The sequence below is a fragment of the Camelina sativa genome, chromosome 17 (assembly GCF_030686135.1).
Source record: "Camelina sativa cultivar CO46 ecotype springtype chromosome 17, ASM3068613v1".
Taxonomy (NCBI): Eukaryota; Viridiplantae; Streptophyta; class Magnoliopsida; order Brassicales; family Brassicaceae; genus Camelina; species Camelina sativa.
In genome coordinates, this window is record NC_141896.1 from 33543962 (window position 1) to 33664184 (window position 120223).

The 120223-nt window shown below is 35.8% G+C and overlaps 13 protein-coding genes, 1 long non-coding RNA gene, 3 other non-coding genes and 6 pseudogenes across 37 annotated transcripts; 11 read left to right on the forward strand and 12 right to left on the reverse strand.

The window, feature by feature from the left end:
• Positions 1-2306: 2306 nt before the first annotated feature.
• On the reverse strand, positions 2307-2409 carry LOC147924674 (U6 spliceosomal RNA). The gene has a single exon (XR_015587874.1). It is a non-coding gene; the product is annotated as a U6 spliceosomal RNA (small nuclear RNA).
• Positions 2410-8433: 6024 nt separating this feature from the next.
• On the forward strand, positions 8434-9097 carry LOC104758131 (uncharacterized). The gene has a single exon (XM_010480950.3). It carries the CDS (start codon positions 8460-8462, stop codon positions 8790-8792), a length of 333 nt encoding a protein of 110 aa, XP_010479252.1. The 5' UTR covers positions 8434-8459; the 3' UTR covers positions 8793-9097.
• A 2715-nt stretch (positions 9098-11812) lies between these two features.
• LOC104758132 (large ribosomal subunit protein uL18c) lies at positions 11813-13060 on the forward strand. The gene is made up of 3 exons (XM_010480951.3): positions 11813-12202; positions 12443-12604; positions 12714-13060. Exons 1-3 carry the CDS (start codon positions 11999-12001, stop codon positions 12861-12863), a joined length of 516 nt encoding a protein of 171 aa, XP_010479253.1. The 5' UTR covers positions 11813-11998; the 3' UTR covers positions 12864-13060.
• An 81-nt stretch (positions 13061-13141) lies between these two features.
• LOC104758133 (fanconi-associated nuclease 1 homolog) lies at positions 13142-17729 on the forward strand. Of its 12 annotated transcripts, none has more exons than XR_015586973.1 (15): positions 13142-13378; positions 13463-13565; positions 13646-14034; positions 14137-14232; positions 14333-14597; positions 14694-14756; positions 15219-15293; positions 15397-15512; positions 15627-15697; positions 15845-15932; positions 16006-16146; positions 16218-16382; positions 16509-16782; positions 16871-17104; positions 17182-17729. XR_015586973.1 is itself a non-coding variant. In XM_019239216.2 (15 exons), exons 1-15 carry the CDS (start codon positions 13286-13288, stop codon positions 17623-17625), a joined length of 2658 nt encoding a protein of 885 aa, XP_019094761.1. In that variant the 5' UTR covers positions 13142-13285; the 3' UTR covers positions 17626-17729. The 12 variants fall into 12 exon arrangements, 6 of the variants coding, with proteins under 6 accessions (XP_019094761.1, XP_010479255.1, XP_087351821.1 ...); XR_015586974.1 differs by having other exon boundaries at positions 17226-17729; XR_015586976.1 differs by having other exon boundaries at positions 16228-16423.
• Positions 17730-19146: 1417 nt separating this feature from the next.
• LOC104758136 (putative metal-nicotianamine transporter YSL8) lies at positions 19147-22147 on the forward strand. Of its 2 annotated transcripts, none has more exons than XM_010480956.3 (6): positions 19147-19872; positions 20052-20209; positions 20312-20409; positions 20493-20627; positions 20720-20909; positions 20981-22147. In XM_010480956.3, exons 1-6 carry the CDS (start codon positions 19413-19415, stop codon positions 22106-22108), a joined length of 2169 nt encoding a protein of 722 aa, XP_010479258.1. In that variant the 5' UTR covers positions 19147-19412; the 3' UTR covers positions 22109-22147. The 2 variants fall into 2 exon arrangements, with proteins under 2 accessions (XP_010479258.1, XP_087351825.1); XM_087495699.1 differs by having other exon boundaries at positions 19287-19872; positions 20292-20409.
• A 22-nt stretch (positions 22148-22169) lies between these two features.
• On the reverse strand, positions 22170-24390 carry LOC104758135 (DNA-binding protein RHL1). Its single transcript, XM_010480955.3, has 5 exons — positions 23795-24390; positions 23578-23688; positions 23409-23495; positions 23091-23323; positions 22170-22762 (listed from the first exon to the last, which is right to left on the reverse strand). Exons 1-5 carry the CDS (start codon positions 24203-24205, stop codon positions 22468-22470), a joined length of 1137 nt encoding a protein of 378 aa, XP_010479257.2. The 5' UTR covers positions 24206-24390; the 3' UTR covers positions 22170-22467.
• A 10200-nt stretch (positions 24391-34590) lies between these two features.
• Positions 34591-37828, reverse strand: LOC104759834 (F-box/LRR-repeat protein At1g48400-like; annotated as a pseudogene).
• Positions 37829-38009: 181 nt separating this feature from the next.
• Positions 38010-39579, forward strand: LOC104759835 (putative F-box/LRR-repeat protein At3g18150 pseudogene; annotated as a pseudogene).
• Positions 39580-44965: 5386 nt separating this feature from the next.
• LOC147924675 (thioredoxin M-type, chloroplastic pseudogene) lies at positions 44966-45862 on the reverse strand (annotated as a pseudogene). The gene is made up of 2 exons (XR_015586980.1): positions 45836-45862; positions 44966-45308 (listed from the first exon to the last, which is right to left on the reverse strand). The product of XR_015586980.1 is annotated as a thioredoxin M-type, chloroplastic pseudogene (transcript).
• Positions 45863-54991: 9129 nt separating this feature from the next.
• Positions 54992-56261, reverse strand: LOC147924676 (protein PLASTID MOVEMENT IMPAIRED 2 pseudogene; annotated as a pseudogene).
• A 6746-nt stretch (positions 56262-63007) lies between these two features.
• Positions 63008-63114, forward strand: LOC147924677 (small nucleolar RNA R71). Its single transcript, XR_015587934.1, has one exon. It is a non-coding gene; the product is annotated as a small nucleolar RNA R71 (small nucleolar RNA).
• Positions 63115-68616: 5502 nt separating this feature from the next.
• On the reverse strand, positions 68617-70434 carry LOC147924678 (uncharacterized). 2 transcript variants are annotated; one of them, XR_015585731.1, is made up of 6 exons: positions 70078-70388; positions 69911-69983; positions 69665-69819; positions 69457-69547; positions 69289-69359; positions 68617-69222 (listed from the first exon to the last, which is right to left on the reverse strand). It is a non-coding gene; the product is annotated as an uncharacterized LOC147924678 (long non-coding RNA). The 2 variants fall into 2 exon arrangements; XR_015585730.1 differs by having other exon boundaries at positions 69665-69983; positions 70078-70434.
• A 2280-nt stretch (positions 70435-72714) lies between these two features.
• On the reverse strand, positions 72715-73574 carry LOC147924679 (kinase-interacting family protein pseudogene; annotated as a pseudogene).
• Positions 73575-74214: 640 nt separating this feature from the next.
• LOC104758139 (protein argonaute 1) lies at positions 74215-80836 on the reverse strand. Its single transcript, XM_010480960.2, has 22 exons — positions 80543-80836; positions 79313-80028; positions 79010-79218; positions 78779-78928; positions 78569-78702; positions 78359-78468; positions 78132-78238; positions 77901-78039; positions 77714-77830; positions 77113-77220; positions 76940-77011; positions 76646-76768; positions 76386-76548; positions 76037-76296; positions 75779-75921; positions 75583-75645; positions 75430-75493; positions 75211-75346; positions 75042-75115; positions 74868-74962; positions 74727-74758; positions 74215-74632 (listed from the first exon to the last, which is right to left on the reverse strand). Exons 2-22 carry the CDS (start codon positions 80018-80020, stop codon positions 74421-74423), a joined length of 3219 nt encoding a protein of 1072 aa, XP_010479262.2. The 5' UTR covers positions 80021-80028; positions 80543-80836; the 3' UTR covers positions 74215-74420.
• Positions 80837-92829: 11993 nt separating this feature from the next.
• Positions 92830-95139, reverse strand: LOC104758140 (bifunctional D-cysteine desulfhydrase/1-aminocyclopropane-1-carboxylate deaminase, mitochondrial). The gene is made up of 10 exons (XM_010480961.3): positions 94912-95139; positions 94759-94824; positions 94469-94663; positions 94272-94382; positions 94086-94177; positions 93860-93952; positions 93715-93772; positions 93520-93633; positions 93259-93356; positions 92830-93127 (listed from the first exon to the last, which is right to left on the reverse strand). The coding sequence occupies exons 1-10, from the start codon at positions 95029-95031 to the stop codon at positions 92923-92925; spliced, it is 1152 nt and encodes a 383-aa protein (XP_010479263.3). The 5' UTR covers positions 95032-95139; the 3' UTR covers positions 92830-92922.
• Positions 95140-95525: 386 nt separating this feature from the next.
• Positions 95526-96799, reverse strand: LOC104758141 (putative F-box protein At1g67390 pseudogene; annotated as a pseudogene).
• Positions 96800-99729: 2930 nt separating this feature from the next.
• Positions 99730-100779, forward strand: LOC104758143 (uncharacterized). Its single transcript, XM_010480963.2, has 2 exons — positions 99730-100045; positions 100236-100779. Exons 1-2 carry the CDS (start codon positions 99780-99782, stop codon positions 100630-100632), a joined length of 663 nt encoding a protein of 220 aa, XP_010479265.1. The 5' UTR covers positions 99730-99779; the 3' UTR covers positions 100633-100779.
• Positions 100780-104102: 3323 nt separating this feature from the next.
• LOC104758144 (putative 3,4-dihydroxy-2-butanone kinase) lies at positions 104103-108174 on the reverse strand. Of its 4 annotated transcripts, none has more exons than XM_010480964.3 (19): positions 108012-108174; positions 107779-107852; positions 107512-107688; positions 107390-107437; positions 107236-107307; positions 107073-107162; positions 106716-106889; positions 106530-106613; positions 106336-106391; positions 106068-106198; positions 105901-105993; positions 105669-105730; positions 105402-105545; positions 105271-105314; positions 105083-105166; positions 104922-104995; positions 104723-104835; positions 104537-104632; positions 104103-104415 (listed from the first exon to the last, which is right to left on the reverse strand). In XM_010480964.3, exons 1-19 carry the CDS (start codon positions 108049-108051, stop codon positions 104290-104292), a joined length of 1782 nt encoding a protein of 593 aa, XP_010479266.2. In that variant the 5' UTR covers positions 108052-108174; the 3' UTR covers positions 104103-104289. The 4 variants fall into 4 exon arrangements, with proteins under 4 accessions (XP_010479266.2, XP_087352120.1, XP_087352119.1 ...); XM_087495994.1 differs by having other exon boundaries at positions 106716-106840; positions 108012-108139; XM_087495993.1 differs by having other exon boundaries at positions 106716-106846; positions 108012-108139.
• Positions 108175-108344: 170 nt separating this feature from the next.
• On the forward strand, positions 108345-109989 carry LOC104758145 (uncharacterized). The gene is made up of 4 exons (XM_010480965.3): positions 108345-108651; positions 108810-108892; positions 109552-109607; positions 109696-109989. The coding sequence occupies exons 1-4, from the start codon at positions 108480-108482 to the stop codon at positions 109775-109777; spliced, it is 393 nt and encodes a 130-aa protein (XP_010479267.1). The 5' UTR covers positions 108345-108479; the 3' UTR covers positions 109778-109989.
• A 152-nt stretch (positions 109990-110141) lies between these two features.
• LOC104758146 (UV-B-induced protein At3g17800, chloroplastic) lies at positions 110142-112061 on the reverse strand. Its single transcript, XM_010480967.3, has 3 exons — positions 111773-112061; positions 111259-111569; positions 110142-111160 (listed from the first exon to the last, which is right to left on the reverse strand). The coding sequence occupies exons 1-3, from the start codon at positions 111905-111907 to the stop codon at positions 110317-110319; spliced, it is 1290 nt and encodes a 429-aa protein (XP_010479269.1). The 5' UTR covers positions 111908-112061; the 3' UTR covers positions 110142-110316.
• An 876-nt stretch (positions 112062-112937) lies between these two features.
• On the forward strand, positions 112938-115648 carry LOC104758147 (uncharacterized). Of its 3 annotated transcripts, none has more exons than XM_010480969.3 (6): positions 112938-113122; positions 113712-113868; positions 113957-113993; positions 114081-114410; positions 114752-115092; positions 115215-115648. In XM_010480969.3, exons 2-6 carry the CDS (start codon positions 113788-113790, stop codon positions 115431-115433), a joined length of 1008 nt encoding a protein of 335 aa, XP_010479271.1. In that variant the 5' UTR covers positions 112938-113122; positions 113712-113787; the 3' UTR covers positions 115434-115648. The 3 variants fall into 3 exon arrangements, with proteins under 3 accessions (XP_010479271.1, XP_087351826.1, XP_010479270.1); XM_087495700.1 differs by having other exon boundaries at positions 112964-113284; XM_010480968.3 differs by having other exon boundaries at positions 112964-113134.
• LOC147924680 (small nucleolar RNA snoR113) lies at positions 113187-113300 on the forward strand. Its single transcript, XR_015587972.1, has one exon. It is a non-coding gene; the product is annotated as a small nucleolar RNA snoR113 (small nucleolar RNA).
• A 388-nt stretch (positions 115649-116036) lies between the features above and the next one.
• LOC104758148 (glutamine synthetase cytosolic isozyme 1-5-like) lies at positions 116037-118677 on the forward strand. 2 transcript variants are annotated; one of them, XM_087495702.1, is made up of 7 exons: positions 116037-116358; positions 116466-116505; positions 116591-116694; positions 116808-116856; positions 116948-117054; positions 117310-117397; positions 117519-117722. In XM_087495702.1, the coding sequence occupies exons 1-6, from the start codon at positions 116288-116290 to the stop codon at positions 117356-117358; spliced, it is 420 nt and encodes a 139-aa protein (XP_087351828.1). In that variant the 5' UTR covers positions 116037-116287; the 3' UTR covers positions 117359-117397; positions 117519-117722. The 2 variants fall into 2 exon arrangements, with proteins under 2 accessions (XP_087351828.1, XP_087351827.1); XM_087495701.1 differs by lacking the exons at positions 116037-116358; positions 116466-116505; positions 116591-116694; positions 116808-116856; positions 116948-117054 and adding exons at positions 117911-117964; positions 118070-118267; positions 118342-118677.
• The last annotated feature ends 1546 nt before the right edge of the window (positions 118678-120223 follow it).

A 120223-nucleotide genomic window follows, 5' to 3' on the forward strand; every position in this document is an offset into this window, starting at 1 on the left:
GTCGCTGTTTAGCTGGTTTTTTGGGAATCTGGGGGATACGGTGTTGAGGTTTGATGTCCCCTGGGCTACAATTTTTGGTATGGCGGTATGGTGGGGATGGAAATGGAGGTGTGGGAATGTTTTTGGGGAGAATGGAAAGTGCCGAGACAGGGTACAATTTATTAAAGAGAAAGCAAAGGAAGTCTTTCAGGTACATTTGGCGGTAGGGAAGGGTACTCGTGAGCTGACGCAGGTAGTGAGACACATTGCTTGGGTCTCGCCTCAGGCTGATTGGGTCAAGCTCAACACAGACGGGCGTCTCGGGGGAATCCGGGATTGGCTGCGGCAGGGGGAGTCATAAGAGATAGTGAGGGGAGATGGTTATATGGCTTTGCTTTGAACATTGGGTTTTGTTCAGCGCCGCTGGCAGAGTTATGGGGCATATACTATGGGTTGGTTTTTGCCTGGGAGAGAAGAGTTACTCGGGTGGAGTTGGAGGTGGATTCAGAGCTTGTGGTGGGTTTTCTCAAGAAGGGGATCAGTGCTACTCATCCCTTATCATTCCTAGTATGTATGTGCTATGGCTTACTTTCAAAGGACTGGATCGTCCGGATATCTCATGTGTATAGGGAGGCGAATCGTTTGGCGGATGGTTTGGCTAACTATGCATTTGATCAACCTTTAGGACTGTATGCAATGGAGAATTGTCCTCCTTGTGTTCATTCGACCTTATTAGAGGATTCTGTCGGGTCTGCACACCCTTGTCATGTACGTGTATAACTTTTTAATTTTCTAGTTTAAATAAATAAGGAGGCTCTTGTCTCCTTTTTCATACCAAAAAAAAAACTATTTGTAAGGAATGCGTGCGTTAAGCGAATGCTCAAACGCTTATCCATTCTTAGTCTCACAACGAACTGATTTACAATAGGGAAAAGATATACTGCAACAGAAAAAGAGCTCATGTGAAAAAGTCAAAAACCAATATTACTCAAAGTAAAGGGGCCTAGATTGGCATAATAACCAAGTAAATCTCCTTGAGATAAAGACACCTAAAGCCCCTTTACTCAACGCTACTTCGTCATGTTATTATGACAGTGGCAATCTCTTCATCCATCATGGAAGAAGTATCGATAATCTTTGACCTCACATGTACCAATATGCTTCATAGCTTTTGGCTCAAAGCTCTCAAGAATCAATTGTCGATTAACCTTATCTACCTTGTTTATCTTTGCTGCTTTGTTATTTTGGCATTGGGGAATACCTATCTCAAGCTTGTTTTAAACAATAGATTCTCAGAATCCTCATTGCTATGTATTTGTTATCTTCTTTAATGGAATGAAAACAAATGTTTGTTCAAAAAAAAAAAAACCAAGTAAATCAATCACTAACCCGAATGCTGCCATGCATATTCTACTTTACCCATAATAACAATTCTCTGATTTTGGATTCACACATGTCAGTAACAAGCATCCTACAATTCATACGAATTTTAGCCCCAAATTTGATGGGTTTTTTTTTCCGCAACTTTCATTGATTAAGCCCAAAATGGGCAGCATTACAAGGTGAAAAAAACGGAGCCCAACTAACTAAAGCCCAATAATAAACCTAATAGTCTAATACACAGTAAAACACAAATAGGTTTAGCACGGGACACGTAGATAACACGTGTTAACTTAGGAAGTTGGGGTGGACAAAACGAAGGAGTCACACCGCCTTCCTTCCACTGGCTGTGTCTCCGATCTGATCCAAAATTTTCGATTGTAGAATCATCTTTTTCGCTACAGGGATCCATTGATCTTCAGCTTTTTTGCTCCGAATATCACCACTATCCTTCTGCATCTTCCTCCGAGTGATAAAAAACAAAAGCCCCATGAATCTTCAGATTTGTGAAGCACCGGAAAACGGGAGATGGCTAGATTTCAGATTAGTCGCAAAACTTTGCTCTCCTAAACTGTTCTTCACCCTCCACAAAATTCCTCCTATCACGATTCTCAAACTTAAAAAGAAACCATCATACCAAGCCAATTACGGCAATTAATAAATGTATGAGGATTTACTCTCCTCTTGCTTGGAATCGAGCAATCTGATGGTTCGAGACCTCTGAATCACCACTCAGCTTTGACCTCCTTAACATAAAAGAGATCTACATAGCTCTGCAAAAGGAAAAGAAAACATAAAAAACTTAGCCATAAGGCTAAGTAGAAACTCGCATCTAAGCGAGATATTGAAACCGGACTTAGCCGGAAGGAAAAGCCGACAACAAAAGTCGATGAAATATTATACAGCAGCTTCCTCTCTCTGAAAGATTTAAGAGAGAGAAGAGAAGAAAAAATTTGGACCATTTCTCGATTTGTGCGTGTCATCCTTGCGCAGGGGCCATGCTAATCTTCTCTGTATCGTTCCAATTTTATTGGATGTTCCCGAAGGGACTAAACAATCGAAAATTGTTTATTGTAATCTTTCGTGCTTGAAAACCGCAGTTGTGTGTATGTCTATGCGCTGACAAGTGCCCTTTTAGTTCAATAATATTTTATTCTTAAGTGATCTATGTGTCTCTTGGTGTCATACTATAGATCTAACTCATATTAATAAGTTAGACTACTTGTCTCGATTATATTAATGGCTAATTTTGAAACTAACCTTTATATATGTCTTACTTATTATATAAATAACAAAAAAAAATTCCAGCCGAATTAAATTAATAATTAGAGATTCATTTTTTTAATATAGAAATAATTATTTATTCTTATTTATGTATAAATTTTATTTTTATGATAGTTTAAAACTTTTAAAAAATTTTATATTTAATATTTTAATAAATTTAGAATTGACACTTGTCGACATCTTATCAATATAATTAAGAGCAACTTTGATACTAAGCTTTATACAATAAGATATAATTATTCTTTTTAACTTTTTTTTTACTATTCTTAATTTGATCTTTCATCATGTACGAACTTACTAAATGATATATCCAGTACATCTCTTTTGCTGGTTCTTCAGAAGAAGGGTGCTTTGTTTTCTTTATTCTATTGTCTCTCTTTAGGTTTTATTGCCGGTTATCTCTTTTTTTAGTTTAAGGTATCGTTTTCTTTTATTTTTGGTTGTAATATTTCTGTTTCGTAGTTCTATCTTTAGACTCTGGTGACATATATGTTGTCCATCGACTTACTGACTCTGGGGACATCGATGTCGTCTGCTGACTTTAGCTTTGTATTTTACCTTTAGTTCCACATATCAATAAAAATTCCAGTTGACAAAAAAAAACTAAATGATATATCCACGACATTATACTTTTCAAAAAGTATATGCTCTGAATTATTCATATAATTATTATACAGTAATTATCTATTATACTATTACTTATTAAATATTAATTCTAACACAAGTAATAAATATATGTCTCACCCAGAGTTAAGCTTACAATAGTAGAAAGATTTGAACAAGAAAAAAGAAAAAAACAGTAGTAGAAAGATTCGGTGGGACGATATCCGAGGGATGATTGGTAGAAACCACAGACACAGAGTCATACACCTAACTTTTGGACCGACCAAAACCTTCACTTCCCCCTAGACTTAACGAACCAACAAACAAACAAACACCAATTTTGATTTTCATAATATATCAATATTTCTCCAATTAGTGAATAATATGATTACTAAATTACTAGTATATTATAATACATATATATATATATATGGATTGTATAAAATTAATGTATATATTGATATTAAAGACTAAAGAGAAGTAGCAATATCTCACCACATCAATTTTATAAAGTAATTTAAATATGTAATATTCATTTTTATTTGATAAATCTGATATTAACTAAATATTATAGCTTTACTTTCTAATTTCTTACAACATTTTAACTATATTGTATAATCATTTTCATAAATAATGTGTTCTATTTAAAAATGAATTATTTCATTTCAAAATATAGATAATATATAGGTGTATGTTCGAAAGGACGATGTACTTTTAATATAAAATTTTCGAATAGATAATAAATATTTGATAATAAACATTAAAAATATTAACTAATATATGAATTTATGATTTACGAAGAAATCTTAAATTAAAATATGTTAAAGTTATGTTAATGAAAAGATGATGATTACTAAAATAATAAAGGATGAGAGCACTTTTCAAATTATATATATTTTAAGCTATTATTTTTTTTTTTGCTACTTTGAAATTAAATTAGTTTAACCATACACAGTCAAGGAATTGTTTGATTATTCACTTTTTGAATCTGACAACCATCTATTTAATCACATTTTCTCCTTCGTTATTTTCAAACTTCAGTATTAACACATTTTATTCTTCATTTTTCATGTCATAATATGTTTGGTAACGAGTAAAAAACTGTACTAATGTGTGACCCAGATTTGTAGCATAGTGTTTTATGCTAATTATATCGTTTTTTCTTATCATCCAATTTAATTGTATATTGCAAGTTGTCGAAAAGGAGAAGAAAAAAAAAAACTAAATTAATATGTGGCTGTTATTAATTGCACATTGGGTTAGAGTTAGACACAATGAATAGTATACATCCTAATCATAAGGATTCAAATTCCTTACATTGCAGGCAATATGTTTTGATGGATTTATTAAACTTATGGAGTACATATGACTTCTGCGAAAAAGATAACTAATAATAAAAACACAAAGCATTAACTACTTGTAAGTTGTAAGCAATTCAATTAAATTCACCGTGTCTCGAGGTCGAGGGTACCTCCAAATGTGTGATCAAAGAACTACGAACCTAATCATGTTCACATATTATATAAAAGATTATACTATAATATTTGAAAACCAACTGAAAAATAATAAATTCTTTGACTCAAAATTAGTTCGTTGGCATGTGGTATATTGCTACTAAATCATTAAAGCTAATTGAATTTAGGAGTTGATCTTTCAAATTCGTTGGCTCATTATACAAAGGAGAAATGGGGGTCTATAACGTTGTCTTATGATCCTTATGGTTGACAAAATGATAATACTATTTTTGGTTACAAAGTTAGAATCAGAAAATTGACGGTGTCTTTAAGTAAAAGAGTTCTGAATGAGTCTCACATTCTTTTTTTTTTTTCTTTTTTTTTTTTTTTGAACAACGAAATGAGTCTCACATTCATAAACACTAATTAATGCATGTAATGTAACTTTTTTTTTTTTTTTATGTAATGTAACTTTTGTTCGAACTAATTAGTAAGAGTGAGTTTTTTAGTTATACAGAAAGAATAAAATGCATGCACTGTCACGAGTCGATTCCTCTGATCATTGCTCATGCACATTTAGCTTTTGGTCTTCTTATACTTATTTATAATATTGAAAACTTTGAAATCATTTATCAAAGTTTCATTACATATTGTACCTTTAAGCTACGCTAATGTTTTATTATCACTCTTTGGATCCCTTCTACTTTAAATTTTACATAAACGTGCCCGGTGCCTCACAAATGCAAAAAGGAATCTTGTTAATTTGTTTTGGTATTTTTCGTTTATTTTTATAAATAGGATCCTATTATACATATTGTGTTGTGTGAATACGATTAAAATAACACGAATAGCCAAAAGTCAAAAAAAATTTATATAACGCACTCACTCACGCAGAACTGGGAGAAAACAAAAAAAAATATCACACTGAGCTGCAGAAGTCAAAATACGATTTTTATAATCTAAGGGATTTTTTTTTTTTTTGAAGAAGAAGTGTTTTCTAAATTCAAAGGGTTTTACAACGAAACATGTCTAGTTAATACATAATAATCTAATTTTTTTATAATTTCAAATGACATCTTCAAATAGTTTATTACATATCTAAAATCTTGTTTATAAAAACAAATAGAAAATATGTAATAACGTTACATACACTCGAGTTTTCTTAAAAAACAAAAAAAAAATAGCACCGTAAAAGACGTCTTGATTGGTAAACTAGTGGTATGACGAATCATATAAAAATAATGTTTAAAATACAATCATTACACGAAAGAAATTATTTTGCCAAAATACATATACTCCACTGTGTATAACTTTTGTTATGGCCTTCGTAAAATTAATTATGCCGTTCCACATGCTACCAATGAAAACTAGAATATGTTATCTACGACTTACATATGTCAAGATATAATCATTGATTCACAAAATTAAATAAAAATAAAGTTTTCAAAATCGTAAAAAAATATTTTATTGGCAAGAAAAAAAAGAAGAGAAAAAACTACTAGTAAATAAGGAGAGATGTAGAATAGAAGGAGAGAAAGATAAAGACATGTGGAGAGTCACATGGGATTCTCTGCGCATTACTCTGCCCACCTCAAACTTCTAATCCATTGGGTTCTTGACTTGTTAATAATAATTCACGTTTACCCATCTTTGGCTACAACATTGTTATCACCTAACAATTCGTTAATTTCCATCGGTCTTACTATCTTGAGAATTGATTTCTAGCTTTTTTAGTTTAGTGAGTTAAGGTAGGTAGCTTGACTTGCTGATTAGGTTATGCTCATCAGTTGATGGGTTTGTATATATGGTAAGCGTTACTAGCCTTCCATCAGTTTATAGCCGTAAACTTCACTCACACTCACACACACAATCTCCAAAGTCTTAAGTCCCAACGGTAGATAACATTCCTAACTCCTAAGTCCCAACGGACGGTAGATACCATTTGTGGGTTTTAATAATCATATGAAACATTCATTACACATTTGACTATATATGTTGGTACATGTGTCAGCATTTGTGTGAAAGATTTGAGTATTTTGAGAGAAAAATATCTAGGAAATGACGCAAAGACCAATGAATTAGAAAAAGTGATTGGGTAAAAACATAAATAGAAAGTGAGACCCCAGTAGAAAAGTAGATGTAAGTGTTTGGTGTTTGTCGTAAGTAATAAGAACCGGAAAGGCAAATTCTTGACTTTTTCTTATCATTGTCATGTGTCATGTGCCTGCCTATTCATAACTACCAATGAGTCCCAAAAAAATATCTACCATGGAATTTCAAAAATATCTTACCAGGTTTTTTTTTTTTTTTTTTTTTTTTTTTTGTTAAAGGGTATTCAATTAATAAACATATAATGCCCAATGGGCTATTTCCGGAGTAGGCCCATATACATAAATCCATAGGGTCCAACTCATTTACAGTTAACCAAAACTAAACCGATGGAAACAAAACCGGTCGGGTTCACAGACCGAACCAAACCGGGAACCATGAAACCCTAATCTGCAGAACGAAGAACTCGTTTGCAGCCGCCGCCCATACTTGCGGATACTCAGCCGGAACAGGACCTCCGGTGAGCCTGGACGACGGTAGCCGAACAGAGACGGTGATCCAAGATCCGTTTGCCGTCCTGCCACCGTAGAGCCGTTTTGGGAAGGAGGAAGAGATCCGATCTGCCTTTTGTCGAGGAGGTTTTCACGCTCAGTCGTGAGAGAAAGAGGCAGCAGGGAGTAGATAAGCGGGCCTTCGATGGTGGTTTAGCTTCGCCGGATCGGAGACTACCTCCCCTATCGTAACCGATCCCGCGAAGCCTCCAAGATCTCCAATCCTCCGATCTATCTGCCTTCTTCTCTCGTTCGTCGCTGTGAATCTCCCTCTTCCACTCCGCGTAGCAACTCCTTCGGCAGAGCTCTTGCCATCGGCGTCTCGCGGATTCTTCTCCTCTCCACTGCTCCCTTGATTTCGTCCATCAGCTTCGCCGGTAACATGCAAAGAGTCGCGAGTGAAGAACCATGGGCCGAGGGGTCCTCGCAGTCACCGGAATTGACGGAGGACCCAGATCGGAGCACGAGCTTGTGGTCAGAAGAAAAAGAAACGGTGAGAGAGAAAAATCGCCGCGCGTGTATAGGTTTATGGTCAGAAATCGCTAAATGTTTAGTTTCTAGAAACTGGTTTAGAATATATAGAAAACTTTTAGTCAAAAAAATGTTTATTTATTTATGTTTATATCGAGCTAGCCATTATAGTACTCTAAGAGCCAATTATGACTTGATCGAAATGTTAAAGCGTTGGTTCTCTACTTTCTTAGGTATAGAATGGGAAGACTCGAGCCGGTTCAATCATCATAAACCAATGACTACAGTAAAGGATGTAAATAGTTCAGTAGATTTAACTCTAGTCGATACATCTATCAGTCTCCACATAAATGCACAACCGACTTACGTAAATTGGCTTGATCAGTAAAGTGAATAAGTAGTTCTCCACATTTATGATAACCGGTTGAACTATTTTGAATGTAAAAGTGAGAGAGAAGTGGTAAAATTGTTGTAAGTGTGTGAACAAAGGAGAGATCACGTGGGAGGATAAGAAATACGAATTGATGGGTTCATGGGAATGCTCTTATCGCGGATCTTGCCTCTCTTGACCACTCTCTCTCTCCCTTTCTCCAATATTTTTCTAATTTACAAATTCCTTAATTAAAATATTATTTAAAAAAAAATTAGAAAGATCGTTTTTGTGTTCACATGTGGTGTATAAATATACATGGAAGCCTCTTCAATCCAACTCCAAAAGAGAAGCATTATTTTCAAGAAAACAAAAAATCTAGTTTTTAAAGAAGAAGAAAAAAGCATAAAAATGGCTTCATGGAAGAAAACAATCGCAACACCATTCAAGAAAGCGGCAACATTCTTCAACCAGCCGCAGCAATCATCATCGCCAAATAGCCGCCACGCAAACGCAAAGGCGAGAGAAGAGCACGAGAGACGAACCGTGCAAGAGCTTCAAGGTGACGTCATGGCTTGTGGTTATGAAGATGTCCTCGTCATGTGGTCTATTCTTGACAAGTCAAACTCTTCAAACAATCTCACTTCTTGATTTTAGTTTCTTGCAATCAAGAACAACGAGAAAGGAATTCAAATTTCCCTCTTTTTCAATTTCCTCTTCTTTTTTTTTCCCCTTTTTTAATTAGGTGTATATGTTGTATAAGCCCGCCATGTCTCTCATCATGATTCTCCTTATCTTTAATGTGGTCGTGGCTTTTTAAATTTAGATTTTAGTGAATTTTTATCCGAAGTCTAGTTTGGATTCGGATGTTTGGTAATCCCTGTGATGATCTATCTAATTCACGGTGAGATTTTTCATTTTAGTTTGGAACAAATGAATCCAAGTCTTTTCATGTTGTTGTTGGCCTTCAATTCCGGTTTTATGTACATTATTTAAGCGGTTTACGCAACCATAGATGAATGATGGAATCGAACTAGTGGTATAATAAGAAATACTTATAAATATAACTAGTGGAGGATAACAATGTAGTTAATTTAATTAGAAGATGTAAGCTTATAAGACTTTGCACTATCTCTCAATAACATTTTTCTAAGTCTCAATGGGGGATGATAATGTTATCCACACTCTCTTATCCAATAGCCTTTCAGAATTCAGACACTAGACTTGAGCTCATTGATTGCTATAAATCATTTGGAATTTTATAAACAACCCCAATGAAACAATGATTTTAACTCTAGTGGACCAAATTTGTTTTTACGTTTTTTATTGTTTGGTGGGAAACATGCATGAATGAGCCAAAACTAGCTTAAAAAGGCGATTGCCGACAAATAAAAGAGAGGTGATTTTCTGTTATGTGCATTTTCTATAAATTATTACGTGTTACATTTTGTTACAAAAATGTCTACTTTGAATGTAGGTTTTATGACATTTTATTGTTGGCTTGGTTTCATTGCTATGGTTAAGTCAGTTTCGAAGAGATCAAACCAAGTTAAACAGATTCTTTTGGTTCAGTACAATCCCGTTTGGCATGTTTGGTTATTTTGCCAGCCATAACAACAGATCTTAATCCTTTAATAGTAGAACATGTGAGAAACAATAATCATAAACAACACATCAACAATCTTCATATACGATGGTGTTCAGAAAATATACATATAAGATTACAAAAACTTGGAGAAAAAAAAACTAAAATGATAAAACAAGGTGACAGCCCTTAAACTTAGGAAAACCCCAATGATTGAATCCAAAATAAAAATAAGAAGAGAGAACAAAAAAAAGAAGTACAGCCGTATAAGGCAGTGTGTGAGGTAATGTGATGAATGATAAGCTGTGAAATTTTAATAAATTGAAAGTGGGACAACATGATTCCTATAACGTGCCTTGTCTTCTCCATCATCTTCATTAACATCCCTAACATGTTCAAACATCTGATCAGAGAGCTGGCCTCACTTCTGTGCAACCTAACATGGCCCCCTTTAAAGGTCAAATCCATCTACAAAATTTTGGAAGTTCATGTACAAGCCTTTAATAACAACATCTTTTCGATACAGGACACAGAAACAACATAAGTGAGATATTTCTAGCCCACGAGTCTAAAAACTATTGGTTTGATCAGTAATCATTGGTCTACTGTGTATAACACTATATACTATAAAAGCTTACATATACCAAAATAAAGCATATATTTACTTTCTGGTAAAATATTGAGAGCTACATGGATCTATGTAAAGGTTAGTCTAATAAAGATCATCATTATGCCATACAGAATTATTTTGAGTTTGTGCTATCAATAAATGTACAATTGTTTGTAGATCCACCACTGGCTTTTCACCATAAATTTCTTCCCTTTTCTGTCAATGTCATGGACACAAATTGTTGTAGAGATATTAATTATGTTGTCATCTGATCTTAGTGTTTGGTTTGTAAATTGTTTGCAGGCTTCTATTCTGTTGGAACTTGCATCTTATATCAAATGACTTGCACCAAATTAAAAGACCCTTTTTCATGTTTGGTTATGTGACGTTATATCTTAAGAGAGCTTATATAAACTTGAGAGATAAATGCACATAATTAATCAAGGAATCTCATGATGAGCCAGCTCAAAATGATGGAACAAGAGATCCTATTACAAAGTTGATATGAAGTAGATAAATAAATAAAACAGAGCCTTAGGATGTGTCATAAAGTTTACAGCCTCAAACTTACCCTTTTACCGTTATAAATTACCCGTAATAACTCTAATAATTTCAATAGTCTAATACATGAATCAAGAGAAAGATTGTACACTTACTAAAGGAAACTGTTAAAGTTGTTGTGCTTAGTTTCACTATTGCCACAAATATTGGAATTTAGTTCAACCGCATAATACGAGAGAACTTCATCCTTGACACAGATTCTAGCATCAAGCTAACTCTCTAAAGTTAGTTTAGGTCCTGAAAGAGAACAAGAGTCAAAACCGCATTGAGCCTGAAACCAGTGAGGCTCTACTAAGTTGTTGTAGATCACCTCTACTAAGGCCACAACGGTAGAAGCTTTGTTTAACCGCAAAACGAGAGAGGTAAAACACGCAGTGATGTCAGGACCTTCAATACTCAAAGTCTTGCTATAGATTCTAGCAAAATCATCAGGAACACTCTCGAAATGGTTTATGTTGTGAAAACCACCAAGTCTCGAAAACAAGACAAATCCAATGATGGAGTTCACTCGAAGATCAAGCTGAAAAAGAACAAAGGAACAAAATGGCTAGCTCCACTAGATTCCCGTTTGTTCTCCACTAGATTCCCGTTTGTTCACCAAAATGAGTCGTGTGCTAAAACTTACAACTGTTGTGTTATGAGTTCTAGAGAGAGGGCGATCTGAGTGAAAAGGGTATTTGTACCGTTAGCCGTCGATCTCAATGTCTAACGAACTAGTACAAGACTATCAATAGTCATGAAATATGCAAATAGGATTCAAACAAAAGCAATCAAATTTAATGTTGGAGGATATGTTCAATTATTTCGAAAAGACCCTAAATTTTGATTTTATTGCACATTTCGTCCCTATCTATTTTTAAGTGTTTGATCCACCCCTATCTATTAAAATGGTAAAAGATTATAAATTGAGAAATTGACACAAAAGGATGAGAAATGGTAGAAGAATTAAAAAACTTTGTAACACTAGGGTCCAAAAAATAAATAAGCAAAATCTATAGACTGCAAGAAAAAGGGGATAAGGCAGAAGGATTAGCTTTATACACACTGAGCTAGAGAGCAGAGCGAGCAAGCCAGAGAGAGAGAGAGAGAGAGTGACCAAGTATGACGAGCGTGAGTGGGTGTGGGTCGGTGAGCCTAATTACTAACCGCAGTACGTTTCTGGGTAGCGGACTTCAACACCGTGCCGTTTTCCTGAAACCATGGTCGTCGTCTTCTTCGATTCAGTCTCGGCCCATGGTCGTCGAATCCAAAACCAAAACAAGCACCGAAGATCGAACCGCCCGCCATTCTCGTATCCGTAAGAAGGTGTTCTGTTTCTTCCCTCTTTTAATTTTATCGCCGGATTGTTCTAGAATTAGAATTAGTGTTTAATTGTTAGTTGGAGACTAGTTTTGGATTAGTGAATTGGCGATGAAATTGAGTGTTTTAGAGTCTGAGACCACAATGTAACCATGTTGTTGTAATTAACAAATTGAAGCAATGTATATGTAATTGAGTTTTGTTAATGTGTAGTGAGTGAATCTTGTGGTTACACTTTGGTGATAGGTTAACGGTACAACAGAGAGGCCAAGGCTATGCGTATTCCGTTCAAACAAGCATCTTTATGTTCAAGTGATTGATGATACTAAGATGCACACTTTAGCTTCAGCCTCTACTAAGCAGAAACCTATCTCTGAAGAGTTTGACTACACTTCTGGACCAACCATTGTAAGTTCTTTCTCTTCTAATTTCGAAATTGGCACCCATTAGAGAATGAATCTGTGGTCAAACCATATAGCACACTCAACTCGATTTCTCTTTCGTTTTTATTGAGTAGGAGGTAGCGAAGAAAGTTGGGGAAGTGATAGCAAAATCTTGCTTGGAGAAAGGGATCACAAAGGTGGCCTTTGACCGTGGTGGCTACCCTTACCATGGACGTATTGAGGCTCTTGCTGCTGCAGCTCGTGAACACGGTCTTCAGTTTTAATCCGTCATTTTTCTTTCCTTTGTTTCTTTTCTGAGGAACTGAAAATGTTCAATCTTTTTTCTATGATTTTGGTATAGCCAATCAAGTCCCCCCTGAACAAACATGTATCCAAACACACAAAAGTATCATAAGTTGCATAAGAACTGCAACTTCAGTGAATCATCAAGCAAGAGTAGAGAATTTTCTTTAGTTATAAATAATTGTTGTATAACTGAGTGAGAGTTTTCTTATTTCTAAAAGTTTAAAACCAATGGAAAATAGATAAAACCATTTAAAATGAAAAAAAAATGACCAAAAAAAAAAATGAAACAAAAAATCAAAAAGACAATCTCCAACCAAAATATTAAAATGGTAAACGAAAATGGAAATAGAGAGAAACTGTAGCGCCAATCTCAAAACTTCCCGCGTACGTCGCCGTGGAAATGCTCACCGGACGGGAGAGCTTGCTCCGGGTCATCGGAAAACGTCGGCGGTCTCTTCCTAATCGCGACCTTCTTCTCTCCATTCCTACTCCGGTATCCATCTTTTCCCCTCAAAGTTTTCCCATTTTCCCTCAATCGTATCAAAGTAACTCTCTTTAATCCCAAAAATTCCCCTAGGATTCGTTGAATCTCGAGGTAGACGATCTAATCTCAGTAGCCGGAGACGACGGTCGTTCCTCGGAGAATCAGGCTCCTCTCGATGACCCGAGCAAATTCTCTGGTGGTTTTTTTAGGAGTTGTTTTTGTCTCATCTTCTTCATTAGGGATTTTGAAATTAACAAACTTTTTCAACTTCCTCAGATGATTTGAGTCCATCCACGAGGAAGAAACGGAGATTAACTCAGACCACTCTTCTTCAGTCAAGTTTCTTGTCAGTGCCAAAACGATCTGAAAATGGTCTTGCAATCTGTACCCAGCAGCAACCAATACTTGATTCTGAACCTTCTGGATTCAGTTTGGTGCAAAGAAGTGAGCCTAGTGACTCCATTTGCTGCAAGGTTGATGATGGTTCATGTTCTCCAAGAAATGAGGAGATTTTGGAAACTGTGACTTTAGATGAAGCCAATGGTGATGCTATTCATACCTTTATAGTTGGTAGGAAGTTTAGTGATGTTCTGAATTTAGAAAGTGGGGGTAACATTTGTCTTTTGAGACATCCTGAGAATATTAAGGATCGGAATGCTATAAAGGTTTTTATCCTTTCCTTTAACATTATTGTCTTCTTGAGTGTGAATTCTTGTCTCTTTATCTGTTGGCTACTAAAAAATATTGTATTTGTCGTTTCACACTAGGTTGTTTCTGCAGACTCTGAAATGCTTGGGTATATACCTAAAGATATCTCCCAGTGCTTGTCTCCGCTTATCGATGAGTATGACCTTAAGTTTGAGGTTGGTGACTGATTTATATGTCTTGTTGTTGTGCTTGCTCTGATATAAGTTGAAAAGTTAAGATATACTTCTTGTTGTGCTTGCTCTACATTCTTTGCAGGGAATAATAACATCTGTTCCGAAGAATTCTTCTGAAGCTGTTCCCATTAAAGTTCTTTGTCACAAGATGACATCTGATGGTTGGAAGGAATGTGAGTTTTATGAAGATTTTAGACCTATTTGGGAGAAAGTTCTTCAGGCTGTTGAGCATCAGATGCAATTTCCGCCTAAAACAACTAGATACCAGTTTAACTTCAACGTAATACTACAAGAGGTTCTAAGAAGCTGCTCTCACCTATTCACAGCCGATGAAAGGGCACTCTTGGGTATTTCACATATGATTTTTTTTTGGGTTTCCTTCTTGATGTTGTTGGAATGATTGATTTACTGTTAGACACTCTTCTTCCTTGTTTTGGTTACAGAATCTTTCCCCTCTCTTTCCGAAGATAGCCAAAGACTTTTTGTCCGTCTTTACACACGAAAAGGTATAGACATTATTAGATTTCGGTTTTGCATTACCCCTTGTAGTTTTATTTCGTTTTATTTGTAACTGTTTTTAGACAAACTTCTATGAATGAAGCGATGTTGAACAAGTAGTGTCCCTTTCTTACCTATTTTCATACATTTGTTAGTGTCTAAACACTTTGTTTTCTGTCGTTTCGAATAAACTGCAGTGGTCAGTGATTAGATTCTGATGGACAGTAGGTAGAATGATGTTAGGTTTTGTTGAAAACTATATGTTCCCAGTTGCTGTGTCTGGGCAACTGGAGCTGGATTCTTTGCTAATTTGTAGTTGCTTTTCTGGTGGCCACGACCCTAGTCTGATTTGTACAGATACCTTTCTTTGCTATTGTAATTGTCCCAGAAACACTCTTGCTTGAATCACTAAGTTCAGTCCTTATGCGCTTTATGATAATTTTGTGAAATGTTTGGATATTTTTGTTCAGGACCTTGGTTTAGGCTATCAAATATTTCATACCATGAGGTGTCTGATTCTTTTCAAGCCGTGAAGGATCTAACAGGTAAATGATATGTGCTTGTCAACACGTTCAGACACAGACTAAGAAATTCTTCTGGTTGCTAAACTTTCATATTAGAAAAGGCTTATATCTATATGACGTTCAGTCAGGGGATTTATGAGCTCAGTGAAGGACGCAGATGAACTAGATTCCCAAAAAATGAAGGAGATCATAGAGTTGCTAAACGTCACTGAACTTCGTGATATCTTATCTATGAACAAGGTTGGACCACACTAACTCAGAGATATTGCTCTGTATATTGGAAGTATTTGTGTGAAAGGTTGTAGTTCTCTTATTGGTTTGCTTGATATATGGTGTGCTTTATTGGTGGTCCAGGTGTTCAGTCGAGGCTCAAGAAAGAGAGACCTTATTTATTCATTTTGCTCTTGTTATAATGATGAAACGAGGTTTGTTTGTAGTCCTTTGTGATGCAGCGACATATACTCTCATATTTATCCCGCTGCAACACTTTGTAATAAGATTTTTGAAGCCTCTCTCCTTTTGTAGCAGTTTCTGTTTCTCTCTAAGGTTGAGTTGTGTTGTTTAACTTTCAGGATAAATCTAGCAACAATGATTCTAGAAAAAACAGGACTTTGTGCTAAGATATCCAGTACAGCAGACTCTCTCATATGGCGTATTGAGGTGAATTTTGGATTTTTACTTGCAGATATTAATCAACTTTATTTTAGGAAATAAATCTGGTTTTATGTTGCAGAGGCTTTTCTTCCTCAATGGAGAGCAAGATTTATCCTCTTTTGTATTACTGGATCTCGGTATTATCAAATACCCAAGTTACAAATGCATTGGGTCAGAGCAAATATTTTCAAATCGGACAAAGCTTCTAGCATATGAAGAGGTGTTTACTTGTCTATATTGAGAATAAAAACAGGCTTGTTTGTCTACTCTATCTTAAAGCTTCAATTACAGGCCATTGAAGTGGCTCAGTTGATGGATGAATCTCTTGACATTGAGGATTCTCGGACAGTGTTGAAATGCATCATGATTTCGGAAACCCGCATATTCAGTTCGTCTTTGGATTCTGCGCACCATGCTGCATTTAACTGCTTTACCGCGCCATGGGTTTACTCAAAGGTGGTTCTTTTAGGAGTTTCCTTTCTTGAGAATCACAAGAGGCATGTGAAAACACTCATCTTGTTTTTGACTTATTCAGATTCTCTTTGTCTTTTTGCTTGTTGAAACTTGTGTCTGTGGTTGCAGGTACAACCAAGCAGCTTATCTACTGAGGCGGTTGCTCAGTTGTTTCAATTGTGACAGGAGACGAGGATATTGGACAGTCAGGTTATCAACAGACTTGGAGCATATGGGACGTCCAAATGAAAGCCTTACAGTAGCAGAGCAGGGACTATTAGATCCTTGGGTGCGTGCTGGTTCACGAGTAGCTTTGCAAAGGCGCATTCTTCGTCTGGCAAAACCTCCAAGACGCTGGAAAACTCCCACCTTTTCAAGTCTCGACGATAAGAAGATCCCTGAGGTTGTTGTTCTACTCCAAAGATAAGAAAGATATAGAAAATAGAATTCCCGTTCAATCTTGCCCTCAAACATCCAATTTTGCATTTCAGGTTACCATTCAAGGGAGATCATTGAATTGTGAAGTTGGCATGAGAAACAGGTTTTATGGGGAAGACGGAGAACAATGTGGAGTTGAGCAGCTCGCATTACAGTATTACAGTGGAGAAGGAGGAGGATGGCAAGGAATTCATACAGAGAGTAGCATCTGGTTAACGATTTTTGGGCTTATCATGTGGGACATTCTATTTTCCGATGTCCCGGGTGTTTTCCAAACCCGATTCCAGGTTAATGAAGCTCACTACTTGTTTCACGCAACGAAATGAAAGTGCTCATTTGATTCTTTTTTGTTCCCCTTGTGCAGACTGCTCCATTTGACTTAGAGACTGAATCCTTTTATCTAACCAGGAAGGAAATGATAGAATCTCAGCTCGAGAAAGTTGCAAACGGAATGGCTGAAGAAATACTAATCATATCATATGAAACACACCGTGGAACAGCGTGCAGGGGAGTGGCTTGGGAGCGGTTTACATTAGAGGAACTGAGAGCAGCAGTGGCTTGTGTTGGAGGTGTGTGTGTAGCATCGCTGTGCCGGCATTTAGCTCAAGACTATAGGAGCTGGTGCAGTGGAATGCCTGATCTGCTACTATGGCGGTTCAAGGAGAATGGTTATGAAGGTGAAGCTAAGCTTGTGGAAGTAAAATCAGAGAAAGATAGATTATCGGAACAGCAACGAGCCTGGCTTCTACTTCTAATGGATTCAGGCTTTAATGTTGAGATTTGCAAAGTAAGACCACTGCTTGTTTAATTAAAACTTAATTAGAGAGATTAAAAACGATTTGAACATGAACACATACATACACATGATTGGATTGGTTGCATAAGGTTATCAGAACTTTTTTTGTTTTTTAAGGATTTGTTTTTTTTTTCTTTTCTATTTGCTGTTGCTTTCTTTGTTGGAGTGAACAATAGAAACACGTGTAGATGATGCTAGATTTGATCAAGTAGCCGTTGTGTCTTGTTTGTTGTACCATGTAAAGAAGACTAAATTTTGTTCTTCATCAACTTTTTAAAGAGATTCGTAAACTTGGACAAAGTGTGGTGGTCCTCACATGTTGTAGATATACTAGATAGATCTTATTTTATGCTTTATATTGCTTTTATATTTATTTTTGAGACTTTTTGTATCATTTTCTCTAGAGGAATATGCCATTTTCGGGTGGGAATTAGAGGATAATTCTGAACTCAATTAGTTATTACAATCTTCTACATAAAATTCCACAAATTTATGTAGTTGTAAGTTTAAATATATTAATAATTATTATAGATCTTATTTTATGCTTTATATTGCTTTTATATGTATTTTTGAGACTTTTTTTGTATCATTTTCTCTAGAGGAATATGCCATTTTGGGATGGGAATTAGAGGATAATTCTGAACTCAATTAGTTATTACAATCTTCTACATAAATTCCACAAATTTATGTAGTTGTAAGTTTAAATATATTAATAATTATTATAGATCTTATTTTATGCTTTATATTGCTTTTATATTTATTTTTGAGACTTTTTTGTATCATTTTCTCTTGAGAAAAATGCCATTTTGGGTTGGGAATTAGAGGATAACTCTGAACTCAATTAATTATTACAATCTTCTACATAAAATTTCACAAATTTATGTAGTTGTAAGTTTAAATATATTAATAATTATTATAGAATTATTATCTATGAATTGATTTTAAAAAAATTAATATTGTATTTACATAGTATGTACTATGTAGTTAGGGGTGGACAATTGGGAACCCGAAACTGAATTTTATGGGGAAGCACCAAAAATTTCCGAAACAGAAAATATGTCTATTTAAATTATGGGATGGAATGAGAATTTCCCCAAAAGAAAAAAATATCCATGTTATACTTAAAATAAAAAAATGTTTGCAATCATGTAGTGAACATGATTTCTCTTTCTTTTAATTTATCTGATGTAAACATGTTTTAAATGTAGGTATGTTTATAATCGTTAAAACTTTAAAAAAACAACTATGGTATGTATATGTTTTCACTTAGTGGTATGCACATAACTACAGAGTACTCTTTCCGTTTTATAATATAGAATGTTTTGTGAAATTTTTTTGTTTTAGAATATAAAACGTTTTCAAATTTATATATAACTTTTAGATTTATTTAATGCTTTATATTATACATTTATATTGATTAAACTTTTTAAAAGTAGTTATTTATTAATATGTGTGTTTTTACTCAAAAGATCTTATGAAACTGACGGAGTAACATATATATATATATAGTAATTAAATACTTAAATAAATGCAGAAAAAATTATTAAAAAGACCAAAATACATAGGTTGCAATTTCTTAGAAACGAGTCACAAGATAGCGACAACAAGAGCCTTAAGCAACAAAAAAAAAAGTAGTTAAACTATAAACCATTGTCTGATGAGAGAGATGAAGAAGTCTTAAGTTGACTCTCTCTCTGAAAAATCTTCATTTGTCCTTATTACATACAATATATTACTTCTCTTCTTCTTCTTTCTTGTTCACCATCTCTCTCATTTTCGCAGATCTAAAGAGAAAAACCATGAATAGGGGAGATTTAACCCCTGACAGAGATCGTCAGAGTGAGGAACATGAGTTGCAAGAGACTCGTTTTAGTCCTGAATTAGACAGGGTTAAGAGTAACAAGAATGTTAGAAGAGAATACCAAAGAGAAGAAGAAGACAGAGAGGAAGTGGAAGAATCTGTGGAAGGGATATTCGAAAGCAGAGAGGTTCCTTCGTGGAAGAAGCAATTAACAATTAGAGCTTTTGTGGTTAGCTTTGCGCTAAGCATTTTGTTTAGCTTCATTGTGATGAAGCTTAACCTCACTACAGGAATCATCCCTTCCCTTAATGTCTCTGCTGGTCTTTTGGGGTTCTTCTTCGTCAAGACATGGACTAAGATGCTTCATAAATCTGGTCTTTTGAAACAACCTTTTACCAGACAAGAGAACACCGTTATTCAGACTTGTGTTGTTGCTTCCTCAGGCATTGCCTTTAGCGGTAATATAAACAAGAACCCCTCCATCTACAAGAAGTCAATATTTTGAATCAATATCGGTGTTGTGATCTTTTTATTATAAAAAGACAAAATCTTTGAGGTCTTTTGACTTTTTCCTTCAACACATAATTCACCTGACCCTTATTTTTCTCTCTTTTCTGGCTAAATTTGATTGCAACAGGAGGATTTGGGACTTACCTATTTGCAATGAGCCAAAGAATAGCTGACCAATCAGGAGACGCTTTCCGTGGCGTTAAGGACCCTTCTTTGGGTTGGATTATAGCTTTCCTCTTTGTTGTCAGCTTTCTTGGCCTCTTCTCTGTTGTTCCTCTTCGAAAGGTTTTGATTTATTCTGTTTCTTTCTTCTTGTTCTCCTGTTAATATCGAGAGAGAGATTGAGCAACTGATGTAATTCTTATAGTTACCCATATGTGTTTGCAGATAATGATAATTGACTTCAAACTACCATACCCAAGTGGCACTGCAACTGCTCATCTTATCAACAGCTTTCATACTCCTCAAGGGGCAAAGCTAGCTAAGTATGAATGGGACTTCCAGTTTCATAAATTTAACCTACATTTTTGAGTTCTTCTGCTTATTGACTTGTGCTCTCTGTATGCAGGAAACAAGTCCGAGTGTTGGGAAAATTCTTCTCCTTCAGCTTCTTTTGGGGTTTCTTCCAATGGTTCTTTACTGCAGGTGAAAATTGTGGGTTTAACAGCTTTCCTACTTTTGGACTCAGAGCTTACCAATATAAGTAAGCATTATGATATTACATTGTCTTTTTAGCTCATTAACTGGTTTGTTTTCTTGTCTTTGGCTCATAAGCTGATTTTATTGTCTCCACAGGTTCTACTTTGATTTTTCAGCAACATATGTAGGTGTTGGTATGATATGCCCATACATAATCAACATCTCTCTTCTATTGGGTGGAATTCTCTCTTGGGGACTAATGTGGCCTCTCATTGAAACCAGAAAAGGAGATTGGTTCCCTTCTAGTGCTGACTCTAGCAGCATGAGCGGTCTTCAAGCTTACAAGGTAAACTCCTCCATCACTCACTCTCTTAGTACGCCGCTTCTGCTCAAACATTTTTCCTTTGGCTTCTTCAGGTGTTCATAGCTGTTGCTATGATCCTAGGAGATGGTTTGTACAACTTTTGCAAGGTGTTGACCCGAACCCTGTCAGGACTAGTCTCGCAGATCCGAGGTAAAGCTGGTTCGAGAACCTCTCTTGAACGCGAAGAAGAAGAAGACCCTCCTGCTTCCCCATTAACCCCAAAGATATCTTATGACGACCAACGCCGAACAAGATTCTTCCTCAAGGACCAAATACCTTCTTGGTTTGCTGTTGGAGGCTATGTGGTTATATCTGCAGTATCTACAGCTATACTCCCTCACATGTTCTCTCAGCTGCGATGGTACTACATTCTGGTCATTTATGTCTTTGCTCCTATCTTAGCTTTCTGCAATGCTTATGGAGCTGGACTCACTGATTGGTCACTAGCATCAACCTATGGAAAGCTCGCCATATTCACAATTGGAGCATGGGCTGGTTCTGATCATGGAGGTCTTCTGGCAGGCTTAGCAGCTTGTGGAGTCATGATGAACATAGTGTCGACAGCTTCAGACCTGACGCAGGATTTTAAGACCGGTTACCTAACATTGTCATCTCCAAGGGCCATGTTTGTGAGCCAAGTGATAGGAACAGCAATCGGCTGCGTGGTTTCGCCCTGCGTGTTCTGGCTTTTTTACAAGGCGTTTGATGATCTCGGCCTCCCAAACAGCGAGTACCCTGCACCGTTTGCTACTGTGTACAGAAGTATGGCTAAACTCGGTGTTGAAGGCGTCTCGTCTCTACCAAGAGACTGTCTTGTGCTGTGCTACGCGTTTTTTGGTGTAGCCATAATCATTAACGTAGTAAAAGATGGTCTTGGTAACAGGTGGGGAAGGTTTGTTCCTCTTCCCATGGCTATGGCTATACCGTTTTTCTTAGGGCCTTACTTTGCGATTGACATGTGCGTGGGGAGTTTTATTTTGTTTGTCTGGGAGAGATTAGATGCGCCAAAGGCTGAAGCTTTTGCAACAGCAGTGGCTTCTGGTTTGATATGTGGAGATGGAATCTGGACTTTGCCAAGTTCAGTGCTTGCTATAGCTGGAGTTAAACCTCCTATTTGCATGAAGTTTCTCTCATCTGCAACTAATCATAGAGTCGACAAGTTCCTGAATGGATCCTCTTAGTTTTTTTTTAATGCTCAATGTGATGGATCTGTTGAAGAAGTAAAGTGTAATGATGTTTCAATTTTGAAAAAAAAAATGATAAAAGGTATATTGTCTTGATCACTCAGTATAGATACAGGAGAGACGGTTTGCTTTTGTTGTATTAAAATGAGCAGAGATGATATTTATACATAACTCGTGAACACAAACTATCGATTAAGCATGATGAATCCATTATCCAATTCTTGCTTTGTGCAACATAATCATCAGTCTCGTAGCAATTTCTCATTCTCCATCTCACACAAACATAACTTAAAAACTGTTCATTCTCCCAGCAAAAAAGAACAACAGACCTCTAGTTTCTTCTGGAAGAGAGTTCTTTAAGCTTTTGAAGACGATTTCTTCGCCTTGGAAGTTCCAGCTGTTTTCTCCTCAGCTTTCTTGAAAAGGTTAGCCACCGTAGCTTGAACGAGTTTATTGTCTTTGCACTTTGGTTTTTCCATTTTTGCCGGGAGTTCTGTAGGCAACTTGCTAGCTGATGCTGTAGTACCATCTTGAGATTCCTCACGGCCTCTTGTTGAAGATTCAGGTTTCAACTGAGTTTTCTCATCTTCATCAGATGTATAATTGCCTTCACTTTCATCAGAGGAGACCTCTGGAGAAGTTTCTGCAAAGCTGCAAGACACGTTTAAAGAAAGGTTGTTAAACCTGATAGCTACTTAGATAGCTCCCATCAACGGAAAACTACAGATCTTAGAAAGGAGAACGAAACAGACTAGTCACATAGAGGCAAATGTATATACACAACCAATAGAAAAACCTAAGGATAACACAAAAAAACTAGACCACGAGATATTTACAAATCAAATGAACAGGAAGTGATTCCCCGGAAATGAATCTAATATCTCATCAAAATCCACAGCAGAGACTTTCAGATAAACGTATCATTGCTAGCTCAAAAGAGTGTGTTTTTAACTTAGTGAAGAAGTTGAAAGGATCATACTTGAATTTCTTCCCAGAATTTCTCTGAGACTGTCGGACTGGTGTAAGTTGGAGTGGTGGTGTTACTTGAATCTTATCGTCTAAGAATTCTCCATCATCAGACAAAACATCCTCCATCTCAACTTCAGGTGAATCTGTCTCTGTTGGTTGGCTACCAGTTTCAGGAGTCGCTAGCGTCTTGACTGAAGCTCCACCTCCTGCACCTCCTTGGAAATCAAACTCCGTTTGCTCTGCCTAATACCAAAGAAAGAGTACTTCTCTTATCATATCAACATCATCTCTGTGAAAACTAAAGACTTGGAGAGAAAATGTATCCAACCTGAGCCAGTTCTTTAGGGAAATCAAGACGAGCTTCTTCAGGATTCTCCTCTTTTGTCCCAATCCACCATGACTCAGAGAACACAATCTACACAATAAGCATTGCCAAAATTACTCTAGAGTTCAAGACACACAGAAAAAGAGAATGAACTGTAAAAAAAGAGACTAACCATATTATCAAAATAATCATCACACAAGACATTTTTGCCTCCTCTAGAGAATTGAAGAGTCAAGTATCTGTTCTTAGGATACAAAATCGTCCCAAAAAGCTTCATACGACCCTAAAAGAACCAACACTTTCAACGATTCAGAACACATAAAGCAGCAGTAACGCCTCAACATAGCGTAACACAAGTGACCCAATTTAGGGATCTAACCAAACCTAACCTGGGGGAAATTGAGGTAAAGGACAGGGTTTTTAGTAGACAATCGATCGAGATCGCCGATGGTGGCGCCGGAGATAGGAGCGAGAAGTCCAGGGAAGGAGAAGAGGAAACGATTTTTGCGCTGAGACTTGCGGATGATGTCGGTGCCATGGTGTTTCAGAACTTGCTTTGAAGGTTTGAGAGATGAATTAGATTTCGCCGGAGAATCAGAGAGCAGTTGGTTATTGAGAGCTAGGGTTTTTAATCTCTTCCTCTGTTTCGACTCTGCATCGTCTTTATCTGCTCCTTTTGATCCACCTTTCTTCGACGATGAAGCTCGTACCATCTCACTGCTTCTACTACTACTCCCTCTCAATTCTAATGTCTTCTTCTTCTTCTCCACTAGTTTTATAGGATTTGTACAAAGTGTCATTTTTTGGCTCACCTTTTTTAAATTTGCTTTTTTACCAAAAATAATTTAAATTTATAATTTTTTTATCACTTAAAAAACTAAATATTGGAAACAAAATTCATAAAATACATATTTAATAACAAATGTTATATCCAAAAAGAATATAGAACAAAACCATCCCAAATTATTTAAATTTCCTGTTATTTATGAGTAAATTTCAACAAATATATAAAGTTTATAAACAAATATCTAAAACATCCCTATTTAGAATATGTAGCATTATTAATTATTTATAACTTTAGTTATTCTTATTTGAAGCAAATAATGTTCTTTTAAGCCGAACGAAAACAAATAAAGCAAATAATGTTCAATAGTTATTCTTATTTGAAAACAAATAATGTTCGATTAATCTAATTGTGTATTTTTGTTCTTGAATTTAGTTATCCTAAATAGTAGTAAAAACTTGAATGAAGTTCAAGAGAGCAGAGAAATTTATGAGTTATGATCTGGGAAAATAAGAAATAAAAAATTATGTATTTTTCAGGCAAAGAAAAAAAAATTCATGTATTTTTCTGGCAAAAAATAAATAGTTTGTGTTTTTTTCTGGAATTTTTTCAAAAATAGTAATGCTGTCACAATACCGTTAACGGTCGTAACAGATACGAGGAGAAACTGGAAAAATAATAGTTCGTGTATTTTTATCAACTAAAAAATAGTCTGCGTATTTTTCTAACAATAAAAAAAGTTCATGTTTTTTCTGGCAAATATTAAATAGTTGGTTTTTTTTTGAGAATTTTCCCCTTCTCTTTTGGAATGAGAACCAACAAATAACCTTGAAAGGGTTCGTGTACTATGTATTTATTGCGTTGTTTTGATTGGTCTAAGCTAACCACTAAACCACAAACCACTATAATTATTCTTTGTTGATAAATCAATTTCACATTTTCACAAAAAAAATGATGTAAACATGGTTTACAATTTAAACTTTTATATCTTATATAATTAACCAAAAACCAAAAAAAAAGTAAAAAACAAAATCAGGTAATTTCTGAAAAAAATATAAATTAATTATTTAAAGTTTCCTGTTTATTTATGAATTAATTTCAACAAATATACAAAATATATATTTGAAAGATCCCTATTGAATATATGTTCAATTATTAATAATTTATTACTTTAGTTATTGTTGTGCTAGAGTGTCTCATCATCTTAACTGCAAGTAGATATCTTCTAAATAGAGAAGTTCATGAACGGTAGTCATTTAATTTAGCAAATTGCTTATCATATTTAGCTTGTATGTATTATGCACCGAGCTCCACCTCTTAGTGAGCGCCACATTCTCTTTAAGTCTGTGGGTCCATGCTTATCCGACGGTTTCTACATCTGAGAGCTTTTAATAACTTGTTTTGCTGATCATACAAATCAATACATGATCTTTTCCCATGTTTTTTGCCTTCGAAGAAAATAATGTTTTTTTTTATAGACACCTCATGTAGATATGTCAATTATTTATATCTTTTTGTGTGTCCTTTTTGAGAAAAGGAAAGGATATAATACATATTTTGAGTTACAAACTGAAAATATTAAGACTTGTGTTAAAATAATGTATAAACTAGATAGTGAACAGCTTGGGAAAATATTTATGTAAATTTAGATTTGTTTGTTACAAAATAATAGTAGAAAATTTATTGGGGAATTGGGTTGTATAACCCAAAAAAATACTAGAATTTAAAAACTAACCATAGTAACTATGTATCTACTATATACTCTATATTTTATGTATTAATGACATCTTTTACCCCTCTATTATCCTATCTCCAACCACCACCCCTACCTCCATCCACCGCTCATCACCACTGCCGACAACCTCCGGCGAGCATACCTCCAGCAAGCATCTCCGGCGAGTATCTCCGGCGACCCTTTCCGGCGAGTATCTCCAGCGACCACCTCCGGCGAGCATCTTCAGTGAGCATCTCCGGCCACCATACCACCGCCGACAACCTCCGGCGAGCATCTCCGGCGACCACCTCCGGCCACCGCCTCCGGCAACCTTCTCCAACCGCTGGCCTCCGGCCACCGGCCACTGTCTCTGACCAAGAGCCACCATGCTCTCCACCACCTACAAACACTAAAATGGTAATTTTGTTATACCCTCATCCTAATCTTTAAATTTTTTCAAATATGGTGTTATTTTATACTATGGTTTTTTTGTTTTGGTTATTGGGCAAATTCACCCAAATTTATTTATATATTCTATACATTTTCTAAAATAATATATTTAATTTACTTAATTTCTTACTCCGATTTTGACCCGTAGTCGGTACTACTATTTTGCTTTGGGTGCAATATCAAATTCGTTAATTATAAACTCGGTAAAGTCTTTAAAAAAAAAACTCAACAAAACATGTGTTGACCCATGATCTGGTATTACAAATTGATGTGATCGTGTTTAGAGATCTTAATATACCAAATTTATAATAGTAATTGGTGTTAATATCAACACCATTGCAATTATTGGTATAACATGTTAGTATATATTAACTTTATATGTGAAAATTATAATTAGATTATGTATATGTATATTGTCAACATTATACACTTAGTATTATTTATATAGTGAATATTGTGTATAGAAATAAGTTTTAGTCAATTAAATAGTTTGTTATTATTTCCTAAGATTTCTGAAATAATAAATAGAATTTGTCAAATAATTTCAAAACTATTTTTTATTATTTTGTAAACAAATGTAATTTTTTTTGTTAGTTATTAGATTAATTAAAATACAAAAGCATTTTCGTAATATGCCACATCAAAGCTGGTTAAAGTTATAACAACATTGCTTAAATAAGTGTATAGAAATATTTTAAAAATATAAGCAATGTTGTATCTTAGTTTTAAAATATATATGTCATTTTTTTTTGGTGAAATAAAATATATATGTCATTATTAAATGATTTAGATATGCTAATATTTAATCTTAGTTTTTTATAAATAAAATTAAGTTTTATAATTGTTCTAAAAAGTTTGTTATTGTTTTCTAAGATTTCTGAAACAATAAATAGAATCTGTTAAATAACTTTATTAAATAATTTTGAAAATATTTTTTTATTATTTTATAAACTAATTAAAAAATTTCTTTTGTTAGTTATTAAATTAATTAAAATGCAATGGCATTTTTTGTGATATGCCACATGAAGTTTCCCATGTGTGAAGTTTTGGTGAGAAGTTATTGGATAAAGAAGTTGTACCTCTTTTTTTTTTTTGTCAAGTTGTACCTCTTTTTCTGAATAATATATTAATATATTATTATTTTTCTCAATAGAGTTAGGTTAATAATGTTGTATATTGACAGTTTTTTTGTTTAAATTTATTTAATTCAAAAATAGAATTATGAAGAAATTCTTTTTTCATTTTTAAAAATATATGATTTTTTTTTACTTATTTTGACTTATTTTTATTTTCAGATAAGTTTAACAAATTTCCCGTTTTATCTTTAAATATATTAACAATTTTAGATTTCACACAAGTCAACATTTTGTCTATATATTTTACATGTGTCACGATCATATTAATGACTAATTTTGAAAGTCAAGCTTTATATAATAGAAAAATAAGATGTATATAGTCAGAGTTTCTTAATAAAGAAATATATGGTATTAGTCAATGAATACAGTTAAGATAAATGTAAATATATTTGTGGAAAAAAATATATCAAGATAAACATTTTATAATGTGTTTAACCTACTTGACCCAATCTATCTATAAAATGGGGTAAACTGGTAAAGTAGAACACAAAATAAAAAGAAGAAGAAGAAAATATATGTCTTTGCTCTACTATCGCCTTCACTCTTCGTCAAAAGTAATGTTTTTTTTCCTAGAATGATTTTTGTTCTTGTAGCGACAGTTGATCATTCTCAATTTTTTTTTTTTTTTTTTGGTGTATGGTGATATGGGCTTGGATCTCGTAAGTCTCTATCATTGTATGTTGGCTCTTCATGAATGCTGTTTTCCTCTTTTATGTGCTTTATGTCCACTCTACGCCAAATGAAAATATGGTTTTGATTGGTTATATTATTTTTATTTGACTATAATTTGTATCCAGTTATACATCGTCATCTCTAACCAAATTAACAAAGAGACTTATCATTTGTTTGTAGTATTTTTGTTGATTTGATAGATCGAGATGATGACACTGTTTAATACAAATTATAGTCAACAAAAAATGTAATCAATCAAAATTACGTTTCATCCCCCTACCGAATTATTTAAGACATATAACGGAGATTAGACGCATCGAAGGAAAAAAACAGCAGTCAACAAGAGCCAACATGTTACTAAAGAAAAATGATCAATTATCACCATAAAAAGAAGAATCATTACAAGAAAACAACAATCTTACTTTCGACGAAGAGCGAAGGTAGTCGTTGAGCGATGAGATCTGTGAAGATATCTCACTTTTACCAAAGAACATTATCGAGATTTGTTGGTGTGTGTACGGAAAGAACGTTTTCGAATGGAGGGTGAAAGATTATAATTTCCTCTTTGACAAATACGTTGCCACAAAATATTTTATTAAATTGCATGCATATACGATAATTTACTAGCGGGTTTTTTTAGATACTACATATTTTTTTTTTTCATCTGACACATTATCGTCCAAGAATTCTCCATCCTCAGACAAAACATCCTCCATGTCAACTTCAGGTGAGTCTGTTCCTGTTGGTTGGCTACCAGTGTCGGGATTTGCATGCGTCTTGTCCCAGATGCTCCTCCTGTACGACCTCAGTTTGATCTTATCTTTTTTTTTTTTTTTGAAAATAATATTAAATTATATTCAAAAAAAAAAATTACAGTGTTACAACTAGTGCATCGTTTATTTTGAGCTTAAAAACTGAACTAAAAACTAGAAAACAACATTAGCTGAAAATCAAATACGAGACTGAAATCAAAGTTGGAAACCCTCATCATATCATCGATCCCCCAAGCGACCAATGGCTAAAAGCTGGTCTCGGATTTGTCGCTCCACCCAACCTATCAAAAGATCAGCAGACTTCGGTGCATCTCCATGTCTTCGCCCATTTCGCTCTCTCCAAATCGTATATACCACCACTTGAAAAACATATCGAAAAAGAAAACCCTCAACCCAGGGCAGGTGAGACTGAGAGATATGAGCTATTAACGAAACCCAATCCGTTGTGTAGCTAGCCTTGAATAAACCTTTTGCCAGTGCAGGCCAAACAGCCGAGACAAAAGCACAGGAAAAGAAAAGATGGTCCCGAGTTTCCAGAGCAGAGTTGCAGAAACCACAAGTCCCCACAGCCCCATTATTCCATAACACCATTCTAGCCCCAGTTGAAAGTCGATCCTGAGCCGCCAACCACACACAAAAGGAATATTTGGGAGTACAATGAGTAAACCAAACTCCCTTGTGCCACGAAACCAAACTACCTGCAGTACGTATATGGTTCCATGTACCCTTTGTTGAGAACCTTGCCCGAAAAACATCATTCCTCCCTCGCCAGAGTGTTCTATCCGCAGCCTCCACTCTGGCATCCCGTTGAGCAAACAGAGCTTGTTCCAGTTCATTCAGCTGGTTCCCACGATGTCGACGCCTTCGCCGAAGGGTCCACGCTTCAGCCAAAGAACATTGTTTACTAATCCCCATATCAATAACCCCGCGCTCACCAACCAAATCCATGAGACAACCCATATCCGACCATCTATAAAACCAGAATGAAGTTGTTTCACCATTTCCCACTTCCACTCTGCAAAAATCAGCAGCCACACTCCTAAGCCTGAGGAGCTTTTTCCAAACCCAAGAACCTACACTCGTAGTATCCTGCACTGACCAAAAAGATCCCTGTTTCAACAGGTTTGAATAAACCCACTGAACCCACAAAGAGTTACCCTTCGAAACAACACGCCAAATCAACTTCAGAGAACTAACCACATTGGCTTCATTAAGTGATCTCAACCCTAGCCCCCCCACCCCCTCTGCTTTGGGTTTGCAAACCACGTCCCACGAGACTTTTGCCTTTTTAGGATTCATATCTGGTCCCGACCAGAGGAAAGCCGCACACATCAAATCAATGGCATCCAAACAATATTGAGGAAGGCAGAAAGCACCAAGCCAAAAATTGCACACACTCCAGATAACAGAGGAAATCAAATTGAAACGGCCTACACAGGATAAGTGTCGTGCTATCCACGAACCAATACGCTTCCGTATTTGCTCCAGCAAGGGAGAACAATCTGCATAAGTAAGTTGCTTTGTGACCAATGGCAACCCTAAATATCTAACCGGCAAGTGTCCCACGACAAACGGTAAAATCTCCCTCAAAGGGTCGACGTTCCCAGCCAAATAAATTGAAGACTTCTCCATACTGATCCTTAGCCCTGATATCTTAGCAAACTCCTCAAAAACATCAACAATCCCATTTATTGAACGTCATTTTCCATCAGTAAGCACCATAAGATCATCCGCAAAACTCAAATGAGTTAGGCCAAGATGCTGACATCGCGGATGATAACCAAATAAGCGATCCCCCGCAGCCTTGTCCAACATCTTCGATAGGACATCCATACAAACAACAAACAAATACGGTGAAAGAGAGCAACCTTGACGAAGCCCTCTCGAACTACAAAAAAATCCAGCCAGCTCCCCATTCACTTGAATCGAAAAAGAAGCTGTAGAAAGGCAGAGCATTAACCAATGAATAAATAATGGCGGGAATTGCATCGCAGAGAGAGCTTTAGAAAGAAACGTCCACTGAACCGAATCAAACGCTTTTGAGATATCAATCTTAATCGCACACCTACTGGAGATGGTATCCTTATGGTAATCCTTAACTAATTCAGTGGCTAATAACATATTTTCAATCAACAAACGATCCTGAACAAAAGCTGACTGGTTACTTGATATGAACTTTGGGAGTATGCGCTTCAGTCTATTGGCTAAAACTTTGGATATCACCTTATACAGCACATTACAACAGGATATAGGCCTATAATCCTTCATCTGCCTTGCGTCCAAGTTTTTGGGGATGAGTGCAAGAATGGTGGCATTGACACCTTTAGGGAGAAAACCCTTCGCAAAAAAAGACTGAACTGCCAATACAAACTCCCTTCCTACTAACGGCCATGTAGCCTTATAGAACTCTGCAGTGTATCCGTCTGGGCGAGGAGACTTATCACTCGGCATGGAAAACAAAGCCTTCTTAATTTCCTCACCCGACACTTCCTTTACAAGAGCTTGGCAGTCGGCCATTGAACAACGGTACCACAGCAAACTCTCCAAACCTTCCACTGTTGGACCTTCAAAATCACTCGGAATGGCCTGTAAAAAATCCTTGAAATGCCTTTCAGCCTCCACTTTAATATCCTCTCCCGTCACCACCACACGACCATCATGACACTCTATTTCACGGATACTGTTTTGCATTTCTCTCACTTTAGCCGCCTTGTGAAATGTTTTATTATTTCTGTCCCCCACCTGAAGCCAATGTAACTTCGACCTCTGTTTTAGATATTTTTCCTCCAGTCCTGCTAAGAAATCCCATCTTCTATATGCCTCATGCTCCTCTGCCATGGCTTGTGGTGAAGGATGTTGCAGATTGGCTTGCTGCTTGTGACATAAAGTTTGAAATGCTTCCTTTGTCTTGCGAACCAAATTCCCCATTCTCTGTTTCGCCAGACTCCTCAATCGAGGTTTAAGTGCTTTCAACTTCTTAGAAAAGCGAAAAAGAGTGGAAGTTGATAAAAACAGAGGCTCTGTTTCCTGCCAATAGTCACTCACCAGAGGCAAGAACTCCTCCATTTCAGTCAAAACATTTACAAACTTAAAAGGTCGCCGCTTAACTTGAGGAATAGCTTCACACTGAACCATTAATCGGCTATAGAGGTGGTCGGAGCAACCCCCTGCAGCAAAAACAGTATAGCTCTGCGAGAATATACTATCCCAAACTGCATTAACCATCACCCTATCCAATTTCTTAAGTATCAAGTCATCATCCCGCTTGTTACACCACATATACAAGGGGCCGTGAGCAGTTAAATCAACCAACGAACAGGAATTAACCACAGCCTGAAAATCCCTCATTCCCACTGTAGTCAACGGACTATCATCTACCCTGGAATGTTCTACCATGTCCAAAGTTTTGTTAAAATCACCTAACAGAACCCACGGCCTATTACGAAATAAGGGAGAATCATGATGGTCCCGAATCTCCTGCCAGAACACTCTTCTGTCTTCCACTGTATGTAATCCATACACGAAAGTGCAGAAATATTCCTCCTGATTTTCCAACTTCACCGAACACGTTATGACCTGATCACTTTTATAAACAGGATCAACCCTCACACTGTCCCTCCAGAGCACCCAAATACGCCCTCTACTACTATGCTCATAATTCGTCAACATTGACCAGTTTGGGAACAACTTCTTCCCCAACCGCAAAGCTTTCTCCTCTTTAACTCTAGTCTCTAACAAACAACCAAACTGAAAATTACTCCTCTCCACCCACTCTGTGATCACGGAATGCTTAGACGTCTTATTTAACCCACGAAGATTCCATAAGAACCCAGACATTAATGGTTTGATGAAGGCTTCCTCCCCTGATTTCTAGGTGGGTCCCTAGTCACAAGTGCAGGAAGATTAGAAGCAGTTTTCTGAGCCGTTTTGGTGTGTCGAGGCAAATAAGTTCGCAAAGGGAGCTCCTCTGTCGAACTCTGTGATTTAGCAGCAGTACTCCGTGAACGTACCGTGACCAGTGGGGTCCCCAGATCCACAGAACCTCCAACTGCAGGTTGAGCAGGTCTCATCTACATCCGTCCCCAAAGCTGCAAAAGAATTTTTTAACAGCGACTCACCATCAGACACCACAACGTCTTTTACTTTGCTTGGACTCATCCGAGTTGACTTTGGCGTAATCCAAACCTCCTGCTCTTTCTCTACCACTACCTTGTCAACCCCCTCGACCACAGGATTAACCACCAGACCCTCCTTGTCTTTCTGTACCGAAACCTCAGCAGGTGATGTTTCTTGCGAATCCTCCATCACACCACTTTCCTGATCCCCCTCTTTAGCGACACGTGAATCGGTAGTCAGAACAAGTGCACCAACATTTTCTGATTGCTGAATCGTAGCCACATCCCCCTTTCCCACGGACATACATGCATCACTGAGGTGACCCCATTTTTTACAACATCCACACTTCAGTGGAAGCCAGGGGTAACTATATGTAATGACAGAGTCCAACTCACCCTCCTTCTCTCCCATGAACACATACTCCACCGGTAAATCCTTTGTCAGATCCGCTTCAATCATAACTTTAGCTTCCTCAAAACTAACACAATTCTCAGTTGTAGAGTGCAAATGAAGTGGTTTTCCCACTGCACTCGCCAAAAACTCCACACCCTTGTCCGTGAACAGATTCGGTGGGATATTATTGATCTTTACCCACAAGGGGACCGACTTCAACGCTGGCTGAGCCTCCTCTACAAAGGGCGTCCACTTTGATACGATCATAGGTATGTCCATAAGATTCCACATCTCCCGGTTGAGCACCCACAGCCTCATACCCTCATGCCTAATCCGAAACTTGACCGCATAGTCATTAACAGCAAAAACATCAATCAGCGAAGACCGATCCCCAAGATGCCAGATCTTGTTCACTATCATGTGGATCTTACCCACATGAGGAGCTTTCAAGTTGAGAAACTTCCCTATCACAAAATCCTCCCATAGCGGTTTAGCACCCGCGAAGACCTCCTTAGGCACGATAACCTTCTCCTTACCCTCCACCTCCACAACTTCGAACTTTTGTCGAGTAAACACACGCTTCTGAGCAACTTGAAGGAATGAACGCTTAGCCGTCGCAACAGGAACCGACGAAGAAACATCCCGAGACTCCCACTGATTTTGACTACCTCCCGAACTACCATCTCCTGACACCTCCCTCGAGACCCCCTTCTCCGTAACCACCTTCTCTACTGCAACCCCATCAACAATCTCCGGCATAACCGCCCCAGGGTCACCCTGAGAAGCCGCCGACGGCAGCATTCTTGGCCAGAAAGCAAAAAACCCTAATCACCTTTTTATCGCCTTTCCTTTTTTTTAAAAATCGCCTTGTATTAATAAAAACCCAGTTTGATCTTATCATGGACTTCATAATTAAATCTTGTATTAGCATATCTATGTAATAGTTTCTATGTACATTTAACGATGTCATATATATGTGTTACATGTGACTTACTACGTACGAAAGGGTGTGAGTAAGAGACGTAACTTGTCGGATAAAATACAATCGTTAGCAATAGTTAAGTAGAGTAGTTACATTATGTTGTTATTTGTTAACATCTATGTAAGTGTGTAATGTTGCCGAATATAATAGAGAAAAATTTTCCAGTTATAACCAACTTTAATGATAATCATTATCATCTTAAGTTACTTTCACATTGCCTTCTAACATGAGAAATATAAGGAAAGTAAATCAGATGAACTGGATGTTGCACTTTGTTGGTAGAGCCAGCAGATTAGCTTGCAAGATGTTGTCGTTGTTCGCGTCAAAACTAACTTTCACAGTTTGAAGACATTCCAACTTGCCCAATAAATGTCTCATCTGTTTCAGCTCTTGAAAAGAACCTCCATACCCTGAAATCTCTAGCACCTTCACTTGACATATACATAAACAACATGTTGTCTCTTCCTTCTTCTTCTTCTTTACAATCTTTCTCTTCCTAGCATGCTTCTTAGAGCTGCAAGCACAAGCATCTCCACATCTTTTTGTTACTCTGTGCACAAGACCCTGAAACCAGAGCAATTTGACATGTATAATGATGGGCAACACTAATAACAAAAATAATCTAAATAAGGAAATTGATAAATACCTTGAGGACTAATGTGTGTAGATTTGAACAATTCTTGAGTAAAAGTGGAATTACTTGCCAATCATTTTCCTTGTTACTCTCAATAGATAAATTAAGGAGATTCTTGAACAACGGCATGGATTTACAGCGGAAATGAAACGCCTGATTTATATATATGATCACAGCCAAAACCATATATAAGTGAGAGACTTGGCTAGCTAGCTTTTTTATATACAATGGATTATCATTCTCCACAGTACAAAAATACAATCAATAGACGAGAGGAAAAGTAGTAGCAAAGACTAACGGACAAGTGAAGGTTTGTAATGTTGGTTATACCCGCAACTACATTTGTAACATCACCAAACATAGCACCATCATAAACATCATGAAGAAGATCATCATCATCATCAGAAGTATCATAATCTTTAGTTGACCCTATAATCTGAGATTCAGCCTGGCTTCGACAAGCGAATCCAAATCAACAAACTCATACTTTCTGAAGACATAACTAAAATAGTTAAGGTAGACAAGACTTGGTGCTTCAAAACAAGCTTCTTCGTGATACTCATTATACTTTGGACATTCGGTAAAAACCACAAAACCGAGAAGTATGGATCTCTCAAATCATTTCTTACGGTAGTAAACCAGATTTTGCTTGCAATTAAAGGATTCTCTCTGTTTTTCTCTAAACAAATTAAGTATCACTCTTGTTTTCTCAAAGCAGCTTAACTTAAGTATCAAATGGGGACTCACCTAAATCAACATTCAACAACAAATCCATGGTAGGAGCATTGCACAGTAAGCTCACTCTTCATATTATGTATTTTCAGATCATAAGCACTATCAAGAAGTACAACGCATACGGCATACATATTAAAAAATCTCAGAAACAGAGTTAACTCCAATGATATATATATATATATATATATATGTATATAAGCACAAATTCATGTTAAGTTACTTTCACAGTTTCACTCTGCTACATCAAAACGAGGGAAGAAAAGGTCAGCTGAACAGGATGTTGCACTTTGATGAAAGTCTAGGGAGAGTCAGCAGATTAGCTTGCAAGAACTCACTTTTGTCCGCAACAAGACCAACTTTCACAGTTTGAAGACATTCCAACTTGCCCAAGAAATGTCTCATCTGTTTCAGCTCTTGAAAAGAGCCTCCATACTCTGAAACCTCTAGTAACTTCACATGACATGTCCATAAACAGGACAATTTCTCAACCTCCTTCTCTACAACCCTCCCCTTCTTGATGTTCTTCCTCTGACGCTTCTTAGGGATGCAAACACATGCATCTCCACATTTGTTTGTTACTCTATGTACAAGACCCTGAAACCAGACCAACCAAGGGCGGACCTACGTTCACATGAACGGGGTCAGATGACCCCCCACAAAATATAAAAATAAAAAATGTTACTATGTATTCGTTGTTGGTTTTGGTAGAGTTGGTTGACATTCACGTAATTGACCGCTGTATTGTGAGTTCAAATCTATGTCGAAGCAATGATAAATTTCTTTTTTTCCTGTTTTGTTTATGTTATATAGGCTACCCACCACTTTTCTTATTGATTTTTATATAATTTTGTTACTGTTTTAGTTAAAAGTTTCTGGTAGACCTTTTATATGTGTATTTTCAGTTACTTCGTAATATTTACCATATAGTTTTCATCAAAAGAAAAAAATTAACTATATAGTATGACTCCCTAAAAAAAAATTTCTAGATCCGCTATTGAGACCAACATGAATGGGCAACACAAACAACAGAATCTCAATAAGGAAAACTGATAATCTCAATGGGTTGTGATGTTGCTTATACCCGCAACTAGTTGTGTAACATCGCCAAATATAGCCTCCTCTGGTTCATCATCAACATAATTGTAACCATAATCCCATAACTTGAGACTCAGCCTGGCTTCGACAAGCGAATCCAAATGAACAAACTGATAATCATCGTAGACATAGCTAGAATAGTCAAGGTACACTAGACTCGGTGCTTCCAAGTAAGACAGATCGTGATGCTCGTGAGAGTCCGGAAGATTAACCAAAACCACAAGTGGCTTGATGGATGCATTTTTCACGAATGAACCGCAACATGGCGGATATTCATGAACAGCATCACGTATGAATAACTCTTCCAAAGCAGGGCAGCCATGAAGAATCCGATAATGGTTGTCAAAATCAATCCCGTAATCAGTTAAGAGAGAAAGTGATCTGAGGGAAGGGAGAAACACATGCTCAGCTTCAAGACAACACATTCACCTGACAGTGTGAGCTTAACCAGTGTCTTGCTCGTGAACTACTCTGTCTCTATACGGAGGACATATGTATCAGTATGCAAGTGTAGTTCCAATAGACCACGTTCCATAGCAGTCCAAATCCAACGGCGGTATGTATCGTCGCAGTCATTTCTAGGTACATGACACAGAGTGAACCTCTTCATGGGAGGAGAATTGCTAAACAGAGCCAGTGCCTTCTCTACGAAATCAGAGAAGCGATGTGAACCACTTAAAGCTTCTTCTTCGTTTGGATAAACCATCGATTCATCAAAAGAAAGGCTGTCTACTAGACCCAGAAGATTCCTCCACCTCTTGGACAGAACCGATGTGGAAGCAGCCTCTTTTGTCGGAAGCAAAGACAGGATTTTGCCAAGTATCTCATCTGGTAAATTACTTAACGAATCTCTAGCAGAATCCATAGCCATAAATTAGGGTTTCAATGGTACCTACCAAAACCCCAAACTCGATTAGGGTAAAAATGGATTCAAAGACGATCCTTTGAATCGAAGGAGAGAGAGAGAAAAGACTAGGAAGATCGAAAAGCTTTGGGCCATGTTTGATTAGGTTTAGGTCCTAATATAATATACTATTTATGGGCCTTGGAAGAGTGAGACTCACGTTTTACTATAAACATACAAACCCTACGAAAATCACAAATTGATAGTAAATTAAAGATGGCAGGGGGCAGCTTCCTCATCGCCGCTTTAAGAGCCCGTCGTAGACACCGTAAAGTTTATCGTCGTCGCCGGAAAATTAAAAGAGGAGTAGACTCAATCAGCTCTTTACCGGAGGTGATCCTCCAACATATACTCTCCTTTATTCCCACCAAATTAGCCATCCAAACTTCCCTTTTATCAAAACGATGGAGGCATGTTTGGTGCGATATACCTTCTCTTTCCTTGGATGAGGATTACGTGACAACTAGGAATGCTACTTGGATCAACAAAACCCTAAGTCTTTACAAAGGTGCCAAGATAATAAATTTTCAACTCAAATTCAAAACCACCCTGGCGCAGGATATTACTCCCCACATCAACAGGTGGATCGAGTTCGCCATCTCTCGCAACGTGGAGAACCTGTGTCTGTATTTCGGGACACCTTGTTCCTTTCCTGATTTTTTCAACGTCAACTTCTCCTCTGTCAAGCAACTCAGACTAGTTATGTTCAACATTTCTGATATCATGACTCCCGTGTCTTGGACATCCCTGACGAAGTTGTGCTTGAGTGGTTGTAGTCTCTTTGATGAATCCATGGCTAAGATTCTATCTGGTTGTCCACTTCTAGAAAGCTTAACATTGTGGGCATGCGATAGACTGAGTTTTCTTGATCTCAGCAAATTATTGCGTCTGAGAAGACTAGAGACAGCGTACAACATATGGTTTACGGAGCAAGCACAGATTGTGGCACCACAAATCCATTATCTCATATTGATTAACCGTCAGTTATCATCTACCATTGTTGATGCGTCGTCTTTAACTGAAGCTAAACTCGACATTTACTTTCTCCTACTGATGCCGACCTTCAAGGATGATATTATTCAAGACATGGCGCTAAAGATGCTAGAGAAGGTGAAGAATGTAGAGAAGCTTACTCTCGGGGGAAACTTTCTTCATGTATGTATATTATATTGGCATCATTAGTTCTTTCATTATATATTATCACTATTTCTATATATGTGCATCTCGGTATATATTAATTCACTTTATATATTTGTTTGCTTTGTTGATAGTATTTATCTCTTGCCGAGGTTCGTGGTGTTCCTTTTCCCATGTTGAAGGTGAAATATTTGACTCTTGATACAGCAATCTTTCGGTATGTTATTCCTGGTATAGAAAGAGTGTTACAAAACTCTCCTGATTTAAAGAAGCTAACAGTACGTGCAAGGGATTACAACACCATTCCGGTACGTATTTACCATTAACCTCTTTTATTAATTTTCATTGGCCTCCCTTCTAACTATATATCTAAGAACCATTTTTGCATTTTTCATCTGTTGAGCAGGAGTATCATCTTGACAACTACTTGAAGCAACGAGGCTTGAATCCGGATCAATGCTGGAGATCAAAAGATGGGGTCGATTGGAAAAATTCCTCTTGGGATGTAAATTCAAAGCATATGGTTTCACTCGTGGAACTCGTGCTTAAAAACACCAAGTCATTAGACAAGATAATCCTTCTTAAGTTCAAATACCTGTTTCCACCACTCTTTCACAACAACAATAATGTCTCCATTGTGCAAGGATGAGTGGTGAATTGTAGGGTTTACTCTTTATTCTTATTGAACCTTTTTTCTATATTGGGTCTTGGTGAACGATCATTATTAAATGAACTAGGTACTGAGCCTCCGCGATATCGCGGGGGAACTCAATTAATAAAATATTTATAACAAAATTTCTATTAATATTTATTAAGTTATTTAATAATAAATTCAAAAAATACAATTTTAAAATGTACTTCTTATATATTAATTGAGAAATATTTTTTAAAAATAACTTTATTGTTACATGTGATTAACAGAAATTTTATGTTGACGTGTCGTAAACTTTTAAGTCCATTTAATTAGTGGATTACACTAGAATATTTACAGATTTTGCTATTAGTGTAATTTACATATATCTCACTCAATTATATTAAGAAAAAATTACAATTAAAATATGTAAATAAGGGATACAAATTTTTACAATTAAATAATGATTAATGCTATAAACATATGATAGATGGTTGCATTTTTTAAATAATATTTAAAATACTTAAATCCAAATATTTTGTTTGGTTCTGCTTTATTTTTTATTTCAGATATATATAATTATTAGTTGTCTGCAATTATACATTTGAACATATTATATCCTTATGTTTATTCTCACATAATTATATAGGTAAATATGTTTATATATGTAAATGTTAATATACTGGTATATGATATCTCCATATAAAGTGTTAATTTGAAAGAAATGTAAAATTATTTATTTTCTAAATTTCATATGAAAGACCCGTGATTCAACATCAGGTCTAGTATTTCGTGACGAATCACCAATCTAAATTTTTCCCGCTTCTATCTAATACATACGAACGTGAATGTATAAGGTACATGTAATATTCTCTCATTGATATAAATTCTCTTTGTCCTTTTTCAGTTAAAGTACTTTTATACCATATGTCTCCAAAAAATCCAATTTCACCTTATAGAAATAATAATGGATATTGAAAATTCAAATAAAGTCGATGTCTACTCCAAATTCATTGTAAACTTCCAGATTTCAGTTGTAAAATTATGTCTCTCTCCCATTGTGGAATGGAACTAAAGCAGCGCTATTTCATTCGTCGAAGGAAACTCATACCTAGGCCTGGGCAAATAAACCGAACCCGAGGAACCGAACCGACCCTGACCTGCAAAAACCCTACCCGACTCCGACCCGCTTCTGTATAAATAACCACTCGGTTTTCGTTTCCAAATACCTACGGGTATCGGGTATTACCCGAACCGAACCCGAAAAACCGACGATATCTGTTTGAACCCGAGAACATATTTATACATACATGATATCACATATATTGCCATATTTCCGTTTCCGTTTGCCTCATAGGAGTTGTTTAACTCATTACATGGTGGAGGTGTTGATGTGCACTGAGCAATGGATGAAATAAGATATGAAGATTAATGAAAAAGATTGCCTTGCAAACTCACAGATCCTTGCTGATATTGAACTATTTGATAGTCTTCAGAAATGTAAGTAATTCGATTATATTGAACTATTAAGTCTGTTTTTTCTTTCAGTTGTAACGGTTTTCTAAGAGTTTCAAAATGAAAACAACTAGAATTCAGAGACTCATAAGGAGACATTATACTTGGTGGTAAGTTCAGCTCTTACATATTTTTGTTCTTTCAAATGAGGTTCAGTTTTTAAAATGTTTGGTTTGGTGTAGCAGGTCATGATCTATGGATAATGTGTTAAAGACTGACATGCTCGGATGATTCCTCTTTCTTTCTTTCTTTCTTTCATTTGCGAGACATGCTTTTCTTTGTTTGGATGTTTAAGTTTCATTTGCTTTGTTGGGATGTTTAAGATTTTAAGACATGCTTTTCTTTGTTGGGATGCTTATTTTGCGAGACATGGTATGTGTTTGAATTGTTTTGCGAGACATGGTATGCTCAGTTTTATTTGTTTAAGATTTCATGTTATGCAGTTTCATTTGTTTTTTGGGTTATTCGGGTTTTCTGGGTACATTTCAGGTTTTTGTGGGTACTTTGGATATGTTCGAGTAGATACTATCCATAACCGAATATATTTTGGATACATTACAGGTTTCTTAAAGTCAATACCCAAATAACCCGAACCCGAGAGGAACCGAACCTGACCCCGACCCGAAATTATATGAACACCTGTGCGGATCCGATATTCGTAAACTCGAAAAACCCGAACCCGAATTACCCGAACCTAACCCCGACCCGAACATCCAAATGCCCAGGCCTACTCATACCTATCCATTGCTTTTCTAAATACTTTTGCTTGAACATTAAATTCATCAACAATCTGAATTAACAATAATACTGTTTGTTCATCAAGCTTATAAGTTCCATCTCAATTCATGACTGCAATTCGATTTTTTTATCTCATTTGTTGTATCAAATATATACATTTGAGAGAATTTAGGCTTCTCCCCTTCACCTGGCAATAAGGATCCTATTCGATGATAATTTTTTCCATGTATCTTAAAACAATACAATCCATATTTATTTTGCACCGAATAATCAAATTTTGCACCCATAGAAGTGAAAACAAGAATAGAGTTATAAGCTCGTATATTTCAAAGAAACAATGGATCACTAAGAAGTTTCTTTTTAATACCTATGGACAATTATACAAGACATTTTTGCAAAAAATTAAAATAATAGACGTTTAGTAACTGGATCATATTCGGAACTTTCGTATAACCAAACCCAAGCATTACATTATCCACATTGCATTAAAATATTTTCTGGAATTTTTTTAGATGGTCGACCTTTTTTCCTAATTAAAAAATATATAAACTAATTATGTATTATATCGTGGGACTCAATAGTATAGCGATGAATTATTATATTTATATTTTTACATCCGTTTTTTACTTGTTGGAATGTTTACATTTGATATTGTATGAACTTGACAATCTGCAAATCGTTAAAAGTAATTAATTTTGTTACAAAAATTTTTAACTGTTCAAAAATAGTATATGAAAAACAATAACTACTACTGATTGTTTAGAACTACTTCGCACTTCCATTTTATAATCCATATTAATTTTTTTTTATCTGGTACAAACAATAATTTATCATATTGTCAGTCGAAAGCTTATCAAAGAAAATAACATAACACATTGTAAAAAATAAATTCTTGCTAACTTAATGACTAAAATATAAGTATATAACAAGTTTCGATCGGCCGGCTAAATATGTAAATGTCTTGCACAACTAAATTAATGGTTACAAATTTAAATATACCCAGGATAATTAATTGTTAGTCAATTCCCTTGAATTACTTTAAAATTTCTTAAAAGTAATTTAAAAATAGTATTCTATTAGTAATCCACTAAAATAGTATTCTATTAATAACGCAAAAGTAATTTTAGTTAAATTTACCTTTTTGATTACAAACTATTGATTCCAAAGGTTCGATGCTATTAACAGCTAACTAGGATAGTATCCGCGCTACGCCGCGGGTTGTTTTTAATTTATTTTATTTTGTCATTTTTGAATTCATAATTTATTTTATGTTGTTTGAAATCAGATAGAGAAGGTGTTTTTTTGTCTAACTAAAGTATATTTTTACATTCTAATATATTGTGAGACAATTGTATAATCTATAGAAAGTATAATTATCATTTGGTAAAAAAAAGGGTAATTATAATTTCTCACGTTTAGGATTATTGTATGCAAGGTTGACTGTTATCTTGATTTCTAATAAATTGTTCTTTTATCTACTATAATTGAAATTTATTCTGTATTTTTTGAATAAAAAGAGATGTAAAACATAGTTTATAAAAGAGTAGCGAATAATACATTCATTAAAATGCAGCAAAATCAGAACATTAAAAAAAAGTACTTCATTTTGAACATGAGTTTCACCATTTTGCCTCAACGCTATTTTTAAAATCAGAAAAGAGAAGAAAGAGTAAATAGTTCAGTTAATGTACTCAGCTCCATATAGTTCTACTTCCAGATTGCATTGTTCAAAAGTTACAATAACAAAGGATCAAAGACAACAAAATGGAGCTTTGAAACAGATAAATTATGTCCAAATCACATCAACTTTCCAGATACTGTTCTCCACTTTCACCTGCAGTTTAAAAGAATGAAAACTCAGGTCCAGTTCACACCAAGAAAACCAAACATGACGTATGCGATGGATGCTTCATATACAAGGAAATCTACCGCTTCATTGACTACATGCACTATGTTAATTTGAATTACATTTTATGTTTTATTTATTTTATTCGGAATTTTCAATTCTAAGACCACATTATGTAGCTACAAGTTCTTATTTCTTTTTCTTTTGGCAAGCAGCTACAAGTTCTTTTATTTTATCCTAAAATAATTTCAAACTTTCATAAAAAAAAAAAAAGATTGTATTGGTTTTATTGAATTTGCAGAAGCAAAGACATGAGTACAGCTACATTCGACTTAGCTTTATCACCACAGCTCATACAACCTATGCACAAATCACTGCTAAAAAGTAATCATAACTTGAAAGCACTATCTAAACCCACAAAAGCACTACCTAAAAAAGCAATCAAGTTTGTAATCAGAAGGGGAGTTAAATTAATACCCCTAAGCGAGAATTGGTTGGCCGTTGCTAAACACAAATATCAACCGTACGTTAAAAAATATGGTTGATGAAGTTGGACAACTCATGTAATAATCAAATGAATCATCAGCAGCCCAAGTTTTCCCGAGCGTCGTCATGACCACACCGGCCATGCTGACAAATACAGCAACTACTTTCGAGAGGTTACCATGATTTTATTTTGAAAATCCCATAAAAAAAATCTCCACTGTATTTTGAAAAAACGTACCTGCTACTTCTTTAGGTAACAACTATAGTTTAGCGCAGACCATTGTGTATCCAACTCCTTGGAACCCAGCCAACAATATTAATGTAGGACCCGAGTTAGAAAAGTGTAGCCCATATACTTCTCCTCCAGCCATCAATTTCCCTAGCTCATCATGTGAAATATGCAAAATCTGAAAAAAAAAACAAGCATCCAAGAATCAGAAGAAGTGAAGTGAGACCAAATATTATCAATACCAACTTCTTAGAGCAACTAACATAAACCAAAGAATTCAGAGTGTCCTATAACTTCCATTAGGATCACTGAATTTAGAAGAACAGTTTAAAAAAGAAACGAAAAAAAACCGCACTTGTCTCTCCTTCAAAGCTGTGGGGAAAACCTTTCCATGTATACTGATTCTTGGCTCTCCTTGTTAAAACCTAAAATTAGACAAACTCGTCACTAAGCAAACATAATAGGAGACTTGAAAAAAACGCAAAAAAAAAAGTGGTGAAACAAATCTCACCCGAACACGCTCCAGAAGATAAACAATATTATAGATTCGTGGTCGCCGTCTCTCTCTCTTGACTCTTGAAACAAAACACAATCCAATATCCAGTGACCACTATCTTCATTACAAGAATTTGTCGATGCTCGTTGCTAATGTGGTTTTAGACACTGCACCGATGATAGTATCCTTCTTCACACCCTTGACAAAGATCACGATGGTCGGGATGCTCCTAACACCATACTGGCTAGGGGTTGTAGGAGACTCATCAGTGTTAAGTTTGTAGAACTTCAACTTCCTTGCGTACTGTCCTGCGAGTTCGTTGACAATGGGATCAATCATTTTGCAGGGTCCACACCATGGTGCCCAAAAGTCCACAAACAAAGGCTCATCAGCCTTGAGAACAAGAGACTCCCATGTTGAATCGTTGACCACTGGAACTGCATCGATCATACAGGCAAAAAAACCAACATTAAAGGTCACTATGGGTTTAGAATAATAAACAAAAGTTTATGCATAGAGAGGAAGAGAAAGATAAAGCCACATGAGAAAATTTGCAATCAAAGAGCTACTGCTAAAGCTAACATGAGAAAACTTGCTACTGCTATATGCGCTAAGCATGAAACAGAAGTCGCTCTTTCATTACCCCAAAAACAAAACAAAAATACAATCCACAATTCCACATTACTTGCAATAATCACTGAGTGTGATAATCCAAATACAACAAACAACCATCTGAGTTTCATACATATGGCCACAAGAAGAAGAGGCAATTCGAAAGAAACACTTTTCTAACTTCTTCCAAGTTCAATACTTTTTCGAATTTCACAAGAGACCCACTAATGTTGAACAGTAAACTCGGTCACAGAGACTAAGAGAGACTCATCAAAAACACGAATCTCCCAATAAGATAAGAAATTCGTAGAGCAAAAGGAGAGATAACAAGAGAAGAGAGGAGAGAACATACTCCCAGTAGCAGTTTCCTGAGCTTCACTGTTACAGAAGAAGATATTTGAAGATATTTTGCAGAGCCCACACGACTCTCACGTGTGAAGTTATGTGGTTCAAACTCGTGACACGTGGTTGGCTGGACGCAGAAGGCCGTTGGAGATTCTTTTCTTATATGGGCAATTGTTAGCTCTTTTCTTTTTATCGAATAAGCTTGTAAACTCAAATCCTCAAATTGATACTCTGGTTCGTTGGGTTTCTCTCGTCTCGAGAGCCGGTAAGGTGATCCTCCATGTTTTTATGAACATCGAGTGGTTACGTTAATGGAAATTTAAGTGTTGATCGTTAAGTGTTGATCGTTTCATTGTTGTGTGGTTTAATTGTATTAAAGGTATCAGAGCTCAATCAATTCTCGGAATGGGTGTAGAAACTAGATCTCAGGTGGGGGAAACACGAAATCAAGGAGGTGCGATGGTAGATCCATTGGAGTCAAGGATGACGCGACTGGAGAATTTAGTGGCGGATCAAAGCGAACAGATGAAGAAACAACTGATGGAGCAGAGTCAACAGATGAAGAATCATATCGCAGAAATGTTCGAAGCTTTGAGCCGTACCACAGCTAATCGCGGTAAGGAAGTTATGAAAGAAGCAGATCTAGAAGCAACAGAGTGTGATCGGAGTGGAGTGAGCAAAGAACGAAGTGATCCACGGTCATCTTCATCTCGTGAGGTCCGATCGAATCATTTGGATCCTCCTAAGGTCATCAGATCTGAACCTGTGCGATCAGAATCTTCTCACCACTACGGTAATCTCACTCGATTGGGAAGGATTGATTTCCCAAGGTTTGATGGTAATCAAATCAAGGAGTGGTTGTTTAAGGTTGAAGAATTTTTCGGTGTTGATTACACTCCTAGAGAAATGAGGGTTAAGATGGCTGCTATACATTTTGATGGACACGCAGCAACTTGGCATTTTTCATTTGTTCAGTCTGGGATAGGATTGGAAGTATTGTATGATTGGGATGAGTATGTGAAGTTACTCAAGGAGAGGTTTGAAGACGAGTGTGACGATCCGATGGCTGAACTCAAAGCGTTGCAAGAGACGGATGGAATTGTTGATTATCACCAAAGATTTGATCTAATCAAAACAAGGGTGAATCTCTCTGAAGACTATTTGGTTAGCTTGTATTTGGCAGGGTTGCGTTTAGATACTCAAATGCATGTCAAGATGTTTGAACCACGAACTATTCGTCAATGTCTACGCTTGGGAAGATTGTATGAACGAGCTCATCCAAGGAAGCAGAATAATCAGATGAGTGTGAACTCTAAACCTAATAATACCTTCCAAGGGAGTCGTGGAAGTGTACAGAGAGATGGTGGGCACCAGTTGACCAAAAATGTGACTAAGACGGCTGAGCAGACACCTAAGAAGTTTTTGTCTAAGGAAGAAATGAGTGATCGAAGGGCTAAAGGATTATGTTATTGGTGTGATGAAAAATTTACACCTGAGCATTACCAACAGAATCATAAGAAAACTCAGTTGTACTCCATGGAACTTGATGAGGAAGTTGTGAAGGAGTTGGTGAGGTTGGAAGAGGAAGACGATGAAGAGAATATGCCTCAAGTATCTGTTAATGCTGTTTCGGGCATATCAGACCACAAGACTATGAGGGTTAAAGGATTGTTTGGGAAAAAGCCAATTTATGCATTGTTAGATTCTGGATCGACACATAATTTTGTAGATCCTAAGGTTGCTGCTAAACTTGGTTGTGACGTGAAAATTTCGGGGTTGCGTCGTGTGGCAGTGGCTGATGGTTGGAAGTTAGCAGTGCAAGGAAGGGTTGATGGTTTCGAATGGAGGTTCATGTCGACTTTTTTCCAGTCTGATGTCATGTTAATTCCACTACAAGGTTGCGACATGGTATTGGGGGTTCAATGGTTGGAGACTTTAGGGCCTATTACATGGGACTTCAAGGAGTTGGAGATGGAATTCTTCTGGAAGAAGAGGAGAGTGATGTTGCATGGTATCAAAAATGGGTCTGTAAGAGATGTCAAGGCACAGAAACTTAAGAAGGTAGATGAGGAAGAAGTACAAGTTTCTATGATCTGTGTAAAAGACAGTGACACTAAGGATGAGGTGGAAGGTTTGATGTTAAGTGCTTTAACTGAAGTTTCAGAAGCTTGTCCTTTGGTTGATGTAGTGGTACATGAGTTTCCTGACGTCTTTGCAGAGCCTACCGAGTTACCACCATTTAGAAAGAACCACGATCATAAGATTTTGCTAGTGGAAGGTGCGAACCCGGTGAATCAAAGAGCCTATCGATATGCGACACATCAAAAGAATGAGATTGATAAAATAGTTGAAGAAATGTTGACTGGTGGAACTATTCAACCTAGTTCTAGTCCTTTTGCTTCACCTGTGGTTTTGGTGAAAAAGAAAGATGGAAGTTGGAGGTTATGTGTTGATTACAGGGAGTTAAACGGTATCACGGTCAAGGATAGATTTCCGATACCATTGATTGAAGACTTGTTGGATGAATTGGGAGGTTCGATTGTGTTTTCTAAACTTGATCTTCATGCTGGTTATCATCAAGTGAGAATGCATGAAGAGGATGTATCAAAGACGGCTTTTAAAACGCATGGAGGCCATTATGAATATCTGGTTATGCCATTTGGGTTAACCAATGCACCTGCGACATTTCAAAGTCTGATGAATTCAGTGTTCAAGGCATTTCTCAGAAAATTTGTTTTGGTGTTCTTTGATGATATTCTCATCTACAGCAGCAATATTCATGAGCATGTTCAGCATTTACGTATGGTATTTGAGGTTATGCGCAAGGAGAAGTTATTTGCGAAGTTGAGTAAGTGTGCATTTGCTGAGGATCGGGTTGAGTACTTGGGACATTTCATCAGTGCAGAGGGGGTCTCTACGGATCCGGCTAAGGTGCGAGCTGTCGCAGAGTGGCTTAAACCGAGTACACTTAAACAACTCCGGGGATTCTTAGGCTTGGCAGGTTATTATAGAAGGTTTATAAAAAGTTTTGGAATCATTGCTGGTCCTTTACATGCATTAACCAAGACTGATGCGTTTGTATGGAATGGAGAAGCTCATGATGCGTTTGACAGTTTGAAAGAGGCACTCAGTTTGGCTCCTGTGTTGGCATTACCAATATTCACCAAGGTGTTTATGGTGGAAACTGATGCTTGTGGACAAGGAATTGGTGCTGTCCTCATGCAAGAAGGTCACCCGATTTCTTATATCAGTCGACAGTTGAAAGGAAAACAATTACATTTGTCTATCTATGAAAAGGAACTGTTAGCTGTGATCTTTGCTGTTCAGAAATAGCGTCATTACCTTCTATCTGCTCATTTCATCATCAAAACGGATCAACGCAGTTTGAAATATTTGCTCGAACAGCGCCTTAACACACCTATTCAGCAGCAATGGCTGCCAAAATTGTTAGAGTTTGATTATGAAATTCAATACAAAAAGGGTAAAGAGAATATAGTGGCTGACGCTCTGTCACGAGTGGAAGGGTCTGAAGTGTTGCATATGGCTCTGTCGGTGGTTGAGTGTGATCTTCTGAAAGAAATTCAGGGAGCTTATGCCTTAGATGCAGAGATTCAGGCCATCATTAGTATTTTGGAGGCTAACCCGAATGGTAAGAAACACTTCTCTTGGATGCAGGGTATTTTGAGGCGTAAGAGTAAAATTGTTGTGCCTAAGGATGTGAAGATTTGTGATACAATTTTGGAATGGCTTCATTGCTCGGGGGTTGGTGGTCATTCTGGTCGAGATGTGACTTATCAACGAATCAAAGGAGTTTTCTATTGGAAGGGAATGGCGAATGATATTCAAACTTATATCAGGGGTTGTCATGTTTGTCAGCAATGTAAGTCTGATAATGCAGCTTCACCAGGTCTCTTACAACCTTTACCAATTCCTGAATCTCTCTGGAGTGATGTTTCAATGGATTTCATAGAGGGACTTCCCTTATCTGCGAACATGTCAGTGATCATGGTAGTGGTGGATCGATTAAGCAAAGCAGCTCATTTCATTGCTCTCTCACACCCTTACAGTGCACTGACAGTTGCTCAAGCATATCTGGATAATGTTTTTAAGCTTCATGGGTGTCCTAATTCTATTGTCAGTGATAGGGATGCTGTTTTTACCAGTGAGTTCTGGAAAGAGTTCTTTGCTTTACAGGGTGTGGCTCTGAAAATGTCCACTGCTTATCACCCTCAGAGTGATGGGCAGACTGAGGTTGTTAACAGATGTTTGGAGAACTATTTGAGGTGTATGTGCCATGCTCAACCCAACATGTGGTGCAAATGGTTGGCATTAGCAGAGTATTGGTATAACACAAATTACCACACGTCTACGCGTATGACTCCCTATGAGGCTGTTTATGGTCAGGCACCGCCTGTGCATTTACCTTATTTGTCCGGTGAAACGAAGGTGGCAGTAGTGGCTAGGTCCTTGCAGGAGAGGGAGAACATGATGAAGTTATTGCAATTTCACCTCATGCGTGCTCAGCATAGGATGAAACAGAATGCGGATCAACATCGAACGGAGAGGGATTTTGACATTGGTGAGTATGTGTATTTGAAACTTCAACCATATCGCCAAAATTCAGTGGTGGTACGGATGAATCATAAGCTGGCACCTAAATATTATGGTCCTTATAAGATCATCGATCGTTGTGGAGAAGCCGCATACAAATTGGAGCTTCCGGCGGGTACCAAGATCCATCCTGTCTTTCATGTTTCTCAACTGAAGGTTCTGGTTGGTAATGTTCCAATTGCTACTCAGTTACCTACGGTGATGCCTGATCTCTTTGAGAAGGAGCCAGAGTTGATCTTGGAGCGTAAGATGGTTAACAGGCAGGGTCGTGCTGCTACCAAGGTGTTGGTTAAGTGGTGTGATCAACCGGTTGAGGAAGCTACTTGGGAATTCTTATTTGACTTGAAGAAGAAGTTCCCTGCTTTTGAAGCTTAAAGACCCTTGTGGACAAGGCTCTGCAAAGGAGGGAGATTTGTTACAGAAGAAGATATTTGAAGATATTTTGCAGAGCCCACATGTGCGACTCTCACGTGTGAAGTTATGTGGTTCAAGCTCGTGACACGTGGTTGGCTGGACGGAGAAGGCCGTTGGAGATTCTTTTCTTATATGGGCAATTGTTAGCTCTTTTCTTTTTATCGAATAATCTTGTAAACTCAAATCCTCAAATTGATACTCTGGTTCGTCGGGTTTCTCTCGTCTCGAGAGCCGGCAAGGTGATCCTCCATGTTTTTATGAACATCGAGTGGTTACGTTAATGGAAATTTAAGTGTTGATCGTTAAGTGTTGATCGTTTCATTGTTGTGTGGTTTAATTGTATTATTCACAGATAACACCACCACCACCACCTCGTCGTCGTTGGTAATTATGGTAGAGAAGAAGAAGAAATCCACCACACCCGATCGAACAACGATGGGGCTAACATCAGCGTCGGATCTGCTCAGATTGGTAGAGAGAGCCGTGGGATGAACAGCACAGTCGGTCGAAGGTTAAAAGGCACCGAAGAAGAAGATTGATATGACGGCGAGCATGGGTACGACAACGAAAGAAAAGAAATCGAGCAATTGCCCTCGTTTTCGATTTGCTTTGTCCACTTAGGAGTCAAAAAGCTGACCTGTATTAATTGTTATAATTTGTTAGGTCGTTGATTTTTACTTTGGTGTGAACATATGCTTTAATACAAGCTGAGATGTCCAGCTCTGAAAAGAAACATTGTGTTTTTATTGTATTGATCTTAAATCATTTGAAGTTATGTTGAAAGATTCTTCTCTAATACATTTATCAGGAAAATTGTATGCTTCAGTAATAAAATGTTTAGTCATTTTTTATTTTATTTTTTAATATAAATGACAGTTTTAAATCGCTAATCTATTTATAATTAATAAAAAAATGAACAGTTGTATTTAACCAACGTGACTATTTAATGTCAGTTAAATTAATGCAGTGACCGAAATCGAACATTTATCATAAACCATATAGTTTTAATAAAAAAACTATGTACGCTGTGGTGTTAACAAATTAAAATTATATATACATATATATGTACGCTATAATTAATTCATAAGAACATGCACGCTATGATTATAAACTACATTTTAACATTATATAAGTACTAGCATTTGAGCCGCGCTAAGCGCGGAAATTTGATGAGGTTGTTTTTATTTTGGTTGTTTTGTTAGTTTGTTATTTTGTTTATTTTTTTATTTTTTTTTCATGTGATTATGTTGTTCGTATATTGTTCTTTGTTTTTTTGTTATTTTTTGGGTATTTTTTTTCTTTCAATTTTGTATTATGTTGTATATTTTAGAAATTTAAAATATATTTAAATCATGATGATCTTTTTTTGTATTCATAAAATATAGAATTAGAAGTTAAGTTTTGTATAGTTATTGTTTATTTTCTTACTTTAGTCGTTAGTTCTGGTTTATTAATATTCTATTATTAATATTATACTATTATGATTCATTCTAATTAGATTAGGTTTTAGTTATATTTACTTTGATTTATGTCTTTTTTTCTTTCTGTTATACGAAAAGGTTATACCAAATTTCTGGTCGGCTCGACTACACCCGGTATAATTCTAACATTTTCTATTTCTAGAATTAATTATTTTTCATTATTTTTCTTTTACAATCATGTGACCGTGTGTATTAACATTTTGACAAAAATAACCTAAAGTATGTGGTACCATATATTTGTGTATAATTTTTTTCGTTTTGCAACTAATATTTTAGAATTTGTAAATATTAATTTTCCCTGGGTTTGGTCTAAATACTTTTGAAAATTATATACCTCATGTAAGTTATTTGTAGTATGTTTAAGTTTAACTTGTAATGAATTGTAATACCAGTATTATAAATTAATTTTATTTTTAGAAAGTATATTAGTTTCATTTTTCCCACTTCTGTAGTTCTCTCTATTTCATTTATTTATTTTTACACCATATCAAGTTTTTTTGTATAAAATTTTACGTTACTATTGTTACAAAAATTTTGCCAGCCAATATCTTTGAATTATAATTGTTACACTTGTTAGATCATGATTATTATATGCATAATAAATTGTTAAATCTCTCTGAGCTTTCAGACAATATCTTTGAATTACATATCTTTCAGCGTAAACTCAATTACTATCTTCTTACATCTCTGTGAACTTCTTTTGTATTGTCAATCTCTTCGAAATGTGTTACCAACACTCCTTATCATCTCTTGGCGATTGGGATCGACTCTTTTCATTATCCATTCTCTACTGTTGATCACCATACATTACCTATCATATATAGAAAAATACTTAGGTTTACCCCTAGGGGTGAACCTCTCCATTCACCCCCTCTTCTCTCAGCCAATCAAAATCTTCCATCTAATATTTCATTTAAAAAATAAATAAAAATTAAATTAAAAAGCAACCCAAATTAAGGAAACAAATTCTGTATACTTTTAATTAAGGAAAGTTAAATATTTGGCTTGGTTTAGATTTTTAAACTAGAGTAAAATTATATGTCGGTTTGGGTTTACAAATGAAGTGGTTAGGGTTTAGATTTTACAATTAAAACGAAATTATATGTCGGTTTGGGTTTACAAATGAGGTGGTTAGGGTTTAGATTTTACAATTAGAACGAAATTATATGTCGGTTTGGGTTCACAAATGAGATGGTTAGGGTTTAGATTTTACAAGTAGAACAAAATTATATGTCGGTTTGGGTTCACAAATGAGATGTTAGGGTTTAGATTTCACAATTAGAACGAAATTATATGTCGGTTTGGGTTCACAAATGAGATGGTTAGGGTTTAGATTTTACAAGTAGAACGAAATTATATGTCGGTTTGGGTTCACAAATGAGATGGTTAGGGTTTAGATTTCATATATATCGGTTTGGGTTTATTAAAAAGCAGTTTAATTTTTTAATTTTATAATAATGTATATAGATTTTATTTCCTTATTTTATAAGGGGGTGAATGGAGAGGTTCACCCCTAAGGGTGAACCCAAGTATTGTTCATGCAACAAAGGTTAGAATGAGTTATTTATCAAAAAAGTGAGCATATATCGCTATTGATTGCATTGAGGGAATGCATATCAATACTCAATTTTATATATTTTTGTGTGTAAAATTTGTAGCTTTGATCATTATAGCTACACCATATCGAAATTCCTTTTTGACCACAACTCCTATTTGTGGTCGTGAAATCTTTAGCATGAATACACTTCTAGCTTTGATATAGTTTACTCAAAATCTATTGTTATTTACTTATCTCCTTTTTTTACATCAATCTCCGTTTCTTATTTTATTGGCCCAACTTTATTTTTCCAGCCGTAACGGACAGTTAAAAGACATTGGTAAAGAGAGAGGGAAGATAGAGGCTGACCTTATTGATGCTTAATTCCTTTTATTCTGATGAGTGATGATTTCTCACTCACCACCATCTGCTTGTCCTCTCGATTCTTCAGTGCACAATCTTAGTTTGTGTGTATATATATTCTCAGAAGTCAGACCCATCTGGTAAAAAAAAATCACATGCTTGCTCGCTGCCTATGTTTTACCCCATCCCTTGATCACATATAAATAGTGCACTGCAACATTGATGCAAATGAATAATATTAAACAACATCTATATATAACTATATTTTTGAATGGGTTTGCCAGAGCATTTGCGCATGAAACGACACAACAAATACAATAATTGATCCAACTCCGCAAGGCATCCATGGAATTTTACTCTGCATATTTTTCTTGAATATATTAATATTAGGATAATAGGATCAACAAAAAATCATTTACCTTGAACTTTTCACATGTTTGACGAAGATACGATAGAAAATATTATAAAGATTAGAAAGAAAGTACTTACGATAAACTTTCATAATGACTGTATCACCACCTCTCATCCTTTTTCTTTGTTAAACCCCACATAGCGACGAAAATCCTCTTTTTTTTTTTCTTTTAAAGTGATTCATGCGGAGAAGCCTATGAAGTATGAACAAACCAATATACATAAATACAATAAAATTCAAAACAATAAACCGGTTACAAGCTATACATTACAATTACAAACAATGTGAAACTTTAAAATGCAAGCAAAACAAAACTCAGTTACGGCAGCAAGATAACTAAACTTCTCATTGTTCTAAAGAGGACTTACGCCTTTTCCTGCTCAAATTTTTAACCAAGCTTGGAACTTTCTTCTTCTTCTTGATTACAAAGAACGTTGGAGTCGCTCTGTTCCCTGATGAGTATCTTCTCGACTTCCCTCCCTGAACCGGTGTGAACTTCCCTCTCAGCCTTACCGATTTTCTTACCGGTCTAGGAGAGTTGATCAAGCATTTGTCTCCTGAGTTCTCTTTGTGACTTTGAAGCGATTTTCTTATAGGTTTAGGAGACCTGATCACGCCATAGTCTTCTGACTTCTGCTTGAACTTTTGAATCTCATTTTGGACCAGTCTCTTTATCGATAGCGACCTATGCATCTTGAACGATGCCCTTTCTTCTTCCACCATTGTTTTCCCACTCCCTCTCTTTAAAGATTCCGTCCTTAACAAAATCGCGTTAGTGCTAGCCTTGAGTGCTTCAACCCACGCCATTGCAGCTTCCACTTTCTTCTCTGCAGCTTCTTTCGCGTGACAAGCTTGTCCACTCAAATACTCGTACTCAAATCTTGAGATTGTAATGGTTGAATTTCTCTGAGATTCCATTTCCCAAGTAATCATTGTCTTATCTGCCATAGACTCGAGCTTCTCGAGAGCTAAAGCCTCTGCGTGCTTAGCTTTCTCAAGCTCATCTAACTTTGAAAGCAACTCTTTCTCCTTTTCACCAATTCCTATTTATGTGTTTTGTACTTCACTCTCGATGACTATTGCTTCTTCTTTTAGCTCAAGCTCCTCTTTCTTTGCAGCTTCTATATCATTCTTTAGCTTCTCAAATGAAGTAGTTAAATTGTCAGCAAGAGAGCTGACTCTTTCTTCAGCTGCAGATATTGCTTCTAACTGATCATTCGCAATAAGAAGCTTCGAAATGAGTCTCTCAATCACTACATCATCCTTTTGTATCGTCTCCTCAAACCGAGTTGTTTCTTGTTTGGCTTGACCGTGTACTATCACTCCTCTGAACCTTCCTCTCCACTGAAGACGGAAGAAACAACCTCTTTTGTTTCTATAAAATCCCCATCACGCAGAGCATGTTCGAATTTGAGAAGGTGGGTGACGTAAATGGAGCCTTGCATCAAAGTAGACTGCAAAAGAAGGAAATAAAAACAAAAGGATAAGTAAATAATTCAGAATGAATGAAGGGGAGAATGGAGAATGAGGGCACCTTTTCATCAATCAGAAGGAAATCAACCCCCATGATTTGTCCACCTTTTTTCGAAACGGAGGATCCCACGCTCTGCAACATTGTGCAACTAATCATCAGTCACAGTGATACTATCATACCTAAACAAAACTATGAAAATCATGGAATTATAATGTCTTTCACCAACACGAAAGAATTCATCGAACAGCTTAGGTTCATCAAAAATCCCAAACTGAGATTTGCAATTTCTAAAGTCTCCATAAATCTCATAAGAGAAGCTTAAAAATCAGTTCCACATGCATCAACGAATCATCCAGTCCACAAAATCTCAAATGTTACTCATTTTAGTTAATATTACCAGAATCTACAAAAAACTTTTTTATTACTAGAATGTTTCGGGTATTTTCAAAATACCCAGCGTGCCCCTGTTTTATGTTACCGGAAAAAACGTTATTACAAAAATGTCATTGCCACGTCAAACGCCACGTCAGAAATCTTTGACGTGTAACCATAACTCAGCCGTAACGCGTTACAGAGTATGTTGCGGCTGAGTTATAGGTATGGTATGGCTGAGTTATCGGAAAAACATTTGAGTAAGAGCGGACGGCTGACTTATGGAAATCTGGCTGAGTTATGCTCATAAGTCAGCCAAGGGTTACGGCTGACTTATTAAATCTGGCTGAGTTATGCGCATAACTCAGCTGTAGTTACGGCTGAGTTTTCACCCGATGGTTGAGTTGTCAAAATTTTGGCTGAGTTATCACAACGACACGGCTGAGTTGTCAAAATTTTGGCTGAGTTATCACTACGACACAACTGAGTTACCATTTTCCACCTGGCTGAGTTATGAAAAACGGCTGACTTATGAGATGTTGTTACGGCTGAGTTATGGTAAAAAAACTATAACTCAGCTGTCACAGGCTGACTTATTGACAACTCAGCCATTTGACGGCTGACTTATTAGCAAAAGATTAATTACTAGAATGTTATTCAGTTACGGCTGACTTATCAAACGATACGGCTGAGTTACATATTTTCAGTTGATGAAACGGCTGAGTTTGGCAGCAATTTTTTTTGCTTTTTAATTACTGTAATGTTTTTCATGTTGTGGCTGAGTTACATTGTTAACTAAACTTCTTTGTTACATTGCAAATTAAAAAATTAACTACATGCATGCCATAATATTTAAAATTTTATCATATCTTTAACTCATGAAAATTTCCATGATGTTGAATAATATTTTGAGTTAACAATTTTACAAAGGATATACCTCAAACTTGTACATCAACCATAACACATGATTATTCAAACTCAACTTCAAAAAAATTAGTTTTGTTAGTGATTGGTAACATTTTTGAATAAAATTTAGCTTTATGTCTATTTTCATTTCAAATAATAATAAAAAATAATAATTTAGGAGAAATAAAATAACTAATTAAAAAAGTTATTGAATAAAAGAAAAACAGTAAAAAATATTTTTCTTGATATATGAATTAAATAAAAACGAAAAAATAATTTTTTGTATTATATAACTGAATTTTCATTTTTTTAATTAAAAAAATAGATAACTCAACTTACCACATCTTTAACTCATGAGAATTTTCATGATGTTGAATAATCTTTTGAGTTAACAATTTTACAAATGATATACCTCAAACTTGTACATCAACCATAACACATAATTATTCAAACTCAACTTCAAAAAAATTAGTTTTGCTAGTGATTGGTAACATTTTTGAATAAAATTTAGGTCTATATCTATTTTCATTTCAAATGATAATAAAAAATAATAATTTAGGAGAAATAAAATTACAAATTAAAAAATAAAATAACTAATTAAAAAAGTTATTAAATAAAAAACAGTAAAAATTATTTTTCTTGATATATGGATTAAATAAAAACGAAAAAATAATTTTTTTGTATTATATAACTGAATTTTCGTTTTTTTTTTAATTAAAAAAAATAGATAACTCAACTTACCACATCTTTAACTCATGAAAATTTCCATGATGTTGAATAATCTTTTGAGTTAACAATTTTACAAATGATATACTGATCAACAGGTCAATTAAAACCTAATGTGTACTCCACCACGATCAAGTGGTGTCATCGTAGCACTTTAGGGTCGAATCCACAGGGACCAAACAATTACACTATGAAATTATGTAGATTAAATATAGCTAAGACAAAAGATGAAATTTTGTGAATAAAGTAACTAATCAAAAACGGAAAGTAAATAAGTTGTTTCTAAATCAAAAAGGAAATATTGGGCGCAGGGAATCAGTTAGGAGACATGACCACGAAATTAGATGATAAATTGGGATAGCATTAAACACCGTTCTTGAACTCAAATCTCGAATGTAAAACTAACCTACTGTCGCAGCATTAGCTATCTATGCAAGGGATTGATAAAACTCTAAACTGTCGTTTGAATCTAAACAATCCTAGCAAGCAATAAGTTCAAGTTTGATTATGTTCACAAGGTGCCTCAACTTCAACTGTTGTTGGCTAAGGATCACCTTGCTCACCTATGTTCTTTTCGAGCAACTCAACAACACTTTTGGTGCCCCGATGAATTAAACCTAAGATCTTAATCTAGGTGATCAATCTAGCTTAAGCGTTAAGAACAACTATAGATGAAGAACAATAAGATCAATCCCTAATCTAACAAATCTAGCATCAATTAATCATAGAAACCCTTATGAAACCCTAAACCCAACAGTGAAACTACTCACACATGGAAAAGCAGAAACAGCAAATCAATGATGAAGATAACATAATTGAATTGCAAAAGAATAGAAAATAGGGTTTAGAAATCTTCTCCAAAGTGTCAAGAAGGACTAGAGATCTTCTCCCCTTGCTCTCAATACAAAATAGTCTCAGAAAATAAAGCTTATGTCTCTGGAGGCCGTGCCTCTAACTTAAATATCAAAATAAAACCCTAAAAGTCGGTTTAAAACAAATAAGGAAAAGTTGCGTCGGGGACGGGAATGGTCGATCTCGCGAGGATCAGTGGATCCGGAACGTTTTTCTGCTTTCACTCCATCTGCTTACTAGCCCGAATCAGTCTTCAACCAATTAACTCCAGATGCATGTTTTCCTCCCCAAAACGCTCAGATTCCTTCCAAAGTAACCTAGAACCTGTAAAGACTCACAAAGGACTAAAAGGACTCTAAAAGCACACTTGGACCTAGGAAAAGACTCAAAACAAACCTAAAAACTATAGTTAAAACCCTATAAAATGCAGACACATCAATTCCCCCGGACTTGAATCTTTGCTTATCCTCAAGCATGAACAGACAGAAACTCAAGAACAGAGAAAAGGTTTGAAAGTGGAAACTCACATTATTCTTGGGAACTTATTCTTTGCACTCTTCATCACATCAAACTGAGAAATACTTTTTGTACTCTGCCCATGATTAGGATCAACACTCCCTACTCTGAACTCCACAGCCTTAGAGAACCTTCAGTCTCCCCATCGTTGTCTCTCTACATCAGATTAGTAAAAAGGTGTGGTCTTACCATGGGAGTATCGATCATTGAACTGTTGACTCCTTCAACCTCTTATCGCCCAAGACCTCCTCTTATGCTCCCTTTCCTCTCTCTTTTCTCACTTCCAAAGGATTGATTTCTCCCTAATTTTCTAGGGTATCATTTTATTTTTTTTATCAATCCTTTGCTCTTTTCTTGCGGACAGGTTTCCATGAGTTCCGAAAGATGCACGGGTTTACGCACAACCCTCGGTTCACTTCTTTTATTACCTATATCCTTTCTTCGTTCTTCTTCTCCTTTTTTTTAACTGAGTACTGAAGGGAAGAGAGAGGGGAAACATACTTTGCGAGGAGATGCATGTCTTGTAAGGCTTAAGGGAGGAGTCTTGTCTGATGTATACCAAGTCCCAAGGTAAGCAATTTAGTCCGGTTAAGTCATGTCAAAGCTAGAGACAACTTATGGTTCAACTTAGTGTTCTCCTTGGCGAGTGTCTTTTGGGGCATGTTGAGACTGCTCATGTTCATTCCAAGCTTCATTCCAAATCAGAGGTACAAAAGTAATCATAAGAGTGTTAGATTAAAGCAGAAATTCCTAAAATAGATCATAGTTTCCCATTTTTTGTTTTTTTTAGACTCGATAAAATGACTCAAACAAAAGAGAAATCAAAGTAAACAACCAAAGAAAACGACATCAGTAACTTGGAGACATCCCTCCCCCGGACTTACTTCACACTGTCCCGGTGTGAAAGCAAAGCTAAGGAAAAGAGACCTCCGACAAAGAAAATAAGAAAAATGAAAAAGAAAAAGAAAGGAAAAGAAACAAAAACCGGTGATCTCGCATCTGGTTTTGGAATGGTGTTGATGGAATCGACCAAACTCAGGGTGGGATCGACCGATCTGCAACATTATTGAACTTGGAGATACCCACAGCAAACCAACGGGATCGTTCGATCTTTAAGGAGGATCGATCGATCCAAAGCTCCTGGAACAAAAAAAAAATTTCGCATCTTTTGCGTTTGGAACCTGTTCCTGAAAACACTTAACACCGGACGTGATTTCACCGTAATAAATCCTAAAAACAAAACCAAAATCCTAAGACAAATAAAAATAAAAGGGTAAGCCAGCACAAATCCCATGGGTTGCCTCCCATAAGCGCTTGTTTAAGGTCTATAGCTTGACCGTGGTTTCAGGTGTCAAGTGATAGGAGGATGACAACTCATATCAGAACAAGCTCTCCAATTCGTCAACTTAAGCTCCAAAGTTTTTTTCAGCATATCATCCATTGCTTCTTGGCCTTTTTCTTTAAACTCCGGAGTAAGGATGGCTTTAACTTTAGAGAAAGGCCGAGATATTCCTTTGCACTTCACCTTGTACTCAATGGTGTCTTTAACATATTTCTGGGGTACCAAGGTTATGTGAAGATCTGGTATTACTCTCTCTATCTTCGGCTTATCTCTCTTCTTAACCCTCTTAGACTTTTTCTCAGAAGAATGAGTGTCTCCATCCAGGACTTCGTTGACCTCATTCTTATCACCATTCTCTCCCATTTTCATGACATCCACCTTCTTCTCATGTTCTACGACTAGACAAGAGCCATGTCGTACAGCTTCATTTGTAGTGATTGCGTTGTAGAAGACTTTATCATCAATGTTAGAGAAAGTGATCCTCTTATTAGGCAAGTCAACAACTGCTCCTACTGTTGCTAGGAAAGGTCGCCCAAGAATCAAAGGCATAACAGAACCCCCGCTCATTTCCACAACATGAAAATCTGTAGCAACCAAACAACTCCCAACTTGAACATCTAAATTACTAATGAAGCCTTGTGGAGTCGTGGTGACAGCATTTGCAAACTTAAGAGAGACCTTAGAAGCCTTCATATCATCAATCCCCAACCTCTCTGCAACAGCCTTAGACATCACGTTCATACTGGATCCAGTGTCACAAAGGGAATCCTCAAAGTTCACTCCTAGGATGGAGCATGGAACAACAAATCTTCCTGGATCTTCTAACTTGGGTAGTCTTTTCAAAGATGGAGCATGAATGCTCTTCTCTCTAGCCAAAAACGTCTTAACATCCACCAAATCCTTTTCTTCAACCACAACATCATTGTAAACCTTCTTAAACAAAGATATATGCTTTACTGCCTCTGTAAAGGGAATGTCAGCGATGAACTCACTTATAGCTTCTTTGTACCGACCATACTTCTTTTCATCAAGAGGTTTCTTCTCATGTCTTCTTGGAAAAGGAATTTGTGGTCTATAGGGCTTTGGTTCCGCAAGAATTGATTCCTTGGTACCTACATCAGGAACAACTGAGCTGGGTTTTCCCATACCTGCAACAGGGACCGACTGGTCTGGACGTGGAGCGCTCGATCTGAGACTTTTTGAAACTGGTTCTGCGTCATTGACGGGATCGGTCGATCTATAAGGGGGATCGGTCGATCCAACTTCTCTGGGGATCAAACTCGAATTATCAGAATATATGGGATCGGCTGGTCTAGTCACAGGATTGATCGATCCCGTCTCTGCGGAAGCCAAACATGAGTTGATCACAGCACAACTCAGCCCATCTTCAATCCCACCATGGAGTGTTATAGCATTGCATGACTCTTTGTTCTTAGAGCTAGAAGAAATAGCAGAGACTCTCTTATCAATGGAATCAACACATGAACTCAACCTCTCAAATTTCCCATTCAAATCATTGAACATGCTATCAATCTTGACATTAATCTCAGCAGAACTTTTCTTATGGCCCTCCAACAGTGCTCGCATCATCAATTCAAGTTTGTTATCTTGTGGAGCTGCAGATGGAGCGTGGTATCCTTGGGTATTTGAGCTATTAAATCTAGCACCTTTGTTCTGAAATCCTTGCGAGAAGTTACCTTGTTGATTATGTGGAGGATACAGCTGATCTTGAGGATTCTCAACGTTGGTGCTTCTGTAGGAGAGATTAGGATGATTTCTATAATTCTGATTAAACCCATGATTCTGATAGTTCCCTTGTCCTCCTACATAGTTCAGCTCCTCTGTCCCCTCAAAACCTGAATTTACTCCAACTTGCTGATACGCACCCGTCTGCCTGTCGCACATGTTGACAGCTTGCTGATCTCTCTTCAAAAGAAGGTCTATCTTGGCATTGAGACTCTTAATAACATCTGTATTCACGGAGCTAACAACACGGACAGAACAGTCATACTCTTGACTATGATTGCTATTACTCGCTGCAAGGTTTTCGATCAAGAGGTTTGCTTCAGCGGCAGTGTTTGTAGAAAAATCTCCTCTGCTGGCAGTATCGAGTGCCATCTGGTACTTCTGGTCAATTCCTCCATAGAAGATGTTCATAATATTCTCTTGTGAAAAGCCATGATGAGGACAGTCCCTCATACACTCCTTGAATCTCTCCCACGCTTCACAAAAAGACTCTGTACCACCTTGTGAAAAGGTAGTGATCTTGCTCCTTAACATAGCTGATCGTGACTTAGTGTAGAAGGGGTTTAAAAACGCTGCTCTACACTGCTCTCAAGTGGTAAGTGATCCTCGGTCCAAGAGATTTAGCCATCTCAAAGCCTTATCTCCTAAAGAGAATTGGAACAAAGTCAACATGAGATAATCATATGGAACTCCATTAGACCTTGTTGTACTAGCCAATCTCTCAAAAGCTTCAATATGGTCCAGAGGGCTCTCTGATGCTAATCCATTAAACACATGGTTCTGGACCAAATTGATCAGGCTATGCTTGATCTCATAATCTTGTCTCGTAGGAGCAGGAGGTTGAATCGCAGACCGATTCGCAAATAGCCTGTTGTGAGCATCTTCATCCCTCAAAGTAGTTCGTCTTGCTGGTGGATTCAGCTCAGCTGCATTATGCTCTTGTGGTGCAGGAGGAGGAGGCAGAATAACGACCTCTTGAGGGTTAGGTTGACGAATTTCAGTATTGTTTCTGTCGTCCATAGTGTCTGACTGGGCTTTTGCTTTTCGGTTCTCTCGTTCAAGCTGTGCTAACTCTCCGTTTTGCAGATTACGCAAATCAGTAGGCTTGTGGCTCCTTGTTTGCATGCACCTAAAACACAAGAGAAAGAACACAAGAACAAATTAGTAAATACAAATAAAACAGAACTTAGACTAAACTTCAATCTAAAATTTCAAAGGCAACGTTTTGGTCCCCGGCAACGGCGCCAAATTGATCAACAGGTCAATTAAAACCTAATATGTACTCCACCACGATCAAGTGGTGTCATCGTAGCACTTTAGGGTCGAATCCACAGGGACCAAACAATTACACTATGAAATTATGTAGATTAAATATAGCTAAGACAAAAGAGGAAATTTTGTGAATAAAGTAACTAATCAAAAACGGAAAGTAAATAAGTTGTTTCTAAATCAAAAAGGAAATATTGGGCGCAGGGAATCAGTTAGGGGACATGACCACGAAATTAGATGATAAATTGGGATAGCATTAAACACCGTTCTTGAACTCAAATCTCGAATGTAAAACTAACCTACTGTCGCAGCATTAGCTATCTATGCAAGGGATTGATAAAACTCTAAACTGTCGTTTGAATCTAAACAATCCTAGCAAGCAATAAGTTCAAGTTTGATTATGTTCACAAGGTGCCTCAACTTCAACTGTTGTTGGCTAAGGATCACCTTGCTCACCTATGTTCTTTTCGAGCAACTCAACAACACTTTTGGTGCCCCGATGAATTAAACCTAAGATCTTAATCTAGGTGATCAATCTAGCTTAAGCATTAAGAACAACTATAGATGAAGAACAATAAGATCAATCCCTAATCTAACAAATCTAGCATCAATTAATCATAGAAACCCTTATGAAACCCTAAACCCAACAGTGAAACTACTCAGACATGGAAAAGCAGAAACAGCAAATCAATGATGAAGATAACATAATTGAATTGCAAAAGAATAGAAAATAGGGTTTAGAAATCTTCTCCAAAGTGTCAAGAAGGACTAGAGATCTTCTCCCCTTGCTCTCAATACAAAATAGTCTCAGAAAATAAAGCTTATGTCTCTGGAAGCCGTGCCTCTAACTTAAATATCAAAATAAAACCCTAAAAGTCGGTTTAAAACAAATAAGGAAAAGTTGCGTCGGGGACGGGAATGGTCGATCTCGCGAGGATCAGTGGATCCGGAACGTTTTTCTGCTTTCACTCCATCTGCTTACTAGCCCGAATCAGTCTTCAACCAATTAACTCCAGATGCATGTTTTCATCCCCAAAACGCTCAGATTCCTTCCAAAGTCACCTAGAACTTGTAAAGACTCACAAAGGACTAAAAGGACTCTAAAAGCACACTTGGACTTAGGAAAAGACTCAAAACAAACCTAAAAACTATAGTTAAACCCCTATAAAATGCAGACACATCATATACCTCAAACTTGTACATCAACCATAACACATGATTATTCAAACTCAACTTCAAAAAAATTAGTTTTGTTAGTGATTGGTAACATTTTTGAATAAAATTTAGGTCTATGTCTATTTTCATTTCAAATGATAATAAAAAATAATAATTTAGGAGAAATAAAATAACTAATTAAAAAAAGATATTAAATAAAAGAAAAACAGTAAAAATTATTTTTTTTTACTATATAAATTAAATAAAAAAGAAAAAAATAATTATTTGTATTATATAACTGAATTTTCGTTTTTTAATTTAAAAAAAATAGATAACTCAACTCAAATAGGAGAAATAAAATAACTAATTAAAAAAGTTATTAAATAAAAGAAAAACAGTAAAAATTATTTTTCTTTATATATGAAATAAATAAAAACGAAAAAATATTTTTTTGTATTATATAACTAAATTTCCTTTTTTTAATTAAAAAAAAATAGATAACTCAACTTACCACATCTTTAACTCATAAAAATTTCCATGATGTTGAATAATCTTTTGAGTTAACAATTTTACAAAGGATATACCTCAAACTTGTACATCAACCATAACACATGATTATTCAAACTCAACTTCAAAAAAATTAGTTTTGTTAGTGATTGGTAACATTTTTGAATAAAATTTAGGTCTATGTCTATTTTCATTTCAAATGATAATAAAAAATAATAATTTAGGAGATATAAAATAACTAAATAAAAAAGTTATTAAATAAAAGAAAAACAGTAAAAATTATTTTTTCTTGATATATGAATTAAATAAAAACGAAAAAAATAATTTTTTTGATAACTCAGCCATAACTCACTATAACTGAGCTGTCACATGACTTTTCGTTTTCCCGTAAATATTATAACTCAGCCGTAAAGTCATATATATCTTCTATTTACTTTCAGATTTTTCTTGTGATAACTCAGCCATAACTCACTATAACTCAGCCGTCACATGACCTTTCGTTTTCCCGTAGATATTATAACTCAGCCGTAAAGTCTTATATATCATCCATTTACTTTCAGATTGTTTCTTGTGATAACTAAGCCATAACTCACTATAACTCAGCCGTCACATGACCTTTCGTTTTTCCGTTTTTCATAACTCAGCCGTAAATTGATATTTTGGCGGGAAACCATCAGTTAACCTAATAATAGACATATTTCTATTCTAAATTTAAATTTTGAGTTATAATAATTTTAATATTCAATTGTTAGAGAAATACTTTTAGAAAAATAAAATTCTAAATTCGAATAATAATTATTTAATTATTTGCAATAATATCTTGTGATAAAAAGCTTACTTTATGAATTTATTACGCGTGCGGATTTGAGCAGCACAGAATTAGTGATTTTTTGCGTTTCCCTAACAACACTTTTTGTAATATCGAGAGACGTTTTAATACTTTTAGAAAAATAAAATTCTAAATTCGAATAATAATTATTTAATTATATGCAATAATATCTTGTGATAAAAAGCTCACTTTATGAATTTATTATGCGTGTGGATTTGAGCAAGCACAGAATTAGTGATTTTTCGCACTTCCCTATCAACACTTTTTGTAATATCGAGAGACGTTTTAATACTTATTAGGAATCTGAGAGAACAAAAGACCCATGAAAGAAGAATACGTTTTCATATTATTGAGAAGACCCTAAACGATAACTCAGCCATAACTCAGCCAACCCTCAAATTAGAATGACTAAATAACCGACCAAACCGAACCGTACCGGAAACTCTTTTTTCCAATATTTTTCGGTTAATTACGATTATATTCGGCTTGCTATCGGTTATATTATGTTAATCGACCTAATTTGGGTAACATTTGGATTATTTATGGTTATATATTCAACTAACCGACCCATAACCGGAAATAACCGAAAAGTAATTTCAAAATTTTTTAAATTTTCAAATGGTTATCATATTAGTATATCCAAATTACCACCTTAAACCAAACACAATATAACCAAAACCAAATTGTTATATTAAAACCCATAATGTTGGAAATATGAACCCTACACCTCAAACCCTAACCCTAACCCCTAAATGTCATGTTTTGAATGTTTTACACATTTTGATCAGACTGTGTAAAAATCAATCTTTGTCTATAATTATTACTTTTTATTGCTTATAATGATTGTAATATTCATTTTTTCATTCTATATTTTAATTTTGAGTTATAATAATTCTAATTTACAAATATTTCATAAGTCAGCCGTTTATGTCGATAACTCAGCCATATCAGTCAATTGTTTGAGAAATACTTTTATTAAAAAAAATTAAAAAAAAAAAATAAATTCAAATTTTGAATTCCTTTTAAATAAAAAATCACTAAATCTCATTTATTACGTGTGTGGTTCTTAACAATAAACATAATTATTTTTTGTGTCTCCCAACAACACTTTTTGTATTTTCGAGAAGTTATATAATAAATTAATATATCCGTTGCATAACTCAGCCATAACTTTACCATAACTCAGTCAACCCTCAAATTAGAATGACTAAATAACCGACCAAACCGAAAAAAATAATTTTTCCAATTTGGTATTTTTGAATTGGTATGTTTGGTTAATTTCGGTTATATTCGGCTTACTTTTGGTTATATTAGGCTAATCTACTTAATTACAATATATTTTGAGTTATTTATGGTTATATTTTAATCTAACCGACCCATAACCGGAAATAACCAAAATTTTTTTGATTTTTTAAAAATATATTCAAATGGTAATAATATTAGTATATCCATTTACCACCTTAAACCAAACACATTAGAACACATTAGAACCAAAACCAAAAAACAAAAAATGTTACTCATCTAAACCCTACATCTCAACCCCTAAACCCCAACCCTAATCCTAACTCCTAAACGTCATGTGTTGTATGTTTAACACATTCTAGTGAGAATGTGTAAAAATCAATCTTTTCTATAATTATTACTTTTTATTGATTATAATAATTGTAATATTCTTATTTCAATTGTACATTTAAATATTGAATTATAATAATATAAATTTACAAATATTTCATAAGTCAGCCGTGTAAGTCAATAACTCAGCTATCACTTAGTCACTTCGTCGGAAATTTTTTATTTTTTATTTGAATTTTGAGTTCAATTTTTTAATTATTTTGTATAATATATTGTGAAAAAACTAACTTTATAAATTTATTACGCGTGTGGATCTGAGCAAGCACAGAATTATTGTTGGGTTTTCCCAACAATACTTTTTGTAATATCGAGGCACGACACGAAAGACCAAACGAAGCCGTACCAAATACATAACTCAGCCATAACTCAGCCATAACTCAGCCATACAAAGTACATAACTCAGCCGTACGAAATAAATAACTCAGCCATAACATATATGTTTATTTAATATTTATCAATATTAAATACACAGAGATATGTATCATATGGCCTCAATTTAATGTGTATCATATGGTCAATTCAATGTTATATAGAAAGATGGCAATTTGTATAAGCTGTGTTTCTTAATTAATTTATAGTTTTATACATACTCTATACATACTCTATACAAGCACAACTAGCATGATGATGATATATGGAGGCAATTTAGGATCCCTACAGTAAAAAGTTAAATTAATGTTGTATAGGCACACAACTAATAGGTACAAATACAAGTTTCTGAAGGCAACAACAGCAAATATAGCTGTGATTAACATATTAACAAATATACTGTAAAACGATTCAATCACGAATCAACTAACAATACAAAGAGAACTCTCATCTCATTTCTTCCTTCTCTCTTTTTCTCTTCCAAATTATTCATGGAGAGTTCAATGAACAATGCTTTCATTATGAGCAAACATGAAACAACGGCATTTTCAGGCGACCAAACTCCGGAGGAAAGCAGCTGGACTATGTACTTTGAGGATTTCTTCGAGGCTTCTTCAAGCATAGTGCACGCCGGAGATTGCAGCTCTTCCTCCATCTCCGACGCAGCGTCGTTTGTCGCCACTAAGAAGACTCTCCACGTGTCTAAGCAAGAAGGGTCTAATTATTCCATGAACATCAAGAGGACAAGAAATAGAGAGATTCCTTTTGGTCGTCATCATGATCTTGAAGACACTGCCTCTTCTCCTTCTCATAGCCCTAACGTCAGTGTCTCTCTCTCTCTCTCTCATTCTCTCTACGAATATATGAAGAATTGACACAACCTGGCTACAATTCTTGATTAGTAAAGCTTCTTTTGATCAACTAGAATGAATTGAGTTCATTGTTACCCGTAGGTGACTACGGTATCACAATGAAAGGCAAGGAGAAGATCTGTGTTGGCATAATACATGAAGTCTATCTGCGAAAGAGGATATATCAAATGTAATGAAGTCTATCTACGAAAGAGGATATAAAAATGTTCAGTGAACAGCAATACTAAACTATGTTACTACAACCTTAACGGTAAAAGTAAGTGGCACACTTCCTGCCTGCTCAAAGTTATAGTCCCATGTGACGGTTTCTGGGATTCTCGTTCTTATCTCAGATCTAACATACACACACACACACATCAGCTAACTCAATCAGTAATATTCACAAAACTGGAAGTGAAATTAGCATCAGATATTTCTGAAATAACAAAAGCAGAGGATCATAAGTTCATACTTGAGAAGAAGCTCCATATCAGGACCCGGATACTTCATCTCTATAGTATTCGAATGTCCAGGTGATGAAAACGTGTTCAAGCAATCCACAAAAAGACCTAAGCTAATTCCAAATCTCGGTCTCCCTTGAGACCCATACTCGTATTTCGTGAATAGCTTTCTCCGATTAAACCTCAAAACATTTCAGATTCCACAAACAAACATGGTGAAATCGAATTTTTTTTTGGGGGAACTGAGAAATCGATACCTTTGGCTTGAAGACAACCTGATTCCTCCACGATTAATACTATTCCGTGTTCAGATAACTCCACTAATGCATCCTGGATTCGCATAGTTTTCGCAGAGAGATCAGTGAAGGGACGATCGATGAAATTAAAAAAACCCTAGATGGATTTATCCAAAGAAGGGAGATACCTGGTGGCGTTTCCATCGTACGCAAGTGAGTGCATCGACCATTCCTTGAACATTATCGAGCTGGCAAATAAGGTCCGGCGCGTCTGGTTCAATCGTCGGCGACAATGATTCTAATTCTGACGGTGGACTCAGTGTTTGATCTGTTCTCTGATCTCATCTCATCTAGGGTTTCAAGTTTTAATACGATTTGTTTGACGGCGAGAGAGTGGACAAAAATAGAGTATCGCCGGCGAAACTAGGTTTCGGCGAGAAGAGAGAGGTTTTTTTTTGGTTATGAACAGTCGAAACTGTTAATATAAACAAGAGAAAACAAAACTGTAGATCTAAGAAAAATGCATAAGAAAAATGCATAATGACGTGTTAAATCATATCTGATGTGTATTTTAATTTGTTGATGTGTATTTTTTTTTAATTTTTTACTCAAATTCAAAAAACAAAACCCAAGAGTAAATTGTAATTACAACCAACACACTAAACATTCTAGTAATTTTCAAAAGATTTATAGATATGAGTAATAAACCAACTTTTGGATAACATTTCAGTAATTGTTTCTATATTTTTTTATAGTTTAAATTCAAATTTCATTTGTTCAAAAAAGAAAATGATTACTTCGTTTTTTAAGATTAATCTTCATATATTAATAGCTATAACTCTACCTCTTCTCATTTTAAATTCTTCTGCAAACAAACAACAACGCTAAATTCTTTAAAAATAATTTTTTTTGATGGTATTAGTAATTATTATATTTTTTATATATTTATATTGTTAACAAACTCTATATAACAATATCGATCTATATAATATAAAGCAAACACCACATAATATATGTTTTTTTTGTTAACTCAGAGTAAATCCCCAGACCTATGGAGGAGTATGAGACTAATCTCTGGGGGAAGGGTATCCTACGGATAGGGTCCCCCAGGTTTGCAAATGGACAGTAAGCAATGGGGTCCATACCCATGTGGCCAAAAGGATAAAGTTGAACAGTTCTGCGCTTGGAAAGAAACGATTTCTGGCATGGACCAACAGGGCGACTCTTCCACCAAGACTAGAATCACTAGCCCACCACCTCGTGGTTCACATAATACATGTTTCAAATGCGATTTACAAAGATAACTCAAAACGACAACACGGACAATTGTTACTTGTTTCTAACCACCTAACAATACATTCAGAATGAAATACATTACCACAAGGCAGTTCTAAAAGATTTTGTTAATAAACAAATGGCGCACATCATACGGTCTTTTTCCACATTGGTTTGTTCTGCTATGTTTACTCTCCGTAAAGAATCAACTGATTCTTGAGTAGCAGGCTTAGGCATAACATTCCATGTATCAATAGAACTCAGACTCGCTTGTTGCTCCCAAATGTTATCATAGATAGATAAATCTTGACAAAAATTCACTGTTAATGATATCGTTATGATGCTTTACTGTGAGTAATCAATAGGCCATGTTACTCCATTAACAATTTCTATAAGAATTGAGAAAAGTTTATTTGTTGTTCCAACTCCTTCCTCTACCAACATGCGAAACAAAGCTTTGTTTATCTTCTGTTAAATAATTTGAGATGTTTTAAAATAAAATGACTTCAATGTTTCCATCGATTCCATGATGTTGGTAAACTTGGCATGTATGATAAGTGAACCGCCGATCAAATCATTGACTAGCTGGTCAACGCTGGCACTTAACGAAATAAAGTCTATAAACATATAAAACAATATCAAAACAAACCCGTGATGATAAAGAAAAAATCCTTCCTTGAGAAGTTTAAGAAAACATGGTCGAAATAGCCTTCTCTATAAACATACAAATCAATATCAGCTTTCTCTATAAACATAGAAATCAATATCAAAACGTACCCCTGATAATATAGTAAAAACCTTCTTTGAAAATTTTAAGAAAACATGGTCGAAAAAACGATGCAAACTTCATAAAACCCCTTTTAAAAATGGGTATTAGAAAATATATAAATAAATAAACGAATACAAGAAATTGGAGTAATTAGACAATTAAACTAAATACAATCTTATATAGCATTGAATTTTTATGAAATAAGAGTATATAAAAATCTCAAAAATAGTTTTCTTTAAAAAGACTATCTACTATCACCAATACTTGAATTAAAGTCCATCAATGAATCTAATTTATTTAGTTTTCAAATAATAAATGCTAGAGAATATTTTAGAAAAATGTAGAAAAAAATTAAAATTTTATATTATTTTGTGTCATGACAAAAAAAAAAATGAAATCAGTTCAAACAAACAAATATATATAGATTTCAAAAGATACAAATATTCGAATAAATACAACTCTACAATGAATAGTTGCGATTTAAAAAAAAAAAACTGTTATACTGAACAATCCCAATTTTTTGTAAAACATACAATCTAATTTTTCTACAGATTATTTTTGAATAATTATTCAAAATGTACGATTGAAAAAAGCATTTATTCGGATTGTTATTATTATATAGATTATAACAAAGTGTTTGGTATGATAAATTTTGCTATGTCTAACCGGGCAGATAGAGGCAAATAGAACAGACGCAGGCATTATTGTTATCCATCCTTTTGAATTATTATCAGAATACAATGTAAAGAGTAGTAACTAATTTAGAGTTCAGCATGCTGCAGGAGCACATAAGATGATGGGCTAATGCTAATATTTGGAAAAGGGATTGATGGTATTGAGTCTCTTTAACCACTTGGATCTCTTTTTCTCTCCAGGTTCACTACTTCTTGTTTCACTCGTCTTTCTCTTCTTGCTCTTGTTCTTACTACTATCCAATCCAAAGCAACTCGGCGGGGTTACATTTTCGTAGATAGCCTCTCTCGATGACTGCAGCGTGTAGATTTGGTTCTGAAGATGACACACCTTGTGAAAATGTTCATCCCTCATCTTAAGCACGCACCTTGCTAGCCTAACTGCCTCCTTTTTCATAAACAGCGCTTCGGTGGCGAGCGCTCGGTTCTCTTCCAAGAGAGAAGTGAGTTTGTATCCGAGATTAGCAGTTTCCTCTACAGCTACTTCTTTCTCCATCTCAAGCAACATCACAAGCTTCTTTAGCAACTCAATCGTCTTGGAAGCTTCTTGCAAGTTTTGTTCTCTGCGTTGTAACTCGTGCTTGGCGATATCTTTCTCCGAGTTTGCACTCACGAGCTGCGAGACTAACTCTTCAATGTTCTTTTGCTTATCACAAATGGAGACTTCCATCGTCTGTTGGAAGGACAGGATGCTCTCTACTTCGGAAGTGATGTCCGTATCGGTATCATTGTCGTGAGGAATGAGTTGTTTAGGGTTTTGTAGTTTGGAGTGATCGAAACGGTCCAAGAGAGTGGCGTAACCATCGTAGAGATCTTGACAGAGTGAAAGAAGGAGAGGACGTCTCTGGTAAAACCATTCAGCACGTTGAGAAAACGTTTCACCGGTTTGGTTTTCTTCAAGAGCAGAGACGCGCATTACTTGCATCCGAGACTCGAGCTCTGTGTTCATTCACCAAGATTACAAACCAAGTAAGCATAAAAACGCATACAACGAAGTCTGAGTGTTTGAATAGGAAGATTACTTTACCAGAGAAAGATGGCAATTGTGGAAGAGGAAGCTGAGAGGCATCCATGTGTTCTGTCTTCACACCAAGAGTGATTACTTTGCAGGTTAAAGGAAGGTAGAGAAACAGGGGAAGCTCAAGGAAAATTCAAAAACCGCATTTTTCAAATTACAAGGAAGAAAAAGGCAAACGCCTGAATCAGAGAGAGATGGATATGGGGACATTAATGGGCTTTGAAAATTTTACAATAAATGCTGCAAATATCCGGAAAGGACACTTTCATCGGGTATAACATAGGGAGGGTGAGATTTCGGAAATCTTTTGAATCAACAGGAAGCATAAAAGAGGCAGTAATATCCGCCTTACCAAAAAAAATTGTAAATTTTCCGCTGTAGGCATTTTTACGCACATGCAGGCTGTGAACCCCAGTAAACAAAATTACGTTACCTGAGTACGTCAGTTTAAGTATCTTACTAGTACAATTTTTAGTCATGTAGTGTGGTCGAAACTACGAATAACATCATAAAATAATCTTAAATACTATTTTAAGTTTTAACACATAATTAAAGGAAGGACCAAAGTCTGTTTTGAAAAAAGTAGTCATTGTCAAACATAACTATTATCATAAAGCATCTCATCATACCCATATAGAAAGAGTGGCAGAACTTGAAATATCCAAAATACTAGGCTTGCAGCAACTTCTCATAAGACAAGTCTTAGAAAGCAAACATGATTTTATTCATTAATTAGGGCCAGATAAAAAAACATGGATAGAGTAGAGGTGAATCAACTCAGCAGTAGAACATAACACGCTTCACATTCTCTTTCAGTGCTGGGAGTGGCCTCACTGCAGCATTGACATTAGGCCCACGTGTGCTTCTACCTCCCATTCCACCTCCACGTGCCATGCTCCCGCTAGCCATCGACCCACTGTCTGATGTCTCTGGCTCCATGTAGAATCGAGCCCTAAATGCTGCTAGATGTGCATAATATGCAGGCGGCACTACAATATCCCAAAACACCAAAATACTTAATTTTCTCTTCTTTCTATCAAAATCAAGATGTCAATAATTAAGGGAGGGAAACACAAAACTCACCAATTGAAACCGAGCGGGTGCATCTTGCATACCTGTCCAAGACAAAGAAAGGTAGGTTTAAATGTTGTTACCCTTCTTTTCCTCTTTATCTTAAACACTTGTACAACAACGTATAATATACAAAGGGTAAAAGATACTTACGTGTAACATAAGTTATTGGTCAGAGATTGAAGTCCATCTGCAGTAAAGTTGTTCTCATCCCAAAGAACGTGATAATGAGCAGGTCGAGAAGTACCCTGTTCATGGAATTTTGATTTGTTAAGCACTTCCATAAAATCACTGAGATTATTAACTGTTGGAGATTATGAGTTATACCTGAATACCAGCATGACTGCAGAGGTAAAAGTCGAACTCTGTTGGGTGACATATTTTCGAATCCACAACAGTGCCTACAATCAACAAAAGGGGGTTAAAACCAATGCAAAAAGGATTTGCAGCTAATTAAGTACACGCAAAAAATTTCAAAGATCCAAACGTGTCTCACCAGGTAATATATTTCCACTTCTGTCCACCGAATGACGATCATTGTGGTTGTGAGCAAACAGCCTCGTGTGATGGCGCTTCTGCACCACCACAAACGTCACTGGTGGCTGATAACCTGCTTCCAGCGAAGCACAAGCCTGAAATGGGTTGAATTAAAGTCAGATTAAAAAGAAAGACAGCCAGCACATAACACAAGCCATTTGTTAGAAGTTTCTCTTACCTTGCGGATAGCATCAAGTTCATAGAGCAAAACTTGGTAAAATTGTCCCTCACTGACACCATCCCTGTAGGGAAATACCACCATATAATACATTTTAGAAAGAAAGATACGAAGTTATATAGTTAAGTAAATGCCATAGGTAGAGTTAATTACCTGTAGAAGATGATCCGTAGCGGTTTATGCCCAGTTGATCTACGGAAGGCTATGAGCAACTCCCTGTCAGAAAGTAAGGGAAAAAAAGTGAGAACAGATTTGTTACTTGAGAGCAAGCTGGAGCTAAAAACCAAGTAGTAGTAGAGTTAAGCTGAAGCTAAAAACAAATTGTGCTTGTCTGAATATCAAGACGTACTTTATCATGCCACCAGTCACTACCCCTTTTTGAGGATCCTTCCACTCTTTGAACAGATCCTGAATGAGCTCCTGCCTATGTGCCTGAGCGCAGACCAATCCAGCATATTTGGTAATTTCAGGCCAATCCTGGGATGCAACAACCTGAAAAACAAATTTCATTGTCAATCAGACAAGCACAATTCAAAAAGGTCAAGGCCAGAAAGATAAACGGAAGAATATGATCAAAGAAGTAGAATGTAAAATGAGATCAACTTACAGCAGCAATAGACGGGCTTGAATCCTCTCCAGGGTGAGGATGCGTAACATCAGCCCCAAATATAATGGTGGGGCGATCACTGACTAGAGGAATCCGCCTTGATAGAGCATCAACAAGCACTGTATTCCTTCCTCCAACCTTCACATTAATCTTCAAGGCAACATTTGCCATGTATTGTTTGCTCATCTTAAAGACATGCTTCGTCAGGCAGCATTGAGAGACAATGCCAAGTTCGGTCTCACATATGCGCTTCAAATCACCTGCAATAGATCATACAAAGGAAAATTAACAATCAAAAGTGTGTAATAAGGAAAAAAAGACAATGAAGCACATAGAACATGGTACATACCATACAATGATCCGTTATTGTCGGGCAGAATGACAATAAGCAGATCAATTTCTTTTCCTTGAGAGAGTTTGGATGTGGCATCATGATATCTAGTCTTCAAGACCTTCTCCACTTGCTCAGGACGAGCACTGACTGGTGGAAGGACTGGTTCTGGATTAAATGCCTGCAGGTAAGAAATAATCAAAATATAGGGTAGGAAAGGTTAAAAATAAACAGATCACGTTGTGCTAACTGATTAAGCTGTACTTTAAAACACTCACCATGCCAGATACGTAGCACATTTGAGCAAGTTCCTGACAAAACGTACGTGCTAGATTGTCCTGCACTTGCCTAGAAAAGTTGATGCAGATCCAATTATTCACTGTTCCACCATTGATCATTTTCTGCAGAGAAAGTCATGGCAGTCAGACAATAGAAAATGTTGTGATCACTTACTTGCAAAAACGAACACGAAGGAAACACTCTTTGAAAGAACTGACAGCATAATTACATAGGTAACACAAGGAAATAAGATTCAAGTGCTTAGTTGAATCCAGGAGCCTTTTCATCTATACCTTATTCATCATATTCCATTGACCAACTTGAGGCAAACAAGTTCCTTCCCTTCCAGACTCGTGATACTTAAGCTGCAGGAAACAAAAAAAAAAGCAGTAAACTCACGTTGGAACCCTAATTTGAGTAAACAAGAAAGTGTAAAAGCAAAAAACAAGAGGAAAGAGTACTATACCCATGGAGGAGGCAGTATACGAGCCTCAACAGAAGCCAGAGACGTACTTATTTTGATACCAAACTCCTGAGCATAGGGATCTTTCTCATAATTGTTGAGTTGTACCGTCTAGCCAATCAAAGAAAATGATATTATTTGTTAGAAATAAACAATTGAGTATTCAACAGTAGATGAATACTTAACATTTACATGCTAAAAACTTCGAAGTGATAAATATCTATACAAAATTTCTCCAGAAAACAGATAAGCAGGCAGCTAAATTAAAAGCACAACTCTGAATATGGTGATTAGCTTCGCTGTCTATTATTAGCTAAAGGCATCATCTCAAGCTAACTCACTTGTTTCAAGCAAACACATGCAGACAAGTAAGAAGAAACAGGTGTTAAAATTATTCATTCCTAGTGAGATTTTCACCACCAGTTTATATGGATTTAAATTAATAGCATGAAAAAGTCACTTAATTCAAACAAACACACGCAACCAAGCAAGAAGAAACAGATTTTACAACTATCCCATTCTACAACGATCCACAGTTTACATCATTTAAAATGACTAGCAAGATAGGCTGGCAATTAGAAACTCGCAAAATAAAGAAGCATACCCGCAAGATATCTTTTTCTCGTTCTAGGGGGCGCTGACAGGTCACCTTAAGCAAAGCAGTGATCTGTCTTTCATTCAATCTTTTCGAATATCGCTGGCCTTCAACAATCTTGCATACCTGTACAACAAGCATTAGAATAGGAAGGATTGGTGATCTAATCAAAGTTGATGATGTATTTAAACATTACCTCCATTGGTAAGTAATTTGGCCTGTTAGAATTCCCAACTTGTAAGCATGGTAGTTGAGTGTGCTGAATGCGAAAGCCATATGTTTCGTGGAAGTATTCTACAACAGATTTCTGAGTATTTCTTTCATCTACTGGGAATCTGAAAAGGGTAAAAGCAAAAAGTATAAATTAATTTCATCTGGTTCACACCATTCACGAAATAAGAATAACAAAGCTTAAACAAATACGCACGTCAATTCCCGAGTGGCCACAGCAGTCAAGCCAGAAATACGGTACTTCCGACGCATGTTTCCACGATGAGTCACTTCAACCTTGACACCTCTAAGAGCCTTTTTTATCTGTTGACAGAAGAATATTTGAAATTCATTATACAAAAAAAGAGTAGATGAATACAGCTATTCACTTCCTACAGAAGGTGATTAAAAAATTATTATCAGAAAATGTCAACTGACTCATACCTTCACGCGATCAGCATCGGATAAAGGGCGAGATGAAATATCCCGGTTCAGCAAATCACAGACAAAGGTAATCACAGGGGATGCCTCTATGAATGCTGTCGATGACATATCTGCATAAGACACAAAATTACAGCACAAACGTCAGCTGAAATATTACAAGGAGATCCAGAAATAAAAAATTATTGAATGTAATACAGCATGCCATCGCACCAATATTGAGTGATAAGCCCATCTGTGTGGGACGAATGCTTTGGTAGAATCCACGCCAGCTCTCCAAGCCATCGCCCAATGATTGCTTTCTTCCTATATCTGGGGAATAAAAAGACCGGCCCACCGGAGTATACCTGTTTCTAAAATGTTAGCAAAACTGAAACAGCTGAGACTCACAAAGAAAACATCCTAGGATGAGTAACCGGGTACCTAGAGGTAGGCAGCTCACGAAGAACAATGTCAAGAACCTGCAGAGCTTCTTGTGGGGCATCGGCTTGTTTCCCCTCTAAAAATAATCCTAAGTGATGCAGATCAGCACGTGCAGCTAGCTTGATAACAACTTTGAATTCCCTCTCTCGTCTGTTAAGTAGGGAATGCATTATTTATTCTGAAAATTCCTTATTAAAAAACAAACAAAAAATATATATATAAGAAGTTAACCTTTGTCCCCCAGCCCCTTCTTCCTCGTCAAGTAGAGTAATTCTGAACTCCTTGGAGACAAACGGAAGTGGTCCAGCAGTGTACAGACTTTTCCGACCATCATAGGCAGGAAGACGCTTTCCAAGGTGTGATTCACGATATGAATCAACAAGTCGTTTCATCACAGCACGATTAACACCCCTTGAAGTAACTTCTGGAGTAATTGTAACCTAACAGAAAGAACACATTTTGTCAGGTTAATCCATAAACAGACATTAGATGTAGGGTAGCTAATGCTAAGGGAACAAGGTAACCAAAACTCACATCATACTGGTGCAAATCCTTGTCAGGCAGTTCAGCAAAGAAATGGTTAGCCTTGACAATGCAACGTTTACCACTCTGTCCTTTACCAGGCCTCATCGGAAACTTATAAGCCTTGCTAGAAGAAGGTATCGGCTGGATTGCTTGACTGGGAGCTCCTTGTTCGACAGAGAGCTGTTCAAATTGCTGAGCCAGAACAGTAGGTTCGGGCACCTGGGTAGGACTCACCTCAGACAGTGTAGGCTGAGAAGACACCGCTTGATAAGTAGGTGAGGTAGCTTGATGCAGCTCGGGAACTGATTGTCTCTGTGGCGGTCCAGAAGAAGGTCCGCCTCCACGGCCACCGCCATACCCTCCTCGACCTCCTTGATGAGGAGGCCCTCCTCTTCCTCTTCCCTGGTACTCTTGTGGACCACCATACTGTTGTTGCTGTTGTTGGTATTGCTGTTGTGGCGGTTGGCCATATCCACGACCACGACCACCACCACCACGACCTCCCTGTTGATACTGAGGGTTATAACCCCTTCCGCCTTGGTGTTGTCCTCCTCCTTCACCTCCCTGCTGGAAACCACCTTGGTGTTGTCCTCCACCTCCCTGCTGGAAACCACCTCGCTGTGAACCACGTCCACCACCTGAGACTGGACCAGCTTCACGAGAACCAGAGCCTTCGCCACCTTCAGATGGAGCATCAGTTCTTCTCTTTCTAACCATAATGTTACCTGTGAAAATAACAACAGAACAGCGAGTCATATCTAACTTATCCTTGAAAGACAAAAGAAAACATAGAAAACGAAGTAAATCAGAAGAAAGTAGTAAGAAAACAAGCACGAATTCATCAAAGCATCGAAGCAAACAAGGAAATTAAAAAAAAAAAAAAAAACCCTAACTATCTTCGAAGACGAACAATACAAAAACCGCTACAATCAGTGATGTAATCAGAAAAAGAAGTAAGAAACCAAGCACGAAACCTTCAACAAAAAAAAGCAAGCAACAAGAAGAAAACCCTAATTATCTTCGAAGACGAACACAATACAAAACACACACTATAAACCGCTACGAAGTAAATAGATCCGAAATTACAGAGATCAACGAAGAAGAAGAAACTATTAGTGAACTATAACCCCAAAAAGAAGCGGATCCACCCAATCGAGTAAGAGAACAAAAAAACCAAGTAAACACGCAGATCGAACACAGATTAAGTGAAGAACAAACTCAAAACCACCGCGATTTTACCTGAGATAGCTACAATCTCTCGCCGGAGAAGCTTAGATTAACCGAGAAAACTCCGTACAGAAACACCCAACCCTACCTCTCTCTTTCCTCTCTGCGTTCTTCTCTTTTTTCTCTCAGCTCTCCTAACCAAACGAGATAACAAAGAAAAAGTGATTTTTACTGCTGCCACTTTAAATCCCACTTTTTTTTTTTTTTTTTCGCTCGCGACGAGCAACTCAAGGGTTCTTTGGTGTGGACTCAATTACGAAATTATCCTCGTCCTTAATTAGCTGGCATTTGTCGACGTGGCGAGTCAGGGTTGGGTCTTTGTAATGCTGACCCAAGGTCGTGTTGTGGTCTTTCATTTTTTGTAATGCGCTGCTGACGTGGATTTGCATAATATTTTTTAATTCCAAGAAATAAATAAAAAGAAGCTTCTCGAAAACAACAAGACGAAAAACATTTTTGTCGCTTTATATACCCAAATATTTGTTTAATAGTTTTTTATACTTTTATTAAGTACATTTTTACGTATTTATCCGATTAAATTAATTAGTGTAATGCGTTACCTACTTAACCTCGATTAATCTTCAAGGTTTGGCGTTAATTTATTCTATTCGTTCAAGTAGCTATTTATTTAACTGCGCTAGATAATGCATGCACACTAGTCATCATTGATAATAAACTGGCCGTCATTTTATCTTAGAATCTGTTTTAACGGACGGATTGTGGAAAACAAAACAGAAGCTAGTTAGAGAGAAATGTTACAAGTGAAGATTAGTAATAATGAAGTGTAATTATCAAGGAGGATCCTTAATTTCTTAAATAAAACCCTGTATATGTAGTTTTCTAGATAGATAAATCTATACCATAAAGAGATTGTTTTGGGAACTAAGAATTATTAATCAATTGCGATGAGTAAATGAAATTTGGTGGGGTAACTACTATGAATTTCTTATAAATTTATCGGATATACTTCATTCTCTTAGTGAAGGTTATTGGTTTAAATTTTGAATAAAGTTTTAAAGATTTTAATTGTTACGTAGAATTGGTTGTTATTAGATCAATATTTGTTAAACTCTGCTAAAGTTTAGTGTTATTAGTTTGTGATTTGTAAAAAGTCATTTAAAATCTTAACAAATTTGGGTTATTGGATTCAAACTTTTATAAAGTCATTAAAAGTTTTGTGTTATTCAATTAAAACAAAAGAATCTAGGATTGTTGATGAATTTAATTATTATGTTATTGGTTCATGATTTTATACTCTTTCTTCACAAAATAAAGTCATAAAAAGTATTAAAAAATACAGAGATTGATTAAAACATTTTACAAGATTTTAGGAAACTAATCAACAAACTATAGAATACTCTCTAGCAATCCTTAAAAAAATTATCTTATTAACTTTTCATGATTTTCTTGAAGTCTTCAAAATTTTTTATAAATTAAAATCCAGTAACACCCCGTAACTTTATATTACATAGAAGTATGACTTCTGGTTTAGTGGAAGTGATACTTCTTTACAGTGTTGCTATTTTTCTAAATTTGGGAATAGGGTGGAGTCATTACATGGTATAATTTGTCCGTTTAATTCAATTTTTTTCTCACTAGTTTACATACTTTGCTTCTATACCTTAGTCTTCTTGTAAATTTGTATCATATTTCTTAGGACTTATTTGTCGTATTTACATACATAGTCAAAGATGATTTATACATATATAACCAAAATTAGTTGTTTGTTCATGCGAAGATGAAATAGGAGTTACATACAATGTCACAAATTATTGAAGTATTATACGTGTATATAGTATTTATCATGTAAGATCTTTTTGTGCAACGAAATTTGCAAATAAATATTGTATTTTTTCTAACCGTAAATACCATTCAAAGGTTGCTTTGGAAACTAAAAATTATTAATTAGTTGAGATGAGTAAATGAGATTGGGTGGGGTGAATTTACTACTCCCTCCGTTTCACAAAGAGTGTCATTTTGACACATTTCACACAAATTAAGAAAAGTTTGAATTATACATGTTTGTCCTTATTTAATAAGTGATTAATGATCTAAGTTCAATGAAAATAGATTTGGGTTTAGGGGTAAAAAGAAAATTTAGCATTAAAACACTCATTAGAAATATAAAATGACATTCTTTGTGAAATAAAAAAAAATTCTCTAGAATGACACTCTTTATGAAACGGAAGGAGTATAAATTTATAAGTTATACTTAATTCTTTAAGTTTGTTTTCAAAAACATATGCATGTGATTTTGTGGAAGTGCTATTTTTTAACAGTGTTGTTATTTACTAAAATTTGGAATGGGGTAGACTCATCACATGGTATAGTGGTCCGTTTAATTCAACTTTCTTTTCTTTAGTTTAACTTGTTACATACTTTTCTTCTTAGCTTCAAATTATTTTTATCTTAAATATGTATCATATTCCTTAGGAATTATTTGTCCTATATACTTACATAGTCAAAGATGATTTATACATATATAAACCAAAATTAGTTTTTCATGTATGCGAAGATGAAATAAGAGTTACAGACAATGTCACGAGTTATTGAAGTATTACACGTGTATATAGAATTTTTCATACAAGATATATACTTACATAGTCAAAGATGATTTATGCATATATAACCAAACTTAGTTGGTCGTGTATGCGAAGATGAAATAGGAGTTACAAACAATGTCAAGAGTTATTGAAGTACTACACGTGTATATAGCATTTTTCATGCAAGATATATATTTATATAGTCAAAGATGATTTTTATATATATAACCAAAATTAGTTGTTCGTGTATGCGAAGATGAAATAGGAGTTACAAACAATGTCAAGAGTTATTGAAGTACTACACGTGTATATAGCATTTTTCATGCAATATATATATTTATATAGTCAAAGATGATTTATATATATATAACCAAAATTAGTTGTTCGTGTATGCGAAGATGAAATAGGAGTTACAAACAATGTCAAGAGTTATTGAAGTACTACACGTGTATATAGCATTTTTCATGCAAGATATATACTTACATAGTCAAAGATTATTTATACATATATAACCAAAATTAGTTGTTTGTGTATGCGAAGATGAAATAGGAGTTACAGACAATGTCACGAGTTATTGAAGTACTACATGTGTATATAATATTTCTCATGCAAGATATATACTTACATAGTTAAAGATGATTTATACATATATAACCAAAATTGGTTGTTCGTGTATGCGAAGATGAAATAGAAGTTACAGACAATGTCAAAAGCTATTGAAGTACAACACGTGTATATAGCATTTTTCATGCAACAAATTTTGCAAATAAATATAATTTTTACGAAACGTAAATCTATACCATGAAGAAGTTGCTTTGGGAGCTAAGAATTATTAATTAATTCAGATGAGTGAATGAGATTTTGTGGGGTAAATAATATGAATTTTTTAGCTATACATAATTCTCTAAAAACAATTCATGGAAGTATGACAAGTGATTTTGTGGAAGTGATACATGTTGACACTGTTGTTATTTTTCTAAAATTTGGAATAAGGTGGAGTCATCACATGGTATGATTTGTCAGTTTAATTCAATTTTCTTTTCTTTAGTTTAATTTGTTACATATTTTGCTTCTTGGCCTCAAATTAGTATTATTATAATATCTATCATGCATATTCCTTAGGATTTATTTGTCCTACTTACATAGTCAAAGTTAATTTATAATTTATACATATAATCATATATAACCAAAATATTTTATGCAAAGATGAAATAGGAGTTACAGACAATGTCACGAGTTATTGAAATATTACACGTGTATCTAGCATTTGTCATGCAAGATATTTTTCATGTAACAAAATTTACAAATAAATATAGTTTTTTCTAACCGTAAATCTATACCATAAAGATGTTGTTTTGGAAACAAATAATTTGTTTTTACTATAAAATTTATTGTAATGAAAAAGATAAATTTGAAGATTATAATCATCAAACATAACCGATTGTATAACTAATATATGATTTTCTGAAACGAAAGAAGAATTCGTTCTACTACTATTTTTCGAAATGAAGTTAAACGGCATATAAACCAAGTACTTCGATATGAGTATTCAAGTCTTTTGTACACCTAGACGAACTATGGACCCTCACAAGTATATATATACTATATAGTAAATTTTGTTTATTTTCCTTTTCTTAGCCTAAAACACCAAAATTAATACAGTAAAAAATGTATCACTTCCCCAAAAATCACAAGTCATATTTCTATCAAAAAGAATTAGAGTTATCCAAGTTTTAAAGTAACTTCAAAGCTTTTTTTTTTTTTTGGTAAATGACCGGGAGGAAATCCTCCCAGCTTTTATTATTAAAACAAGAAAAACTACATTCTAACAAGAGGAGGACACGCATGTCCTGATAAGTGTGCATTCAGTAAAGGTTCAGCAAAAGAAGGAATTGTATCCAAAACATGATAACCTAATGGGAAAGTAAAAGAATAAGTAGCTAAACCATCTGCGAGGCGGTTAGCTTCCCTATACACATGAATAACCCGGACTATCCAGTCCCGTGAGATAAAGGCATGGCACAGACGCACCAGAAAAGACAATGGATGAGAGTCACCAATCCCCGTTGTAAGAAACCGAACCACCAACTCAGAATCCACCTCCAACTCCACTCTATCAATCCGCCGCTCCAAAGCTAAGCTCCAACTTCAAAGCTTGTTCTCTTCGGTGTAAGAGTAACAAATTTTATAAGTCTTCACTTAGGTTTTACCGTAAAAAAAAAAGTCAATGTCATATTCATAGTTGTAGTTTTAGTTTATGTCACTAATCATGTTGAGTTTTTTAATTTATCTTCACTTAACATATGTATTAAGTAGATGTAATTGACCCCAAAGATATACGTAAATGTACATTTTTCTTTCTTTTTGTTAAATCTTAAAATTATTGATACTAATGTTTATATTCACCTCCTCATCTTTCTGATTCCAACTCACAATTTGTTGTGAAATGTAAAATTGTAAAAAAAAGAAAAAAGGTTAGATGTTGATAGGAGTTCTAAATCAATATGTGTAGGAAGTCAATTAGAATAAAAAGGTTACAAAATTATTATGAAAAAGATGTTTGAACAAAGACTATTTTTTTTTTTTTTTTGGTTCAATTTGAACAAAGACTATCTATACCAATGGTTTCCTTTCTAAGCCATTAACCATTGGTTATATACTATACGATAGTATGGTGAAAAAAAAACATTGTAAATGCTTGGTTTGATTGATAACCATACTAAAAGTGATATTTTCTTTTTATTATTATTTCGACACTAAATAGTATTTTATATCATTTATCGTTTATTTAACCAGCTAAAAAAATTGTACAATTTTGTTAGTTATTTGATATTGAATTTCCAATAATTCTAGTTCTACATTTCAGGTCCCCTTATATCTATGGCACACTCACAAGAAAAGAAAAAAAAAAAAAAAAGATAATTTGTTTTTCTGCGTTATATCGCTTACCGTTTTTTTTATCCGTGTAATTAAAAAAAAACTAATTAACCTTTGTGTTATCAATAGTGTTCACTAGATTCTTAGGCATCGGATTTTTTACAATTCTCAATTATGTTTTAGTGTCAGCCATCAAATCTAGTTTACATTTCTCTTCTAGTCTCATATATATGGCACATTGACACACACACACACAAGAAAAAACATTCGATTCTCTGCACATATCATTTTTCAACATCAAGTCAAATTACTTTGACCTCCGGTCAAAAAAAAATTAATGGACAGCGAAATGACAACGTGTGGGACTCATCAGACTATGTTAAAAGGTCAATGGTGATTAATTTGAACAATGGGGGGTAAATATAAGATAAATGAGAATTGGTGGGGGCATATATAGGAATTTACATTAAATAACTCTCTTTCGTTTTCGCAGATATGTGTAAGACCATCCACAATGGTGTGGGACTTTTTTTGGTCCCCCACATTTAATACTAATATTTTGAGGGTTTCTTATTTTTAGTAGGAGCATTGGTGTGTATTTGGGTTTGGTCCCCCAAATAAAATAATATTATTTTGAAAGTTTAAAGATTAATTATTTAAAGAAAGAAAATACAAAAACATACAATTTAGAAATTAATAACATTAAAAATATAACATAAAAACATCAAAACCAAAACAAACATTTTATTCAACTCATAGAAATTTTAAAATCAAACTTCATTATCCGGAAGATGTCCAAAGTTTGTCCAAATATGCTCAATCAAATCATGTTTTAGTTGATCATGAGCTTGTTTATCCCGAAGTCTTGTTTGACGAGTAATCGTACTGCTGATATTTGAACCCACACCGGCGGCACCAACGGTAAATGTTTGATCCACATGTTCTCCGTGTTGAAATTCAGAAATAATGTTTCGGTAACTGTATGTATGTCGTTCGTCTTCGACAATCATATTATGGAGTATTATGCATGATCTTATTACATTTGCCATTTTGTTTTTATCCCATAAACGAGACGGATTTTTAATAACGGCGAATCTAGCTTGCAAGACTCCAAAGGCACGCTCAACATCTTTCCTAACAGCTTCTTGTTTTTTAGAAAAGAGAGATTTTTTCCTACCTTGTGGAAGTCGGATTGATTGAATAAAAGTTGCCCAATTTGGATAAATACCATCAGTGAGATAGTACGCCAAGTTGTACTCCCTTCCGTTGACAACAAAGTTGACTTCCGGAGCTTGACCGGTTATTATGTCATCAAAAACATTAGATCGATCAAGAATATTAAGATCGTTCATAGTACCTGGAGCTCCAAAAAAGGCATGCCATATCCAGAGGTCATACGAAGCTACTGCTTCCAACACAATTGTAGGTTTTCCGGTTGACCGTGAATACATGCCTTTCCAAGCCGTGGGACAATTCTTCCACCCCCAATGCATACAGTCAATGCTACCAATCATCCCGGGAAATCCACGCTGTTCATTCTGAAAGAGTAGTCTTTGTAGATCCTCCTGTGTAGGACGTCTTAAGTATTCATCTCCAAACACTTGGATGATGCCGGCGGTAAATTCGTGCAAACATTCTCGAGCTGTCGAAGCACCAATTCGGACATACTCGTCAACACTGTCAGACGAAGTACCATATGCCAATTGACGAATTGCTGCAGTACATTTTTGTATAGGTGAAAGACCAGCACGTCCGGTTGCATCCTGGCTTTGGCGGAAATATTGGATTTCGGTAGAGAGACGTTGCACAATTCGCATGAACAGTGGCTTGTGCATGCGAAACCGTTGCCGGAATAAATATTCTGGATATGTGGGAGTGTCACTAAAATAATCATTCCAAAGATTATTGTGGCCTTCTTCCCGGTTTCGCTCGATAAAAATCCTTTCTTGTGGCTGGTTTGGTTCGGGGATATTTTGGGAGACATCATAAATATTTTCTAAATAAGCATCAAAATGATCACTATCATCTGCTTGGTAGTGATAGTGATCATCATCTCCATGGTAATGATAATGGTTTGAAGATGATCCCATTTCAAGAGAAAGGAAAAGAAATGAAGAAATGACTTTGTATTAAAGAGAGAAGAAGAGAATGGAAGTTAAAGGAAGAGAGCGAGAGTATTTTGTTGCTTTGATCTTATTTGATGAAATGAGTTGCTACTTTGGTTATGAAGAAAGGAAGATAAAGAAATGACTTGTGTTGTTGGTTTGGTCGTGTTTGGTGTGAGTTATCATATATATAGTGGAGTTCCAGTTTGTAACCCGTGAGAGACCAAAACAAAAGAACATACATGATTACACCAACAACAAGTACCCGTGACAGAGACCAACACGTCCGTAGTCAAAATACATGTAATACCCGTGAGAGACCAAAACAAAACAACATACATGATAAGAAAACAACAAGTACCCGTGTAAATCATTACACCAACATGAACAAAATACATGTGAAAATGATGATTACACCTACAACCAGCAAATCAGTAAATTTTCTTAACTTATTTTCCTTACATATCTCATTAACTACATTCTCCAACCTTACCAGTTTCTGTTCAGTTGCGTTACTCTCATCATTGAACAAGGTTAAGTAATCTACCTTCTCAGCCATCACTTCATATCGTCTATCACTGTCCCTCAACTCCTCCATTACAGCCACATCCCACCACTTGTGAATATGCATCTCACCATCATCGACATTTGGACATGTGAAGAACCTGCAATAAATAAGGAGTTAGTACGTATACGAAACTTACACTTATACTTTATTTAAACTTATACTTCATCACATACCTTCTGTTGTAGCAGTTGGTTAAAAAAGGCTTCGCACCACAATAACATTCCTTCGGGAATCCATGCTCCACCTCCGGTTGAGGTGGGTATTGCCTCGACTCTGCTTCATCCATACGAATCAATGCATCTAGCTCTCTATCCGCAGTGTCCTCTGAGTACTTATCAGCCAGATCAGATGAAGAAGGCTGGGAATAGCTATAGTCGTGGCCCATGTCTTACGTAACCTGAAGATAAACAAGAAGAAGCAGATTAGACTTAGTACAACAATACACAATCTGATTAAGTTAGTTTATACAATAGCCGAGTTACTAGAAATTACAATAGCCGAGTACTAAAATAGACTTATATTAATTTAGATTGAAACAAGAAATACACAACTGAGCAAGAAATACTTAAACAGGAAATACAAATCAAACAACCAGGGAATACAAATCAAATACATAAGCCGAGTACTAAGCAAGAAAAACAAACAACAAACACATTCTATAATATCAGAAATACTGGGACACTATCTTGTTCATGATGATTTCTTCACTCGCACTCAAGGGTTCTTTTTTGGCTAGGAGAGTGTCTAGGATGGCCAGCTTCTGTAGTTTCTCCTTTTCAGCTAATTCCTCTTTCTTGACATCCCACATGCTCTTATACTCAGCAAGAGTCTTCACGTTTGTGGACTGAGCATTGTTCCTCTTCGCCTTGGCAGCCTTGATCCCTTCTGGCCTCTTCTCAGACTCCTCAACACTGCAGCTTGATGACTGCGAACCTTCACCAGCTTGTTTCCTCTTTGTTGCAGGCTGAGCTGGGGTCGTGTTAATAGTGTTAAGGGATAGAAATTTCTGCTCAAACCTTAAACGAAACCAACAATGTTCAAGGTTGAATCTCTTGTTATGGGCAGCGAAGTAGATATCATGTGCATTCTTCATGATATCATTTTCAGAATGACCAGAGCTGTTCTGTCTCTCCGCAGCTGCGAATGCGGCACAGAACTTGTTAGTATGGTCATTTATCTTGTGCCAACGCTGCTTGCAATGTGTCACCAGCATCTGTTCCCCACCGTTTCTAGCGTGAGGAGTGTCACAATAGTATTTTTGAATCCTGCTCCAGAAGCTTCCTCCCTTTTGTTGATTTGCAACGATGGGATCTTTTGAAGTGTTGAGCCATGCGGAGATCAAGACTTCATCATCAGCAGGTGTCCATGTCTTTCTCTCCTTGCGCTCTTTTGGTGTTTCTTGCGAGCTGTGAGGAGAAGGTTGGGAGCTGTGAGGAGAAGGTTGGGAGCTGTGAGGAGAAGGTTGTGAGCTCTGTCCAGAAGGTGGATAACTTTCCCAATGAAAGTTATCATTTAAACCACCTTCTTCTTGACTGTTAAGCAAGTTGAAGTAAGAAGAAGACTGAAAGAAGGGATTATTAGAATCCATAGGAAGAAACGGATAAGGAAGAGAAGGAATGCGAGGAGAAGAGAAGATAAGAGCAGAGAAGAGAAGCGGGTATAGAAGATGATCAATGCGAAGAGAAGAGAAGAGAAAAGCAGAGATTAGAAGCGGGTATAGAAGAGAAGGAATGCGAAGATAAGAGATGCGAGTATAGAAGAGAAGTGAATATCATTTACAAGTGAGAAAGGGAAGATAAATGAAAGAGATTTATGGTTTAAAACCTTACTTGCAATAACTATCAAAACTTAAAGACCAAACAACAAATGTCTAATCACAATTTATGACAAGTACACATTACAACTACCAAATTAAACAAGAAACTATGAACAAACAACACTAAAATTAAATACAACCAACTACACAACAATGCTACCAATTTATTACAAGTAAACATTACAACTACCAAATGAGAAACCTAAAAAAAAACACAACCATACGAATCAATGCGAGACATCATACGAATGACATTGTTAAAAAAATTTATCCAAAAATCATACGAATGACAATGACTATCTTAATCAACCAAAAGTTGTATCAAAATCAATGTCAAAAACATTTTACCAACCATACCAATGACACAACAATCACCAAATTGAAAACCTTGATAAAAAAAAATTTAACCTATCTCAATGTTAAAAAAATAGACCGAGACACAAAGATGATGATCCTTTAACTCGATCTTCACACAGAGACATAACGATCCATCGAACAAATGAAAAAAACAAAAAAAACACCAAAGAAACATAACCTAAATCATTTACCCTAATTCAATATCCCTAAATCAATAACCCTAATTCAATAACCCCAATTAATTAACCCTAATTGAATAACCCTAATTCAATTACCCTAATTCGCAAACCCTAATTATCTAACCCTAATTCGATAATCCCAAATCCCTAACCCTAATTCGATAATCGGCGCCAATCAAGGTTAAATCTCATGTAGTGGGAAGAAGACTAACCTTATTTAGACGGATATCATCGGGAGAGAAGCTCGAACCGCCGGACAAGCTTCGGGTGACAGGGACAGATCGCTTCGGGAGAGAAGATCGAACCGCTGGACGTCTTAGGTATTGAAGATCGGACCGGCTTCGGATGCGACAGAAGATCGGCTTCGTTAATCTGGCAAGATTTTCCGGTGAAAAGAACAGAACGTCGTGGAGGATCGAATCGCCTTCGTGGTCGCCGTCAAGAGGGAGAAGAAAGAACTCGGGATGATTTTGTCTCCCGAATACATTTTTTTTAGACCTAGCTTATTCGAGAACAAATCACACGGCTACACGTGGCGAAGAGGACGGTAAAAAAACGTCCCCAAATAAGAACCGTTTTTCAGATATTGGGCTTTTTTCATTTAAATTTAAATCCAATAAATATTGGGGACGGGCCAAATCCACGCCATTGTGGATGGTCTAATGCAAATGACCTCCGAGTGTTACCTTTTGAATAGGTTTGATAATTTTTTCTAATTTTTTCTAATTTTGGGAATGTGGTGGGAAGTAACCACGTGGTATGATTTGTTTGTTTAGTAAGTGTATTCAATTTTACTTTCTTTTCTTCCTTCTATCTAATTTGATTTGACGGCTCTTTGAGTTTTCACTGGTGGCTTTGTTCTTTACCTCAAATTGGTGTACTCAACAGAAAGCTACTTGATAGAGAACCATTTGAATTCTTATCATTTTTTTGGTAATTTGAGTTCTTTCATATACGGACGATACATCAGGTTGACACGACGATTGATATCAATGAAAATTGAATAATTACAAAAATGCTGGTGTTTCATATAAAACAATAATGATACTATGGACTATTTCGATAAATAGTTTAAAATATTTTCAACAAACATATTTCTTTTGTTTTCAGACAAAAGTTTCATTTATAGGACCCAATAAATATTATTATTGTAGTTTGGTATGAGTAGAAGACATCAAAGATACAGAGGAAACGATAAGATTGATGTGGATCAATGTTAGTACTTAGTACTACAGTACATATTTATTTGCATAGGTCTTACATGTGTTCATTGCGAGATCTTATGAATTTTACATCTTGTTGTACTCCTACCATATTTTAATTTTTATAAAGCATATTGCAAAAAAAAATTAATATGAGTTTCAAAATTTTACTTGGTAGTTTCGAATATTGCTGTTAAGCCTGTTATGAATGAAAGGAAAAAAAAAAAAACATCAATGATTATAAATGTCAATTTCAGCCATGTGCATTGCTCTAGTGAATTTAACTTTTACTTTGGAGGACTGATATATCCAAATACGACCAGTAAGTAAAATGAATGATATAAATTTGATTGCTCAGACTCTTTTTTGGACCCTAAAGTGGTGGTTGCAACCATCTCTCAATAACTCGCAAATTTACACTTGGATTAGTACATACAAAGTACTTCAAGATGTCTGGATCTTTATAAGATCTGACTAACATCAAGAGCAAATGCAGTGGGGTTGGAACATGAACTAGACTCTTAGATCTGACCATTGGCTCTGGTCAAGTGGTTAGGAACTTCCTCTGTTTAAATCTCCTATAAAAAGCTATAGAAAGAGTGACCACACCTATTTATTTATCGTAATCTTCGAGCCATTTACTACATGAGAATAGAAAACAGAAATGAGTTTTTATTCACTGCCAAATGCACAGTTCAATCTGTCTCATCTTCATAGGAATATTACAAATCAGAATTCTGTTTTGCTAGAACATTTTTCCAACACCATCTTTTCTTGGTACGGATTCTGAAACATCCATCCGGCACCAATTACCCATCAGAGACGCCATTTGATCAACCTTATCATACAACCCAAGAAGCCCACCTGTGTGTATGAACAATATCTTCCTTCCCTCCCAGTTTTTGGGATTCTTGGTCATCTCATTTACCAAACCATACACAGCTTTCCCACTAGATAAACACCCGAAAACCCAAATGTTAATCTCACTTATATAATACGATGCTACTTTGAGAGATTCAAGGGCTAATGACGACCATAAACATTACTAGGAACAAGGAAAAACTAGAATAGACTAACATACCTGTAAACAGGATCAAGAATAACACCAGTTGAACTTGCTACTTCCTTTACAAACTTAAGCTCCTCTGATGTGTTCATGGCATATCCTTTTCCTTTGGCCTGCAAAAAGAACTTAAGAATCAAAAGCCGAACCTGTGTACTGTACTCAAAGAGAAAAAGCTTGTATAAAAACTTTCCACTTAGTGGTGTTTTGCTAAGGAGCCAAGAGAAATCACCAATGCGAAATAGACAACACATAAAACAGAGAAGCCATGACACTCACATTGTGGATGTTAACAATATCACGAGAGTTAACACCAGCGTGAAGTCCATCCAGAAGGCCTTGGACAAAGTCATAGAAGTAATCAGGATCATCGCAAACCGAGAAAGCATGAACCTGTACAATGAATGAAACTCAACTGATCAGCCATCTGTCAACTTCACTATGAGCGATGCTCCTAAAACTGAAAGGGTATACCTTGGCTTTCAGAGCTCCCAACCAAGACCCCAATGAAATACCAGCAATTGTACCACCACTAGCAATCCAAAAGAAAACTAAAATGAGAGTGAAGCAAACAAAAGTAACGGATAAGAAAAATTCACAGGGGAAGCAAAAGCAGAACCTGCCACATGCTACCACAATATCATCAAATTTCAGGCCATCAGGTCTACTTTTCAGCTGATCCTCAATTTCCCTTGCTGCTTCGATATAACCCCTGGACGATCAGTTCAAGGGAAATCAGCATTTAAAGAGAGCTCAATCTAAAACAAGTTCTTAAAGCTACACACATGCTACTGCACTTAGCTAGAATTAAATTAGTTATCTTTTGAGAGAACACACACTCTCACCAAGTTCCCAAAGAGTTTGATCCACCGACTGGAATAACATAAGGTTTTTTCCCTTCCTTTTCCAGTTTCTCTTTCAGAGCCTTAGTAAGAACCTATCATTACCATCACCAAGAACAAGTTTTTTGATCAGGCTAAGTCATTTTCATGATTCTTAGTAAGTAAAAACTTAATGCAATGGACTTTAACCTCACTCCCAATAGAAGAATACTCTTCCTTAGAAATAAGATGAACATTAGCTCCAACGAGACGCTCAACCAGTAAATTCCCAACCAAACCAGGATCATCATCAGCAAGAAGCTGCAAACACACACACATACACATACATAAACAAACAGAGATTATATCGGAATCGTAAGGTGAAAAAGAATCAGAAGCTAGAAGACCTTGGAAGTACGGAGAATAAGATGAGAAGTGAGATTAAGATAGTTAGATGCGGTGGCTGTAGCACGACAATGATTGCTCTGAATACCGCCGATGGTGATTACGGTATCGGCGTGTTGCTCAACAGCTTCAGCCATTAAGAATTCGAGTTTTCGGACTTTGTTCCCACTCAATTCCATGCCGGTATAATCATCGCGCTGCCAAATTTGGTTAAAAACGGTAAGGTTAAAGGAAGAAGAAGAGCCGTTAGGAAGACCAGGAAGATTCCTAACGGAAGTTAGATATGAGAAACCTTGATCCAGAGTTCAGTGCCGTTAGGAAGACCAGGAAGATTCCATCGATGGATCGGAGTAGGAAGCTGAAGAATAAGAAGATGATCAGTGAAAGTGATGGAAAATGAGAAATTGGAAAAAAAAACATAAGAGGAGGATGAAATTAAACGTACGTGAGCGAGGGAGAAGGTGTGGGAAGGAATCGGACGAAGATGAGAAGACCAAGAAGGAGGAGAGTAAGGTCTTTTAGTGAGAAATTCCGCCATTGATGGTACGGATGTTGCTGCAGACATTATTCCTTGATCTCACACTTGCAAGCTCGACCTTTACTCTTGAGACTGTCGACAAGAGTCCTCTCATCATCATCGCTTCTTGCTTCTTTTCTTCCTTTGACTCTCTCCATTGTTTCTCTTTTATGGGCCTTGGCCCATTTACTTTTTAGTTTTGAGTAGATTCGGGTCGGGTCGGGTCGGGTCGAATCGGGTGGGTTTGGATAGTCCGTTTCGGGAAGGTAAAGAAAAAACTCATTATCTCGAAATATCCCCGAAAACCAGAATTAAATACAACATTGTCTATACCTTAGGCATGATTTTGATGATAAAATCAATCCCAGATATTACAACATTAAACAAACACCAAAGACAAATAGCCCAAAAAAACAAAAATAAAATAAAATAAAACGAACATTAATAACTTGAAAGTTGATAACATATATATAATCTTCAAATAAAAAACATTAATAACTTGAAAGAGTTACTTTCTATAGATAGATTCAAACCAAATCTCATTAGAAACATTCAATACTAAGCTCTTTGTTATCTTTCGAAAGTTCCTTTAGTTTGGAAATTGCCAATTCTATATCTCTGTTTTTCTTTTTAGGAAACATTGTTGTCATGATCATCATCTTCTTCAGTACTGTCTTTTGCATCACCAAACCCGAAGCTAGTGCAAACTCTTCTTTATTTGAACCACTGAAATTGTATATCCATACAGTGTCCACACGAAAATCAGCGTTGGGAAACGGTTCTACTTTCTCCCAGAAATTATATTGTGCTCCACAGTTAGAAGAACTTCCTTCTTCCCCAAGAAGATTGTTATTCTATACATATAACAAATTTAAATATTGTATTTGATCATATAGTATAACAAAGCGATTAAAGAGAAAAATAACTATCAAAACATCCAATGAAAACTGAAGCATGCAATTGAGATATACCTTAAATGATATTTCAAGTTCTATCATTTTTTCAGTCCACATTCCTAACATTTTCCTTAGCACCTCGACTTCTTGCGGATTCTTCAAATCTACACTCACTGATAAAGATGCGGGTCTCGTTACATAGTTGACAGGACCTGTCACCAGCCAATTGTTTTTGTTCTCCTGAGATCCAAATTTACAATTAACAAGCATGCAAAATCAAATATTATTAATGTAATTTTTTTAATATATATATATCCAAGTGCAGTTTCTTGTACCTGAGTGAAAGTTGAGATATTGATGCTGGTATGAGGAAAGATTTGTCCTGCAACCCAATAATTTCTACGAAAAGGGAGTCTAGGAATTTCGAGAATGACGTTATCAATATCACATAAGATAAATTCTATGGAGAGCATATCAAGCTGAGCTGCACACACTTCAATGCCATCAATTTGGTTGCAAGACATGAATAAAATTCTCAAATTTTTGTGATCAATGATCTTCAGATGACCACTTGGATTGTTGAAAACGATTTGTAGGATAAGAACCTCGAGGGAGGAGCAAGAGGAGATGACTTTGTTGAATACACTAACCTCACCAAAGATGTGATTAAGTTCAAGGTGCTTGAGATTCTTACAACTATTAAAGGCGTGTGCATCCTTTAATATGTATTGATATAGCGAGACTGTTGTTAGGTGTGGATGGTAGAATGTATTTGGGGACAACTTGAGCACATTGGATTCAAGCGTTGGTAGAAGACGACCATTGAAATTTCCAAGGATAAGTTTTTTGGTTTTCTTTATACTAGTTAGTAATTGGATCCAAGAATCAAGCATCCCATCTTCCAATTGGTATGAGTAATGATATACTATGCAAGTATCTAAATGGGCATTATGATTATTTATAACCTGAAAATGCAAAAACGATTAAGAACTAAATAAGGACAAACAATTATTTAAAACAACAAGTCTATTAACATATGCACTAGATGTTGAATTCTCTATAGAAAAAGATTTAAGATTTGTTATCTAAAATATATGTATAACTCTCATAATTTTATTATCGTGGAAAACAAACTCATGTTTTTGGTAAATATTCTCATTAAGATGACTCTGTGATGAACATCAATTGTTAAATCCATTAGATTGATAGACATAAACAACGTAATTTTGTGTATGCATGTAATTATTCCATGTGGAAGAAGACATGATATCATGTTTTTCTATATTATTTTTCTCTACAATAACAATATAGCATTGTCATTATATACAGACACTCGGATCTATAGGTCATAAATTTTGTTTTAAATATCTTTCACCAAAAAAAAGTTTTAGATGTCACAATGTTTCGCGCGAAATACCGTTATATGTTATTTTAAAAAAATAATTTTGGCTGTTTAAAATTTTCAGTTATTTGGGCGCGAATTTTTTTCCGGTAATTAACTACCATCTTTAAATGTTATAAATTGTGTTATTAGGTTATTTGTTATATATTACATGATAGGTCTTATCTAGAATACTTTTCAGTGGATTATCCATAATTTATACATACAAATGTCTATGATTTCATATTCATATGTATAACATTGATTCTAATTAATTTCAAAAGGTTGTACATATTTGATTTTCATTTTTATCCATTTCTAAATAAAAAATGATTGGAAATTGAATGATATAATATTGAAAGAGATATTCAAAAAAACCTTGGTTATCAGTTTAGCAGCACGATCTAATAGCTCTGGAAGAACCATCCCATTGATGGTGATGATCTTTCGCATGTCGAAGCAAAGATTTGACATTTGGCCCCATGTATCCTCCCACCGTTTGGACAAAACACATGTCTTTATCGCTTCTTCTGTGGTCAATTCTGATAAGATCTTGAGCAACATATCGTCAGGAAGCTTACATATTCGATCAGCATGATCAGATGCATCGAAACCCATTCCTTTATTTGGTAATATAGATGATGTGTTTTGTGATAGAGACATGAATGAAGAAAAGAGATTGTTCTTGACTCATAAATTTAGAAAATAAAATTACAGTATATATAATGTTATTATTGCAAAGAGGCACAACATAAAATATTATTAGGCCATTCAAATTAATTAATTACTTCCCTTTTTTCAATTGGAGATTTTTTTTTGGTCTACTACATTGGCAATTCAAGTAAATTAATTACTTTAACTTTTTCTCCCTTTTTAAGTTTATTTTATTGCTATCACATACTATTTTTTATGTGATATGAGTATGTTTTAATTTATTTACAATATTATATAATCAATATATCTATATTATCAATATCACAGGATTAATGATGGTTGATTCGAAATAAAAATTGATATGCAAAATAATAAAATTATATTTTTGATCACAACTAATGTTATTCGGTTTTTTTTATTGTCCTTTTAAATTATTTTTTTAAAAAGTGAAGTTTAAAACACCCATAATTCACAAGAAATATAAGCATCTGGTCATTCACTAGAGCGGATGTGCATGCGTTTATAGTTTCCTTCAAAAATAGAGGTAATAATAATGTGGACTTTTATTAGTATTGATCGACCACCAAACTAATCTTACAAGTAAATAAGTTACTTGGTCATAGACTCGTATAGTTGTCTTAGGCCGAAGTCCAGAGAGTTACTTGCGTGGTCCACACAAAACAAGTTTGTTCGCAGTGGAAACTGAAACATCAACATTTGTGAGTTTACGTCCTAGGTCCAATTACCACCACAGACAACACAGTACCATTTTACGCAGAATTTTATAGATGTTCCCATCGTATTAATTAAATTGCTCCTCTTACAAGTCCAAAAAGAATCACTTCATCAGTTGATGAGTTCAACCTTTGTTAGCACTTTCAGAAAAAAAAAAATTAATCGTCCCCGTCTCAGCGGCTGCTCTCATCTCCTTCGACAAGTCAACAAAATCTAAACATTACTTGGCAAAGCTTAACTCTTCATGTGATTTTATGATCCTTAAAAATTCATCACAAACAAAGAAAGACTAAACTTTAGAAAAATCTACTTTTGTTTACAAAACAACTTCTATTAAAGGACCAGCATATATATTATATATATGAACAGACTCAAATTTAATATAAAATAAAAACATTACGTTTGGTCTGACTCAAAATAGAATCAATTCATCATTAATATCTTATATTGAGTTTACTATTTTATTATACAAAATTATATGCATTCAGTATAAGTCATCGATACATAGGGTGATTATGATTCCACCTTATTATATTTATAAAAGTCTAGGTGGCTAGTTCAATTAGTTATAGTGAACAATAATTTTTCCCGTTTTACCATTAGTTGAATTAGGTATAATGAAAAATAATCTTCTCTTAACAAAAAATTGATAATAATAATAATATTTTTCATTAGTTAGTTGAATATAGATCACTTCTTAATTACTATCTTTTCAAATAAAATTGTGCAATTTTACTCAGTCAATTAATTTTCTTCCTCTAAAAAAAGATAGAGGTCCTAATTAATATATTTTTTTTTGGAATTTAAATTTTGTTGAATAACTATAATACTGTATGTTACTAATAAGAAAGGAATTAATGAACCTTTTTTAGGCAAATTTCCGCTCTGATGGGTAAACATTTATCAAATTAAAGCATTTCATAACTTCCTTGCCATATCTGAATCCAAATTAGAGGTCAAACTTGTACTAAGTTTAACTAGTCAAATATATTAATAACTTGTACAATACTCTATTCTTATCATCTCATTGCCCAAAAATCCATCTATAAATACTCCATTTACACAAGACATTTCAATGAGAATCTAAACAAAACCAAAATATTCATTTTAAGTATTTCTATTCATCAATCATGGAAACCGGTTTCAACATCTTAAAGCTATCGTTTTGCCTCAGCCTATTCGTGGTTGGATCATATGCTGTTCAGGTTCCCGCACCATGGATTCCATCTAATGGGATGCGTCCGGGAACGTGTGACCACTACGAGTGTCCTACCACTAAATTGGTAGAGGCCGGATACGCCTATGAGATCTGCATGTATAACACTGCGGTATGGATCTCCACTAGTCCTATCTCCGCAACATCCATGACTCAAGCCACCAAAACTGGTTTCCAACGGTAACTTACATTTTCAATCTAATATACAATCTTTTTGTTATATAATTTAAATAAGTTACTCCACAATTAGAAAAGAAACAAGTCCAAAAACAAATAACCGAATAAGATTTTATTCTTATCATAAGTACCGAATGTAGTAATTTGTGTTAACAAGTGAAACCGAAACTGAGTTTGTTTTTTGGGGTTACAGATTATTTAGTTACATACAAGGAAAAAACAAGGATAAGGTGAAGATGAACATGACAGCACCGGTGATCACACAACAAGCAACGCCAGGACAATCAGTCTACACCGTCTCCTTCTACATCCCCAAAAAGAACCAACAGAACCCACCTCAGGCTGATGACCTCCACGTTCAGCCATGGAAACCAACCTACGTAGCCGTGAGACAGTTCGGTGGGTACGTGTCTGACGATGCAGCCAAGAAAGAAGCTGCGGCTTTGATAGATAGCCTCAAGGGCACTCAATGGGTTTTGCCTATCGAGAAGAGCAAAGGAAAGTCTCCAGCGTATTTGATCGCTGATTATAACCCGAGGTTCCAGACCACGGCAAGAGTCAATGAGATACTAATTCCGTTTACGATGTAAATGAGTAAAATATGTTACCACCTCACAGTCGGATTAGAGGAGGTGGTTTAGAACCGAGACTGTAACAACAACTTCTGGTTTAATTGGTTTTATAAATATTTGTTAATATCAATTTTAGTTAATTAAATGCATTGACATTTCTCATAAGTAATTTAATTTTATTTACTTAAACTTCGCTCAAGTTTTATTATTTATCCAAATTTGAGATTTGTAAATCAAGCATTTAAAAAAAAAAAATTAAAACTATACAATAAATACTCATTTTCAAAAGTTTCTATTTAAACCTTACGTTTTTGTTTCCATTAATGGGGCTGTTCGTTTGGTCGCCGCAAGTAGTTGTGGCTGCGGCAGACGCAAGTGTTGTTGTTCGTTTGATTATCACAACTACTTGCGGTATGACGCTGCGTTTGCCGCAGCTCACAGCGGTTGAAAAATTTGAACACCGGTTTAATACAGCGATTAACGACTAAATAGTTGCGGCATGTATGAAAAATGACAAAACTACCCTTGTTTTGTTTAAGGATTTACAAAACAACCTCTAACCCTAATAAGAAAACGACGAAGTTCAATTCTCTCTTCGTCATCTTCGTCGCCTTCGATTCTGATGACTATGGTAAGGTCTCATGCTTCTTCTTCTCTATTTTACTCTTGATAGCTTAGTATCGATCTCTCTTTGCGCAGGAAAGCTTAGTCTCAATCTTTCTTCTTGGCCAAGTCAGTACCTCTCTATCTCTCTCTGCTTTTTTGTTTCAATTGTTGTAGATACAGAACTAGGGTATTAACAAGCAGAACCAATAGAAATTGAATCTGGGTTTTGTTTAAGCTATATTTAGCACCATATTTTGGATAAGAGTTCAGCCAGTGTATTGTTATTAGAGGAGAAAGGGTATAAAGTCAAGTGAAAAAGGTTGATTATTTGATTTTAGTTTTCTTTGGTTACAGACCTCGGATTTTGGGTTTAAAACATGTTCTGAAAACTTGAGAGCAAGGTCTTGCCATTGATATAAAGATAGTCTTCTGGGTCCATTTGGTTTGATGGGAAATTGCTTCCAAACAGAGCCGGACCAATGTATTTGGAGGCCCCATACAAATGATACAGAATTATAGTTATAATTTTCATAGTCTAAAAATTATAGACTAAAAATAACATTTTTTAAGTATTTAGGGGCCTCATTGTAACCAAAAATTTTGCAAAAAATGTGGGGGCCCATTGCAATGTTTCATTTCAATGGGGTCAAGTCCGGCTCTGCTTCCAAAGTTGACTGTTCGCAGGGTTGTGTCATTTGGGTTATGTGTTGGGAATTTGGTCATAACTTTAAAACCGTGAGTCTAAATCAAGATCTGTTTTTTTCGGTGGCTTTGTATGTCTGTTGTGAATCTTTCCACCAAGTTTCATAATATTCTGGGTTGTTTTGACACTCTGTTTGTCGTCTGCATCAAGACATACGAATTTAGTAGCTTTATGGCTTCATTGTCTCTGTTTAAGTAATTTGGAAAGTGAAAAAGTTTCTTGGTTAACACTTTTTGTTAAGCTTTTAATGATTTGTCAGGTATGTTGATATGGGAAGGTTGGAGATGCCAGATGATTGGTGGAAGCAATGGATAGAGGTACTTGTTTATGCTATATATGCTTGTTCTTTTGATTGGTCTCTTCTAGCTTTCTCCGGTTTTGAAAAAGCTTTCTTTTTGAATGTTTTGCATATGGTACTGAGAGGTTGTGGAGCTTTCTTAAGGTTGTATAAGCTTGTTTCAGTTTGCTACTTTGTTTTGTTGTTTGCTCAACTCTTATAGAAAAGAGTGATCAGTGTCTTACACTCCTTTGTTTATGCTATATAGGAATGACCTGCAGCTAGAAATTTCAAAAGCAAACTGGTTGCTAATATGAATATGTAGGAAGAAGAATTCCGAGCTGAAGGATGGAACTCTCAGACTAAAGAAGCTAGTTTAAATTCTACAGTGGATGGAGATGATAATGATGATGAAGCTGATTCTATTGACAAAGATATGTCAGTGCCAAGGGTAGAAACAGACTCATATACAAGGGTAGATATTAGGACTAGAAGGAACCTTGATGATCTGTAATATTTTTAATCTTTCCTGATTCTGGTAAATGGAAGAATGGTAGAACTTTTCATATAAGTTGCTTGAGAGCATGACAATAACACTAATGTTCTTTTTCTCTTACAACAGATGGGGTTTAATGCCAAAATTTAATTTCCATGAGTTGGTTATGTTTTAATGGTCCAATGTTTTTGTTTCTTATTTTTGTTTTAATTAAGTTCATGATTTATCACTAGCTAAATAAACATATTTTAAGGTTGTAAATATATTTAAATTATATTTTGTTCATGATTTATCACAAAACATATTGTTATAATTTTAAATTGAACTAAAAATTATTACTAGCTAAATAAACATATCTTATGGTTGTAAATATAATTAAATTATGTTTTGTTGATTCAAAATATAATTATACAATTTTATAAAAATAAAATAAGAATTAAATGAAAAACTGCCGCAGCGTCAACAAAACGAACACAAAACCAGCGGCTGCGGCTGCGGCTGCAGCAGCGGTAGCGGTGACGAAACGAACAACAACCTGCGGTACGTTTGCCGCTGCCGCTGCCGCTGCCGCCTGCGATAACAAAACGAACAGACCCAATGTCTCAATACAACATTTATATTAAGTTAACGTGAAAATTTAGAATTGACTGAACTAACTTGAACCATCAAACTAAAGTTAACCAAACAATATTAAACCAACACAAAATTCTACTTAATCTGATTGTACACCTTGTATTTTTTTAAAAAAATTGTTTTAGATAGACACTTGTATAAATTCTGGATTTTTTTATTTGTGTGAAGAATAATATAGAATTCCTTTAACCAAACTGATTAAAATAGATACTTTGAAAAATGAGTATAATGTCTATAATTTTAACTTTTTGAACAATAATATGATTTTACAAAACAATAGCTATTATTTGAACATTATAGAAAGTCTTTTTTTTTTTTTTAGTTTTGTTCAATGATAGTGTGTCTTGTATTAAAATTAAAATATTTTAACAATCGTATATTCTTGATACTTTGTATTAACTTAAAAAAAAAAAATTATGAAAACCACTTGAATCAAAATTTAATTTTTAAATATATTTATAAATGCTGACTTGGCTATAAAAGAGGATGACGTGTTATTACATTTGGCAAAATCAACAAGCCTATGAATCAATTGACTAATTGAGAACTAGCAAAGAGCCTTGCAATTTTTACAGGCTAAACGTGAAGAGCAGAAAAACAGAATCATCTAAACCCAAATACCGGATCTTGTAGACAAGCCGTAGTAAAAGAGCCTAACGAATCCTAATATCATCTGAACCAGCAAGCCTCTGATTAAACCACCATAAATGATTGCTAAGCCAAATCAAGCGTCTGATTAATAAAACTATTGATGTAATTATTTGCTCACTGTATGCAGAAAAAAATGTCATTCACTCAGTTTGTATACAAACAGGGGAAACATTTCACAAGTTTCCCTTAAATAGTTTTCTACATAAACGGGTCAGAACTCAGAAACAATATATACATAGACGACAAAACCAGAGGCAGAAATGAAATCAATAAAGCTCGATGAAACCTCTAACAGAGTAGTTCATCGGATCACAACCCCTGACTCTTCTCCTTCACAGCTCTTGTGGCGGCGCTGTACCATGCCGCTGCAGCCATTGCGCCTGGATCAGGAATTGATGCAAGAATCTCAGCTGATACATAGCTTGATCTTCCGGCCTGTCCACCAATCGAATAATCCGTCACATCAAATAAACTAAAAAACTTACATCCAACTCATAACTGTGAGCTCAGTGATTGCAGTATTGTAGCCAATTAACCGAGAGTCAATAAAGCTCACCTGTGCTTGCATATGAATGGTAGATTCAGCTCCTGAGGTTGCAGCTTCGGCAGACAGAACAAAAGCAGTAATAGGGTCCTCCCCAACACTCAGCTTCTGCTCACAGTCAAAGCAAAGCTTGTTACAACTTAACAAATATCAATCTCTGTTTTTTTTCTAAAAAAGGTAAGAGTTTTGACCAATCACCTCCTCAAGGATTTTTGAAGCTGGAATGAGTGCATCTAACATCGTTCTGTAACCGGCAGTTGCTCCACCATATTTACTGACAGCAGAGATTGCTGACTTGAGTGCATCAGACCCTGATTTCAAGAAGAACTCAGTACCATAGTAGGCGAACATGTGCCTTTTGGGATAGTTAACGACAATACCAGGAACGTTATCTTACAGTGTTTAGGAGTGGTTTCTGGCTGACCATTAGCTTTTAACTCCGCATATGCTGCCTTACAGAGGAGATTGTAACTGGTTTCATATGAGACAGTGTCATGTCTTTATCAGTTAATGCCAAATGCATGATCAATTATAGAGAAACTAAATTGTCAAATTTACATTATTCCACTAGTTCCCCCCATGACTCTTCTAATTGATGAACCAAGCTCACTCACTGTTTCGGCAGCATCATTGAGTGGATAACTATAGAAACGAGAAAGAGAGGGTATAAATTGCAAGTTAAAAATCAAACTAAACAGAGGAGAAGAAGAGGTAATATGGTATCACAGAGTAATGTGACGACTTACTAATTCTTCATGTCCTCCAGGATAGCAGTTGCGCCTCTGCACATCTATGAATGGTGATGCGTGCATAAGATTTAAGACATGCGTAAATGCAAAACTTTATGTTGTACAGACATTTGAAAAACAGGACTTACTGTTGATCCACAGTCCCCATCACCTACTTTCCCATCCCATTCGTTCAAACTATCCTTCAGTTTGATGACTACAGTTGCTGCTGCTTCAATAGCTGCCTCAAGAATTTGCCCTTGTTGACTAAGCTCTTGAGGTCGGCTTGGAGACTAAAAATAGCAAACCAAGTTAGCATGATCACCTGGCAAGTTCTCATGATACTTACAGGTTATCACATCTCATTGAACCCCTTCTAAGCTGACTAATTGCATTTTTTCAAACCTAGTGCTTACCTCTTGGCTTTTCGTTGCTTGGAAGGGCAGTGGAACGGGGATCTTTGCTGGTGGGCGGTTCCCTATAAAGAGAAAGATTTATCTGTCTTAAGCTCAGGAAAAATGTAAAATCCAATCTTAACACATAGGAAACGACAAAGACAGAACCACATAATGATACAGAATGAAGAATTTACAATCTAATACAAGTTCCAAAGGAACAAGAAAGACAATTTAACTACGTCTCACAGACCATCTGTGCCAACTGGCCAACTAGGAGCTTTGGTCGAAGCATCCAGACGCTCTAGAATTGACTGGTTTGCCTTCATAATTGATATCGAGAACCCTGAGAAAGGAGGGAGTGTGAGAGGAATAGCACAAAACCGGTAACTCTATATAGACACAACCAAAAACAGTCACCTGCCATATCAAGAGACGTCATAAATGATCCAGTATACACCCTATCAACGGCAAGCCCAAATTCCAACTGTAATTTTGGGACTGCTTTTCCAGCAGCAATCAAAAGTTCCATTAGAGGAGTACCACCTAAGCTGCAGAACAATAGGAAACTCAGATATAATTAAGCAAAACTCATTAGACCATATGTGGTTAACTGGGTATCATAGATATAACATTATTGTAATGGTGAAAATGAGAACTACACTGTTACAGGCTTATGCTTGCTTACCCATTAACCATCAGAACTACACTGTTACCACGTGTAATTGGAACATAATTAGTCTCCTGCAGTTAGAAAGAATGCTAAGGCCAATGAATGAAACACAATACATGTATTTTTTATCACTACTATTTTGGAGATGGTCAATAAGATGGTTATGGAATGGAGAAACTGCAGCAAAGAAACAAGAATTGTGTACATACTGGACTCAGTATCTGTTGAAGAACATGGGAAACTACAACTTCCACAGGTTGAATGTCGACCACAGCAGCACCAGGCTCCCCATGCTGAAAGAAAGGTTAAAAATAGCAAGAATCAAAGTCAAAATACAAGAAAATGTGCTCTCACTTTCCTATGGCATAAAAGAAATATGAAGGGAAACAACATACAACTCCAAGCCCAAGTTCCATTTTCTCTGGACCCAAACGATCTGATGCAACCTGTCCTGGAAGCGTACAAACAGATAGTGCAACACCCATGGTCCCAACCATCTCAGAAGCATGTTTTGCTTCCGCTGCAACTTCGGCTAGAGAAAGACCAGCAGCAGCTGCTGCTCCAGCAACCTATCCTTAACCCAAAACAATAAGAAAGGATGATAAAAAATATAAGTGCATAAGAGCCTGCCGCTTAGACATCACAGAAAAGACAGTAACAAACAAACATAGAATCGACTGCAAACGCTACTAAGAAATGTTAGCTTAGAGTGCAGATATAGGGAAAAGAAGATAGAAGGAGAACTGAGAAACCTTGTGGACAAGAATTGTTCCCGCTAAACCTCTGCGTCCAGCTATGCCACGCGGCGGGGGTAAAGCACAATCATCTCCAACAATCACAGTCTACAAAAGGGAACATGTCATTCTATCCACCAATGCTCTTACCATATTCTAAACAAATAAATAGACAAATTACCTCAACTTGGAAACCCTCAGTTTTTGCTTGCTCAGCTGCCAGGCCAAAGTTCAAGCGGTCACCAGTATAGTTCTATTAACAATAGTTAAAGGAGAAACTAGATCAGCCAAAGATATTGTATATATAAGCATATGTCTAGCCATGTTCTAAATACCGTGACAATCAAGAGGCATCCTTTTGGACCAGTTACAGCTCGAATCCCCTGGAATTAGAGAAAGATTCATCATTCACTAGAATGACTCAAGAGAAGACAAAGAAGAAGAAAAAGTTACTTACAGCTAGGATGGAATCAACCGGTGGAGAAGCAAAAACATCACCACAAACAGCAGCTGTGAGCATTCCTTCTCCAACATAGCCAGCTTGTGCTGGTTCATGCCCACTTCCTCCTCCTGATATAACAGCAACTTTGTCATAATTTGCAGCCGAGACATCAGCCCGTAGTACAACTTTGATCTGTAAATCCATCAGAATAAGCCTTAGGGTTCCCACAGCCAATGGTTGGAATTGGAAAAAAAAAAACACGAAATGGAGATATTCTAGAACCTCGGGAAGACCATCCAAATACTGAAGTCCAGGATAAGTTTCAACGAGACCCTCGATGAACTCAGTTACAACATCTGCAAAATTGCACAGTAACGAGAAAATAATCAGCTTTAAGTTCATTCTCTCTCTAGAGAATTGATATGTAAAGATCATGCAACTACCATATGAGTATAATAAAAACAGAGAGCTCGAAACACAAACGAAGAAGGGGAAACGAGGAATCGATCACGAACCGTTGGGGTTGTTGATGAATTTTTTAGCCGGAGGAACCATAGTGTTAGCTTTAAGTGAGATCGAATAGGCTTAAGCTCACATGGAGAAGAGAAAAATCGAGACTTTGATAGTCAACAATGGCAGAAAGTAGTGAGAGTGAGTATTTTTGTATTTATTTGTTCCGTAGAAGAGAACAAAAAACCCAACTGGTAAACCGAAATAAACCGGTTATAATTAAAACATTAATATGGTTCCAGCAATCGAACCGGTAAATGGAGATATTGGGCCGAAGTTGAGAGCCCATAAAAAACTTAATTAGTAAGATAAAAAAAAAAAAAAAAAAAAGAAGCTTCGTAGGCACGTGGACCACGGACACGGTTCGTTTATAATAATAATTATTCTTCGTCGACCCTTACACGAAAGAGATTGAGAAAGAAAGAGAGAGAGACTAAAGAAAAGATCTAGAAGAGGAAGACGAAGAAAGAAGAATGGCGTTGCAATGGCTGATTCTGTCGTATGTGGTGGCGGCCGAAGTTGTAATCACCCTCATGTTGACTCTACCTTACCCAATGCTTATTAAGAAACGTGTCGTTCAACTTGTCTCGTTGATTCTCCAACCTGCTGCTTCCATCGTCGCCTTCGCCGGATTCCAGCTCCTCGGTAACCTCCTCTCTCTTTATCTTGCTCATCTGATTTCTCTAATTCGTAATCGGAATCGAATTTTGTGTTAATTTTAGTTAGGGTTTTTGAGCCGCGAGTGGATTCTGTGGGTTAGGTTGTGTGATTTTGCTTATTTCGTTATTATGGTTTGCTTTCAGATTTATACTGGAAGGCTGAGCATAGACTTTCTTGTTCATCTGAGGTATGCACTGCTACGGAACGGGATCGCTCCGAGAAATCTGTAAGTCTCCATTCCAAATCCATTGTTGTTGACTTTATATATATAACCTTAGTCTTTTGATTGTGTTCTGTAGCTGAGTTCTATGTATTATAGAAATCTTTTTTTTTTTTAGTAAAAATTGTTAGGTTTGTGAGTTTCATCCTGATTGATTAGTCTAAAGATCAAGATTTGTAACTAAAACATCTGAAAATTGGTTTTCATTGTTTAAGGATGTTTGTATAATATTAGATTTTAGTGTATCAACGATTGAACAACAGAACAGTATCTCAATTCCTAGTGGAAATTGCATCTTTTTTTTAAGGACTCGATCACCTATTGATGTACTCACTCATATCTTTGTAAATCATAGCTCTAGCTACTGTGAAATAGCAAAACATGAGATTTGTCTTTATAGCATTCATGGTTCTTCAGTTACATACAATGTTCTTGTGACTCTGTTGGCAATTGATTCTTGGTGAAGCTTCCTCACCACTTGGTTGATTCTTGGTTCGCAGTTACTTTTTGGTCTGCAGTTGCAAGTTTGCCAGTATCAATTGCACATATTGCAAAATTGAACACTTCTCTGCGCTGCAATGATTGTCTTTTTAGCATTCATAGTTTCTTCTTATCTTGCACTGAAATGTCTCAGCTTGCTTACTAACGATTTGTGTGTACTGCAGATCTACAAGGCTCAGAGGAATGTGGTTCTGTGCGCTGCAGGAATTCTTCTCTACTGGTAACTTCATCAGCTATTAACTGTTTATACACACGCACGAGCACGAGGTCTTGCGTTACTCACTGGTATCTATTGTTTTCATTGACAGGTGCATCTACCGCATCTGCAAGTTCAACAAAGATCTGGAGCTCTTGGAGGCAGAGGCGAAGAAGAGATCCAAGGAAGAGTAATAATCTTCACGAGTATAGGGAGTTGGTTCCACAAAACCATTATATAAGTAAAGGTTTTCTTTTTTTAATTGCATTTTTTTACATTCAAATATTACTGAACCTGAACGAAACTATGAGTAGTATCGTGAATAGCCTTGCACACGATATGTATATCATCAGCGTCTATTTCTTTCTGCTTCTTTGATCTATATTTCAAGAACAGCCTTCATTTATCCTCGTGTCAAGAATTATCATGTACACTCACTAATTTTGTTAAACAAACCTCAACTATGAACTTAAAATGCTTCTCAACCGAACATTTTGATTATGAAGATAAGTTTGCAAAAATGCAGTCAGAAAAGGTAAATGAGAACAATAACACAAATTGATCGCGAATGTATCATTACCAATAAAATGGGTATTGATAAACTCAATTTCTAGGGCAACAAATATTAGCTGGTCAGTTCACAGTTGCATATATTACAAAGAACAAATCCCCAAACTCTCTCAAAGAATGTGGCATATCCATCCTCACCAAAAGTCCAAACACATAGACCGCTTCAGTTCAATACGAAGTGATACCTTGAATCTACATGACTCTCCACGTCCCAGAGGAAAGACCCAAACGTCACAGCCTCCAACACAAGCCTCCTCAACCCCTTGAAGCTAATCTTGATATGCTCATCCTTGGACGAATCAATTGTGCCTTGTGGCGTTATCAATATCTCTGGCCTCCCAAATAATGCCTCTGTATGCTTCTCAATTATCCCAACCGCTTCTCTTGATCTTATTGTAGCGTACCTTTGGAGGGTTTCTCCGTCAAAGGACATAACGTATGTCTTCAACCGGGATTGATTCATTTCGCTGCTAAAGCCACCACTTGCATTGATCCCTCCCACAAATGAACCAACCTCTTGGTTTGAGGATACAGCCTGATAGGTTTCTTCTGCTTCTTCATAGAAGCTTCTCTCTGTTTCTCGGCCTGCTTGCTCAATGCTAGTCTCACCTTCATATGAGCCACCTGGAAGAATCCTCATCGTCTTCTCGAGCTGAAACCTTTGGTCGATCCGCTTCAGGAAATACCCATACATCACTGAAGCAGCATAAACCTGTCCAACTCCAAGTTTGCTAATCTGCGCAACCCCTGTCAGATCATCAGTGCGGTTTTTGAGGATGATGGAAAGATGATTCTGAATCATCTCATAAACTTCAGGGGAGTGAAGTCTCTCAAGTTCCCCATCTAGAGTCGGCCAAGTATCAACTCGACCAGAAGGATCAGCAGATGATGAGGTTATGGATGGTACAAGTGAAACATTAGCGTCCATGAACTTCTGAACCACTAGAGCATATAAAATCTCTTCCAAAGCCCTTTTCCTCTCTTTCTCCTTAATCTCAGCAATCCTCCTAAATAACCAAAAGAAACAAAACTAATGGTAATTAAAATCCAAACCTAAAAGTAGCAGTAGAAATGGTAATTAAAATATCATCATGTAGTGACAAACCTGTAGAGAACAATGTCAGTTCCAGTTCCAGGAACAGAGGAATCATCTCTGATCTGTTCCTCAGCGTCTCGATCGATTTGGAGCTGTTCAAGTTGCTGTTCAACAGCAGCTGGAACAAGATGAGGATGGCTCACTAGTATCTGTGACAGAAACTGCCCAACAGGAGACTTCAACTGAAGTGGCGCGATTGAATCTGTAGAAGATTCACCACCAGAAGCTGAAGCTGAAGCTTTAACCACAAAACTCCTCCGAGAGTTAACATAACTTGTTCGGCTTTGCAATGGTCTCGAGAATTTAAGAGAAGAGTTGCTCTGCATGCATATATAATAAAAGCCAATTATTACATATGTGAGACATTGGCACAAAGAACCAAAAAAGTTCCGATTTTTTCGACACAGAATCAGAAATCTCGAATTTTTACTGGGAGTAATCACAAACAAACATGAAAAAGCTAAACCAAATTGATTTTATGGGTTTAAGAGAATCAAAGCAGTATAAAGAAGAAGACACATACTCTGAGACGAAATTGAGGACCGGAGCCGACGAATCGCATGAAGCCAGGACAGTTGGGTGTTAAAACTACCGACCTTTCGGACGATTGACGTAGTAAGACGGAAGATTGAACCAAATTCGCTGCCACGGCGTCCATGATTATCCTCGCAGAGAAGCAAAGATCGGACCTTTGGCCAGAGAGAAAGGAAGAAGAAACCTAAAGAATGAGAAAAATTGTGGAAACTGGTGACAAAGACCGGTTAGTGGATTGGTTTATGATTCTTATCTCTTCGAAGTTTTATACCACTCACGTTTTTTTTTTGGATAATTAGGGGAAAAATATTATTAATTCAAGCCAATTTTTTTTTTTAATTAAAACAATATTTGTAATCGTTTAAAAATTAACGAGGTACTGTAGTATATACTATTTGGTCCGATCGGATATTGATTTAGATATTCTTTTTGTAAGATTATCACGTTTAGAAAGAAGAAAATGAAGCTGATTTTTATAAAAATTTGGACAATTCTCATATTAAAATGATTTTTTTTTCACAAAATACTATTGTTAGTTTTATTTCTCAAGAATACAAGTAAAAATTATTTTTCAAAAATACGATAAAGCTAAAACTAAATTTTAAACATTCAAAACTAACTCATAAAAACTAAACTTTAAACCCAAAATAACTCAACAAAAATCCAAAATTTTTAATTATAAATCGTTAAAAATCATTTTTGTTGCTTGTAGTAGTTTTGAATTAAAAAACTTGACGTGATAATTTTTTGGAAAAGGATTTATTGTAATAATTTATGGTATTTTTCTATAAACAATTTGTATAATTTTTTTTTTTGATAATATTTCCTATGTTTCATAAACAGTGTCATTTTGACATATCTTCTTTATTACAAAAAGAGTATTAATTTGTGTTTTCAATGCAGTTTTAAGAATTAAATTCTTATTTTTATTTCTATAATTTGAGCTAACTAATTAGAAAGAGAAAAATTTGACTGTATTTATAAAGAGAAAAATAGAAATTTAGATAATTTTTTTTATTTGTGTATAATATGACACTTTGTGAAACCGAAGGAGTATATATTAGAAGTTGGGTCAAATAGTAAGTTAGTAACTAAAAATATTTCCTAAGGCCCATTAAGTGGCCTTATAGACTAACACTTCAGAAAAAATATATAGCCCAGCAAAATAATTAGGGTTTTTGCGTCTCGCAGAGTTTGTCAAGAAAATATCCTCCTCTTCATCTGATTTTCGTGCTAGAAGCGTTTTTCACTTTTTTTTTTTTTTTTTTCTCTCATATAGTATATCAGTTCAACAATCGTCTTAAGCCCTTTTGTCATCTGTGATTTTGTAATTTCTGAGGTAAACATAAAGGTTGGTTTTGAGTTCGTCTTTTGTTTTTAGTTTTTTAAAATAAAAAAAATGGTGGCGATGATGAAAAAAAGGCCGGACTTACAGCTGCTACGAGCACCCCACAGAAAGAAAGGTGTGGTGGGTAGTAGAATGATGCTAAAGTTTCCAAAGGTTACAGCTGAGCCTCCACCTCCTCCTCCTCCTCTTCTCTCCCAAAAACCTTCAACCCAATCTTCACTGTTTTGCCTCATAATTCATTCTGTTCCCAAACTAAAATAGTATAAAATTGTAAACACCATTAAACATCACCAGACTTTAATTTCCTTAGAAATTTATGATTGCTTTTCATGAAAGAATTATTGAAATTGATTTTGTCCAGAGAGATTTTGACCCAAAAAAAAACAATTTGTCTACACAAATAAACAGACATTTGATCAATAATGTTTATTAGCTCTGTGTATACAAAATAAATAGTGAAAAAGAACCAGCGAAAAAAAAAAAAATTGAATAAAAAATTCTAATAAGTAAGTTATAATAATATTTAAATTTGAGTGAGGAAAAAAAAAACTGAAAGTGAAGAGATATATTTGGTGGGCAGGTTTTAAAGAGTGGGTTTAAGCAGCTGTTGACAAGAAGAAGAAGAAGAAGAAGAACACAAAAACCCTAACGAAAAAATGGAATCCAAAGCTATTTGCTTAGGGTTTCTTCCTCCAAGACTTCGCTTTTCATCTCCACATTTACTCTCTAGTCCTTGTGTAAGTCAAATTTAACCATCAAAATCTCATCTTTTTTCAATTTCATACCTTATCCTAAAATTTGTCACTTTCTCCTCATTCTCTATAGGGTTCTTCGACATTTGCAAAGCGTCATGATTCCAAACGTAAGTATCTATCTATCTAAACAAACCCTCTTTTAATTCACTCTACTAGTATCAAAGACTGATCCTTTTGTCTTTATTTTCGTTAAGAAACCCTTGTTTGGAACAAACCGCAGTTGAGTCGAGGTCGTGTACTATTGTGTTCTTCTAATGCTGAATCAAGGCCTGAGAAGAACCAATTGGAAAAGAGTAACTACGCTCGAGCTGAGCTGTTCCGTGGAAAATCAGGTTCTGTTTCTTTCAACGGCTTAACCCATCAGCTGGTTGAAGAAAGCAAACTTGTTTCAGCTCCGTTCCAAGAAGAGAAAGGTTCTTTCTTGTGGCTTTTGGCTCCTGTTGTCTTGATTTCTTCTTTGATTCTTCCACAGTTCTTTCTTACTGGTGCCATTGAAGCTACTTTCAAAAACGACACTGTTGCTGGTAAGTTAATATTTCACTCTATGGCTCTGCTTTTATGTTCTGAAGTTTTAGAATTATCAATCATCTTCAAGTGTTAAGTTTTATGCATCCTAGGGACAAATAGAGTAGCTTCTATCTTAATGTTGTTGCATCTGCTAACTGATTATGTTGTAGTGTAGGCTTCTCTTTAGTTGTATCTGACTTTGAGGTTTTGATAGTATCCTGCAAACCCTAAGAAAGAACCATAAGTATCCAGGAGTTTCATTTAAGAGGCTTCCCTTATGATTAGGCTCTCGTTTATATGATACTCATTTTGATGCCCTCTTTTATCAGGTTAGTAAAATTGTACTTTTTTGTTGCAGAAATTGTTACTTCGTTTTGGTTGGAGACGATGTTTTATGCTGGTCTTGCGATATTCCTGTCTGTGACTGACCGAGTGCAGAGGCCGTACTTAGACTTCAGCTCCAAGAGATGGGGTCTGATCACTGGACTGAGGGGATACCTTACGTCTGCATTCCTCACGATGGGTTTAAAAGTTGTGGTTCCTGTATTTGCTGTATATATGACTTGGCCAACTCTCGGAATAGATGCGTTGATCGCAGTGCTTCCTTTTTTAGTTGGCTGTGCTGTTCAACGAGGTTTTGAGGCTCGGCTTGAAAGGCGTGGCTCATCATGTTGGCCCATTGTTCCAATAGTCTTTGAGGTAAACTTACTTATACACTGATATGGACCATTTCCGTCTTGTGTGAGAAACCCTTTTAGTAAGCATTGGACCATGATGTGATTAGTCTTGTTTTGAGTAACTATGGTTGTATGTAATGGCAGGTGTATAGGCTGTATCAGGTGACAAGAGCAGCGACTTTTGTTCAGAGGCTGATGTTTATGATGAAAGATGCGGCAACGACTGCAGAAATTACAGAGCGAGGAGTTGCGCTCGTTGGTTTGGTCGTAACCTTGCAATTTCTAGCTGTTATGTGTCTCTGGTCGTTTATCACTTTTCTTATGCGCCTCTTTCCTTCTAGACCTGTAGGTGAAAACTATTAAATCTCAGTGTTTAGTGATTGTTAGATGTGTAGCCAAATCCCATCGGTTTTGTTTTGTTTCTGTGTTCACTTCCGGAGTAATGGGTTTTATTAAGTCATTTTGAGAGTAAGTTATGATCTTGAGATATGAAATTGGTTGGAAATGTTGTAAAACAGTCGTACTAAACTTCAAGACTTGACGAGGTCTTATTGGGGACTTTGTAACCCTTATCAAAAGTTTCAATGTGTCCCTGTCTCATCTCTTATTATATGTTGTCTTCTCACAGCTCTCCAATATTCGTAAGTGCATTTTCTAAATCAAAAGCAAAAACGCTTCTGTTGTCTCGGTTTACTATCCTAAATAGATTCGTTGAGAGACTGTAATTAGACATACTCATATAGAAATCTTAACTAGTGAGTTTGTCTGATCTTTAAAATGGTACACTGACACATCTTTTAGGTTCTTCTAAGTTTTTTAGAATCTTTTGTATATGCACAAAAGTGAAATCGTAATCTTATCCACGTGGAAGATGTGCGCCTCTGATAGGTGTCTTTTACGCTGACGTGTCTGTATTGTTTCATTGATGAATCTTTTTTAGTGAATTACACCATTTGAGCGATTCTCAAATGAAATGGTTTCAAAGCTATTTAACCAAATATGTAGTAACGTTGTTGTTATTAATGAATACTTTTTAAAAAATACTATTAACTGATCAGCGGATTATATTGTTGGTAAAACAATAAAATAGGATCTAAAGAGAATTAGCCGCTTCTCTATAATAAAAACTTGCAAAGTGAGAGTAAGTGAGGCAGAGAAAGCCAATCTGATCAGACTAATCGATCTTCCTCTTCTTCTTCATATTTTCGAACACAGAGATGTCTCCGCTATCAGATCTCCTAAACCTCGATCTCACTGACACCAAGAAGATCATCGCTGAATACATATGGTACAATCTTGATTTTTACACTTTAATGATCTTGCATGTCTCTGTGTTTACGACAGAAAACTTTTTGTTTAGTTTTCTAAATTTACTCTGTTTTATCTTGAGAACAGGATCGGTGGGTCTGGCATGGACATTAGAAGCAAAGCCAGGGTATTCATATATATATTTACACAGTCTCTCTCTAATTTAGTTCTTTTGCAGAACCAAAACATCAAAAATGTTATTTTGTTAACAGACATTACCAGGACCAGTAAGTGATCCATCAAAGCTTCCAAAATGGAACTACGACGGATCAAGCACTGACCAAGCTGCTGGAGATGACAGTGAAGTCATTCTTTAGTAAATCTTCTTCATCCCCTCCTCCTCCTATACACATATTTTAAGTAATATAAATAAAATAAAAAAACTGATTTAAAAGAATTTTGTTTTTGGAATGAAATGAAAAAAAAAAGTCCTCAGGCAATATACAAAGACCCATTCAGAAAGGGGAACCACATTCTGGTAAGCTCATCAAACTTTAGTACAAGATTAATCATGTTTTCTTGATTAGTAGTGGATCTTATAAGTCAATGTTTATGAATATATAAACCAGGTGATGTGTGATGCTTACACACCGGCTGGAAATCCAATTCCAACCAACAATAGGAACAAAGCCGTAAAAATCTTCGATCATCCCGATGTGAAGGCTGAAGAGCCTTGGTAAGCTAAATAATACATAGCCTATGGAATAAAAACTCAATGAACTAAATTTGGTTTGGATCGGTTTGGTTTGAGAATTGTTTATAAACTACATATTTCTCTCTAAACCAATTTGGTTAATTCAGTTCGTTATGACTAAATTTGGGTTAAGTTTAACTTGTATAGTTAGTTGTGAAAGTTTTTTAGGTACAGACCGATTTAGGGATAGATTTCAGTTTAGACTCTGTTTGAAAGTTTGCTATATAATTTTATTAGGTTTGGGATAGAGCAAGAATACACATTACTTAAGAAAGACGTGAAGTGACCATTAGGCTGGCCTCTTGGTGGTTTTCCTGGTCCTCAGGTACACACACTTATGAGTAATTAAAGTCTCCATAAAAAAAAATTCATACACTAACTCTTAAATCAAGAACAAGTTTCTTACATGGAATATGGCTTTTTTTTTTGTGTGTTTGAAAAAATAGGGACCGTACTATTGTGCAGTTGGTGCAGACAAAGCCTTTGGTCGTGACATTGTTGATGCTCACTATAAAGCTTGCCTTTACGCCGGTTTAAGTATCGGTGGTGCCAATGCTGAAGTCATGCCTGGACAATGGGAGTTTCAAATTAGTCCTACTGTTGGTGTTGGTGCAGGTGATCAGTTATGGGTTGCTCGTTACATTCTTGAGGTAAGAAACCGGTAGGAACTTATCTTTGTTCTTATTAAGTTTCATGGGTTTTCAAATCAAAAATGAATTTGAAACGAGTGGAATTGACCTATATCTCTTGTAAATCACTCTAGGTCTTATCTCATTTCTGATGCACTTAACTTTGGTTTCTTGTATTCTAATATAAATCATTGTGTTTTCTTGGGCAGAGGATTACTGAGATAAGCGATGTGATTGTCTCATACGATCCAAAACCAATAGAGGTATGTGAATATGTGATGATCATAAAGACTTTGTTTTGTTTCTATTTTACAACTGAGGTTTCTTGACTGTCAAGTTTGTTGAGGTTGTTTTTTAATGGTGGTTAGGGTGATTGGAATGGAGCAGCGGCTCATACAAACTTCAGTACAAAATCAATGAGGAAAGATGGAGGACTTGATTTAATTAAGGAAGCAATAAAGAAGCTTGAAGTGAAACACAAACAACACATTGCAGCTTATGGTGAAGGCAACGAGAGGCGTCTCACTGGGAAGCATGAAACCGCCGACATCAACAAATTCTCTTGGGTACGTATGAGATCCTATCATATAGTTATGTTTTGGTTTATGATCTCTATGTAACTTTTATCTTTGGCGTGTAGGGAGTGGCGGATCGTGGAGCATCGGTGAGAGTAGGAAGAGATACCGAGAGAGAAGGAAAAGGGTATTTTGAAGATAGAAGGCCTTCTTCTAATATGGATCCTTACCTTGTAACCTCAATGATTGCTGAAACCACTATCCTCGGCTAAGTTTTTTTGGTTCTTTGTATCTTCTTCGGGGTTTAGTTTTGAGACTTTTCTTGCCAATAAGGCATAGACTGTTCTGTGGTTTCTATTGTTTAATCCGGTTATGGTTCATTTTAAAGCCAAAACTCATCGTTGAACTCAGAATAATTTGTAACCACCATCACCTAACTAAGCTTTTTGGTTTCATCTGAAGCCCTACAGTGTTGTTACTTTGGATACTTCATTCATAAATGTAGAAATATGAGAATGAAAATCAGCGAGGAAACTCAAATCCAAACCGAATTGAAAGCCATATCGAACACTTTAACTCTTAAAACTAGATTTGCAAAATTTTCTGGTGATAGTTTTACAAAATAATTGGGGTTCACGTGCTCTTGATTCTGACGATAGGTACCAAATCTATGATTCAAAATTTATTCAATGACCACCGTTATATTCTAAAGTTGTTTATATTTTCAGAACTGACTATGTAACCTTCCTTGGTAAGGTATCTCTTAAAAAGTTAAAAGCGTTCAAGAGTCCAAAAGTGTTGAATTATTGATAGTGATGCTTTGCATGGCAATATGGCATCAACCATCCAGGTTAGGCTTTCTCTGATCAATTTTCATAGTTGCTAAATTTATAAACTATAACACGAGGGTCATGTGAACTTTTTTTTTTTTTTTTTTTTTTTTTTTTTTGTAGTTGCTGATAGCTACCCCAAGTCTCAAGGATAATCTGGCTTCGTTCTTTCTTTAAAATTATGATTCTCTCTGGCCTATCCTTTTTTGTTTGTTTTTTTTAAGTTGCTTTGAATCATTATATAATAAATAATATTTAGAAAAAATCTAACTTTTTTCTGCATAGGTTGTGATTCAATTTTTGAAAACTGACATATATTAATCAACTAATTAAGAAGCAATATATGTTTAACATCTCACATTGCCTAAAGTTAAATAAGACCAAAACTGAATCAAGTCCGAGAGAGTAGGAAGTTCAACTTAACAAACATTCCAATTTAAATATCTCTATCTCTATTTAAATTTGTTCTAGTCGAACCATTTAATTATACGGATATTTAAAATTTAAAATATCATAAGACGGGCTTATATGACGGAACGGATTTGAATCAACATGAATTTAAATTTTAAATATCATTAAACCCAGTGCATGCTACAACAAAAATTAGATATTGTAAACCCAGTACTACAACAAAAACTAATTTATTACTCCTTATGTTTAATAAAAAGTGTCATCATTTTGACACAGTTTTTTTTGTTACAAAAGAGTGTCATTTTATATTTTCAATGCAGTTTTTAATATTAAATCTCATTTTTATCTCTACTATTTCAGCTTATTAATTAGAAAGAAAAATTGTTTTAGTGTATTTATAAAAAGTAAAATAGAAATTTATATAATTTTCTTAATCTGTGTGCATTGTGTCAAAATGACACTCTTTATGAAACAGAGGGAGTATCATTTTATTATTTTGGTAACACCATCAATAATGATTGTGTAAAAAACAGTTATCATGATGTACTTGGCGGAGTAAATCTTAGTTGGTGTTTTTTGTAACTGTAGAGATGTGTTCTAAATTTGGAAAGAAACTTATTTTTGTATTATTTCTGAGAATTGACCATAAAGTATTAAGTATATATATCCATAGGTACAACAATGAGAAATTAACCATCCAGATTTGTATGTTTGTTGCAAACTGCATGCTGTTTTCATCTTGCAAGGATTATTCTCTTTATGTCAT

What these genes read in the sequence shown, in the direction of transcription:
- LOC104758131 (XM_010480950.3), top strand. Translation starts at nt 8,460, where the DNA reads ATGGAAGCCTCTTCAATCCAACTCCAAAAGAGAAGCATTATTTTCAAG.
- LOC104758132 (XM_010480951.3), top strand. Translation starts at nt 11,999, where the DNA reads ATGACGAGCGTGAGTGGGTGTGGGTCGGTGAGCCTAATTACTAACCGC. An exon ending in ATTCTCGTATCCGTAAGAAG is followed by an intron (nt 12,203 to 12,442) that starts GTGTTCTGTTTC and finishes CTTTGGTGATAG; the next exon opens with GTTAACGGTACAACAGAGAG. An exon ending in ACACTTCTGGACCAACCATT is followed by an intron (nt 12,605 to 12,713) that starts GTAAGTTCTTTC and finishes TTTATTGAGTAG; the next exon opens with GAGGTAGCGAAGAAAGTTGG.
- LOC104758133 (XM_019239216.2), top strand. Translation starts at nt 13,286, where the DNA reads ATGCTCACCGGACGGGAGAGCTTGCTCCGGGTCATCGGAAAACGTCGG. An exon ending in TGTTATAATGATGAAACGAG is followed by an intron (nt 15,698 to 15,844) that starts GTTTGTTTGTAG and finishes TTTAACTTTCAG; the next exon opens with GATAAATCTAGCAACAATGA. An exon ending in TTTTCCAAACCCGATTCCAG is followed by an intron (nt 17,105 to 17,181) that starts GTTAATGAAGCT and finishes CCCCTTGTGCAG; the next exon opens with ACTGCTCCATTTGACTTAGA.
- LOC104758136 (XM_010480956.3), top strand. Translation starts at nt 19,413, where the DNA reads ATGAATAGGGGAGATTTAACCCCTGACAGAGATCGTCAGAGTGAGGAA. An exon ending in CTCAGGCATTGCCTTTAGCG is followed by an intron (nt 19,873 to 20,051) that starts GTAATATAAACA and finishes TGATTGCAACAG; the next exon opens with GAGGATTTGGGACTTACCTA. An exon ending in CTCAGAGCTTACCAATATAA is followed by an intron (nt 20,628 to 20,719) that starts GTAAGCATTATG and finishes TTGTCTCCACAG; the next exon opens with GTTCTACTTTGATTTTTCAG.
- LOC104758135 (XM_010480955.3), bottom strand. Translation starts at nt 24,205, where the DNA reads ATGACACTTTGTACAAATCCTATAAAACTAGTGGAGAAGAAGAAGAAG. An exon ending in ATGATTATTTTGATAATATG is followed by an intron (nt 23,496 to 23,577) that starts GTTAGTCTCTTT and finishes CTTATTGTGTAG; the next exon opens with ATTGTGTTCTCTGAGTCATG. An exon ending in AATTCTGGGAAGAAATTCAA is followed by an intron (nt 22,763 to 23,090) that starts GTATGATCCTTT and finishes CGTGTCTTGCAG; the next exon opens with CTTTGCAGAAACTTCTCCAG.
- LOC104758139 (XM_010480960.2), bottom strand. Translation starts at nt 80,020, where the DNA reads ATGGTTAGAAAGAGAAGAACTGATGCTCCATCTGAAGGTGGCGAAGGC. An exon ending in GAGAAAAAGATATCTTGCGG is followed by an intron (nt 77,221 to 77,713) that starts GTATGCTTCTTT and finishes TTGATTGGCTAG; the next exon opens with ACGGTACAACTCAACAATTA. An exon ending in CAAGCCCGTCTATTGCTGCT is followed by an intron (nt 75,922 to 76,036) that starts GTAAGTTGATCT and finishes TTTGTTTTTCAG; the next exon opens with GTTGTTGCATCCCAGGATTG.
- LOC104758140 (XM_010480961.3), bottom strand. Translation starts at nt 95,031, where the DNA reads ATGTCTGCAGCAACATCCGTACCATCAATGGCGGAATTTCTCACTAAA. An exon ending in ATTCTTCTATTGGGAGTGAG is followed by an intron (nt 94,178 to 94,271) that starts GTTAAAGTCCAT and finishes TGGTAATGATAG; the next exon opens with GTTCTTACTAAGGCTCTGAA. An exon ending in TGGGAGCTCTGAAAGCCAAG is followed by an intron (nt 93,634 to 93,714) that starts GTATACCCTTTC and finishes TTCATTGTACAG; the next exon opens with GTTCATGCTTTCTCGGTTTG.
- LOC104758143 (XM_010480963.2), top strand. Translation starts at nt 99,780, where the DNA reads ATGGAAACCGGTTTCAACATCTTAAAGCTATCGTTTTGCCTCAGCCTA. An exon ending in ACCAAAACTGGTTTCCAACG is followed by an intron (nt 100,046 to 100,235) that starts GTAACTTACATT and finishes TTGGGGTTACAG; the next exon opens with ATTATTTAGTTACATACAAG.
- LOC104758144 (XM_010480964.3), bottom strand. Translation starts at nt 108,051, where the DNA reads ATGGTTCCTCCGGCTAAAAAATTCATCAACAACCCCAACG. An exon ending in AGAAACCACTCCTAAACACT is followed by an intron (nt 104,836 to 104,921) that starts GTAAGATAACGT and finishes TCTTGAAATCAG; the next exon opens with GGTCTGATGCACTCAAGTCA. An exon ending in CTTCAAAAATCCTTGAGGAG is followed by an intron (nt 104,633 to 104,722) that starts GTGATTGGTCAA and finishes GACTGTGAGCAG; the next exon opens with AAGCTGAGTGTTGGGGAGGA.
- LOC104758145 (XM_010480965.3), top strand. Translation starts at nt 108,480, where the DNA reads ATGGCGTTGCAATGGCTGATTCTGTCGTATGTGGTGGCGGCCGAAGTT. An exon ending in GGGATCGCTCCGAGAAATCT is followed by an intron (nt 108,893 to 109,551) that starts GTAAGTCTCCAT and finishes TGTGTACTGCAG; the next exon opens with ATCTACAAGGCTCAGAGGAA. An exon ending in GCAGGAATTCTTCTCTACTG is followed by an intron (nt 109,608 to 109,695) that starts GTAACTTCATCA and finishes TTTCATTGACAG; the next exon opens with GTGCATCTACCGCATCTGCA.
- LOC104758146 (XM_010480967.3), bottom strand. Translation starts at nt 111,907, where the DNA reads ATGGACGCCGTGGCAGCGAATTTGGTTCAATCTTCCGTCTTACTACGT. An exon ending in GTCCTCAATTTCGTCTCAGA is followed by an intron (nt 111,570 to 111,772) that starts GTATGTGTCTTC and finishes ATATGCATGCAG; the next exon opens with AGCAACTCTTCTCTTAAATT. An exon ending in ACTGACATTGTTCTCTACAG is followed by an intron (nt 111,161 to 111,258) that starts GTTTGTCACTAC and finishes TTGGTTATTTAG; the next exon opens with GAGGATTGCTGAGATTAAGG.
- LOC104758147 (XM_010480969.3), top strand. Translation starts at nt 113,788, where the DNA reads ATGGAATCCAAAGCTATTTGCTTAGGGTTTCTTCCTCCAAGACTTCGC. An exon ending in ATTTACTCTCTAGTCCTTGT is followed by an intron (nt 113,869 to 113,956) that starts GTAAGTCAAATT and finishes CATTCTCTATAG; the next exon opens with GGTTCTTCGACATTTGCAAA. An exon ending in AAAGCGTCATGATTCCAAAC is followed by an intron (nt 113,994 to 114,080) that starts GTAAGTATCTAT and finishes ATTTTCGTTAAG; the next exon opens with AAACCCTTGTTTGGAACAAA.
- LOC104758148 (XM_087495701.1), top strand. Translation starts at nt 117,636, where the DNA reads ATGCCTGGACAATGGGAGTTTCAAATTAGTCCTACTGTTGGTGTTGGT. An exon ending in TTGCTCGTTACATTCTTGAG is followed by an intron (nt 117,723 to 117,910) that starts GTAAGAAACCGG and finishes TTTCTTGGGCAG; the next exon opens with AGGATTACTGAGATAAGCGA. An exon ending in ACATCAACAAATTCTCTTGG is followed by an intron (nt 118,268 to 118,341) that starts GTACGTATGAGA and finishes TTTGGCGTGTAG; the next exon opens with GGAGTGGCGGATCGTGGAGC.